Source organism: Tauraco erythrolophus, chromosome 7, assembly GCF_009769465.1.
Source record: "Tauraco erythrolophus isolate bTauEry1 chromosome 7, bTauEry1.pri, whole genome shotgun sequence".
Classification (NCBI taxonomy): domain Eukaryota; kingdom Metazoa; phylum Chordata; class Aves; order Musophagiformes; family Musophagidae; genus Tauraco; species Tauraco erythrolophus.
The window spans coordinates 33590284-33734462 of record NC_141471.1 but is presented as its reverse complement, the minus strand read 5'-3'; the positions used below and the strand labels follow the sequence as shown (position 1 = coordinate 33734462).

General features: G+C 38.4%; 1 protein-coding gene across 1 annotated transcript; it reads right to left on the bottom strand.

Moving 5' to 3' along the window:
* Nucleotides 1-43797: 43797 nt before the first annotated feature.
* Nucleotides 43798-109984, bottom strand: AHR (aryl hydrocarbon receptor). The gene is made up of 11 exons (XM_086615035.1): nucleotides 109929-109984; nucleotides 101818-102005; nucleotides 65671-65786; nucleotides 62200-62289; nucleotides 60283-60406; nucleotides 55131-55261; nucleotides 54050-54252; nucleotides 52292-52401; nucleotides 50619-50760; nucleotides 48528-49806; nucleotides 43798-43953 (listed from the first exon to the last, which is right to left on the bottom strand). The coding sequence occupies exons 1-11, from the start codon at nucleotides 109982-109984 to the stop codon at nucleotides 43798-43800; spliced, it is 2595 nt and encodes an 864-aa protein (XP_086471161.1).
* Between the last annotated feature and the right edge of the window lie 34195 nt (nucleotides 109985-144179).

The following is a 144179-nucleotide window of genomic DNA, read 5'->3' as shown; positions in this document are numbered from 1 at the left end:
TGATAACTGCTTTTTGTTCCATGCTTTGATAAACATTATTTCACATCTGGAAGACAGTCCCACATATTTGAGTATCTGTAACAGATGTTCTGTATATAATTTAAAAATAGTTTTTAAGTGAAAGTTTAAAGAGTTGCTGCATATTGCTTTTATTGTTGTTCTTACTGAAAACAAATAATTTGTAAGTTTGCTTCCTCCACCATTACAGCAGTAAAAATGCACAATGAACTCTAGTCGAGTATAACAGAGGTTTCCACCCAGCAGAAGTCACTTTAATGAAGTTTATTGAATAGCAATGTTATCAATCATTGATGCAAAATCTTGATGCAGAACTGCCCCTCCAACCCTATATTAGAAAGAATTATCTCATACTGAATCTCCTTGTAAGTTATAAAAAGGGTATATACTTCTCATAGAATGTAGGTAGCCAAAAGTTACTATTTATCAACAAATTTCATAAGTGACTTAAACTCTGATATTAATACTGTTACAACAAGGATTATTTTGTATGGAGACATGCACTCTCTAAGCATAAAACTTCCATTTGCCTCCATTGATATTGTCTCTCACCAACTTTAAAATCTCTGTTTTCATGATTTTTCTTCAGTTCCTAGTGAGACATAACAGAAATCAATGCAGCGGATGATGTCAGTAGGCCTTTATGCTTGAAATCTCAAGGATATGGGAAGCATGGGAATGGCAGTATTATCACAGACCTACTTGGCTCTCCGCAAACCAGCTGAATCACACTAGTCAGTGGCACTGTTGCACCTCTTCTGTGCATTTAAAAAGAGTTTCAATCCTCAGTATGCTCTAGATAGTACACAGTTTAAGTGGATGTGAATTCTTAAGGAAATCCATTCTCACCCAATAGTGTAAAAGTAGAGAAAAAAGCCTCACTGCTCAGTAAGTGTTAAAAGTGACTAAGCTCTGTTACCTAAACATAAAGTAAGTTTGTTCTCTTGACCTGCATCTCTGTCACCAACCAAAAGTATGTCTGCAGAAACTACTGGTTCATAAAGTTGCTGACTTGTTCATTGAATTAGCCAAAGGGATTCTGAGCTTTACTGTTAATCCGACTGAAATAGTGATTCACAATCCAAATATTCACTTCCTCAAAAACTGTAAGGAAAAAAAAAGAGAGACCTTCGTTTTGCAACAATAATAGCACAAATACATACTGGAAAGTTTATGACATTATAAATCACTGTTATAAAAGAGGTTTTTTTTGGAACAGTTATAAAACAAATTAATGAAAGAAGATAAATAGAATGATTTGTATGCTCATGTGAACTCTGCTAGGCTACTTATGAAGTGAATGAGAATTAGTGGTTTGTAAGAAGTCTTTGCTTTCTTAGCTATAAAGTTTTGGTGTTTGAAGGAAAAGTCTGATTGAAAATAATGACCTCATCTACTGATTTACAATTGACCATTCTGTTATTAGGGATATAACGAGGCTTTCTGCTAATTAGAGCTTATTTGGGCTCATTATGTAGAGACTGACATTTCCCATAAAATAAAAGGGAATGCTGGAGACATGTAAGTCTCAGCTAAAGTCTGGCATTCTAGCATCATTTGAGGACTATAATTTCGAAAAATAACTGAAGACCGCATGGACTGTGAAGAGGAGGAAGCAGACAGTATAAAGGCTGGGCACTGTGCCACTGTAAATACAGAAGTGTTTGCCATCCATCACATCACTGGTCTGGGCAATACCCAGTTATGCCTCCAGGCCAAACTCAAAATCAGGTTTTGTGGCTCTCGAAAACAATTAACTGAATCTGGTATTTGTTCAATCCTTTATTGCTTATGGAACTTATGTGAAATGTATCCATAGATCAACTACATATACTGGCTGGCATTCTTGTAAACCTAAAGAAAGTACAGAAAGTGTTCAGATTAAAGAGCAATAATACTGAAAAACATTTCTTCCTAAATGTGGGATCATAGAGAGTTAAGAAAGCAGTATTTGATCCTGAAATATTGCAAAGAACCCTTTAGAATAATTATTAAAATTACTATTTTTCTGTTTCTGCTTTCATAGGCTTTTGACACATTTGCAAAGGTTCTGCAAGTACAGTGAAGTCAGTGAAGCTTCCTAGGTATAACTGAGACTGAGAATATATCTTTCTGAGCTTTGTCTTTCTTCCTCTTTTGAGAGTAAACATAGACACCTGCAATTATGAAAAATTCCTCTCGAACCATTTGTATTTTCAAATGTTATTGTAATATTTGCAAAAAACTTCTGTGCAGTTTTGGGCTTTGCTCTGTTCTGATGCTTGAAGAGTGGTGCATACATAAGGTACAAATGTATCTCTTGTGGCTTCCTTCTGAGCAAAACAATGATTAACCATACATTCCTTTTCCTAACTGTGTAAAATATCTTGGCAGCTTTCCCACCTTTAAGTGTTTGTATGTGTCTCAGTGGAGGCATGTGGTCTGACAGCACCTTTTAATATTAATACAAACCTTGCCATAGCAACATGAGTGTTGCCACAAAAAGGTCACTCAAGTCACTTAGAGAAATAATTTGCATTACTATAGGGAAATTTCCAGATTAAGCTCAGCTTCCCAAAATTGTTGTAAGACATACAATTGTTTCAGTCGCAAACTCTGGCTCAGTTTTGCATTCCCCATCCATTTGCAAGGAAACATGGCTTCATTTTTCATCAGATCTTAACAGCAAGAAGTGAGAATACACAGGACTCCAGCTTTAATTGCCAGTAATTTGCAGCACTTATGAGTCATTTATGGTGAAGACAGAGAATCAACCCCCTTAACCAATAAGGTCTGTAGCCCCAGACCCTCAATAGATGTTCTTTCTCCTCATGGCAACTCTCAGGAAAGAGTCTCCTAAGGGTGGTAAACCTCCTCCAAGTGCTCAGGGCTTCAGGGAGGAGATGGAGGAAAGAGCTCAGCCCTCAGAGCCACTTCAGTCAGATGCAGGAACCAACTGGCTGCAATCGTCAGTACTTAAGGCTGATCTGTCTGATACATTGTAGGACACAGAAGAGAAAATTAATAAGAAATGGAAACCAAAATGTGCACTAGCAAATCTACCAGTGCAGACCTGAGATGTGGTTCAGGCAACCGACAGTTTTTATAACCTCTAAGTGCACCTGACCTTCTCCTTGTACAAAAGCAGGGGACTGATGTTCTCCTATGTGAGTCTCACCATCATTTTCTTTACAAGAGCATTAATTACAGCGGCAGAGGAGAGCCCAGGTACATAACAAACAGTTCATATGGTATTTCTTTTAATCTGGCCCTTCACTTCCTCTCTGTTCTGTAAATCACCGGCCTGAGATTTTCCACAGGAAAAGTTGAAGTTAATAGGTAAAACCCTTGACCTGAAGAAAATAATGCTGAAACTCTCCAACCCCATGCTAATAATTCCTACAGAACTCTGTGGTTCCTGAGTTCAGGCCAGCAGACAGCCAGAAACACCATGAGAAGCCATCTCTGGTTAGGTCACGCTGCCATCCCTTCTTCAGACCGCACTGTGACTCCACAGGCTAAAGTAAATTGCAAGGCAACATTCACAGCGCCCTTGTCTTAAATTTGCCCATGTATTAAAAACAGGAACAGAGGACATATCAAAAACCACAGGTAGAGGAGGGGACTCCAGCTGAGTCTGAGCTCAGCTACGCTGAGGAAACAATTCTTTTCATGCTTTTTTTTGAGAACACTAAAGAAGAAGCAACAGGCTTCTGTTTTTAAAAGAGATGCAACGTACAATTTACTTTTTTTTTTTTTTTAAAGCTTGGTAAACCCAAATCCCCTCAAAAACATCTTTCCGAAAGAAACTATGGGCTCTTCAGAGCATCTCTACTTTGGATTGGTGCTTGAAGATGCAAAACGTCATTACCTTTTGAAGTAATTTGTCATCTGAATTTTTTGAAGTAATTACTCATCATTTGTCAAGGAAAGAACTGAGGAAAATGTATAGGATGTATCTGGTACTTTGGGCAAACATGAAAATATTTATCAGGAACAAAAGGAACCACAGAGCTTACTTTTATCATGTGCTCAAGGATCACAAAAAATATTTCACAAGAATCAAATACCTGGAACGGGTGTGGCTGATCCGAAGCAGCATGAAAAGACAAGAAAATTCATCCCTGCTGGGATCTTAAACTGCTGCTTGATTAATATTTTTTATGATGATGACAATATCTTTGCTGAAGCTGAGGGAAGATGCTACGAGTGGCAGCTATGAGATGATAATGTACAGAAAGTCTGTCCCCATTGCTGTTGGCAACAACAGAAGAGCCAACTGTGAAAGCATTAGTATCCCTGTGAAGATGTGGAGACCACTTCCTTTGAGGGACCTTGGAGCTGAAAATTGTCCCAAAGGGATCCTCAAATAGCTAGAAGAAGGTATCATCCTGGACGAGCTACATCTCAAAGTTTTGTCCTAAAAAACAAGCAAGCTAGAAAGTGACTGAGCTGTGATGAAGTTAAGGCTGCCAACTGAAGCATGCAAAAGAGCAATCTTAACAACCACCACCATCCCCTATGTATATATGGCAATAGGGATTTTAACTAACTGATTTAATTGCTTCCAAGACCTGCTGACTTGTTAAGTGTACAGGATGGTGATGAAACAGTTCTGCTGAAGAAGTCCAGGTCCTCCAATATCCTGTCAGTTAAGACTTGGAGGCATAATGCTATAGCCCGCTGTGTGCTTTCACTGAGCTGGGAAATATACAGATGCTATCTCACTTAGGCACTATATTCCTAAGGATAACAGGAAAAAGCAAGAAAAAAAATTCAATTCTTTCTTGACTAGCATTTAAATGTTTTGAAGTAAACACAGTTGGGGATCACACACTAAACACATAGAGAAAACAAATTTTTAAATACCTGCTTGTTAGGTACACCCCATCCATACTGAGCATTGGACAAGGCAAGAGTGACCTGGGATCTTGCCTTAATGCGTATGCACAAAACAGCTTTGTTATTGTCATAAAGACAGTCCCTATGTCTACTATTTCCTAATTTCTGAATTATATGACTTTTAATATTGTGCTTTTTTGAGACAGACTGTATGTGTATGGTTTCAACATATGGTAGCCAAAGAATTCAAACGAGGGGATCCAGTTTTTCTATAAACCTGCTGAGAATTTTTCACTTCCTTGAAAACCACAAGGGTTCTTGCCAGAGTTTAAAAGGTTTTTTGTTTCAGTGTAGATTTCTCACTAAAGCAAGTGACTGCAAATCAAGACACTTTTCTTCTGTTATAGATTCAAGCTAGGAAAGTTTGGAGAGATCGATTAAACTTAACCTTTCTGTCCAGTCAGCTCATACTCCTTCCTGACTTACCTGTGATGCTTAAAATGTTCAGGGCCTAAATTCTTGCATGTTTCTGTCTAAATCCTGACATCATAAAACATTTAAATGTGTAACTCATGACAAAGCTTTAGCACGTTGCAGAAATATGTCAGTAGGCCTTCCCTCTCAACTCTTTTTAGGATCCCATGGGACATCTTTCAAGCAAAACACACTGACTAAAGCCCATGTCTTGCCCGGTCCTTCATCACTAAGAAGTCAATGTTGAGAGAGCTTAGGCAGGATGGGGATCTGGAGAAGAGAAGGCTCCGGGGTGATCTTATAGCAGCTTTCAATACCTAAAGGGGGCCTACAGGAAAGCTGGAGAGGGACTTTTTACAAGGGTGTGTAGTGATAGGACAAGGGGCAATGGATTTAAACTGAAAGAGGGGAGATTTAGGTTAGATATAAGAAAGAAATTCTTTACATTGAGGGTGGTGAGGTATTGGAACAGGTTGCCCAGAGAAGTTGTGGATGCCCCATCCCTGGAGATGTTCAAGGACAGGTTGGATGAGGCTTTGCGCAACCTGGTGTAGTGGAGGATTTCCCTGCCCATGGCAGGGAGTTTGGAACTAGACGATCTTTGAGGTCCCTTCCAACCCTAACCATTCTATGATTCTATGATTCTATGATTCTATGATCTGTGTGTGGGAATTAAACCTAGATCTTCTAACCACTGCAAAGCTAGAGACATTCTGGTTCTGATATGCCCTCAGTCTCTCTTGTCCTACTGTGCAAAAAAACACTTAAATATTCACTGAGCTTGGACAGAGTGTGAAAATCACTATATTTAGATCCCAACCTCTGCTCATACAGCTACTAATGTGTGTAAAGTGGATCACCTTCAACAAACAAAGCCTTTGCTTAGCTTATTCTGTGGTCTAAGTGTAAGGGAGCTCTCTTGGGAGGAAAGCAATTTTATTTCAGAGCCTTTCTCTAAATCAGATGTAAGGAGGACTTGAATGTAAGGATTCAATACTTTTATTTCAGCTATGATGACAGTCTTCCTCTCTTGGCTTTTTTTAACAACACTTTTGCATCTACCCTACTTGTGAAAATGATTTGTGTCTGTGAAGTATATGTTAAAGGAATCCTCTGTCCCTCTACTTAAAAATTTGCAGACGAACCACCTTTTAGAAAAGAATTAAATCCTGCTCTTGCCTGGGAATTCCCTGTTGTCCAGCTTAACTTGCCTCGCATATGTCTGGCTGTCTTTTCTGAGCCTCCTGGGCTTCAGATATTTAAATGCACTCTATGAGTTGCCTGGCACTAATTTAGCTGTTGAGACTTACCCATTTGTGCAACTGGGACTCAATTCTCCCATATGCACTCAGGCCAGACAGGAGGCAGGGTGATGGCTCTAGTGCCTCTTTGGAGGTTGCAGGGACAGCAAAGGTGACACTGCCTCCTCGGTGGGGTAGAAAGCCAGGAGGGGGAAAGTGCTGGGAGCCCCAGGGCCAGAGGGTAGCACCAGGTCAGGCACAGCCCACCCCTTCCTCTGACAGCACCTGAGGCAGAGTCCAGCCCTGTAACATCAGGTGATTGTGCAAAAGCTGAGTAGAAAACATACGGAAAGAATGAAATCAGGGAATCTTGTAAAAAGACTGAATTTAGGAAGATGAAAAACATGGAGAACAACCTGAGAGGTTTAGACTGAAGCAAAAGCTGTGGGTATTGTCAAGCTATGGGTATTATCCTTGGCCAAGATTTGAAGTATGAGATAGTTGCTAGCAACACTACGGCTAACCAATATCAGATTGGTACACCTGCAATATTTTCATTTTAGAAGGTCTGATTTTAAGAAATGGATTGAAGTTAGACTTCCAGAACTTCTTGCACTTGAGAAATACTACTGAAAACAGCTTGTGTTCCTCAAAATTTTTATTCACACTTTTCTCTTCTGTTCCCATCCCTTCACATTCGCATAAGAAAATGTGGCCTCCTAGGTTGTGTACTAAGCAGAAGCTTCAGCTCAGCCCAAGTAAACTCTGCGAGGATATTACCTCCATTTGCTATTGCTCATTCTCTTTATCTGAAGAGAGAGAGGAATGTGTCTTGCCCTCGTGAATATCCTCACCATAGTACAGCAGAAAGCCAGCAGAACACTTGTTTAACCAGCGCAGCTAAGCTGTTCTCAAAACACGTTGCTGACCCGTCAGTTATGGCAGCATGACTTGCATCTTTTATTGTGATCACAAGGAAAAACAAGAGCTGGCAAAGGTAGTGTGGATGATGTCCATGGCACAGCTGTAAGCACAGCCACCACAAGTGTCCGTGAATGTTTTATTTTGCGTGCATACTGTAAATACGAGTGAAGAAGTTTCTGTCTTTGAATACAATTGTCAGTCATCCTTCAAAGCATAAAAATGTTGTGAGATGGAGTAAATTGCAAGCATGCAATTAATTGAATTGGGTTTTGCAGCTGAGCTGGTTATTGGATTTCATCTGTGCTTGTATTGCACAGGCTTTTTTATTTTGCTTCCTGTTCTGTGTTTGTTTTATGAGGTATAAATATATCACAGGAAGGCTATTGTCAAGGGACACATGAAACTAGCATTTTCTGATTAATAAATTAAGAATCAATAGTGGGTTACACCTAATCTTTCTGAGAATCCAGTTTGGAGCTTTTAAAGTTGGTAAGTGCACATCATCAGTGAATAAAGCTAACAATGATTCACTCTCCTTAAATGAGTTATGTTTCTCTTCTGTAGGCAAATTTAAGAATTTTATTTATATAACCAGAAAAACTATGGGATATTAGTTATGCAAAAAAGATTAGTGTTTGATAAAGTACCGCACACAAATTAAACGAGTGAATAGATAAAAGAACATGCTTTAAAAAAAACACAGATAAAACCCCAGAAACTTTTAAAATTGAAATACTGTATTCAGGCCCAAACAAATTTTAGCCCTGTTCTGTAATGGCCTTAAAAAAGACTGGGTAGTGTCAACACTGAGCTTTGAGCTAGTGCACCTGAAATGTAGTAAATACGTTTTGCTATTATCTGTACCTGTCCGAACTTGCAGTACTATGCCAGGGCTGCTCTCCACACTAGTATGTCTGATGTCTTTGCTTTGAAACAACCAGCCTGCATTGTAGGAAATAAATAAGTCTGTGGCACACCTACTTAATTTTTTTTGTTATGCTTGTGTTATCAGAGCAGGAATGTACACATTGCAACCTCTCCTGTTTTCTGTTAATGTAGAGTGACTATAGAACTCTTTCTGGATTACTCTGCAATCTGCAAGAACAGTAGGTATACAGTAGGTATAAAGTATTACCTATCAAACCCAGTGTATTTATCGTGTAAGCAGTGAGTGCTTACATGATAGCCATGCTCTCTTAGTTATCTAAAACCCTTCTAAATGTTTTAAAGACCATTTCATACAGTTCCCCACCCATATATATATAAAAAAATAAATAATATCAGCAGATGATATGTAGCAGCTGTGTTTTTAGCAGGTCTGGGCACTGAAAAGCACCAAAGATAATGGTTTATGAGACTCAAACTAATTCTTCACTTAAAAGCACAGTGGGAATTTTATTACTCAATGCAACTAAAATGAAAACTTTTGCTTCAATAACATAATTGGAAACATCAGAAAAAATAAACAAGTTAGTCATCTATAATGAATGCAAGCCATTTTTGATCCTCAGTTTGACAGTTCCAGGAGTATGTTTCATTCTGATACAAATTACCCAGGGACACCTAATTTTTTATACTGTAGTGGTTTTTTAGCTCATTAAAAATAAACATTAATAATCACTTCCCATATTGAAAGCCGACTATTTCTTTTTGCTTTGTAGCCAAATCATTAGCCGTGATAGAACTTTACCATTTATTTATGCTGTTGTCCTTTTGTTGAATTAATATTACCTCATTACCTTAATAATAAGTATATTTCTCAAAGGGCATTTTATTTTTTATATGCTATCTATCTGCCACTTCTTCAGCAATCATATTACTGTACACACACTTGAGAGAATTCTAATAAACTGAGCTTAATTTTTCATGTGTGGAATATACAAAAGAGTAGTTTAACCACAGTAGACAGACACCAGGTGTGCATAAGTGTTTGGGCTCTTGTAAAATTACTTTTCAGCTCTCCTAGGAATTGTCAGAGCCTCTTCCATTTACATTTGTAACCCTTTAGAGCCGGGACTAAATTTCACCAGTAATAATTTCTCCGCATTGGTGAGCTTGTGATTCCCCTGGTAGTGGTGTGCAATGAGTTCCGCCCAGGTTATACTTTAGCCACAGAGCACCCTGAAACCTCCTCTCTTCCCCTTGTCAATCAGGCAAGAGGACTTGCTCTCCCCTCTCCTAATTCCTACAAATGTGCTCTGGGACTGGCAGATGATTGGGTACAGAGAGCTGGAAGATGTTCAGACAGAGAAAAAAGGGCAGGGTCAGTTTATCACATTGTCAGCAGCTGATGTAGAGCTTGTTCTTGCCCAAGAAATTCTGTGTTCCCTGTAAAGTACAGGCATATTACTAAATATAATGAAAAAAAAAAATCTTTGCAATGGCATATGATGCATAAAACACATATTATTGAGCTTCCATCACAAAAAATCTTAAGCTCTGCATCTTCTCTCAGATAACATCTGTCCTTCATTATCGTCACATTCAGGCTGCTCTCTGATGTGTTTGTGAATAGTTCTTTTTTTTTTTCTTTGATAATCCTAGCACTACAGGACTCTCACTTACATTAGAACACAAGGGTTCTTTTTGTTGAATTACTTGTACCGAGTCTTTCAGAGTCATGTTTTTAATGAAAGTTTCCATAGATGGTGGATTTTATTTGGATGGCATTATACTTCCATAAAACCCAGTAGGTCTTTATTGTTTCCATATATACCTCTTACAGTTGTTTTTTGAGCTGGTCACAGGAAAAGTTGATGTCATGTAAAACTTCTATGAAGGGACTCTCCCAAAATTTTTTGGCTCATCACAGAAATATAATAGAGAAGAAAAGTGTGAACATTCAGAGAAATTTTTACTAACCTACCTTTCTCATATTGAGGTACAAGGCTCAGCTTAGCTGTTCCTGGCCATGCTTACGCTCACATGAGCCACAGAAAAAACAATGAGTGTGGTACTCCCTCTAGCCATGGTTAATTTTAGTGCTAGATTTTAAATTCACCTGTAGTATCTGCAGATCTCTATACATAAAACTTTCAGGCACCTACATATAGAAAGTTCTGGGACAGCGTATACCACTAGCATTACAGATACAAGTCTTCCTAACTTCCTATTCCCTTGATTAAACTGAGAATAAATTGTATCTTTAGTTTCAGTTTAGCAGTGTCAAGTATGTAGGATCTCAAACTTCATGTAACTGGAGAAGATATGAAGGTGTTACTGCTTTCCGAACTTTGTGAAGATACAAAAATAGCTACATGATACAATTTTAATGCTATTAGGCAAGGGTAAGAATTTTCCGTAGTAACTTAGGGAGAGGGGCTGGATTCATCTCATATGACTTTAGGCATGTAAGTAACAGTCACTGCATGTACGCTAATTGCCTAGGCTTCCTCTGCAGGCACTAGAAAGAGATAAGAACATCTACGGGGCAATTTTTCTCACCTAACAGTCCTCAGCAGCCTTTGGATCCATATAGCTGTCACAATTGTGGGAATAAAATTGTGGTAGGCACCCTTAAAAATGTACTCATACCACCTATGTTGCCACAAAGCAAGGGAGTCTGTGCTTAGATATACTTGAAAACCCATCCTTCTTATAGACATCAGTGGATGGATAGCATCGTCCACAATATGATGGAATAAGTGACATGAATGAGGCAATAACTGAAAGAAATGTTAAGCATATCTTCTCCCTATCCTTGAGACTATGTTATATATACTTCAGCAGGAGAGTGCATGGTACTTAGCAAGCATAAGAGAGCTCTCAGGGAATTTACCATCTAAGGTTATTTGTCAGTGCCTTACATGAAACTACTAAACTTGGCAGGATCCATATTCTTTTCTAATGTTACGAGGGATAAAATAAGCAGCCAGGGATCCCACAGACTGAGTAATGCTAAAAGAAGGTGTTTTATACTGTAAATCTGGCATCCTCTACTTCTGTATCTTGAAAGTCGAGATGCATCTGGTCTCAAGATGGCCTGAAGTGGAAGTGGACATCATGGTCATGTATAAAATTCCTCTATCTCAGCTTGAGAACTTGGCTGCTCTGAAGCCGCAGGTGGTCCTCTGCTGGGGACACTGCCTCTTGCCAGGAGCTCTTAGCCGAGATGGGAGAAAAGAAAGCTCCAGAGTTTCCTGGTTTTTTGAACTAAAGTGTCAATGACCATTATTTATTAACTGACAAAGGGGCCTTTTTTCCCTCGCTTTTAATTAGAAACTACAACAACTTGCTTTTCAAAGCTGAAAATACTTGAAATGATCCCAAGTAATATTCTAAAACCACTAACCTAAAGCTGGCAGTTAGAAACCTAATGAAATCCGATCGACTGGCTGAGCCCTCCTTTTCCTACACACATACTCACATGTACACACACACTCCTCTTGCCCCATTCCCACAAAAAAAGACCCCAGACAGGGTGACCACGTTCCTTTTGAACAGCCACCTACATTTGTTACACAGCAGACGTCTTGGGATCCATCCATGAGAGATTACACGTGCTGCTTCGAGAAGCAAAACCTCCCTCACAAAACCTCCCAAAGCAGACTAAGAAAAGCACATTAATTTCACAGGCTATTTTTAATTTCATTCCAGGCTCATCGCAGGCCTTTATAATCCTCTTCTGTGGGCAATATCTTCATGGTTTGAGCTTCTCTTCGGAGGGGTAGATTTAGCATTTGTCGTGGGAGGGGGGAAAAGCTAAATGAAGCTGCGCTGAGCTGCAGCAGCTGCTCCATGGCAGGCTCTCCCCTTCCCTGTTTAGCACAATTGCTATTCCAGCACAGGCTTCTGCAGCACACACACACACACACCGGGTCACAAGATGTGAGGTTTTCTTTTTTAATGGCAGAGTTTGACAGACAGCTCGCTGCCGAGGTTCAGCCAGATACAGCCGGTCGAAGCGATGCTGCTCATTTACATCTGTCTCCCATGCACTGAATTCTGTCAGGTTTTATTTGTCATGGATGGAGCTAATTGTGAAATGCTCAATACTGAGAGGATATGGAAGATATAACATAAAACAAGCATCTGTTCTATGAGAAAAAAATGAAATGCTGACACAAAGCTGGCCTAAAGCTCAAGCAGTTTCAATGTCTGCATAGGCCCTGTGTGTTTGAGTGCTCCAGGATTATTTAGTCTGTTCCATCCAGTGCTCTTAGCAAGTTCCTCTGCCATAGCCTGCCCATAGAAACAGCTTCTGAGCCTGTTTTTGCACTGTGGCATCGCAAGAGGTGCTTGAAGATTGTAGTAGGACACAGGTGAGTAAGACTATGCCACAGAGGTATAAAAAGTGATAAGGCTAGAGATGGTGTATGGGTGAAAGGGTTTGAGGAAGAGGGACTTGTTGGGAGCGGGCAGAAGTTGGGGAGGCTGGAGTTGCGTCAGTCACGAAACAACATAGAAAAATACTTTCTAAATGTGAAGTAGGGACTTCTTTCTTGAATTTTGCTTAAAGCATGTCTGTATCACCTCAAGCTTATCTAGTATGGACGGCCTATGCTCCTTTTGCAGAGGAATGCCTGTCTGCAACATGCTTCCTTAAACTGGGGTCAGATCATCTGTGTGTCATCCCGTTGTTCCTCTTCAGCAACAGCAGCCTCACTAGCTGGTTAGCCGGTCACAGATCCTTCACGATATATTTACCAACAAGTGGAAAACAATTTTTAAGAGACTTTTCTGAAGACATTATGATACGTAGCAGCTCCCACAGGGAAAATACCTCATCTTTCTGAAAGCATGGAGAAAAACCTTCTCTATAGACCTTCAGTCAACAACCGCCTGTAGGAAATCATGGTTTGTAGGAATATATAAAAGTTGCATGTGGCACTTCTCACACGGAATAAAGACCTTTTCCAAAAGCACAGTACTTATTAGAAATCATGTTTCATTTCCTTTTGCACAGAGTTTTATCATTTGTTGTTATATCTATGCTTGATTATGTTACGTTTGATGTCTCTGTCCGTGAAAGTAAATCTCAAATGAGAAACTTTCAAGGATACCCATACTCTATGCTCTGGAGTATACTTTTTGCTATGCCAGCCTATAGGCATAGAATCATAAATGTTTGCAAAATATTCACACCACACCACACAATGCATGTGCCAAGACATACACTTAAATCCTATTGATTCAAGTGAGACTTCAGTGCTATAAGTTAAATACACGGTGAAACCTTTTGGGAAGTGATGCCTTAAATACTAATTAAAGCCTACCTCTTTCATATCAAAAGGCCATAATAATTTGGAGATAGTGACACCACTTCTGAGTACTTTGATGTGTGCAGCAAAGTCCTCCTTGTTGTCTGCTGCACATCTGTTTATCTCCTCACCCCAGTTGCACTCCATGCGAGCATGTGGGCTCTCTGAAGTCTTACTTATTTAGGTGGGATGCAGCAGAAATGCAGTCCTGACCCATCAGAAAGGCTAAAAACATTTAAACTCTTGAGTTGAGAAACTGTACCAGATGTGAAGAGGAAAAATTGCAGCTAATTGCAGAAAACTGACTGCCAGCAATCCATGGGAAGATGCAGAGCTCAAACAGGAAATCTCACAAACTTCAGGACCAGAAAAAATTCCTCTAGCCCATGGTGTCTTTAGTGTCTTTAAACCCAAGCTCTAGTCCTTTTAATGTCAAGTTAGCTTCGTCTTTGCTTCTTTTGTGTGTATCATTCTTTGCTACTTTTTTTTTCACAATCCCCTTCCCATCCTCCTCCTTACCTCCAAAAATATACAAGTAAATAAACAAGCAGTGACTGTGACCTCTCTCTGACTTTGTTCTGCTTTCAACAGATACATGGTGCAGGTTGATGCTTGAGCAGAATTCGTGATTTTAATCCTCTTGAAACAAATGTTTCCTTGTTTTTGTCACCTGGAGCCTTAGGATAAACTTAGGAACAAGAACATGCTGTCTGTATTTGTTTGCATTGTTTTCAAGATCTTTATGTCTATTTGGTTTTATTTGTATATAGCATATTTTTCACTACCAAAAAGAGAAGGTGGAGTCTCTGTGGAGTCGTAGCTATCTGTGGGAAATCACTAATTTTTCTGTGCTTCAGAAATTTGGAATTGTCTTCCATGTTGAGGGAGTCAAACCCCTTCAGCAGATCAGCTTCACCGTTTTTCTGAACAGAAAAGGCAATATTATACTGTTTTTTCTTCTGTCTTTGAGAGGTCATCATATGAAGCATGTAGAAACAACATACTTTTTTCTTAATTTCCTCATCTTTTTATGTCAGTAATTTTAATTCTCCATCCTTTCCGTTCATATCATTTCTCTTACGACTGCAGTTTGAGAAGAAGAAAATCTGCCTAGTCTGCCAAAAATATGTGAAATTCTACCATGCCCATAGAAGAGCAGCTTTTTCACATCGATGAAGAACTTGACACATAGTAGGTAGACATTGTGAAAGGAGGTTGCTGTTTATACCCGCAGCACACCAAATCTGTGTGACTGAGCACAGGGCTATGAGTATTTCTATTCCACAGCATTCAGAACTCTAAATGCAATAGGTAACTAGTTTTGGACATTTTGCCAGACATTTTCCTAAGGAACTTATGGATTTGCCCGGAAAAAGTGAACCGGATTGCCAGACTACATCAATTAGCACTTTCTGAAATCCTGTGTTGGGCTCCACATTGTAAACGTGTGCTTGCAGGTTCCACTGTAAAACAATGGAAGATCAGGTCTCAGTTGTCAATATTTACATTTCCTTGTCTACATTAGAAATTCATAACATATTAATTTAGAGCATGCTAATGTAGGTGTCCAATGCGTACCGATTTCTTTGGGCCCATAAACACAATTTCTTGTTTTTAAGAAATCAGAAGAAGGATTAAAGAAGTAAAAACGAATAGATGTACTTTGAATTTTCCCATGCTTTAGTAGTTGAAGAAAGAGTTTTAAATGCATAGTTATTCCTGGGGCTTGCAATACCAAGTCTGAGATCAAGTGATTTAAAAGAACATAAAATTTATTGGAACCATGTTTAGCGTGTTCTTAAAAATCAAAATTTTGGCATATACACTCAGATGATTTTTGTGGGAAATTAATGCCTACTGCTAATAGCTGGATTCAATTTCTAAGAATTACACAAGCAGCAATCTTCTGATAAAGATCACTTGTGAATTTATCATATGGCACAGATTCAAATTTGATCAGGTTCCCTAGTGTCTTCATTTGCATTAGTGAGAGCTAATTCCGAATTAAGGGGCTTAGTTGCAAATTTCTGAAGGACAGAGATGATGTTGATTATGACATGAACAAAGCCTAGGATTTTTGAAGAACTTAGGGGCATTAAAGACAAAGCTTGTGGTGGAATGCAGACACCTAAAGCTCCTAAAGCTTATTTATATTATGACTAAAAGATGTTTTCTTACAGAGTTACCTCCTTCCAGAAACATCGTGCTAACTATTAGTTAGGTTTTAACCAGAGACTTCTATTGTAGGCTGGAAAATGAGAAATGCATGAACCATATGCAGCATCTTCTTTCTGGGATCCCCAGCCAAAAGCCATTAACAGAAATGTCAGGCATGGCAGTATGAAGAATTAACCTACAAGGGAAAAGCTCCATGTTTCACATAAAGCTGTCTTAATAGGTCATGGACAGGAGCAGAACAGGGACAGCTGAGAAGATGCAAACTCAAGGTAGCGGTTAGTGGGTGCATATGTCAGCTTCTGCCACCCCAGTAATGGTGTAATGGTCTCAGCTATTAGAAAATGTTTCTGATCTTCCACCAAGAACTGCCTCAACAAAACCTCAGGAAGAGATGATGCTACTAAGCACCATGCAGCTGATGGCTCACTCCTCCCCTGCACAGTGGGATAGGGAGGAGAAAATATAACAAAAGGCTCATGGGTCGAGACAAAGACAGGGAGAGATCACTCAACAGTTATGGTCACAGGCAAAGCAGACCCGACTTGGAGAAAAAGTCAATTTAATTTATTAGCAATTACATCAGAGTAGGATAATGAAAAACAAAGTCAGATCTTAAAAACACGTTGTCCTCACCCTTCCCTTCTTCCCATGCTCAACTGTGCTCCTGATTTCTTTACCTCCTCCCACCAGCCATGCAGTGGGACGGGGAATAGGGGTTGCAGTCAGTTCATCACATGTTTCTGCTGCTCCTTCCTCCTCAGGGGGAGGACTCCTCACACTCTTCCCCTGCTCCAGTGTGGGGTCCCTCCCACGGGAGACAGCCCTCCATGAACTTCTCTGACAGGAGTCCTTCCTGTGGGCTGCAGTTCTTTCCAACCTGCTCAAGCATGGGCCCCTCCTTCAGGGTGCAGTCCTTCAGGAGCAGACTGCTTCAGTGCAGGCATCCATCCCATGGAGTCACAGCCCTCTTTGAGTGCAGCCACCTGCTGCGGTGTGGAGTCCTCCACAACCACAGGTCTTCACAGACTGCTCCGCCATTAACCTTCATGACTGCAGGAGGACAGCCTGCTGTCTCACCAGTGGCTGCAGGGGAACCTCATCTCCAGCACACCTCTTCCCACTCCTTCTTCACCAACCTTGGTGTCTGCAGAGCTATTTCTCTCAGATCCCACTCCCTGAGTCTCTATTTAGGGGGATTAGGGCCCTTGGCTGTTTCTGCCAGTCTGTGAGGAACTGCTCCCTGGTGCAGCAAGGCCAGTGGAATGCCTACATCTCCTCACTCTCTTCAATGCAGGTCCCACATGGCACAGGTGTTTTTCATTTCTTAAATACATTATTCACAAAGGTGTTGATGGGCTCGTCCCTGGCCAGAGGCGAGTCTGGCTTGGAGCCGGGGAAGCTTCTAGCAGCTTCTCACAGGGGCCACCCCTGTAGCTCCTCCCTCACTACAAAAACCTGCCACAGAAACCCAACACAGATGGGAATGAGAAAAATAGTTTAAACATGAGGGAGAGTATGGTGGAAAGTCTTTCCATTTTACCTTTTCCTTTTGACATACCCTCGTTGAATCCTCAAGCTTCCCCATAAAGTGTTGCTTTCAGTTGAAAACATGTCACTCTGTAATCCTGTATTTTGGGAATAGAAAAAAAAAAAGTGCTAATTTTAACCAGTTTCAAAAATCAAGCTGCAGTGTTTCTACCTTGCGTGTTACTGTCTGCAGCAGAGTTCAGCACGTCAGTTTGTGATACCATCCACAGCAATAAAACACCATTCTCCTCAGCTGTGCTGGCCGGGGCACCGGGAGTTGTAAGGTTAATTAGGCATCGGTATTTGAACCTGATGATTGCTAGCAGTGTCCATGGATGAAAAAGATTAAAAGTACTAAGTAGCTCTTTCAGTTGCTCCCCCAGATCCCGGGTAGCCAAGAAGAGCAACTGCTTGGTGAAGTTCAAGGTCAGGCATTTCAATCAAACATGGTGATTTAAAGTAAAGAGGAAACATGTCTCTGGTAGGAGAATGAGTCTGGTGATGGGAAACAGGAGTGTCACCTGAGTCTTCCTACTGCCATATAGTACAACGATAATTTTTGAGGTGGACAAGCTGTGCAGTGCAATAATGCTTATTGAATTAATTTTATTTGTGAGATTTAATGAGATGTCATACGTAAACTTATGAGTTCCCATAAAAAAGCAAGCTTTTTTAGTTGTAACTAATTGCAGAGCATAAACTTGAGGTTCTGGTCCAGATCATGAAGAAGTTATTAATATGACATTCACCAGATGGCTGAGTGCCCATCTCCATGCAGTCACAAGCGATGGTCAGAAATCCTCAGAGCAAAAGTAGAAGTGGGAATGAATGCCACAGTCAGGTTGACTCTGGTTACTCTATATGTGTCAGCTCAGGCCAGATTGTTGTGCCAACCATCACAGTGTATTTTCCCTCGTCAAGGGTTGCTAGCAGTAGCATCTTTATGAACCGATCTGGTCTGTGTTACTGATTGAAGGAACGGACAGGCACCACCAATGTTTTAGACACGTTTTTAGATCACACTTGGCAGAAATCAAAATGGTTAACATACACACTCTCACTTCAGATTATGTTTCAAATTGAACTGACACCTCTCTCTTTTCATTTGCTTTCAAATCAAGTGATAAAACATTGACATGCCTCAAATGAGCAGCTGGCTAGCCCTATTATTTTTCTTGAGATGAAAAAAAACCACAAAACAAAAGCCAATAGCCAAAACAGAACTAGTTGAGTTGCAATACAGACTTAGTTTTTGGCTGTAAACCCTACTTGTGGTGTACTATAGTGTTCATAATTATTCTGCCCTGTGGATAAGACAAAAATGAATATGGTTGTTCTAAAGTATATACACACAAAAAAAGCCCCAAACCTTATGCATTTTGAATGTGTTTGTGCTTATCTAACCATAACAGTTAAAACTATTTTGGCAGTGTAACAATGCATTATATAGTTTATTGCTTTTTGTTTTGGAAAATGAAAGCTGCTAAGATATTGTGGTTTGGAAGCTGTCTGCAGAGCATGTACAGTGTTTCTCACAGGCGTACACTTTCACCGTATTTTTGTTTTGTCAATGGATTACAGACATCTCATACAGTTAGACTTTTATGTACCTTTTTAAAGCCCCTTAAAAAGTGTAGGTAGACTCTCAGCTGGTTTAATTTGAGTCACTCTTATGATATCAGGAGAGTTATGTATTATATCATAATAAAATTAATAATAATGTATTATACCATCCCAGGTGCTGTTGGATTTTATGCCTATTAATTACAGCTTTTGATTCCTTACTTAATCGCTAAATCTGTATTCCTCTTACCTTAAATAAGGTCTCCTATCTAAAAAAAGATATGCCTTTGTGAGATTTATTGAATAAATAAAAGAGAATAAAATTCCACAATCTTTTTTTATTGTGTGCAGTGCTGGACCCCAAGACATATATAGAAACAGTAAACGGAAAAAGAGGTGAACAGAGCAGAGGAATTCAAGGAGAAATGACGTGAGAGGTGTGTGGTGGGAGCTGATTCTGATGAGAGTGCAACAGCAACAACAAAACCAGCTTTTATACTGAGGAAGGATCACAATGTCCATGGCACATGGCTTAGCTTAATTTTTCAGGACACTGAGTGTAGAGAGAGAGATGATGAGGGATAGTGTCATGATGGAGCTAGAGCTTAACACTTACTTTGGTTTGAGAAGACTGAGTAGCTTTACACATATGGACATTGGGGCAGTCAGAGTTGTACCGGAGTCCTGCTTTGCCTGGAGATCTGGCAAAGATCAGACACCAGAAAGATCTGGCACCAGACCCCTGGTGGCCTGGGGTTTCCAATGGTGTGTTAATGGATGATAAATGCTGTTCACACCAGTACTTTCACCTCTTGCAATTGTGTTCTAATTACCTCTGATGTCTTCAAAGTAGGATTTATCTTGCACTCAGTGTGCAGAGTGGTGATGGGAGACTCCTTGTCTATTTTGCTCAAAATGAATCCAAGTGTGGTGAGATGCCAAGGATTACTAGGGGAAAAATAAGATGTTTCAGTCCAAAAGTTATAGTGGAGGTACAAACTCTGTCAGGTCTCCACAGGCCAGATCTCTTCATTTCCCAGCATGATCCCAGTTGTAATCCCTAACTTGAGATACACAAATTTAGTTTGGGAAATGTTTCACAGATTTCTGAATTTCCTCCTCTTTGTGAATAAAATGGTGAGCTGCCATTTAAGCCCATCTCAGTGTCTTTTTCATTCTCTTTCCCTCCCGCTTGTTTAACACTGTCAGAGGAACGGTAGCTTGAGCAAGAAATAGCTGACAGTTTTTAAAAGGAATAAAAAAGTTCTTTGTTCACTTTTATCTCAGGACAGAAAGACTGGTGAAAGTACAAGGAAATAAATGACTAACTTATTAAAGAGCTTGTCAAAGAGAATGGGCTCCCATTCTGCATAGTCCAATGTATGAGCTGAGAGGAAGTGGGGAAATATTTTTCTAGTGGAAAAATACTGTCTCCAGGGTAGTCATGAGAGTGAGCAGAAGCTGAGCAGTGCCCAGGTGCCAGCCTCCTCCCACCGCAGCCGTGTCTCGCAGGCAGCTTGCCTGGCTGCGCCTGCCAACACACTCACCACCAAGCATGCCTGGGCAGGCACCCCAGATTACAGGCTCCAGGTATGCCTGGGGCCACGTCTGCAGGCACACGGTACATGGAGAGGAGTCTGGCCATGCAGAAAGCCTGGTCCTAGTGCGGTGGAGACATGGCCAGAAACTCAGAGCTTGAGGTATCACTGTTTTGAGTGAGGATACAGGTCTTAAAGACTATGACACATGGAGAATACAGACTGAATTTTATATGTGGTTAAGTAAAGCATCTACTTAATAACATAATCAAGCAGCTATCTCAGTGACTGTACACACAGTGGTTGTTATAACACTGTTCGTTTGTTATTGCCTTCTGTTACTGTAGTTGTGCATTGACATACGATAAAGATACGTGGGTGTAATAAATATCAGGGTGTTCTCATCTATGGTATGCCACTGAGGGGAGTAAAATCAATAAAAAAGAGATAAACAAGAGATAAAAAAGGAAATGAGTCTTAGAGAGTGAAGTTATAAATCAACATCATGTAAAATGCCAGTCAGGTTTATTTGGTGCTTCTACTGCAAAAATAAATAACCATAGGAATTGGCTTGCATGGGACCTAATAGCAGGTAGGTTTCCTAATGGCACCTTTGCCTTCACTGCCAAGGTCTGCCAACACAATTATGCTCTGACACTTACTAAGGGTGTCTTTTTTTGTGTTAATCTTGTTACAAGCACCCTGGCATCTGCACTGGAGCTCCCTGGCAGTGCCCGGGGGACAGCAGACACCTGGTGATGGGATCCAGTGTGGCCGGTGGCCAGGAGAGACACTGGCCTCACAGCAGCACCTGCAGGCCATGCTGCCGGGCAGAGTCATCCTCTCTTTTGCAAGAACGCCCTTCTCCCTGTCTCTACCATAGTGCAGCTGTGCGATTCCCCCGGATCTGTACTGGATACTAGTCCAGGTGGGGACCTCATACTCCTATGAGCTGGATGCAAAGTTATTCCCGACACCTCTTCCAGGGACCACAGCCTGCCTGCTCGCTGACTAGGAAAGGGAAGTGTAGGTCTAGGTTCCCATTGCAGTGAAAGAGGAAAGCGTCTCTGGTGTTTGGGTGCCTGCAGGCTGCTGCGGTAGCTCTGTGGTGGTGTTTGGTGTCTTTATTTCGCATTCACCAAACAAATTCTGCTCCAGACCCTCCGCTTGAATCCAGGGTCTGGCTGCATTCGACCTGCTTAGGGTGCAATAACTGATGCACAGAATTATCCCTTCCCATTGTAACATGGGTCTTTGCCTCTCTGTCTGCTTATATTCCTTTATTCCACCTCTGGCGGACTCTGTCCCTTCATCTGGCCCCTAAACTTAACACCCTCTTCTGACCCACAGGCCTGTTCCCTCCCTGGCAGGTCCCAGTCCTTGCAGTGAGCACCTTGTCCAAACCCGGCCTTTCCTCCCATTCTCCCTCCCCAGGGCCTTTCTTGGCCACACACCACACCTATGGCTGATCCACCTCAGATTATTCCCCAAGTATCTCCCAGTTTTCTCTAAGGCTGCAGTAGGGATCCCTCCATGATCTCTCAGTCTCGGTGACAACTGCTGCTCTTCCCCAGAGCTGTGGGACAAGCATTAGTTTCCAGAAGAAAGGGTTGATTTTATGTGGGAACTGCAGATTTTTTAATATTTTTGTTTGCTTGTTTGTTTGTTTGTTTCTACATTGTTACCTTCCTGAAAGTCTGCTCCGCGAAGGGACGGCAGGTAACGCGTGACAGTGTATTGCGTAACCTGGTGTGATTATATGTTTGCTCTGGTAAACAAACAGGGCGCAGAACCCAGCCAGTTCCCAGATTTCATACTTTCCCCAAATGTTTTCACAGGAAAGAATTCACATTTTGCTTCCTCTGTTGTTGCAAAGGTTCAAAGCATTCATACTTGGCATATGGTTTTATTTTGTTTTGAGTTTTATTTATCCTTGTTTTCCCTGAACATAGAAGCCACCGTAACTAAGCTGTACTGTAATTCAAATACATGTTTTGCTACATAGTGAAAAATGAAAAGCAAATTTAAACAAAAAGTAAATGAACTTGGCACTGAACCACAGCATATTTCCAAATGGATCCATTACTGCCCCACAGAATCATTACATTGCCTGCGTGGTGGGATAAAATGAGAATTACCTCTATGAACATTTTTTAGCAAAACAAAAATGGAGACTACGCAAATGTATTTATATATGTATATATACATAAATATGTATAATGTAATATTGGCTAATATCACTTGAACTTTATTTCTCTATATAATATCCTTGATTACACAGTCATTACCTTTGATTTATGCCAGTATAAGTGAGAGAAGGACCATGCCCTACCACGTACAGGCAATGATACCATCATGTTCTCAAACATAACCTCTGTAACAAGCATGTTTTCAATGCTGTACTTCATATTTATTTCTGTTGTGATATTTTTTCCTCTTAAAAAATGATTCCTTTGTGGGAAGGAGGATTGAACTTATTTAAAAAGCAGTTGAAATTTTCAAATGTAGAAAAAACATTGATTTGCTATCATTTTTTAGTATACATTTATACTAAACAGATAATTTTGTCAAAAAGTCATATTTCTGATTTTTTTTTTTTTGAAACAAACCGAACATGGCATGAAAAACCCCAAAGAAGATCAGAATACACAATGCTACATTACATTCCACCTGAGATTCAAAAAACAACAGAAAAGGAAATCTTCTTTCTGTGAAGGAGTGAATTCCATACATTAGGAAGATAATACTTTTCTATCTAAAATAGCATTGGACATGAGATTTATTAGTGCCGGCAGATGTCAGTCATTCATCCTATTTGTTATTACTCCTTTGAAGCCAAATGCTCAATGTAGGTTAATGGAATTCCTACCAGTCACAAAAAAAACCCACTGTTCCAACTGAAGAAGAAAATGTTGGCAAAAATATGGGAGAGTCATAGTTAATGTCATGGAGAACAATGAGTTTTTCAATTAAAAAAAAAGGGAGTTTCTGCACAGCGGTAATTTTATATCCCCCATTTAAAATGAAATAATGATCAAACAATTTGCTGTGCAGATGCATTCTCGCTGCATTAATTGTGGTAGAGGAACAAGTTCTAACAATATGGTGATTAAAATCAATCATATTTCAATCCAGAGCTAAAAAAGACTGGAAGGTTCCAGTAGATAAGTACTGTGAGTCAGCGCCTTTCATCTTTCTATAGCTGGCTTGAAGCATCCCAGGTCAGTAGTAACCGAAAGTTTTTATTGTCCTCAATAAAGATTTTCTGAAGTCTGTTTTCTAAACGAAATGAAGCAGCAGTTTCAGTTCCATGGGTGAGTAAACCTCTCACTGTCATTGGGGTCTTTGCGGGCTGTCCCAGCACATCAAGCAAGAGTTTAGCTTTCGGGACCGTGCATTTACTTCTCACCCCTAGAAACATTCCCCTGGAGGACAGGTTTGGGAAAGCTTACTGTGGGAAAGTCTGAAGGACAGACAGCATTAAAGTTACCCATGCTAAATTAACATGTAAAATATACCAATTGTTTCAAATAATTATTCTTTTTCATTTGACCTGTTGAGACTTGCTGCAGACCTGTTACAGACCTGCTGAGCATCTTTAGAGGCTGCAGGAAATGTACTGTAAATCACATGCTGAATGATCTTAACGTGAAACCAGAGATCAGAGGAAGACTCTGCTTTATCTTCACCTTCTGCACTAATTCTGTTGATGGGTCTTTTGTAAGTGAGTTATATTAACACTCAGTGAGAACCTGGTACTACTTGTTTCTAAATTTGAACGAGTCAGGAAAAACTCTACAGTAAAGTTAGAGAAAAAGCTTTGCCTTCTTTCTTTATTAGTATAAATGATTTTGCTCTGAGTCAACACAAACCTCAGAGCTGCAAGACTTACAGGAAATGATAAGTAGGCCTCTGCTTTGTGTGTAGGCGGAAAACGCAGGAGGGAAACCCCCTTTAATTTATTTGTATGAACGATAGCATGTCTCTCTACCATGTTGCACAGTGCTTGAGGTAGTCCTGTTGAGGAGCTGATATTCTAGTTGTGGAAATGACACTCTGTAGTGAATCTAAGTAGATCTACTAAACTGGTGGCTGAAAGGAACGAACAGTTGGTGGGAGGGCAGGAGCACGGCACATCCCTGTGCAAATAGATGCAGGACTCTTGCCTGAAAGAAATATAGCCTTCAACATGGTAGACTGGCTGAAACAACTTTTTCACTTTGTCTTGAAACACTCAGCCCTATCTAGATGTTATTCCTTCTGCTGAGAGCTTCCCTGTGGGACTGTCCAGGCAATAGATGAGTTAATGAGCTAAATTTGTGAAACTGGAGCATGCAGTTAATGCCACAGAGACATCTCAGGTCAGATTCCTCCTGCCTCTTTGAGTGGCCTTTACAGATATGTAAAAACAATTTGAGGTGAGAGGGAATTATTTTCTAACTGTCCTGAAACTAATCAGTTAAATTTTTGGACAGCAGATTGGACTGCATGCCTGATAGTCATTTATTCTCTTCTAGCTTCAGATTCTGTAAATATCTTCCCAATCAAAACCAGCCCGTATTCCCAGAGATCCCAAGATGCTTTCAAAGAATCACTGAAAACATCACTGGTGGCATGGACTGCTTATGACCCTCTGCCCTCCAATTACAGCCTGAATATGACTCTACAGGAATTTCCCATGTGCAGAGAAAACCAAAATGTTCTAGAGCAGACTGGCCACTTGTCCTCTTGCTTTTATGTCCCTGTCACATAAAGTGCACTGAGACCAAAAAGAATGGAGCATAGGAAGTTAACTCTGTAACTGGTGATGTCTTTTGCAAGTATTATAGGCAGGAGTCTTAGAGACAGATTTTTGCTTTTGCTCTTGAACAGGGGTAAAAGAATATGTTGGACAAGAGAATCTACTTGACTATTTTCAGAGTATAAAATGTATTTTTGAAGAGTTGGGAAAGGAGTAATAATAATTCTAGATTCAGGAAATTAAATCTTTTAGAGTATAATCAAAGCCCTGAAAGTCTTGAAAAACAAAGAAGTTTAAGAATATAAGCCAAATAGATGCACAAACATTTTTTGAAAGTTGCCACTCATGCTACCGAGGAGGATGAGAAAATCAGAGTCACTTTGCACACATGACAATGCCATTTTCTAGTCAGAAACTGCAACTCCCTGAAGACTTTTTACTCTGAAGGCAGGAGCCTGAAGATGATTTTCCATGGTGTCCACAAATAAAGCTTAAGCTTGGTCAAGAATAAGTTTGATTATAAGAAAGTTGACTAGAAGGCAATCAGAGAAATTAAAAGGACATACATTAGAAGTGCTCATTCTGCAAATGAACCCCGTTTTGAACTCTAATGTATTCTGTTTTGGCTATAGTGTTGTGTGCAAGCTTGATTTGTAATGTTTTATGTACATGTAATGGTAGGTTAAAGTTACATGTTTATTAAAAGAAAAGCTACAGGGCTTAGCCAATATATGATCATCCTAGATAAAAGCTGATTCATTTTGGCCCAGCGGCAGAATCACTGGAATAAATCCTACTAAGCACTAAAATCAGAGAGAATCAAAGCTACAAATCTGGCATGCAAGAGCTTTAATCTAGAAGCACTATATACATTGTATTATAGTTTGGATTTTAATGTACTCATTGCTTGAGGAAAAACCATCTGCTTTGTATTATGCCTGTGGTGCAGAGTACATTGATTTCATCACATCTCTGTACAGAATAACAATAAATGGACTGTGAACCATTCTTCAAATAACTTCTTTAAGAATATAACAACTGGTATAATATTTCAAGGTATGAAAACATAAAGAGAATGAAGCACAATAAATGTAAAAATATACGTTGAGAACATGTTTGAGAACCATCTCGGTCATCTTCCACTTATTTTGTTCTTCATTTTGACAGTTGCCTATCTTCAGCTATCACTGAAGAAATTGATTCTAAACTTTCACTTTGTTCCACTTTAGAGATACTGTATTATATTGGGAAGAGATATTGATCTTCTGCAATATGAAAGCTGCAAGGCATGTCTTGTGTCTTTTTTTTTATTATTTCTACAAGAAAGTTATTACTTACAACATTAAGGAAAAATTTAGCAGAACTTCAGATTTTCAAGAATAGATTAAGGCAGAAAATATTTTCTCAGCTTTATAAACAGCTGGGGTTAGAAAAAGATGTTAGGTTGCTTTCTGGAACAGGACTTCCAGAGCAAAATTAAAAAATCAAAAGCACAGTGCTTGCAAGTGTTTTGCAAAATAAGTTGGCAACGTGTTTTAACATAGAAGCAAATCTAGCTATCTGGAACTTTCAGAAAAGGCAGAATAGATGTGATGATGGGCATAATGTTAGACAAGCTATGTCATTGCCCAAACATTATCTACATTACAGAGTGACATACATGGTTATTATAGTCACCGGCCGGCACAAAGAATGTTCAAAGGATGAGGTAAAGTGGTGAAAATAAATACAGTCAATAGCACAGTTACCCACTGCTTTGATGAACGATGTGTGGTTGCTCCATGCAGTACAAAGCAATAGCATTATAGCAGGAACTCACCCAGAAAAAAATATCAGATCGGAGCCTGAAACTTCTGTGGCAGTCAAAACAGTACTGAGCTGGACCTAAGTGACTGCATTATGTGAGGGACAAGCCCTTAAGTCCTGTTATTCTGTCACTGTGTGATCTGGATTCCCCTGCTTTGGAGGATAAATGATCATTGACAGACTATGATTAGTCCAGTAATTAGAAAACTAGTCCCAGTCATCAGAAAAATTCAATGGTGTTTGATAACTTTGTGTGCGGGATGATATGACCAGATTCCTTTAACACTGAAGGGTTAGCTCCGGTCACCCAGAAGTCCTCCTCAACCAGTATTGAAGAGCCGTTCCGTTTGTGCTAGATCAGACTCCAGTACCTGAATCACTCTCCAGACTTCACTGACTGCAGGTTGAGGTCTTTGTTGACAGTAATAATGGAAGCACTGACTCCAAGCCCACAAGTAGATTCTAAAATTAGATGTCTTCACTTGGTGCTGACTCCCCACCCTTTCACTCTGCTATTGTTTCTGTTGCACTTTTTCAATAATATGAGTCAAGACAGCACTAAGTTATGACCATGCAGACCAGCTAGCATGGATCATTCTGATTCATCCATGACCCTGTAAATCAAAAAAAGTTTCAAACACTCAGTAAAATGGTCTCAGATGCTGAGGTCTGCATACAGGGAATATGAAAACATTTTTTTTGTCTCAATCTTAATTAAAATAAAAGGCCTTATATTTAAGTGGGGAACTAGAGAGCAGTTATGTTTTATCACTGGGGGAGTCTCCAGTGCTTTGGGTCAGCCTCATTACATGACTCAGTGCTTCACAAGAGAGCAACACGGACTTCAGGTTCCTCATTTCCATAAAGATTTAGTCATAATTATGGAGGGAGGTGAACGGCTCTGTTTGGAACAAAACTTGCTTCTGCAAAGGCAGTAAAAGAAAAACAAGCAACCTTTTTCATGGGAGCCCGCTCATTCTCCCTGCTCAGACCAGAAAGGTCCATCACTAACAGTTGTGTGGTGTTGCTTAGTGCCTGAGCCATTCCAGGTCATTAATACCTGCCCCTTCTCCTGCCTGATTTCATGAATTGGCATTAACAATGTCTGTCTACGCGGTCTTGAAAACCAGAAAGTTTAGACATAAACTCGAGCAATCCTGACTTCAGCAGTGATATGCCAGAGTGGGTCTATGCTGTCTTCTTTGCTAGAGAAAAAAGGGGATGGGGAATAGGCAACAATAAGGGGATGACACCAGCACACTTGAACACAGGGATTTTTTCCAATTTTTTCCAGTCCTCTCTCATCACTCACCTCTGCTGAAAATCTCCTCTTGCTCAAGCACCACAGCACCCCTGCCCCAGTCCTGCTGTGCATGTCCTCATAACCACAGTCTCAGGTGCTTGGCAACTCAATTTCTACCTGTTTTTGGAAGTTCCACTGCCAGCCTCTGTGCCCTGATGGCACATGTGCTGGCCCATGACTGTCTGGTGCTGCTGTCCAGCAGCTTCTCTGGCTGGGCCTGACTGTCTCGACAGAAAGGTTCAAAGCACTTCTGTGAGTACATCAAATGAGCTACATTTCTTTGAATCTATTTTGACATATTGGTGAAGACAGAAAAAGCAGGAAATGTCTAGCAAAGAAATGAAGTATAGGAAATAGGACCCCAAATCAGTCTACATTTACATTTACTAGTTTACATTTTATTTTTAGCCTGGGGTTGAAAATGAGGTTAATGCAGGAGATCATAGAATCATAGAATATCTCAAGTTGGAAGAGACCCATAAGGATCATGTAATACTCTAGACATTCATTCTTCCATTTGTTGGCAATGCACACTTCTTCCACTGCAGTAGGCAGAGGAAATGACCATACATTTTTAGTTCCGTTTTTGGTATCTAAAAGAAGACTACGAAACTAAATGAAATTATGCTAGCACTTTGCCTGATGTGACACTGTATATTTTCTTTTCTTCCTCAATGTAAGTCAGTAGCTCTCAGCAGACAGCAGAATCCAAATAAATAGAATAAATCATGATAAACAGATTCAAATAGAAGAGGGGGCTTTCACAAAACTAATCAGAGCCACAGGGAAAGACTGCTAAGTGAGTCAAGAGGATGAAAGCAAAATATTATGTTATCATTATACTAAACACAAAGAAGGAGTATAAAGACCTGCCTGACCCTACTGAGCATCTGTTGGGACCCAGATGTCGGAATACATCTGTGATGTCTAGAGTTTGGCACACATGGTCAGTGGCAGCATGACTTCAAAGGACAGCCATTCTGTTTGTAGGACCTCAAGGAAAATGTGTCATAGAAAAAAAGCCTTAAGTAAATGACCTTTCTGGCAAAAATCATGTCGGTATTTCAGGTAAATCAGACTGTGTTTAAAAAAAAAAAACGCAGTAAAACCTTAATGAATGCCTCTGCATTTGGCATAAAGCCAAAGAAAAATGCTGTACCACTGCTTTTCAGAGAAAGTGAAGTTATTATTGATGGGTGGAGGATAATTATTATGCACTTCTTTGAAGCAAAATTTTTTCAAAGCCAATTTAAAGCATCAGGTAAATTGCATATGTTTTAAAAATAAAATACCTCTTTTATTTACAATACACACATTTGGCCGGGGGGAAATATATAAAAGGAGCAGGTTTATTAGAAGAAGTGACAGAAAGGTTTTCTAAAGATCAGGACTCTATGAATTACAATAATTTTTTTAGTGGCTCTTACTGCATGTATTCCAGCAAGCTGATTTCTGTGTGTACAGGTGTGTATGTGCATGTGTGATTAGATAGATAGATAGATAGATAGATAGATAGATAGATAGATCGATCGATCGATCGATCGATCTATCTATCACACTGGTATCACACTACCTGGAACTTCTCTGCTCATATTTTAATTTTGTTTAGAGTAAAATCTTCTCTTGGATAGATAATCTGAATGATTTAATCACTTAAAACAGCTAATATGAGGACGTATTATGCATATGTCCCAGGTGAGCCTTTCCACATAGTTCTCTGAGTTTTTGAGTCACATATCATCCAGTTTGTAAAACTGTGCAGAACTGTCCATGGAATTTTTGGCCTGGTCAGCAGCTTGTTTTTGGCCAATTACCTCATCTGCAAACAGAAAGATTCTTCAGACTGAGAAACAGGAGATAAGAGGGGAGCAGTTATGGCAGAGCTTCTATGGGAGAAGTGGATGCATCATCTATGAAAAACATTTAGCGCTGTTCCAGCCAGATGATGCTACCCAGATACATGCAATGCATATGCTTGAGGGATTACAATCAGCTTTAAAAGTCTTTGCTTCAAAAATATCTCTTCAGAAATGTTCTTCCTCCCTCACCAGGCCAGAGACTTGGAGGAAGAAGAATTAGCATAGAAAACTGAGCTGAGTGCCAGCAGTTCCAGCAGAGCTCAACTGTATCTGCCTTTCGTGTCTGCCTAAGGCAGCCTGGACCGATCGCTGTAACACCCAGTTGTACTGGCAAACAGCCCGCACCGTGTCACTGTAAAAGATTTCTGGTCGACTTTCTTATCCCCTGTCACAGAGAGGGGACCAGGCAAGATGCCACAGGCAGCAGCAAATGGATGATTCCCAAGGTCTTTTGCTTACAGAATGCTTACAAGCAGGATGGAACCTCACTAAATGTGTTGGATAATGGATCACAATGGTTTTATATTGGAGTTTGAGCACCAGAGGCCAGAACTGATGTGCTATCATGTGGTCACATTTGGACAAAAGCAGTGCATTTTATTTAGTGAGATGAGATTGGCAGTTGTTTGCACGTAAAAATGCTAGTTGCTTCTGCACTCCAGATCTTCAGTGATAACAATTAACTTTTTTAAATTTTGAAAAGTTTTTTCAGTAGAACGTTAACCAGTTATGAGCACAAAAGGACTATGACTCGGTGATGGATTAGAAAGATAAGATGTTACTAAATTCAGTTTTGCCCTCCTAATTACCAGGTTTCTGAGATGGTAGGTAATTCAAATTTTTTGCTTATTAACGTGCTAAACAAATCCACATGTTGATCATGTCAGACTGCAAAAGGGATGTAATTCCTTACTATTTTTTTTTCCTACTAAGTGTTCCTCAACAACGTGAGGATGCCCCAGTGTGGCAGTGATTCATATGCCTGGTGTAGGCAGCAATCTCTTCTGGCCTACCAGCTGCTGCTCTAAAAGGTTGTAAGATTGCTTATGTAGATGCTTTGGATAGCCTATAGCTAAAATAGCTCTAGATGTCTATGTTTAGGTCCCTGAATATCTTCCAGTGTGTTATTCACTGATGTGGGTAGGAGATTGAATTTACGAGCTCAGAATTTCAAGATTTATTGGTATAACCACTAGTTCTGTATACCCTGAGTAATTAAATGGCTGATCTTGATCTTATTACACCTTACTCATGCTCCTGATATTCTATAAAATACGGAAGAAAGCTACATCTAGCACCTCATCTGGTAATAGACCCTTTCCTTTTGCAACGGAGAAGTATTTCAAATAGCCACTCTTCATTCCTCAGAGTTAAGAGTAAAATGGATGATGACATTATCGCTGAGTGAGAAGGAAAAGATGCGTACCAGTAAGACTGTGTCAGTAGATTGCTAATACAGCAAAGGTTTCAATTTCTCAGAGAAGGGCAGGGATTACATTCTTTGAAACTACACAGATGCTGAGGAGAGGCTGAGTAGCAGAGGAAAAAATAGAAAGAAGGAAAACCACAAAGGCTGATATGTCCACCTGTAGGAAAGATAATATTACAAAAGGTGTCTAAAAAATAAAGAACCAAGTTATTTCTATTGCCTCAACAACTTCAAATAGCATATCATCATTTACAAAAAATGTCTGTCTAATGGACCAAGTAGTGGCAAGACTGAAATGTGGAAAGAGCCCTGGTTTTGTTCTAATGTGATATTTTCTATCTTCTCTGCTTCGGTGTCAAAAATGTTGTAGCATAGATGAGAAAACTAAGGTCTAAAAAAACCACAACAATCAGCGCTTTCCAAGCTTGATCCATATTCATTTTTAAAATGGACAGAAGAACTTTTCTGTGTTTTATATGAATGACAATCGTCTCCAGCTTCAGAGGCAGCAACAACTACTGCTGGGAAGGGAGTAAAATTAGGAGACCCAGAGGTGACATTCAGAGCCTGAGACTGCCAGAGCTGTTTTAGGTGTATGCGGAGAGTACATGGTCTGTATTTTTCTACATGGATAGGCAGAAGTAATCTCTTTCCTGAGGCATATAGTTTCTAAGTAAGGTAGGCCACTTCTAAACTCACCTGTCAGCTTTAAACAAGCTAATTTTCCTACTTTGCAGACTGAACAAAATCCACTGTGACTGGACCTCCAGGTAAGGAAGAACAGTCTGGGTACAGACACAGACATGAACAGAGAGGAAGACAGAAAGTCAGTGGGTAAATTTATACTGTATGTTTGGTTGGTTGGTCTTCCCATAGGCCAAAAGGATTCCACAAAACGTTGTCAGAAATATTTAGAAGCAGTAAACACAGGATTTATATGCAATTTCTGTAAAGAATCTCAGATAGTTAATGCTGCAGTTAGTCAAGTTTCATGAGATAAAACAATATTGTGAGCAAAGGAATATGTACGTTCAGCTATGAGAACATCTTGATGATAGCTGAGAACACCCACTGCAACCTGAGATATGATGCACAAGGGCTGTCAGCTAGGGAGTAAACACCTTCTCTTTCCAATTTTTCTGGATGGATTTTGAAATGTTTGGGTGAGTCACTTCCAAAGGTTTTGTATGATTTTCAAAAATACATGAAACCAAAAAGAAACAGCAAATTGGCAGGCAGCTAGGAGTCCTTTAAAAACTCACAGGCAAACAGCCACTCTTGGGCTGTGCACAGACATTTTTCCTATAGAATGAAAGGCTCCAGTCACGGACTAAGCAGAGTCATGAATAAAAGATGGGAGAAATCCATTAAGTCATATAGATTGTTCCCAGAGTACAAGCTAGCTCAGTCTAGGTCTGAGTGCCCCACACAATGGCACCTCTAACTAACCCCCAAGGGACCATCACTGGATCTCCAATTCCTCCCCCGACCTGCCTTAGTATTTTGGTCTATCTTTCTTCCACAATTTTATCTAACAGTTTCCTGCTGCATCCTCTTCTGCTGGAACAGTTCTCCCTTTCCTTTTCGTCTTTGTTGTTTGGGAAATGCAGACTGTCACCTCTTTCAAAGTATGAAGAAAACAATTCTTAGTGATGGAGAAAGAGACAATAGATAAGACATTTGACATGAGTTCGCAATATAATGTGCAGTAAAACCAAGCGAATACAAATCCGGCATGCATAGAGAATTTTCTCATATAAAGAAGGAGGCAAGAGTATCTATGTCTCTAACATGATGAACAATTGATTCAACTAATGTCTCTTTGTCCAGCACTGACATAATGGACTGCATTCAGTTTCAGAAAAAAATAAAAACCAAACCCCTCAAAAAAAAAACCAGCTTGCTAAAATGAAAATATTTTGAAAACACAATAATAAAAACAGGCTTGTGTTACAAGGGAAAGGATTGAGGATTCTTATTGAAGGATTTGCTTTCTTTTCAAGAAAAAATAATATCTGGTCACCTGTCACTTCTGCTGCATTCGTCTATTTCTTTTGACTTGTCTCTTCATACCAACCATTTTATTGCATGTTGTATGGAAACACCAGTCCCTGAATACATACTGTTTAACCACAAAACGAAAAAGGGCAATAGTCAAGAAATACTTAGTTGTGCGGCTGTCTGGGAGAGAGTATCTTGAGATAACTAGGTAAAGAGACTAGTAGAAGGAAATGAAGAGCAGGAAAAGATAGGATGAATGAAGGGAAATCTTTCTCCAAGGGAGAGCTTGTACAGACTGACCGTGCTCCTGAGTGAATAGGATTTACCACAGTTGCCCTAGTCAGACAGACAAAGCTTCTGTATAACAACAAGGAATCCTGTTCTGTCAGTGAGAGGAGAGAGATGATGTAAGAGGTCTTTGCATCATTCTGTGATTCACTAGTAATATTTCTGTTTACTGATGCAGTTGATTAAAGTTAGTCAAGTGATGTACTGGTACTAAAGGCTTTGCTGTGAAATCACAATTTTGAAGGTTCCTGACTGATAAGCAGAGATTAAACAGTCTGATCACAAGCTGTAGAAAGCCATAGGTCACAGCTTGTGTATGCAGCTCCCCAGGAAACACTCCAGTAGAACGATCATAAGACTTTACACGAGCAGAGTAACGAGCACAATATAGTTGCAATCCACAGCACTCGATTATTTTAGTTTCTAGTGTGTCTAAAAAGCAAGTTTTGAGACATTAAGAATTGGAAAAATCAGAACAGGATACAAATTATCTTGCAAGGACAAAAATGTTAGCCTAAAGATCTCTTTAATGTGATCTTAACATCACTGTACTGACATTCATCTGATACGAACAATTTTGTTTAGGCAAACTAACAAAAAAAAAAAATCTTAAAAGCCACAGAGCCTGCACTGTGGTTGCAAATGAGCATGATCCCAGAAGCAGATAAGTAGCTGATTTGCTCCCAAATGCGCAGGATCTTAAAATACATTCACAGAGGGTGAGACTTTTTTAATCTCCAGCCAAGTGTTACTATTTTCCCTCCTTCTGCTACTAGGCAAAATGTGCCTGGACATTTTACAGTGTGTAATAAATTAAAGAGCAGCAAAGGGACTTTTCCTCTTTATTATAGCAATCTACACCAAAACCACAGTCTGATTTTATATTGTAAATAAAACAATATATCTGGTTTCTAATTCCAGCAAGCTGAGCAGCTTGTTGTTAATGTGGCTCTGAAAAAGCATCTCATGCACGATTTAAGAAGCTGAGTGTAAGTAATTGTATCTGAAATTATACTACTAAAAATATAGTATGGTAAATGAAAGGTCAAATACTGGTTCTTGAGGGATGGAAGGAGGTCCTTCATCACTTGTTGCATGCTATTTTTAAAGTAGTGTTTCTCAAATTTTGGGTTATAGCTATGAACCTATAAAAGGCCTCAAAGATGTGATGGGTGGAAGAAGTATGTCGAAGTTCTATTCCCCTAATGTGTGGAGTGACAAGGGAACATGAGTGGGCTGTAATACCTGGCTAGGTATGTTTATCTTAGCCAGGGAATTGCTACCTACCTCTCACTGCTGGCAGCGGCTCAGTTCCTCCTGGGCAGAAGAATTGACTCAGGGCTGCATGAAGGCTGACAGGCCAAAAAGTTGAGAAAGACTGCTTTGAGGGAAGATATGACTCAGAAGCGACGAGCAATGAGAGTGCTGAACTATTTCCTTGAGTCTGGCACTCGGCCGAGTCCCTGTTCCCAGCACACAGGGGGCAGAGGAGGAATGGGGATGACAGGGGACACACCCAAGACAGGTATCCTACTTGCCAACTCTGCTGTGAGACTGATGGCCAAGGGCTAGAAAAAGATCAGTCTCTCCACTAAAGGTGAATAAAGGACTATTATGCAAAAATTATCTGTATGCTGCAAAGTAAGAAAAGCTGTTTAAGCTAACACACAGAAATATGTATGTTAGATGTCTGCACTATTTTCAGTGTTACCTGCTCCAAGTTGCCATAGCAGGAACCACTCACCAACGTGCCACAGTGAAAAGCAAAATATGGAGAGCAGTGAGAAGTCGCAAAGACCAGGAACAAAGAAGCGCGGCAAAGCTACAAAAAGCACATAACACAAGCAACTTAGCAGCTGTTCAGATTGGGTCATGTTACCCAACAGGTTTTATCAATTGAGGGCTGCTACTTCAGTGAGATTGCAAAGTGGACAAGAGTTGACCCAACAGTTGCCACATCAGAGAAAAACAGACTCTAAAATAGTTTGGTATTTGCTTTAGGCATTAGGCGCTATAAATCATCCTGTTTACCCAACTTGTTGGAATTTTCTTACCCCCTACTTAAATAACAACTGTTAAGTGATCTGTGTTTGCAAGCAGGGAAGTCAGCTCATTTTGAGCATCAAGTAATTCAGATTAGTTATTCCAAGCTCCTGGGTGGGAGCTCAAATGGTGTGTTTGTTGCAAGGCTCTACATTTGAATGCAGTCCTTCCTGCCGCCAGTCAAGCCCTGGCAGAGGGTTGTACTAGAACCAGGAGGCTATCGCATAAAAGGGAGAGTCACCAGTTTTCCCACAATTGCCTCAGACAAGTCTGATCTAGGAGCTTACAGTCAGCTCTGGGCTCTGTGGCGTGAGCAGCACTTCGCAATATGTTTTTTCCCGCACTACCTATAGAGGGTTTGAGAGCCTTGGCAGCAATTTGGAGTCAAATCTTCCTTTACATGTCCTGTTAGCAACTTCAGCTGCTGTGCAGCATTGCAGCAGGAGTCTGGCTACCTTGTTTCCTGAGTAAACAAGCAGCCTCTCCAGCAATGAAGCAACCATTCTTGGTACACAGACTCCCACAGGCTATCTAAACTCCTCATCTGTCTTTGCCATGTGATGCCAAAAATTATTTGAACAGACATTCATACTATACTTTGGCCCTTTTTGCAGAAGCTACTCCGCTGTCTTTATTAGGAAGCAGTAGAGGCTACAAATAACATTTATAGCATCTCAATTATAAGCTTAAATTGGTCTTACTCTGCTTATTCTACTATTGGAGCAGATTCTATACAAGGTTTATACAGCTCCTGAGAGTAGGCAGGCAAGCATGTCCATTAATACATGAATACCCTACTTTTAAAAATAGATAAAGGCACTGAAAAATGTTCCAGTGGTGCATTCACTCAGATCACCATCTTTTGCCACGTTTCACTTTTGTCCAAATTTTATCATTAGAGAGCAACCGGCATGCTGGCTTCAAAACACTAGGAACTTCCACAAGTTTTGACATCACAGTTGAATCAGAAAATCTGTCTCATTCTCATCTTTATCAAGAAACATTTTAAATGCTGGTTTTAGATGTTTGCAAAACAAGGAGGGAATGGAACCAAATTGAATTTGACTTCACACAATCATACCTGGGGGGAAAAGCATGACTTTAGAAGCACATTAATGAGGTTTACCTACATTCTTTTAACTGATCATTTCCATATTTCTGCTGCTTAACAACAATATTCTTGATCTGAAGTTCCTGCCATTGTTGTTTTACCTAGCAATATTAAAATTGAAGCATTAAGTTAGCAAAACTTTTCTTTGCCTGAGAATTTCCTTTTATTTATTTTATTAAGAGCTATTGAAGGACTGAAAGTAGACTCGAGCCATAAAGCTAACTACATAAAAGTTTATACGCTGATTATAAGTCTAGGTCTGAAGTTTAATGCAGACCCTTCTTTATATTGAATGAAGTGTCACAGGCTCTTATTAGCTTTCCAAGGTTTGATTAGGTGCCAGTGTAATTAAAACATTTGTTGGCACATGATCGCGCACCTTCATGATCCCAGGCTGCTTCGTGTGTGTGCACGTGCATGCTACACAGCAATGCTACTACCACCCACCATGGACTCACAAATGCTATACCACGTTGTCCAGTAATTATAGGCACTTCTGAAAGCAGAGGACAGTTCTATTTTTCATAACGATTGGCACTAGTGTGAAGCCCTGACCATCTCTTAGCATTGTATTTGAAGCTTTACTGGTAGAAAGTCATTATCCTTTTCAGTTCCATCTATGACTTGGAAGAGCAATTTGCAGCTTACTTAGAAACAGGTCTCAGAGACGCTGATCATTATGATGTTGATGAGAACTTGGAACATAGCTGCTTTAAAAAAACACATATAGCAGCATGGACAGCTAAAATCAAAGGGAGTAATCTCTCTGATAAGGCCATCTACAGCATATTTCAGCTACAGAGATCCTTCATCTACTGCAGATGTATGAAGGTCAGGCCAGGTTTGTTTTTCTTTTGGGCTTTTACATTTAAACCTCTGCCCAGAGTTGGTGACATTTCTCCCCTCGAGAGACTGAAAAAGACGCCAGTGAAGGGCAGAACGAGTTCCATAATTGCTGGGCCACAGCCAGCCCTGGGCACCCAGCACCTCCCACTGAAGAAGTCAGTTGTCTTAGGTGAATGTCCTAGCTCCTGGGCAAAAGTATGCATCCCTTACTCTCTCACTTTCTCTGTTATTCATGAACTATTTGTACCAAGTGGAACAATTTGAGAGAAGAGTTTGTTTCATTTCAGGATATCCTATGAACCACTTTAGAGACCTTGATTTCATTCTCATCCTAACTCCAAACAAGGTAGAGGAGGGAGCTAACTTCTGTGTTTAGCTTGCGAGTTAGTTCATTTTGAGAGAAGACTTTGTGGCTGGTTTCTGTTGGACAAATTTGTTCAGTATGTTCACAAACCACTTACTGGTTTGGGCTCCATAGAGACGCAGGAAACACCTGGTATGCAACTTCTTGAGGGCTTGGTAGCTAAATAGCTCAGTGTTGCCAGAAACTGAGTGGTTATGGAAGAATAAAGGTAGTTGGCAACTGAGTAAAGACTTTGAAGATTTAAATTTTGCTCTTAAAAAAATTATGGATGCTGATTCAGAAACTAGAAAAGAATACAAATACCCTCAGACATCTTCCAAGCACATTAAGGGTGAGACCATCCTTTTTTTCCTGTACTTTCCTCTCAAAATTTCACTGATAGTGTCACAAAGTAAATTCAACAGTTTCTCCTAATTTAGCTCTAACTTTTATCAGCAAAGAGTCAAGTTCCTCTGGCTCATACCACCTACCAGCAGATGCCCACTATTCCATGTTAAGAGGGAAGTCTTCATGTCAGCAAAAAGGGGAAAATTTGATCAAAAATTTTTCTTTTCCCATGTCATTCTGTAAACACAGAAGGAACTGTTATATTGAATATTATTATGCAGTATAAAGATTCCAATTAGTCCCAACATCCCTCAGGCTTCCTCTTGTTTTTATAATTTATTTTTTTTATAATGAACCTTCTCAAACTTATTTGTATGTGTCTTAGACATCTGGTTAGTTATGATAACACACAATCTTCATAACAGTGTCAAAAATATGTTGAAGTTATTAATTTCTGAATATTTCTTATACTTTTACTTGTAGCCAGGCTGGATTCAAGAGAAGATAAGAGTCTGCTGGCTTCAGCATAAATTATAAAAACCACAGTAACTTTAATGTTGAGGAACCTCTTCCTTTCTCAAAGACTGGCTACTTTGGAAACTAAGTTGTATATGGCTTTGATTAATGCTAATAACATTGCCTGCTGGACCTTGACTAGAAAGATTAGGTTATAAAGAACCACCTCATTTTCCCATGAACTGATCACATCTTCGATTTCAGATTTTTGGTTGAATCTGAAAATTTTGCACTTCGCTGCTGATGCCTTACTATTATGGTCTTCTCTACGTGTCAGGAGATAAGAGGATTTATAAAAATGTATGTTCACCACAAAAAAATCAATGCACCAGAACTTGCTTGAGAGAAAGAATGGAAGATTTTCTGGAGAGTTGGCCTAGATTCCCTGGTAAGCAAAATGAATATTGCTCACTAGACGTAACAGCAATGAAAGGCGGGGGGAGAATGGACAGTGGCCCATGCTGTATATCATTAAACAGTCAGATTATGTGGCTAGAGAATGGGTGGAATTTCATTATTAGTTTTAGATGTCAACTTGTATTCTGGATGTCTGAAGCTGTTTTGGTCTAGTGTTACTTGTTTAGCACTAGAAGTGTCAGCTTGCAGGGAAGGATGCCTAGGCAGAGAGTGAAGGCAGCAGGAAGATCATTGGACAACTTAATCAATGGACAGAATATTATAAGTAGAATCAGGCTCTTATTCTAGATAGTAACTTTAACCTAACTTAATAAGCCAGTTCTCAGGTGAACAAAATCACCTGAGAATAAAACAGCTCTTAGTTTAAGTGTGTGTGTGGGAAATGTGGTTGCTCTGTAGGAAAACACATCTCCAAAAGAGTTATTTGCAAAAGCCTCCTTCTGACAGACCCTCAAGTAAGATGATGACTTCTATCAATGAACTGCCTGAGCTTATGACACAATAGACTGCTGCAGGTTAGGTACCACCACGGTTGTTAACTTTCATGTTGAATTAGAAATGGACATGGAAGTCCATAAAACAAAGAAAATGGCTGAGTCCAGAAGAAAGTATCTCCTTCCTTCAAACAAAACTGGACAGTGAGGTCTTATGTTTCTGAGAAGAGGTTGATATGTGGCTTGAAGGCATCCTTTTAACAAATGCAACAGACTACAAAAAGGATGGCCTGTGTTGCTTATATTCTTGCCTGATTATTTCTAGATGTTATTTAACAGATTTGCAGCCTTGTTGAATTACTCTTGTATCTTAGCTTGTCTGTTTGTGCTACGCAAGAAGAGTAAATAAGACGACCTACATACAGAGTTCATAGCCCAGTACTGATCTTGGGTGAGATGTGTCTTCATATATTACAACATAATAGCATAGTTGAAACCAATTAAATTCTTGTCCATCATGTCACTAAACCAAAGAACTACTGTAAATTTGGTAAACTGCATAGGAGATAACAGTGGAACATTTGATTCAGCATTACAACTGATTTTAAAAGATCATCATGCAAACCCAATATAGCACACAGGAAACAGTAATATCAGTAATTAGAAATAAACAAAAAGAATTGTTTTCTTAACTTAAAATCACTATTTATGAAATAGTAATAAAGAGTAAATAGGTTATCAATGGCCAACTACAAATCTTGAAACAGAAAATGCTTCTTATTTTTAGCAGCGTCTATACAGAAATCTATTCCTCCTCAGCACTGTCCACCTGTGGATTTACTGTCACTAGGCAAAGAATATAGAAGCCTTCCAACTGCTAATCGTGGCTTACTATTTACAAAGTTTATTTATAAACTTATTTTCATGCAAGTATCGAATACTAATTCCATGGACAAATACACATTTGTTCACCACTCTAAATCATATACATTGTATTTGCATCTAATATTCAGAGAAGTGCAAAGTCCACAGTGACGTAAATAACAATAGTTTTGTAAACTATTAGACCACGAGCTCTCAAAAGATATTAGTAACTGTATGATAACGTATCATTTTGAATACTGCTGAAATCAAACATGTCTGCAGTAAAAGAACATACATTTCGGCTACATTCAAGTGATTATTTTATTACCATATATTATGTCTTACAAACTTTACTGGAGATGAGCAAGAGCACTACAAAACCATACCTTAACGCAAGAGGTGCATAGAATGGTATGTGCAGGCATAGCAAAGGAGAGGTAAGAACTGGAAAGAAAAACGAGCTAAGAAAACTTGTACAAAAATGGATAGTAATACTGACTAACATTGGGTTATAATCTTACTTATAAGAGATCTGAAGGGCTAATAGAGATCCAATTTCATAACATCTGTGCACTGTAGGTACAGTTTGGTGCAGATCAAGAGTGCGCTAACACGGTCAATGTTGTACACATAAGAACGCACAAAATACGCTTATATGCATATAAACAACTAATTTGTTAACAGTAAGTAGGGCAGCACAGTTTTAGTACTGCCTCCTTGGCACTTAGTGATAGGACAACATGTATTTGGTTTAACTAAATTCATAAGCAGGATATATACTGGTTTGTAAGATGTAAAACATACATTATCCCTTTGAACCTTCCGGTTTTACAGCATTTCTCTAATTTTCAAGTTCAAATACAAACATGATACACTAGCTAGATATGGAAGACGTTTCAGATATTGGCTTAAAACAAGACCTTCAATAAAAAAAAAAAAGACAGAATCACAAATTAATTCAAATCATATTAAGTCTGTTACTGATGTCTTGTGCTGAAAACAAAATCTGAAACGTTAAAAAAAAAAGCAACCTTGTAATGCAACCCACGATGTCTTTATGGGCTTTTCCTGAACAGTAATTGCTTCCTTAATGTCCCTTTCTTATATGGTAATTTCACTTAAAAGAACTGCTGAAGCTATTCATCTGAAAAATTGTAACTGAACTAGATGTGTGGCCTAGCATATGGTATCATACAGAATAGAAGAAAATATGCTCCTCTTCAAAGAAAGCATGTCTCCACTATGAAAAGATTCCAATTTTAAGTGATTGTCCTTGTATTAAACAACATTAACAACCATGTGGAGGGAGCCAATTTACTTTTGTCTCTTTTAAAGAAGTTGGTTAAACTGCCATTTTATATTACATATAACAAATGCAATGAAATTGCTCTTAATGGTAACGATATAACACTTTAAAATTAACTGGTTTAAAATATTTTACAAAGACATTTTATTATATATGAACTATACAACACACAAGTATGAAATATTTTGAACATATACACATTTCCATATTTTTCACGTAGATCATTATTTTGCACCAAACATTGGTATCTGCAATTCTAACAATCTTCTCAGATAAAAACAAAACGAAAACCCAGAATGTTTTGTGGATGTGTTTTTTTTTTTTCCCCTGAAAATAAAACCTATTACAAGGAGAATTTCTCTAATGATTCTTTCCCCAATTTCATATTTTGCACAAAGCTTTTCAAATGGATCAACATACATAAAAAGAATAACCTCTCTGTACTTTCCAGTGCAATTTGCTAGGGATAAAGTTTAAAACAAAACCGACCTTTTCCCCACTACTAACATTAAAAACTGCAGTCAAAGTAAACGTGAATACTCATCACTATTGAGACTCCTTTCCTCCTTGTTTAAAATGCAATCCTTTTCAATATCCATTTTAATGAAAGTATTTGCATAGAGCAGCCTTGTATTATTTCTAAAGAACATTATGAGCGTTTTAACACAAGATAAGGCACATGTTTTCCAACATTAATAATCTAAAACTAATCCTGAGGATTTGCTCCTCCCCTTCAGCAAAATCTGCTTTTTCAATATACCCTGTATTACCTGAAGAAAGCAGAAAAGCAGTATAGAATAAACCAAACTCTTCAGCTGAACAAAATTCAGAACATTAATAACTTTTGTAATAGTGTAACAAATTCACAGATAAAAAATTAAGTCGTTCTTTAAACAAATTAGATTTAGGGGAAAAAAAGATACAGCCAGTAGCACTGTAGATGTTAGATAAAATTCACATAATATGCATGACATTTATAGTGAGTTTTGCTAAAATAAGCTCCCATCAGAAACAAGGTAGCTAAATTGTGAGGCACTTAAGGTTGACAAGAAAAGGAGGAATGCAAGGGGTCTGTTTCATAGAAAACCTGAAGTTGCATATCATATCCTTGTATTAAGCCTTCTATTAAAGTGCTAGAAATGGAGACTTAAAACAAAAGGATTTAAATATAAAATAAGTGATTAAAGAGCTTAGTATGCATTAAAATTAAGTGCTTTCCATTCTCATTAATTCAGAGCTTTTTAATAGTTTTTAAAAAATAAAGTCTGGAAATAATCCATGTGTGAAATCATCTTTGTTGTGCCATTGATGCTATTTGTAAAGTGCCCAATTATTTTTCTAAACAACAAAACCATTTGCCTTATCTTATGTTGTATAGCATGACAGTCTGTAGCACATATGTAATCCATACTGCAATGACAGTCAATCTGATGGAAAACAGCACGTGCATACTTTTAGTCAGAAGTCTTAATTCCACCCGTCACTCTAAAAAGCCAGGTCTTGGACTACATATCCACCAGTATATAGTGCAACCAACCTCATATCCTCAAAATGTAATTTAGCTGGCAAAGTCCGATGATGAAAGATGGACTTATCAAGCTTTTCCTCAGAGCAGCCTGACGCCCAGACAAAATCACAGATGGAGCTCTAGATCTGAATCACATAAATCCACTAGATGCCAAATCTGAGAAGGATCTGGGTTCTGTCGGATGATGAAGAGGCTGAAGAAGTGTAGCAGTCTGTACATTACTGATCACATCTAACTGAGAGGGATATGCTTCATTTACATTTCCTCCATTGAAACCGTTTTGGAACTGGCAGGAAAAAAGAAAACAAATGGTTAGTATGGGAAACCAATTTATTAGTAAGTTTTTAAAAATCCTCCTAAAGACACAGATTAGATGAAATCATCTTCAAATATAATGAATAGCTTTTAAAGTTGTTTGGTTTTGTGTTTTTTTTTTAATGATGAATGATGAGAAGTTAACTTGCATTAAAGTAGGGTCTGAATCATGAATGAAACCCATGTTGAAGTCAGTGGGAGTCCTACTACCGGCTAAGTAAAGAAATATCACTACTATCTAAAGTGTAATACAGTTTCCATTTGTAGAAAGTACAGTCTGAATGAGCACTCCCAATTTCCACATCCAGCTGTTACATTTTAAAAGCAACCTATTTACATATTTTCGTGTCTGCAATGGGATCCAGACTTTACAGCTCTTCCAGAAATGCACATGCAGTCCTATTCATTAGCTGAAGCGTATGGCATTCAATCCACAGGCTGAGCTGTGCTAGGGTGGGCTTTTTCGACAAAGTCTTCAATATTGACAATGCCAAGTAAGAGCAATGAATGTCTTTCATCAGTCTTGACATAATTGTTCGTAGGATTATTTTAATCATCTGATGTAATTCTTCCTGTCATGCTATGGAAAAGTCACTTTATCTACAAAATACTCCATTCAGTCATGCAAAGAAAATATAACAAAATATTTTAAACATTTCCATCATCTCTTCGGGAGTTGCTTGCATCATAAGTACTCATTCATTCAAGGTTTGTCTTTAAAACGTATCTTACACATTCAGTCATCTATCAAAATATGCTGGTTTTCAGAAACTTTTTTCCTTCTACACAAACAGTGAAATTTGACTAACTGTGCACAGTTCTTCTAAGTCACTATAGCCCTGTGAATTTTGTTTTTAATCAAAATTATCATACTTTTAAAGACAGCTACAATAACATAAGCTAGTATTACTTCTGACAGAAGCAGATTATTTCAATATTCTTCATTAACAAGATGAGCATGCTCATTAAAATTTCTAAGAAAGTTCTCAACACAGAATCTAGTAATTAGCAAGTTTGCTCCTGTTTAATAAAGTATACTGACCTTAAACAAGCAATCAAATTAGCTAGGGTCTTTCTGCCCTTCTCCATCACCGAAAGCATTTTTAGACGACGTTGGCTAAGATCCTACTGCAATTACAAGTTAGGCAGAAGGACAAGGCAGTTGACCACAATAGACCCTTCTGGCTTTCTAATCCTCTAGTCTTTTCACGTAGAAATCAATGGGAGTTAGTAGGCTGACAGCAATCCAGGCTTGCACAGTAACGTCTGTCCTCTCTAGATTCCAACCACTGGTAGGGACATCAGTGTGCTAAATCCAGCCACAAAGACTGCCCTACTTTGGTTTGGCTGTGTGAACGTAGGCTCAGACAGTAGTATCCTATCTGCTTAGTCACATCCTTACTCAAGTTACCAATAAGCGATAAAAATCAAACCTTAAGGTTATTATCATAAGCAGTGACACGTTCTCCCATTTACAATAAAGAAATGTATATTATTTGCCATCATGGCGTTGGGACAGGTGATATTTTGCAAGATTACTTCAAGTGCAGTAGCTATACTTCTGACTTACTAGTTTGCATAGGTTCACATATTTTAAGGTTCTTAACTCCTCTGATACAAGACTAATTACAATCTCTACAATATAAGCATATACAAATATAGGGTTGTCTTTCCTTGAAGCAATGACATTTCTAGGTAAAAAACGGTTGTACATTAAAACAATTCTCAATATAACAACTTTTATAGACTTGCCTTCAATCTATAAAAATATTAATTGGCAGATGTGACTAGAGGTCAAACCTGAGGACAGTCTGATACAAGAGATGTCATTGTGTTGTTTTTTTTTCATGTGAACAGTATATTTGCAGTATGGGCTGCAAAAGTCAATGCTATTTGGTTAAGGAACAAGCAGTCTCTTCCCACCCGCCACTGTGCCCATTTGGCACATGTAAGGTTTGGACCCACAAGGACTTGGAGATCAGCTTTCTATGATCACTCTTTTACAAAAAGGTTAGGGGGAATAATCCTTCCTTATCTCAGCAAGAAGCATGCTTCTCTTTTAAGCTCATTTGGACAAGTGTTCAGCAGTTCTTTTCAGTGGTAAACAGGAGCTAATGTGCACAAGGGTAACAGCAGTTCTGCACTGGGCTTCTGCTTGTGCAACACTATCCAGATCCACACAGCATGGGTACACTATAACAAGAGAGGCTGAATTTGCCTCCAAACAAGGTAAGGACAACTTTTCAGAAAGTGGTCTTTGCTCATTTTTCATGACAAACAAGCTAAACACAGTACTATTATTGCAGCATAGCATTCTAGTAAATATGAAGTAACAGATGTATTCATTTACAGCATTCAGAGATGCTTAGTCATTCAACTTTTTACAGATAGTCAAGAAGAAACAGTAAGCAAGGAAATAATAATAATGGAGCATAACAAAAATGATTAAGGGAGCACAACAACAAAGACATCAACAAAATAAACGTATTTGAAACCATCTGTTAAAAAGAAAAAAATGCAATTGCTTATGCGTTGGCTGTTCAGAAGTGATGCACCACACCAGTATAGCTTTTGTGAAAAGAACAATTTTATACTATTATAGGGACGAACTTGGACGACTCTGAAACTGCTTTGCAACCCTGTTGTCAGGCACTATGAAGGACTAATAATCCTGACCACAGCCAGGCGACACAGCCTAGCACTGTGCAAGCCTGTGCATTGCAGTTTGCCAAAGTCACGTCATGCTACTTCAGCCCCTGGGCACTCGGGCAGAAGCTATTCATCTTGCTGAACTGTTGTACTGGGGCTGGCTGAGACGGAGTTAATTTTCCCCACAGCAGCCCTCCTTGTGCTGTCCTTTGTATTGGTAGCTAGGAAGGAGCTGTTGCTGTTAACACAGCAGTGTTTTGGGTACTGCTGAGCAGGATGGGCACAGCATCCAGGCTGTCTCTCTAGCATTCCCCCCTCCCCAGCAGGCTGGGAGTGGGCAAGATCTTGGGAGGGGACACAGCCAGGACAGCTGACCCAAACTGACCAAAGGGATATTCCATACCGTGTGACGTCTGCTCAGCAACAGAAGCTAAGAGAAAGGAGGAGGAAGGCAGGGGGCATTTGTTATTTACGACACGTCTTCCGGAGCAACCACTACGCATACTGAAGCTCTGCTTCCTGGGAAGCGGCTGGACATCATCTGCTCATGGGAAGTTGAGAATAAATCTCTTTGTTTTCCTTTGCTTCCACGCGTGGCCTTTGCTTTGCTTTTAATAAAGTGCCTTTATCTTGATCCATCTTATTTGCTGCCCCTCTGTCACTGCACTGAGGAGCGCAGTGACAGAGCAGCTTGCTGGGCACTTGTCATCCAGCCAAGGTCAACCCACAACTGTCCTATATTTTAGCTCAATTTCATAATTCTGCAATTATATTTTTTTGACCAGTGAAACAATTTTTAAAAGGATGTGTTTTGTACTTGCATTAAGCCTACCGAAAAACTGGGTATGTTACTTGCACTCCTCACCTCTGTCTCGTGTAGGTTAAATGCCAATTAATACTTTAATTCTGTAAATGCTTATGCATGTGCACAAGCATTTGTAGGATAAGTACTTTAGAACATTAACTCACTGAGGTAAAAAAAAAGAAAAAAGAATTGTAGCTCTGTACTTGAGCATTAACAGAAATAAATGGTACAATTTAAAGTACTTCAATAAAGGTTATTCAGAATCAGGAACTGCCTTAGTAATTGAATTTTTTTATTTCTAAGTTAATTTTACCAATGAAGAACTGTGCTTAAAACTGTAGTCTGTGCTACAGCCAGGCTCCTCTCTTCTACAGTTTTTGTTGTGCATTCTCCTTGGCACAATGTGAAAAAGGTCAAATTTATCTACTGTGAATATAATTTACTCTTGCTCTTTTGTCTTCAGCAGACAATTTAGACAGCAGCTTGAGGAACAAGCTGACTTTCACTTATGGTAATATCTAAAAATATTTTTGCAGTATCATCATGCATAGAAATGCAACAGTTCATAATATTTTATGCTATTTATGTGATATTATAACCTGATACTTTAAGCAATCCTAAAATAATCAAAGTGTCCAAGTAGCCAGAGAACACTAACATTTTGAAACCAAGATATTTTTCTGGATCCTTACAACATACTTCATGAAAATTAACGTGCCAGACAATATAACTGACATCATTCTACTCCTCTAAAAAAGGTATACAAGCAAATTCCAAGCTCTTGACCAAATCTGCTTTTCCTTTGCTCCTACTGGAAAAATTACAGGTAGGTACAACAGACTAGTTCACTCACTCTTGCTTTAATGCTGCCAAAGAGAGCTACCAGGATCTGGATACATTTACGTAAAAACTTGACCAAATGCAACTCTCTTCAGTCTAATGAGCAAATAAAGCAAGGACATTCCCATGCTGCTAAACCCATTAGTTTCAAACTCCGCGATTCAATTACAACGAACTGTATCCTGTAGCCATTCAAAACAATAAAAACACGATTCAAAACGTAAGCAATATAACAACGCTGTTTACCTTACCTTGTTCAACAATGTTTGTTGACTTGCCATCATAGGATCATTTTGCATTTGATCCACGCAGCTGGGCTGTGCCTCTGGCATGCACTGGTACATAGATACAGCACCTGCATAGCACGTTTGAGGAGTGAGCATAACTGACTCAGAGTTTATCCCACACTCATGATTTTCAGGGACTTGCTGCAAACAACTAAGAAAATCCTCCAAGTTGGAAGAAGCAGAATAGGTCGATCTGTCAAAACCCACTACAGGGAAATCCACTTGACCAAAATTAGAAAGCTGTGGCGTCATCGTTGTGGGTTGCTTGTAAGGAATAAACTCTTGCCTACACACATAAGGGGAAGTGTCTACTTCTGATTTGTTATAGAACTCTGATGTAGTGGCATGCATGCCGGGGAATACATATTGCTGGGGCTGCTGCTGGGAGCAACTAAGAGGCATACTGGTGCCAGAGTTCCAATTTGTGAACATCCCATTGACTTGCATATGTTTCATCTTTTGACAGAGCTGCTGCTGCTGCTGTTGTTGGTGCTGCTGTTGCTGCTCCACGAGTTGTTTCTGGTGCTGATGAAGTTGGTGTGTATCTAACTCTTGCTGTACCAAGCAACCTTCATTCTGAACCAGGGGCTGCTGCTGGTTACAGCCTGAATATAAGAAATCAGACTTACTTAAGGAGTCCTGAACATAAGTCAGGATTTCATCAGTGATATCTATGTCCCCAATATCATCCACACCAGATAATTCAGTTTTAAAAAACTCCTCATCCTGCTGAATACACTTTAGATCTTCAAAGTCAATACCCAGATTTTTCATGATGCTGTACAAATCACTGGTTTTGTTATCTTGAAAGAGTGCTGCACTGTCTTCAGGAAGTGGAATAGTACTGTCCTGGGAACACTCCATTAGCTCCCGTTTGAGAATGTTGTGATTTCCAGCAGGCAGTAGATTATCCATCCAGCCACTGCTAACACCACCGCCCAGTTCATCTCTGCTGTCTGCGAAGAAGTTCCGCTCAAAGGAAAGTTTATGTGATGCTGGAGGGCAGAGATACACAGACTCATCTTGCCTTAACATGACACCTAGGAGGGAGTTTGGATCCACAGAATCACTGTGTAACATTGCTTTGGCTTCTTTCCCCGTCGTGCTTTTATTCTTCAGCTGAGAGGGATCCATAAGGCTCGACGCAGGGAAAGATACCTCATATAATACAGCCTCACCAGTGGCAAACATGAAGGGCAACTTCATGTTACGCTTCCGTAGATGTTCTGCCCCTTCTTCGTCTCTGAAGATAAATCACATATATAGCATAATACTGCAGTGCTAAATGGTTACTGTAATCTTTTTGTTCTCTGGAATTAATATTAAAAAAATGAACTACGCTATTTGTAGGCATTTTTCAAATTCCTAACTATTCCCAGCTCAACTTGGCTGAGTTAAACCAAGAGGCAGATTATGAAATAAGGAGCTTATGACTGTAATACCACCTTTACATATTACATTTGTAATTAAATCTAGATAGCATACACCATTTTCTGTGCATTACGAGCTGAAATGAAAGTAAGTGGGCTTTGTTCCATGCATTATGTTTTTCTTGCCATAGCAAGTAAATGAATACTTTAATACTGAAATATCTCTTTTTCTCCATTTTACAGACTCCTTAGCAAAAATTATTTAACCTGTATAATAATGCTGAATTCTGTATTAAGTAAAATTTAGTTCAGCACCATAAAGGACTTAATTTCTTTATGGTATCTATTGTTTCTTCTACACAACTGCAGTTGGATTTCTTAATCTTTGCTAACGGAGATACTGAATTAAAAATACGTTGGATGGAATAACTTGGTGCTTGTACTGCTGCCCTTATTCTTTATATGAAATCAAAACGTCTAAAGTTTTACAAATAAAGGACTATGCCACATAAGTACTGAAACATAATTCTTTTCAATGTTTGTTAGCAAATTGAAAGAGGTTTTCTTTCTGCAGTTCAAGATTTAAAGCGAGTTTATTTAAAAATAAAGAATTTATTTCTGAATATGAAGAAGCTCAAAAGTTTTCGGTTTTTGAAGTATACTGTTTTATGCGATTATGACTTACGTAAGAGCTCTTTGCGTGGCAATGATGTAATCCGGCCTTCCATTTTTGTAGACAAGACGTGCATTTGCCTGTACCCAGGCCCATCGATTTTCTTTGGTTAGAAGTCTAAATACAGTCATTCCACTCTCACCTGTCTTCATCACTAGAGTTAAAGAGTAAGCATTCTGTTTACTGTTTAGTGAACAAAAAAAAGGAAAAATCTGGCATGTCATGAAAGTAATCCCATTTGTAGACAAATTCTACAGATCTCATGTCCTCAATCACTCATTTCTGTGTGGCACTAATGTATTCCTAGTGAAACAGGATGATCCAAGATGCCTACTTTAATTTACTGGTAACATAAAAGCCAAAACTGCAAGCAATTGTAAGATATCCACTACAGATTGGCAACATCCTATACGGAGTGTCGTCCATTATTTCTGCAATAACAGAAATCAATAACTACTAGAACAAGTAAATGACAAAAGCATGTCTCTTTTACATCCAAAAAGCGACTATTACTCAAGAAACTAGAAAACACATTAGCTCTGAATCCAATCCTTTCACATTTTGACTGGTTAATGCAGAGGTACTTCAAAATCCATTATTTTTCACTCCCACTATCACTTCACTAGCAATGCTTGATAAACATACTACATATTCATTGTACATTGCTGAAAACACTGCATTTCTAGACAGAAAAATTACATTTTAAAATATTAGGAAAGTTTTCAGAATCCTAACCAAAAATAATCTGTGCTACAAGACCTCTGTTTTATCTTAGCATCAGAAATGGAGCAGAACTGGTTTTAAGACAAAATTTCAAACCAAAATTTCAAACCAAAGTTTAATCCCATTCTATTGTGGAAATATTTTCTTTCTTATTCCATACCAAACAAACAAAAGCACTGATAGGCAACAGTAACTGAGCTACACCTGAAACAGAAAACTTGCTTAATATAGGTTGAGAACTAACCTACTGTGGGGGGTTATTTAATTGTATGTAAGGGGACAAAAAAAAAAAAAAGTTTTTCTTGCAAAGTCAGTAGAAAAGAAGCAGCATCAAAATATCCTGGAGATGTTCCTGTAACTTCCAAAACCAAGTATGTTTCAGTTAACAAAAAAGTAAAGAAAGAAGTCCACTAAATAGTTACATATCAGATAGCTGACACTTATTTCCTTAGCTTAAAACATTGTACTATATAAAAGTTGTTACTTAAATCAAACCAAACTGCCAAGAATCAAAACCAGAAATGTACAGGACACTAGCGTTCTAAATCAGAGATTAATTTCTGTTACAAATCTTACACTGGCATCAAAAGAAAATGCTTTATTTAAATTCCTCATAGAAAAGCTATCTTTGAAATAGTCTCTTTTTCCAAAGTTAGCTGTTGAAATCACAGAAGTTGAGTTGAGCAGAGAAGTGAGAAGAGCAAGATGTGACAGAAACTGGAATACATCACCTAAAAGGGTCTAGATAGAAATATTAAATATCTCTTCATCCAATATAAGTTTTTATAGGCAGGGAAAGATGAAATGAAATAGTGCACATGAAATGAATAGTGTTCTCTTTGTTAATGATCTTTTTTTAAAAAAAAAAAAAAAAAACAAAAAAGAGTACTTCATAGTATTTCTTCAGTATGAATACAATCCATGCTTTGAGTTTTCAGCCCTTCTTAGGGAATGAAGCTTACTTCGGACATGATTTTCAGCACAATAAAGCATATCAGCTGCATGAATAAACTGGTATCCTGTTCCTCTCATACACAGCTCTGCTTCAGTGTATCCCAGGACAATCTTTCCTCTGCAAGGTAAAAAAAAACAACATTGCAACATTGCTGATGAACCAACTCACAGAATGAATGGCAGGCAAGTTAATTACAGCTAGAACATTTCAGGCGTAAATGCTAACTACACGTTGTTGCAATATCAATTGTGTGTGGAAGCATGACAGTTCTAATAAAAAAAACAGTTATCAAATCATAAAATTTTTACTAGTCCCCCAAGTTGCCTTCAGTGACTAGAAATGGGTTCATAAAAACTATAAGATCATTAAAAAAGTATGTCTACAGTTCAGCCAGACCTTTAATTCCATACTTGTGAGCATTTTCACTCATAGCGGGCAGCTCCCATTTGTTGCAATGAAAGACACTGTTTGTCTTGCCCTGTTTCATAGCACGTACCCATAGGGGCTTACTTGTAGAATTAAGTAGGGTCTTAACTTTAGTTTCCAAAACTTCTTGCCTAAATTAGTATTTTTAGTAGCTTAAAATTCAAAACAGGGCATAGCTCAGAACTACATCTCTTTTGCTATTGAGTGGTTTGGGACTCTGTGTTTGCATTAAAGCTTTTTAAGATACACCTCAGAAGTACTGACAATAGAGTCATGTTTGACTATGGTAGCTAAAATTAATTTACTAGAGGTCAGGGAGATGAAGAACTTAACAGCATTTGTGTAAGCACTATGAGATACATGATAGAATGAAATAGTCCAAAACAGACTGAAAGAGAATTTGGAACAAAGAAATGGATATCCAAAGATGGGCGGCGGGGGAGTAAGAATGGGGAACAATATATGCAAAAGTGTAAAACATGACAAAAATTGAAGGTTTCAAGTGAAGCACAATGAAAAAAAAGCAAACACAGGAAAAATATGTCTGTGTTAACATTTTGTTAACTTTTACTCATATCAGTTTATAGAACCCAAGAAAAACATTTTGATTTATCAGTAGACAGAATATCAAGTAATTTCACTTCACATTATTCTGTAAGTAAGCATGGAAATCCACGAGAGAGATTCCACCAAAAATGAATCCGAAAACATCAGCAGTCAAAAATAGGAAGGAGGGGGAAAAGGAAGGAACGAGGCCAGAGGCTTTTCTTTTGATAAAGTAGCATCTTGATGGGCTTCCTGCCATGTTGGTGCCTAATTATGTTATGTGGATCTACTAATGCAATAGTGTTTCCAGTTTTTATACAGGGAAAAGAATGGTTTGGAAATGAGTAAAAGTCATAGCATAAAAAAGGACTTCATTTGTTTAATTTGAGGTAAATAACATTTCCACTGTATTTTACATCTATTTGAACTGAAAGAGAAAATATGTATGTAGAACAAATTGAAGCACTTGTTCTATCAGTTCTAAAACCAAATTTCAACCACATTCAACATTAAGCTTTTCTTCTTCCCTAATTCATTAGTATTCTTGGGTTTTTTTGTTTGTTTTGGGGAGTTTGTTGGGAGTCAGAAAGGAATATGTCCTTTCAAGGAAGTACACCACGACAATCCCATTTCTTTCTACTTACTAGCAGGGCTGGAGAGAAAAATATTAACAGTTCCTAAACAATCATCAGTATTGACTGAAACAGTAGCCAGCTTTATATTTCAAATACATACTTGCAACCTATCTTATCAGGAAATTATTAGAGTATTATGCAGAACAATTTACACCTACTTTGCATCACAGCCAGTAGGTGTGAAATCCAGTTTGTGTTTAGTTCTGAAGATGAAGTTTTTGGTTCGTATCTCAAGGATAGATGGTGGCTGCAGGGGAGTAGCTACTGCAAACAGAGCGAGCTGGGGAGACAAAGTAGCACCATCCTTCCCTTTCTTGTTTTGTCCATGGAGAAACTTTAATCGCCCTTGAAAATTCATAGCCTTAGGATTAGGAAAAAAGTAATTGTTATATGTTGGAGATATTTAAGAATAAGATATTTCTGTTATGATGTAAAAACATCTATTTATTTTTTTAAAGATTCATCAGATTCAAGCTTTGTAGTGTGGCATGTACAAAAGTTACATAACAAGTACAGTATACTGCTGTTATAACCCTGAGTGTGTCACGTTCAGATCTACTAATAAACTCACTGGAAAAAGAACTAATGGGAAGGTTGCTTTGTAAAAAAAAAATCCCACAAAAAACAACACACAACCCCAAACATGTAATAGCAAATGTCAACTGAATCTTCTAATATTCTAATGAACATGGCATTATACATATATACAATTAACATGACATTATTTCTCTTGCATTTCTGTCAGTCATTAGAATAAAGTATGCAAATGTGTAGAATTGCAAAGTCCTATAGAAACAATTCCATTTGTAAGAAGTCACAGGTGATAAACCTGTATTTCTTTTTAAATCTATAGCATTGACAAACAAAAAAAATGTATCAAAAAGAGCAAGCACAGACTTTCCCAAGTAAGGGAAAACTATGGTTCTGTTAATTATTATGACTTACTGCATCTCAAGATACTTCAGGGTACTCTCAAGTACCTCAAGGTACTTTACAAAACAGATGCTTATTTGCATTTTACTGAGGAAACTGGGCCATGAGAAATGAGAGAACTTGCACCTGGTTGTGACAACATGTTGAAGGGGACACATTTAGTGTCACTAACTGAAACATACTGACTCAAGCAGCTCAGATATCTATGGAAACTTAACAAAGTAAGTTGTTGGACGTATTGTAAGGATAATGCAGATTTCCAACTCGCAAGCATGCGCGGAAGTTTTTACATAACTCCATACTCACCAGGAACCCAGATGAATTATCCAGGAGGCATCGTAACCTGCAGATGAAATTCCTTTCCATAAAGGAAGAATTCTCGGGAGGAAGTTGGTCAGGGTTATAATAGGTTGCTGGCTGCGAAAAGCCATTATCTCCTACAGGAAAGGATTATTTATAAGGATTATTTTTAGAAGAACACCTAGTGAAGTCTATCTATAACAAATCATCTTCCGTCTCATAAACAAAGCATTAGGTCATGACCTGAGCAAGAACAATGTAAACTGGAAACATCCTCAGTACCTACATCAATTGTAACACTAGGTTAAGTATCAGTTCTTCTGATGGGATTGTTTTTCAGGCTATGGCATTTGAAAACTGCATGCAACTTAATTTTTTTTAGGTGGTGTTTTTTGGTGTTTTGTTTTGGTGTTTTGTTTGTTTTGGTTTTTAATTTATTAATTATGTTTGACCACAATATAGATTCTGAATTAGTTGCAGAGAGCAGAGTTCTCAGCAGAGAGCACAGCCACATTTCTGCAACAACAGGATCTGCAAAAGGCATAGTAACTATAGGAACTGAGTACTCAGAAGCTCAGTAGATGGATTAAAACTGTGAAATTGTTACTTTCCAGACAGCCAGGTGAAAGCTGTAGCAATAAATAAAAAACAAGCATCTTTAGGGAACCACTACACTAAATCAATGTGAGTACTTTCTCTAATGGATGCAAAAAAACCTTACTGAACACTGAAAATATTTCTGGGCTGTGCTGTTAAAGAAAATACCATAGTTACCTCTCCAGAGGAACCTGGAGCACTTGTGTTTTGTGGGTTTTGTTTGTTTTTTTAAAAAAACACAAACAAGACAAATTAAAAACATGATTAACAAATAGGATAACAACATGATATTCTTCTGCCACTTCAGGACAAGCATGTGATGCTAAGTGGCATTTAGAAAGCAGACTTTAACGTTTGAGTTAATTAAAAACAGAAGGTAAATCAATAAACTTCTGATAGAATACATATGTTCTGCATAAGACTACGTATACAGAGATACCAGAGCATGTCTACTCACAGCATTCTTTGTAATACATATAAAAACCTGCAAACCGGTTGCTCCCTAGGAATTCATACACACAGAAAATGAAGAAGAAACAGTATAAAATGCTCTTTTAGAGTGCTAAATGCTCTGTAATTTAAAAAATAGTCCATATATTCTGAGAGAACTGATTGCCATGTACAGACAAAAGAAGAATACAGAGTAAGAAAGAATTCATATTGACCTTCTAGACTTGGAGACAAAGTCAGGGAGAGAACGTCACTTAATCACACATCACATTATGTTCTCTGGAACATAATTCTCTCTCTTCCACAGCTGGAAAAATTTACAGTTAGGCTAGGTAGTTTGTACAATGGCAAATCAAATCCAAAGGAAAACAAATCAGTTCATGACCAAAATCAGTTCCATTTAATCTCCTATTAATTCAAGGGACTGAACTGGAGTCACATGAGATTGCTGATGGCTCACCAAGAGGCCTTGCAACCCAAGGCCATATAAATCCAGCAAGAATGCTGATTTATCCAGCTTTTCAGATAAAATTAGGAGATATCTTTTTTTTTTTTCTTCTTAAAAGAACTGCTATGCAAGGTCAATTTTTGCTGAACAAACTTCAAGATATGGAGGAAAAAGAAAGGGCCTTAGCTGACAGTGTGTATGAAAAGGGACAATTTGAAATTACAGCCATCTGCAGAACTGTGTATCGGCCAAAGCCACCATTATGAGGTGAGCCTACAGTTACAGAAACTCAGATACTTGTAGTCCAAGATAGTTGTCACCTAACTTGGGTATTAGAAAATTAAGCATCCACACTTGTCATATGGATGGTTCTCAACAGACTAAAAAAAAACCCCTACTTCCTTGCTACTATCCTACTGCTGCAGATTATTTTGGTGAAAGTTTTCAATGCTGGTGAAAATTTTCAATGCTTCTGAGGCAGTGCTTCTCCCGAAGGTGCCAAAACAGGTTAAATGCTCACTGAAGAAGTAATAATTATGAAGAAAGGGCATCAAAGAAACAGCTTGCAAATCCCAAATCATCTTTCAAAAATGCCAGCTCTGACATTCTTGAGAATTCCTGCATATACATTACTTGAGGTCTCCTCAAAATGGTTAATACACTTTATTTTTAATAAAATGTATTAATAATTTATTTTTCACAAGTATCAACACCAAGGAAGCCACTAATTTTTTTTTTTTTCCCCCTCAAGCAATCTCTATATTTGTGTTCCTTTTCTATTGTCACAACTGTATTCCTGCAAGACCAACTACTACTGAGAAAGGTGCCAGCTAGTGAGGCCAAAAGAAAATTGGTATCAATAGTTGGCTACTGTCAGAAGAAGAGCTGACTGGAAGAGCTGCTGGCCAGCCAGGAGCATACTGAGAGCACCGACTGGCTTAGGGTGCCTCAAATGCCCTGTGTGTGTTTGTTCAGTCAATTCTTTCACGGAGAGTAATGAGACTGTGGGCAACTTCTTGGAGGGGACGTAAACAAAGACTTTAATCCTCAGTAGCAGGCAACTCAAAGGGCTTTGATTAAGTGCTCAAACTCAGGTAAATCTTGTGGCTGAGGAGTGCCTAGTGAGTGTAGCTCTAGTATCCACTAAGGAGTGTAAGGCTTTCTGCTGGTATCCTTGGCACTGGAGGGCATGCCCTTCGGCATTTCTGCCACAGGACCAACTCGGTATTATTATTTTGGTAAATACAGAGCTGAAATTTGAATGCAGGTATTTTATCTGGGTTGTCTCAAGCGTCTGTCAATTTCCTTAGTAAAACCAGCAGTTCCCAAGAGCTAACAAGGCTTTGGTGGAAGAAGCAATGCAGTCTGTAGCTTGCAAGAGGTGGGGAACAGAACTCAAAACAAGAGGGAATGAGCTTCGAGTTCAAGCCTCCCACATTTGTGAAAGGAATACTGCTGCACTTTCTCAGGCAGACAGGAGGCAGAGAGGTTTTAGTGCCAGGATCTTGGAGGAGTGACTCACTGTAAGAAGGCAGAGTCTTACAGAGCGTCAGCAATCCCTGGAGCAAAATTACCAGTTGACACTACAGGGAGTAGAACTCATATCCCTAATGAAGTCCACATTGGAGCTCATCAACACCATGCAGTGATGAGCAGAACATGCTGTGCATTAAGTCCTTTTCTTTCTCTTTACGCTCAAGGCCATGCATGGTTGCACAAGCAAGCAAACTTTAAAAGATAACCCAAACTTGAAGCTGCAAAACAGGTATTTGTGACTGAAAAAAATCAGAACTTTACAAACTTCTCTGGGAATATGAAAGGGCTGGGAGGAGTGTCTGGGAAGCACAGTAAACAGGTGAGGTTACCAATGATCTAGGGGCATACCAGAATATTGAGTGAGAAGCGACCAGTCCAGGCTAACTGAAGCAGAATTAGTTCCCAGACTCAGGCTGGAATCTGTGCTTAAGCCACAGCACAATTATGTCTATAAATATCTACATAATGCAAGCTGAATGCATGAAAAAGGAAATGGATTAAAGGAGCAAAAATGGGGAGAATCCTTATGATCATAGCATTATCCTTGGTTATAAATCCGAATTCAGTTTAAAAAGCCTCAATGTCCAAGCATTTTACGCTACTTAAGGCCCCAAAATAATTAGCAGCTTCTATTAAGCTAGGAACACAAGGTACAAACCAAATGATTGTTTGTAATCCTGTTCAACCCTTCATTCAGTCAAACCTGATGCCAAGTCAACCTGGCATCACAATTTTCAAACACAATCTTTCGTAAATTCATATGCACTTGCTTAAGCGCTACAGCACACCGTTTCACTCTGAAGCAAACAGTAAGCCACCACATAAAAACCTGTTTTCTGAGTGCCAGCAGCACTGGCTGCTACACCAAATTGTAATATTAACCAGTTCTGTAGCATGTTTTCAACCAGATTATGTAGATTGGTCCATACATGATATAACAATGTCGAACACTAAATGAAAAATTGAAATATACTGAGCTGTGAGCCAAACAAGTAAATAACATTTGCTGGGTTTTATTTCTCTATCACATCATGGCATTTCCATACTATAAAATATTAAATGGGAAACTGTTTTAAATCAAATTGGTTTATGCATTCATAAATTCAAAAATAATATGGACGTTTTCTGGATTAAAAAAAAATTATCTATAACCAAGTAACTTAATGGAGCTTTACCCACATATTTAAACAACTGTTGTGCAAAATGGAGCATTATAGTTGTCTCAATAGATTTGTCATCATTATCAGGCAGGCATACACTTCCTATATTACACATAACTATCTGTACCAACATATCCCTGTTCTGATATGTAAGCAATGTGTTTTTCAAAACAGCAGGTCACTTAAGCATCAGTCAACAACATGTGACAATCTGATGCTCTAACAAGCACACTGTTAGGTCTTAAAGGCTCATCTATTTAATCTTTTATTCCTTTTCCCAAGAGATGTACTGGTCTATGTGGCAGCCTGCATATAACAATGACAGATGTGGAAGAGTAAAACTCTTTCACAACCAGGAATGCATTATTCCATATATTAACACTGTATCTAACACATCCTTCATCATGGAACGGATCCACTAGCCTGAAGAGCTTAAAGAAGCTGTCATACCCAATTGCACGCTGCCTTCCTATGCTAATAAATTTGATGTTGTGATCTAGAGAGATCATTACTTTACAGAAATCACTTTCTCATTCAAACAGTGATTAAAGATGAGCTGCATAATTGAGGGTCAACACAGAAAAATCAAACTTCCTTGTTTCTTATGTCACCAAAAGCAACTGTCCACTTCTCACTGCCCTGTCTGCAACACAAACAGGCGGATTACCACAGGACTACTGATCAGACATGTGAGACATTCAGTCATTTACACTCCAAATTGAAATCTTCCAATTTAAAGCAAAATTAGTATTTTAATGGTGCTGTGCTATGAATAGCAGTACTTATTTGCAGTGCAAAAAAATAGTCATTCCCACTGTTGGCTAAACATATTCATAACATTCAAATAAATTTAAAAGATGTTATTCCTTCCTTTGTTCAGGTAAAAGAATCTAAACTTTTTTACATACAAAATTTAAAAATCCCAACTAATCCGACAGACAAACACATAAGTTGGCTGCGTTCTCACCTTGTACGTTTGGTCCAGAATCTGCAGATTGGGCAGGATTTAATGCCCAATGTAGCTGTCGTTGAAACTCAGGTCTGTCTTCTGTGTGAATCAATTCAAATACGCTCTGGTGTATAATATCAGACTACGTAAAAAAGGAAAAAGGCGAGAAAGAAAGAGTAAGACACTTACATAACACTATTATAGAAGTCGTCTGGTTGACAACACTGCTACGGACATATCAAAATCCCTTTTCCTCGGCAATAAAAACATACATTTGCATGCATGTGGGAAAGCTTCGTGAAACAATTTTTTGCAGCACAGAGAAGAATTCAGTCATACCCATGATTGCAAACATGAGAAACAACAATAAAAAATTATTACCTTTGAAAAAAATGACATTATGTCAAGTACTACTTTACCTGCTTTTATGTAAGAAAGCCTGGAACCGTCATGCTTAGGTTTTGTTTAAATAATTTAATTTTACAGACAGGTAAACAAAGTACTTGCCAGCTAGTACTTGCACCTGACCTATTCTAGGTGCTACAGGAATACAAAAGAAGCCAAAGACCCTGAACAAAACAACTCCCAAAACTAAGCCAAGTAGATTATGAACATTGGCTTTGTTTGCCTGAAAGCTTTGTCGGTCCTTAAGGATGCACTAAAATCTGTAATTAATAAGCTCTCATATCAGCACCAACTGCGTGGTTAGGAATGTGATCTAAACGGCAAAGCTGCAACAGCCAGGATCAGTGGTCAAAAGAAATTACAGGGAAAAAAGCCACACAAAACATTCACAAGAGGCCTTTAGTCAATTTAGAAGACTTAATTGCCTGTTTTCTGCATGGATCAAAAACCCAACCATCATATAAACAGAAGATATTTGAAATAAAACATAGATCTAAAGAAATTAAGATGAGCTGGCAAAAGCAGAGCTCAAATTTTGCTTCAATGAATTTCATAAAAGAACCTGTATTTTCCAGAAAAAAAATGCCAGAAATGATAATTTTTGTAACTAAGATTTCACTTCTTATATCATGCACTTGATCTATCCACATTACTATACAAATTTTATGCCCAATTTGTTTTCCAAGCGTTTTTCTTCATTTCCCAACACAGAAGGAATCTGTAACCCCAGGAATAACAACGTTTTGTTTGGAATAGTTTCATTTACACAAACATTCCCTCATGTCTTATCAGTTAGCTAAAATTGCAGACCAAGCAGAGTTTCTCCCTATTTTCAGACAGTAACTTAATCTATCATCATCCAGTACCCAAAGATATAAATTGATAACTATAACTAAGCTTCTATTATCTTAACATAAACTAATCCCAGGAGTTCTCTAAGGAACACAACATGTGCCCACTGAGTCTTGGTCTTTACTACTTTGGTACCTGGCTCACAAGCCCAAGGAATTTACCCATAAATGATCTGCACCAATAATTGTAAATAACAAATGCTTATTTTGAAATAAATAAGTAAACAAAGTATATATGAGTGAGAGAACACTAAAATTCTAAAAATACTAAAATCACTTAGTTGATACTTAAAACCTCAAGGCATATGGAGTTAATTTTGTATGAAAGGTTTCTATTAAAATAATTACCTTCCCATTGAATTATGTCTCACCATCATAAACTAGGTAACACCACAGTATACATTTCAAACAGTTGTTTCAGTAAAGACTAATTAAGTGTGAAAATTTCCTATCTTGCCTAACTCAACTTTGGAAATTATATTCCTGTTGTGCTTGGCCTGAGGTCTCATTTCAGCTATGTAAACTGATAGAAAAGTAATACAGTTTCAAAGTAATTCGACCCGAAGTACCTAACTGAGATTTTTATTAGACAAACTATCAGACCCTAAATATGAACACTGATGCCCTCTGAAATTAAGCAAAACCTCTGCAAAAAAAATAGATAAAAATATAAACTTACTTGTTGGAACCCCAAGTAGTCTTGGATAGTTGAAGAGACGTAAAAAACCAAAGCATCGGCAGTAACAACTAAGACAAAACCATTTAATGCCTGGAGAGGAAACACACACCAATCTGTCAGCTTCAGAGACAAAATTCCAGATAATTATTGTGGCTGTAAGTCTACCTACACCCTAGTCTCCCAATAAAATGTGAACCATGCAAAAACTTATTATCTAACAGCACAAACAGAAGGATTCTTCATTGCATCTCTCTAGAGCATACATGGCAGAATGAAGAAAACTGAATTTAATGAAAAAAAAAAAAGCTTTTTTTTTTTAAATTCAGCGGAGAAGGCAAAGTCTGTTGATGACTTTTACTTACTCTTAATTGTAGGAGATGAGGGACAGCAGTATGAACAACTATAGGTTTATCTAATATCAACCATAGCTCACAATGCTCACGTGGCTCAAGCCTTCGGTACACCCAGCTGCCCGCAGCACAAACGGGAGCCATGTCACAAACCCATTCCCCAAATCTGTTCTATTCATAGCCCAGACAGGTCTAAGTGGACAGGAAGTCAACCAATCGAGATCCCCTATACAGTCCAAAAAACCATTTTATAGCTTACTTAAAATAGAAAGCTTCTGCACAAGCAGACTATTGCAAGTAAACATGTTTTTGAACATAAAGGAGCAGACTAAGCGGCTCCTTACCCAAAGTCACGCAAAGGGCATTTATCTGAACTCCCAATCAATACGGCTCAAGGCAATTGTTGTGATAGCAAACAGTACATTTGTGACTTGGCAGCTCATCTGAAAGGTGCTGATGTACGTCCATGGATTTCAGTCAAGATTTAACAAAAGGCTGTCTCGAGGGACTGGATTAAGTATATTGTGCCACTTAATTTCCTCAGATGCATTCAAAGTCAAATTTGGCCAGCATACTCAAAACAGTTTTTAAACCTCCTTATTATGCAAAATTATCGTTAACTAATAGAAAACTTGAAGGGAAGGATATTCAATATCTTTCTTTAACAACAATATAATATATTTCTATTATGAAACAATGTCATTCTTCCACAAACATTAATTCCCATATTCCCACACTACGGTAACCACCATAGTTGCTTTTCCATATTTTGCAAAGATATGGTTTTACTATTTCTTCTTCTTTTACTAATACAGTCTAATTAACTCCAAGTTAAAGATCTGATTTAAATGACTGGTATTAAAATGTTAGGAACCACCTATTTAACATGTAGACATTTATTAATCTGTTCTCATAAACAGTTGTGAGCTCTATAAAATATCCCTATATAAATTTAGTGAACTTTACCTGAAAACAGTATGAGCTAAACCCAAAAAGTAATCATCTGAAATTAAATAGTGTAGCCAACTCAAGAAATCTTGAGTAGTTACATAAAAATCTTTGGTTTTGATGAAGTTCATACTATTTCCAAGGGAGCAGAATGCCCCAATGGCAGGTGCTTGTGTTCTCTGCTGACCTATTCTGCAGGGCATTTCACCTTAAGTGGTTGACATAAAACTTCTGTGAGCTGCACAGTGTCTAGTTCTGGCTCACATGTTAAAATCAGTTATTCTGCTCTGTTTCATACAAAGCCATGGCAAGGTTCTTTTTTGTCCAGTCTGTGACAAAGGCAAATGGCTCTTCTACCTGGAATTCAATCACATTTTACAGTGGGCTCCGGTATGTAGTTCATTTTGAAACAGGATTGTTACTGCAGAAAACAGATGTCATCTGTAAGCCAGAAGTTCTGTAAAATACAAATTTTTTTACCCAGAAGTCTACTGTGGCAAATTACTGGAAGTTGAAACATGCAAGTATCCAGCATATACCAATAAATGGGAGATAGATTCTGAAAGAGGTTTTGGCGAAACACAATCCTAACATGATTATTTTTAAAGGCATAATAAAACTTCTCAGTGAGTTTATTGTTCTGGAGATAATATTTGTGCTTCTACAAAAATATTCTCAATATTCCTAATACAAATGCAAGTACAAAACCGTTCATTACTGGTGAGAATTAAGATGTTTTAAAAATTTTTTAGAAGCTGACATTTGACTTGCACTTCGTATCATAAACTCACTTAGTCTGTACTAGATTATGTATTTAAAATAAGACTTTGAAGTAATTTAAATAATTTTTTAAAAAGGAGATATAGCTTAATTTTTAAGAAGGCACATCTATGTCTTTGATCTCTGTTTCCACAAAATATTGAATTGGTAAGACAGTTTCTACACTGAAAATTAAAGACATCAGAATTTTGTTATGAAACAAGAAAAAACATCTGATGAACAAATAAAACCAAATATAAAAAATATGGTATATGTTCATACCACTTTTGCAAAAAATAGAGAAAGAATAAAAAGGAAATGTTCATCATCAGTTACAGTTTATGGAAACCTGTGTGACAGAAAAGACTTCTGAGCTTAGGCAGAAGGGAAGGTTGTTACTATTTACATCTTACTGATGTTCAGTATCTTCTAGAAAATTCCCCCTTTCATCACTTATTTCTTGCATTCCCTAAGAAAACTATCTGGAAAGTCATTTTCTTTTTTTTTTTTTTTAATATAAAATATTTAAACCCCAAGAAATTCAGTTCATTTACTCACTTCCCAAGGGGGTAGAATTTACAGTAATAAATATATCATCTGTTTCATTTTCACACTGGAAAGTAGTTTGCTATAGCAATTTCATCATATAACTTCCAATTAAAAGTTTAAAAGTAACTAAATTTCACATCAAATAGATGCCTCCAATATAAACCATATAATGTACCTTTTTAGATAATTTCTGTTTAAAGAAAGCTGTTCGCCTGCAGTAACTCCATAACAGTTCTTTATCATGCTTTAATGAAGTTAGCAAATTACATACGTGTCCTAGTTTTTTAGTTCATTAGGAAACAACTTTCCAGTAGCATTAATCTACAGTAATTGTTCTGTGGGATTCTTAGAACCCATTTTCATTTCTATCATTTGAAAAGTTAAATTAATTTTGTTCTAAGGAAATCATTGGCTTTGACTGACCTAATGATTTGTCACTTCTGATACATCAGTGGGAAACCTGTGTACAAGATAAATTACCCATATGTTTCAAATGGAGCTGCAGGTCACAGTAAAATCTATTTTGTGAAACGAATTAGAACATTGGAATATTTATATTAGTAATTTAATATCTTTATTAAGAACAGACGCAAAGAGATGGGGAAAAAAAACTCTAAGAAATTACTCAGAAAGTTAAGAGGATCCTGTAGTCTAACACCTGCTCTTCAAAGTCATTACTACCACCAGAGAAAAGTGCAAGAGCTGTATAACAGTAAGTTGTAGAAAAAGAGGAAAGAATTTGACAATAAGAAAACTTCCTTTTTCAATCTCATCAGTGAATAACTGGCATGTTAAATACAACAATCTTTTTTTTTTTTTCCTTCAAATGTAGATCTTCGTATCACACATCTACTGCAAAAAATACCTGAAGTAAGAGTTCTCCTTCCAGGATCTGCATCCCTTCTCCATGTTTTGTTGTTCTACAGTTTTCCTGAATGCCATTTCTTTCTGGTCTTGTAGAGTTAGAAGATTTTAATGCAACTGGAAAAAGATTTAAAAAAGTTGAGTGATCTTTGAAAGGCTCACTAGAAATGTATGTGATGATGTGCTATTTTGTGTAAGAAAAAAATTATATTTTAAAAATGCTTTTAAAGTCAATCCAACAAGACTTCTGTTTCTGTGTCAGACTTTTCCCTTAACTTTAGAGATAACCCCCAAATTTGTCATCCATCTCTTACAAAATAGTTGCACAACAGAAGCAATATTATTGAAATCTATCCAAATTTCACTATTTTATTCCTTTTTTCCTTCTTCTCTTTACTATAAGGATCACTTTTAGTTTGTCGCTCTTGATAATAAAGGACATTTTTGTTTTCATACAACAACCTCCTATAACCTGATAACAACTCTGCTTTAAGGTATGACGACACTTAAACTGATTTTTATCTCATCTAATTTCAGACAACATCAAGCTATGGTATCTTAGATATAAGTCTGCTCTAGACCTAAAACTCTCTTTAGAGAAAAAGAAAGGCACAGGAACCCTAAATGCATATTACACATTAAAGAAAACAGAGAGCTGTTTCAAACAAAAAAGCTTTTTTTTTTTCCTACCACAGTTAAATTTTAACCATTTAAACAATTAAGTAAATTTTCCAATTTCAGATAAAATACTATAACCTTGAATCATCGTTGTTTAGGTCACAAATAACCAATTGAAAGAAAAAAAATCACTCAATGAATAAGGGATGAAGAATCAGACCAAATGGCTACAAAGTACCTGAAAGATATACTACCTCCCATGTCTGCACTGTCTTCTATTAAACAGGATGCTGTCAAGTAAAATTAGACACTCAAAGATTATCCATAACTCAGAATGTGCCTACTTTCCACATAGTTCTAAAAAGAAAAAAAAAAGTCTCCAAATCTGAAATTAGTCTGAGTGGGTCTAGCGTCTAAACAGCATAAAATTACTTGAGTAATTACATCTTAAACCTTTACCATAAAGCTAAACACCACCTCCTTCAACCTCAAAATTGCTAAGTTGCAAAGCAAGGGAAATTTACAAAAGCAACTGCATTTCTGTAAAATACCAACAGTTTATCTCATAACAATGAGATATTCACCCTAAATTCCAAATGTTTTTTCAACCTGCTGAAAACCTTCATTTTTCAGCTTCTCAGAACTTTAGTCAAGAACCCTAAAGAACTCACTTTTCAACTAGGTTAAATGATATTTTACATTAAGTATATTAACTGAAGATAAATTATGCCTTTCTGGTTTTTTTTAAGCTATCACTACAGCTAATAACTTTCAAGACAGACAGTTTTCATTAAAATATCCCTCAAAGGCATAACAGAGAAAAAACATGTTCTAAAAATGCATTAACTGATTAATCAGCCAGGAATTTATCTGAGCGTTTGCTTTAAAATTAAAATCTCAATGCTTTTCCTATCAGATAGTGAAAAAGTTCTGTAATAGGCCACACAGAGTTGCATTTGCAAATTCATTTTAAATTCAAGTGAGTGGAAGATGTAGCAATATTTTTTTTTTCTAAGCATTCTTTTAAAAGGATATCTAGAGCATTCACTAAAAACCCCTAAAACCTACTACCCACTGGCAGTAGAATAAAATTTATTATCCTTTTAATTTGTATTGTATGACTATTGAGAAAGTCCAAATTTGGCTTTGGAAGTTGCAAGTAAAGATATCTAATCCTGCTTGCCATTCTGAAAAATATCATATATGATTACATACAGGCATTTTTTTCTTTTATAATGATCAAATAACGAATGAGGGAGAGTAATTACAGGCAGTTGACTAGTGAATGATGTTCTGCTCTACCTCTGTCAAGTAACAGCTCTAGAGCCTAAGCACAGCCTACACACTAGTATGGCTATATTCTTCCTAACTTTCAAAGCATGCATATAGGTATAAGTGAAGTTGCACATTTAGCTGAATTGGAACCTACACCTTTTGCAGAAATCAGGATGTGGATGAAATCAAACTGTTGTAAACTGAGACAGATAAAAATTGCTGACAATCTAGGGTAAAAAAAAAAAAAGGAAGATACAGTGAAAATTGCAGCTTTATACATCATTAGCTGTGTACAGCTCCTAAAAAAAAACAAACCCCAGTTTACCTTGCTCTGACAGATGTGTCACAGGCCTGCTAGTACCTGCTGCAAGCCACCTAGTTACTGGAGTTTCTCCCTCAACGCCCATAGGTAGGGTGAAGAGATCATGCTACAGGGGACTTCACATTCTGAGACTTTGGAAATGTATCACTACGTGACAGCTCTAAAACACCCACACACGTTTAAAGACAAAGTTGGAAAAAGGTTAACTGTTTCATCTATGTAAAGGAAAATTTTTATCATCATATTATTCTCAGTTAATAAAGGGGCATCAAAACTGAAGTTCAGATGTTGCTTAGGTAGGTGTGGTCTTCCTTTGGTTTCATAAAAGTAAATTACATATATTGAATAAAATCGAAATTTTGTTCAGTTGGTACTAGAAAAGGCCAATTTTACAAAAATCAAAAGTCAAATCAGCTAGAAGAATATAAAATCGCAACAACAGAACTGGTTTGTTGTTAGGTGAAAGTGAGAAAAGTATAGATAATAACGTAGGAAAAAAAAAACAGGAAAGATGACCAAATCTTTCTATTTAATACTTCTGAGAATAACAAGTGAGATATTCACATTTCATGATGAAAGTCCTTTTAGTCCAGAGCAAAATAGATGTGACTCAATATGGCTATTTTAGATCAACAAGACTTGATAAATTTTAGTCAAGCTTTTAAAAACAGCTTGTTGAATTTCCTACTGGGGAGACAAGACAATGGAATGGATAATACAGAACTTTGAATAATAAATATTTAAAAGAAGGTAGTATTCAAATAAATCAGTATTCAAACTAAGTATAAACTTTTATTAAAGAAATTATAAACGTAACCTGTAAAGTTTACAATGTTAATATAACTAACTGAGGTTTAATATAACTGAGGTTTAATATAACTGAGGTATGATAATTACCAGCCCTCTGTGATTAAACTTCTTTATCAACACACTTCAACCAAACATCAAAAAAAATTGCTAGTAAGATTTTAAGTCGACACAAATACAAGAGTCACATAGAGAGACAACACAGGTCCCTGACACTGAGCAACCCCGGCTACCTGGGTGCGAACTTGCAACTTGTGGTTCGGTACAGCCAAACTGAAGGCCACCAGATCCCAACAACGACTGGTCTTACAGTACAGGAAAGCCATCTTGCAAAGCAGTAATTCCGAAAAGACTTAGTCACAGCACACAATCCTTTGGCCTCAGAAATAGCAGCTAGAAATACAGTAACACATGATAAGAAGAACTAAAGCTACAAAGGGTAACTCATCCAAAGGTAATATAACAGTCAGCATCACCTAGTTTAAAATCATCCTTGTATTCCGCTACTTCTCATAGTCCATGTTACTCATGTAGTCAGACAAAATACTCCCAATAGTTCATTGCCTTATAATCTTTGAACCTCTGAATTAAGTACAACACATGAGCCTATCGTCTTTTCATTTTCAGCCACAGGAAATTAAAACATGAATACTCCCATAGAGTGAAAAGAAAAAATCTCTATACATATTCTAAAAGACATAATAAAATTGCTTCTCAGAACTGCCCATGAGTAATGTTAAAGCAAAAATAATAAAGCACAGTTGTTTATACCTGTAAAAAAAAAAATATATATACTTTTTTTTTTTTGCTACACGGTTTCAGCCAGAGGGCTAGATTGTAAGCAAATGCTTTCCAAGTAGGTTAATGATTGTCATTTAATCCTATGTCTGGCAACAAGCATCATTTCCATTGCCTGGACTTTCCTGATTTGAAATAAAAGCTAAATTCCAAAGACAACAAAACTAGGCAGTGACCTTTAATAGGTTTTCTAGACACAGAACATTATAGTTTCTGGTACATTTGTTTTACAATCGTGAAATGCTTTAGCACCCAAGCCAGCAAATGTATAGTCAGTTTTACATCATATCTACAAAGATAAATTAAATAACATCGGTGTTTACCAGCTCCTTATCTCTAGTTCTGTTATATTCAGGTGATGAGAGATTTGTACAAAGATATAACGTAGAAGTAGTATAGTGTTTGTTAGATAAACAATGTATCTGGGAAAAAGAAAAAATCTGACATGCAACTACTTCTTCAGGTCTGGACCAGAATTCAAGCAACTGAGTTCTAACTACTGCCCAAAGCCATCTATCATTTTAAACAGAAGTAAGTATTCATTGATAAATTATTTTTAATACCTAAAGAGAGCAGGTATTAAGCAGTTTTCTTTCTTTCCAGGGAATAACATTCAGTATGAGAAAGTGCTTTGGGATACATCCTAAACTGCATGAGTTACAAGCAGTGTGCTGAATCAACTGCTAGTACATGATAGATTAATTTCATTAACTATTTGTTGAGATACTCAGAAATTATTCAAACTTTCAAGTCCTTCCCTCACTATCTGTGAGCAGCGATCAGCAAGTTAACAGATTGTATGTAATGCAATTATCTTAACTCCTAACAGCAGAAGCATAGCAAAAAATATGAGGAAAGCTATCTTAAAGAAAAAAAAAAAAAAGATTCTATCCTATCACCTCATTTAATCTCCATGCCACCCTCCAAGAGAGGCCCTAGACCTGGGTGAAAAAGGCCTCTCACCTTCAGACACTTGATCTCTAGGGTTTCTGTTTGGTCAATATGCTCCCCCCAGCTGCAACCCACAACAACTGATGTCCTCTTCCTTCCGGGCTGTCACTCGTGTTCTCAGCAAGAACCTTTGCCATCATTTCCTCACTTGAGATCCAGCTGCTTTGAAGTCCCATCTCCACTAGTTCATCTAGTTCAGCGTGCAAAAGCAATGACCATGCAGCCACCTGTAGCTACCGAAGTACCTTCAGCAGGAATCCTGTAAACAGCAATTCCTGACTCTGTTTATCAGAATTTACAACACTAGAGAATTTCAAAATGGCCACAGAGCATGTGCAACACACTCTACTAACATACTTGAGAGGGCACTACCTACACTAATTGTTGCAAAGTTAATAAAGTAACTGCAGATGCAGAGAATTTAGCATATGTCAGCAACTATCCAGCCAGCTTTCTGATGGGCATTCATATAGAAGGCTGATTTAACACACAAATACTCATCTACTTTACTATTACTTTCATAAAACAATATTGGCAGTTAAACTTCTTAAAGTGATACAGAGAGGCATTCAGGAACCATTCCAGTTTCCCTCTCCATGAAAGAAGTGACATACATACAATATTTGGACAAATATTAAAAAGGAATATCAGTAAAATCAAAATCTAATAAAAATACCTTTAACCTGCACATGACTACTGTCTTATGGAATATTCAGTTGTCTGGCCATAGAAAAAGAGATGAGCATCCCTAGCAGTGTATATCAGGACACTGGCAATACTCCACGCAGCCAAAACAAGTACTATTAAAGTACTATTGTTTTCCTCAAATCTAGAAACTACTTAATTTGAAAAAAGTGCATTATTGCAAAACATAGATTCATAGATTTCTACGTTGGAAAAGACCTTAGAGATCATCGAGTCCAACCATCCCTAATCCCCATTAAACCATATCCTCAAGTAGATCATCCACCCTATTCTTAAACACATCCAGGGATGGGGACTCAACCACCTCCCTGGGCAGCCTATTCCAGTGGCTGACAACCCTTTCAGAGAAGAAATACTTCCTAACATCCAACCTGAATCTCCCCTGACTAAGCTTATACCCATTTCCTCTTGTTCTATCACCCGTCACTAATGTAAAGAGTCCTTCCCCTACCTCCCCACCATCTTTTCTCAAGTATTTATAGGCCGTAATCAGGTCTCCCCTCAGCCTCCTCTTCTCCAGGCTAAACAGCCCCAACTCCCTCAGCCGCTCCTCATAAGTTTTATTTCCCAGCCCCTTGACCAGTTTAGTCGCCCTTCTTTGGACTCGCTCCAGGAGCTCAATATCTCTCTTAAAGCGAGGGGCCCAAAACTGGACACAATATTCCAGGTGCGGCCTCACCAGTGCCGAGTACAGGGGCAGGATCACTTCCCTGCTCCTGCTGGTCACACTATTCTTGATACATGCCAGTATCCCATTGGCCTTTTTGGCCACCTGGGCACACTGCTGGCTCATATCAAGCCGGTAGTCAACCAAGACCCCCAGGTCCTTCTCCACCAGGCAGCTCTCCAGCCACTCTTCCCCAAGCCTATAGCGATGCTTGGGGTTTTTATACCCCAAGTGAAGGACTCTGCACTTGGCCTTATTAAAGCTCATGCCATTGGCCTCAGCCCAACGATCCAATCTGTTCAAATCCCTCTGAAGGGCCTCCCTACCCTCGAGCAGATCGACACAGCCTCCCAGCTTGGCGTCGTCCGCAAATTTACTGAGGGTACATTCAATTCCCTCATCCAGGTCATTGATAAAGATGTTAAACAGAACTGGACCCAGCACTGAGCCCTGGGGAACCCCACTGGTGACCGGCCTCCAGCCGGATTTAGCCCCATTTACCACCACTCTTTGGGCCCGGCCGTCCAGCCAGTTTTTAACCCAAAGGAGGGTGTGCCTATCCAGGCCAGCAGTTATCAGTTTCTCAACCAGAACACTATGAGAAACTGTATCAAAGACTGATAAAAAAAAAAAAAAACCTGTATCAACATGAGAAAGAACAAAATAAATGAGAAAAAAAAAAAGGTAATTTTTTCTGTGTCGAGTGAATAAAGAAGTTTCTCTAACATAAATGAAGAAAATATACCACGTTTGCTGGTGCTCAGCTGTGTAGGCTGGAGAGATTATTCTCAATTGAAACCTGAACATTGCCACACCAAATCTCTCTCATTATTACTAAAGGAGTGAATAAATGTATGATTAAACAGACTTTCCATCTCAAAATTTGCCTAAACCAGCCACCTCTTACAAGAGTGCTGAATACAAATCAATTCAATGATTGCTGGCTGAAAAACTTCATGCAAATCATACCACGATACTCTGTGGTTAGAACCTTTTCTGTTTCAGATCTTTCCTTCCCCAAAGAAAAAGCATAGCAAAAAGGTTTTGAGGAGCCAGGGTAGCTCACCACAGAGAAGTGTGGAGAAAGGAACATATCATATTGAGATGTAACAAATTACTTAAATCAGGCTGGAGATAATTTTTACTTTTAGGTGAATGATCTGTTCAAGCCTAAAATTGTATTGAAGTAACACTTGCCTAATATCACAAGTATATCATTAGCACATCAGTCATGCCGTCCTGGAATTTAATCTCAAAGAGCTTCCCAGAACTGCTTTATATCAAATTATGGCGCAGTTCCCACAACTCGGCCAAACAGGTCAAAGTTTGCACTCAGAGTCAATTTAGACTATTTCATAACCTTTTCAGTAGAATTATAAATTCAACTAGTCTGTTCTAGATTACTTTAAAAAACATTTCTCTTACTAGCTTCAGCAACAAATGCTAACCTCCAACACGAAGTTCACCAGCCAAAACAAGGCAAAGAGGACACTACTGAAAAAACAGAGTTTAATATTAAACTCTTGCCTAAATCATTAACATATGCTAAACTGTTTATACTGGCAAAAGAACCATTTTACGTGGGGAAAAAATAATACATTTATCCATGTGTCTATATGCAACCTTCATATATGAATTCTGTATAATTTTCAAGATAGTAGGATACAAATAAACAGTATAAAGCTAACAGTTGAGCAAGTATGGACACCGAAGTACTTTAAAAAAAAAGCACAATGTATGGTAAACAATTTATCTTTGTTCACAGAAATTCTGATAAGTCAATTGAATGTAGAATTATTCCACCAATTTAGCAAAATATTGTCATTTATTTGGTCAGCTGGCTCTTGCTCTTGAGCACTCATAGTTTCCACATGATCAGATCCTTGTTTTAAATACTGACAAGCTTTTAATATTGAAGAGTTCCATATTTTCATTTCCTAATTCCAGTATCTTGGCCTCTAATTATTGTGCCATCTATTAACAAATAAACCTGAAATTTATGATAGGCACCAGCATTTTTATTTCTCACATGTCTGAAGAGGAAGCAATTTAAGGGCAGTCTTCCTTGTAAGCTGTATCACAATTTACAAGACAGCTTGTAAATTACAGTAAACTGTGGACAGAGGGATGTATAATAACATTTATTTTCCATTCGTATCAAAACACCACAACATAAATACATTAATAAAAAAGTAAGAAATACATCACTATTCTGACACAGTCCAGAGCAATATATGCAGAAAACAATTCACAAAACTAGTCATGGAAGTTAAAATAATCAGGTTTTGTAAAGTCAAGTAAAAGGTACAGTGAAACTGTACATTTGGGAGTGACTAGTAGCAAAGGATATCTTTTTCCTCTGAAGCATGAGAATAACTGAATGTGCCAAATTATGACAATACTAGAATTGTTTTCTAAGAATATATTTTACTTTTAAAGCAGAAAAATACCAACAAAACATATGCAGGAGCCACCTATATTTTGATATTTCCACAACAAAAGCCAAACAAAGGTTAAAAAATTAACAACCAATCTTCGACCTCAAAGGACACGGAGCTTCAATTCGCGAGGATATTTTCAGCTAATGTTGAGACATACAAAAATGTCTACATATTTAGGAAAAGCAAATGAAAGAACCCATGAGCCATGGGAGACAAGTACTTCTTGATTTGGCCTCAAAGAAATTATTCATGGTTCAAGAGAGAGAAATCACCATGAAGCAGCTATCACAATAGGATAAACTGTACCACCATGAATATTTCGAAAGAAATATTTGTAGACTATGGTCGGTGAAGGAAGAAAAAAAGAGACTGAGGAGGAATAACACTTTTACCAGAACAAGTTTTAACAAGAGAGATGGGAAAAAAAAGCTTGAAAAAATTATTTCCACTAATAAAAATAAAGGAGAAGAAAACAAGTGTAAAAAGTAAGTCGTCAGGTTCTGGGAATTTCCTCAGCTTTTTAGAGTCAATAACTGCTGTACAGATACAGATCACCTACTCATGTGTACAAATCTCTAGAAATCAAGAATTTCCAGGCGTGTGTCTCATTTGCAACACAGATTTTGTACCAGTGACTCAAACCAGAGTCCCTCAGTTCCACAGATCTGCACTGAACATGATGCAAGTTCTGTGTATATGCACTCCTCAATTCTCAGTCATCCAGTACTTACTAGTTTAACCCAAATTCAAACCAAGTAAAATGCAAACTCATGAGCTATATAATCAGACATGACAGAGAGAGCACAAGTCTACCCAGCTGTGAGGATGTCAAATACACAAGAAATGTTCTTCAAGGGAGGAAAAAATGTAGGATTTTCCCCAAAATCCTTAGGCTAGAGAGAAAATACACAATGCAAATTTTCATCTCTAAAAGTGAACGATTCTGAGGGTTAAAAGTGCCTTAAACCACAAGGTTTCAATAAAAACTATTAGGAACTTTTAGGGGTTGTCACCAAAGCAACTACTACAATAAAGTTGTATTTGCTTGCTAGACTAAAGAGAAATATGTACACTTTTGGTATTATGAAGATAAAGAACTTCCAATATTAAGGTTCCATTAAGAATCGTCCTTGAACGCTTCACAGACCACGGATGAAAACAGATTTACAAACCAAAAATAAACCAGTAAATATTTTGTCAGCATCGGACTGAAATTACTCAAGGTACAGCTCCAGAACTTCCCAAGGGCCCGCTGTACTTACACTTCAGACATGTCTTCATACATATTTTACACTCAACAACAGAGAAGCAGAGAAGTAGTACATTTACTTGAACTGCTGCAGGAGTCTAAAATATTCTCCTCATTGCAATCAATATATAACAAATATACATGAGGAATAAAACCAGTACACAACATTTTTCTCATTGTCAAGTACCACAGTTTTCAAATGTGTGATATATCAGATTTATCCAACAAAACGATTTAATTTTAAACTGACCTTGGGTTTCCCCCACTATACAAAAAGTGTCCAAAGTGCAAAATATTGTTTTCCATTTATCTGTGATCAAATGCTATGCTTAAATAATTTAGCACAGAAGCTATTTTTGGCATAAGGAAGTCTGTTGCTTGCCCTTTCAAAATTGACATGTCTGTGAGCTCAGACCAGTGCTACTTGGTTTCCAGGTCTATGGCAAGGATACATTTCCAATGTTCAGAGTTATAAATCATAAAAGAGGGACAAAACTTGGCAGGAGTATCATCTTTTCTTTCTATCTAAACTTCAATCAAATTTCACTGGCCAAGACTCAAAGGGAGCCGCGAATTTCCCAGAAAATACATTTTTGGATCACAAGATTATTTATGAGACAGTAAATGAGCTTACTGTTCTACTGTAAAAAAAAATATTAAAAAAAAATCTAGTATTGCTGCTTGGTAAAATTTACCAACACCAAGCAAAAACAGAAAAAAAAAAATTTCAAAAGGTTTCAAAACCCTTCTGTACTTTTTGTTGATAAACTATTTTATCCTGGAATGCTGTAACATAGTATTTTAATTTCCCTTTGTTCAGTCTGGATTTGATATGTTATACTTCAACACAGTATATATTTGAATATGTATCTTCTATGAAGAAGAGGATTTTTGTTTAACTTTGTCATTTTTGTAATTTAAGTAATTTTATTAAATGGTACATCTGTAAAAAAAAAATCATACAAATGCATATTTTAAAGCTACAAAAAGGTGAACCAACAAGTCAGTAATTTACTTGCTGTTTTACTGCATGTAAAGTTACGTGTTTAGTGAACCACAACTTCAATCATAAAAATCATCTGTAATAAAACAAGGAGATATATTTTAATGGTTTGTTGTACTGACAAGTCATTGTTCTGCTAAGTGTGTAACTACATGGGTAAATCCCAAACAGGAGGAAGAAGAAAACCATAAACCCCTTCTTCCTAGCACTTGAAACATAGGAAAGCCTCTATTAAAAAGTTCCAGCTCTCCCTGGTATTTTTTTTTTATACCAACAGAAAGCCTCTTAGAAGAAATGAACCTTAACCTCTCTCTCTTACAGAAAGCTGAGCAGGTAATGGCAGGTAACCAGGACAGGAATTAGATCTTAACCTAATGAGTTTATTTGTGATAAGCTAAACGTATAGCAACTTCCTAAGCCACAATTTGGACAAGACACTGGGTTTCCATTGTTATTTTGAAGAAACATCACGACTTGCATAGTTAAGTATCCTAAAAGAATGGCAGTTTAACTGCAACAATCTCCAAAGCTGTCTATCCCTATGGCTTCAGTCATGGCAGTGTTTTAAGACAGCAGAACTACAATCTAAAGATGAGAACGGCAGTAAGCAGTACAGATCTGTGGCTTAGGTATATTTTTCACATGGTAACAGACTCTGTTATACTTTTCAAGCAAATATAGGATTATAAGCTACACTACAGTATGTACATGAGGCTGGATGTGTGGTGGGTGAGCAAGAAAGAGACATTGAAGGCAAAGAGGAAATTATCAAAAATATACCTAAAAGTTGAGAGGATGGATGGTTTTTTGGTTTTGACACTGTCTTCCTGCGTGATGTGGTGGAAATCATACAGGAACATTACACTTAATTTCCTAAACTATGAAACTGGAGTAAGAGCACTTTAACTCCAGCAGCACTGCAAGGATAAATGCAGTAAAGATTTAGAAGTTTAGAGTCTCTAAATGGGAAGAGATTTCAGTGCCTCATATGAAAATTGTATTAGATAATACATAGTTTAAAGCTTATGATTGCACAATACTTCAGTATCATCTTTCCTGACAACTTTAGTTTCTTATACTGAAATGTAAAGTTTTTGAATTAAAGACCTCTAAATAGTTATAGTCTAAATGCAACAAAGGTAAAAACTTCAATGGCTTTCTACATAGAGAGCAGAAAAAGGAAAAAAAAGGTTGGACTGGATTTCATCTCAGGCACTTCCTGTTGAAGATTGTGCTTAGAAGGTCACATAGGACAGAGGCTTGTGTTTTTGATCAAGCATCAGAAAGCAGAATCATCATCAGCAAGCATTATGTAACTTACGTTGCTAAGGGTTAGACTGGGATCCAAAGGAAAACTATATTTTATTCATTACAACTTTAAGGAGGAGGGAAGGAGAAAGGCAAGGACGGCTGTGAAGAAGGGAAACTGGAGCAAACAGACTAAACTCTGGAAGAAGAGGACTTGAGGGAAACAGGAACCTCTGGCTCCTGTCACCTGCTCTCCCCCACAGTAATGCGTTGCACCAAGGGCCTGTTTTAGTTCATCCACAAGTGAACCTGTGAATACCTCCATTTTCAGACAGAAGTATTCTGATAAAACCACAGACAAACCATGGGTATAAGTTTCGCAAAGCTTATTTCATTAATTATAACATTAGAGGATTTATCATAAAATGGTTAGGGTTGGAAGAGCCCTTAAAGATCATCTAGTTCCAACCCCCATGCCATGGGCAGAGACACCTTCCACTAGATCACTTTAAACTTTCAGTTTAAAGCCATTGCCTCTTGTTCTATCACTATATGCCTTTGTCAAAAGTCCCTCTCCAGCTCTCTTTAGGCCCCCTTTAGGTACTGGAAAGCTGCTATAAGATCACCCCGGAGCCTTCTCTTCTCTAGGCTGAATAGCCCCAACTCTCTCAGCCTGTCTTCATAGCAGAGGTGCTCCAGCCCTTGGATCGTTTTCACGGCTCTCCTCTGGATGCGCTCCATGTCCTTCTTGTGTTGGGGACTTCAGACCTGAATGCAGTATTCCAGGTGGGGTCTTATGAGAGCAGAGTAGAGGGGCAGAATGACCTCTCTCGACCTGCTGGCCACACTCCTTTGAATGCAGCCCAGGATACGGTTGGCTTTCTGAGCTGGCGCACATTGCCAGCTCATGTTGAGCTTCTCATCCACCAGCACTCCCAAGTCCTTCTCGTCCAGGCTGCTCTCAATCCATTCTCTGCCCAGCCAGTACTTGTGGTTGGGATTGCCACAACACACGTGCAGGACTTTGCGCTTGGCCTTGTTGAGCTTGGTAAGGTTCATATAGGCCCACGGACACATTAGATACATTACACTATTAACGCAAAGTTGCTACTGAACAATCCGTTTACTAGTCTTTCAGAAAAGTAACTGCTGAATTGAGTGGGAAGCTTATGGAGACAGCCACAGTAAAGATAAAGCAAAAGGCTAGTTTGATTAGTGCATTACCAAGCACATCTACCCATTCTCATAGATAGAATCTTTTCTTTTGCCTTAAAAATATTTTAACGTATTTTATGTCTTTAAGATTGAAACTTTCATCTAGAGTTTTACTTATGATTTATAATCAGCCCCGTTAAGGCTCTATTCCCAATAATTCTTAACACAGAAAGGCTACATTCCTTTCATAGCACAAGCTTTTCAGTAAACCAACAACTACATAAAATTGTCTCAATGTTTTCAATACTTCCATTCTACCGTTACCAAACTGCCTCAGAAATCAAGATACTCAATCAGTATTTATTAAGCATCACCACTTAATACACATAAAAAAGTGCCTGCCTTGAGAAGACTGCCCTGGAGGGCAACCACACAAAACCAAAGGATTAGCGATAATATCTCAGACTTCTAATACAAGATTTCCGTTTCTTGTTGCAGTTTCACTCTTTAGAACTATGTGACTTTTGTGGACTTGCAGAGTTTTTTTGGTTGGGAACAGGAGAGATTGAGAAGTTTTGAGGGTTTAGGGTTTTTTGTTTGTTTTCTGTTTGTGTTGTGGGTTTTGTTTGTTTGGTTTTGTCCTAGTTTTAGCTGGGACAGAGCTAGCTCTTCTTTTTTAGCAGCTAGAAGAGCTCCATGTTTTGGTTTTACTCAGAGGCTCATTCCGAGAAGAATGCTGATAGCAAGTTGATGTTTGAGACTCCAAGGACTTTTCAGTGTGCCGGAGTGCAAAAGCATGGCAGGATAAGGGGGGAGCATAGTTGGGACAAGGGGGACACGATTCCCCTTGTGATTTGTGGTGGAACTTAAGATCGAGGGCCAAACTGGCCAATTAGTATTCCATATCATGCAGCGTCATGCCCAGTATAAAAGTGAGGGTCAGCCAGGAAGAAGGGCTTTTGCGCTTTGGCTCTTTCGCCGCTTTTGCTCTTTTGCGCTTGCTGCGCTTTTGCTCCATTGTTTTTCTTTTTTCTCTCTCTCCCAGTACTCCCACTCTCGGAGTACTCTCTCTCTCTCTCTCCCCCCCTCTATTTCGGGGCCTCGCGTTCGTCCGGGATTGCAGCTTCGGGACGAGACGGGCTTCGCATACGAGGGGGTGGTGAGCACCTACCCTGTGTATTAAATCATCTGTATTAAATTGTTCTTATCTCAACCCACGGGTTTCCCATTTATCCTTTAATCCTCTCCCTCATTCCTGGGGGTGGGGGAGGGTGAGTGACCGGCGGGGGGGGGGGGGGGGGGGGGGGGGGGGAAGTTCAGCCTAACCCACAACAGTTTTCAAACTATTTAGACACACAACTTCTTGTGAGAATCCGGCAGCACAAGGGACCATTCTAGAGTTGTGACACAACCTGGCCACGGAGCTGGCAAGGTACCTGTGATGTGTTGTTGCAGTATCTTGTATCTCTTGAGTTGACAATTCTATGCCACCATTTAAAAGGTATTTCTATCCATTTTCACATAACTTTGCTCCATAGTTTTACCGAAAATATGAAACTTTGCTCAATGCACAGAAAGAACATACCCTTTCACTGACTCTTCATTTCACACACATTCCTTTCTTGCTTGGGAATTCCATATATTCTTGTTTCTAAAGAATCTTTGACGTTTGAAAGGCTGTATGTAAGTAATTACCATTTTCCCTAGAACTGCTTTTTGAAGGATATTCAATCTTCACTGCAGATGAAATGTCGCTAGAAAGCTAGAGCTGGAAGGTGCGATGTCTTAAAGGAGACAAAGTAACATTTTCAGTCAGTAACTGCTGTAATAATTTAAGACTTCAGAGGGACCACATCACCACAGTAAATCTCAAGAATAATTAGTCCCTCCTCTTTTTTTTCTGAAATTCTAGTAAGGCTTATTTTGTTACTAGAAACCTTCAAATCTCCAGCATATATTTTGTCACGTCCATCTTATTTCTATGTCCTGCCTGTGACAACACTGCCCATTAACTTCCACAGATCTTCGCCTTTCTCAGTGCTACCCTACCTGCTATATTCATAGACAGCAATCATAACCCCTAGTCTTCATTTTGCCACACTAAACATAACAAACTCCATCTTTTTCTGTAATATATATACACTCTCCAGGCCTCCTCTGCACCTGTTCCGGTTATACTCATAAGACCTTAACTTGATATCACAAACTGAATTACATCTCTCTCTCAGTTGTTTTAAACTGAATTTCATAAATGGAGTAACCATGCATTATAGGAACAGAGCATTCAATATTACCCCCAAGACTGCTTCAGGAGACTCCACTAAAATCTTCAGATGGAAGAAACAAAAGACAACTAGCCCACCTTAGTGAACAGTCCTCCCCATCACTGTATTTAAGTCCCACCAGAAAAGCTGAAACAAGTTTATAAAAATACTTTTCATTAGTATTTATTAACTGTAGCTACTGAACTGAAAAATATTAACGTTTCAGTAAGTGGTTTGAACAATTATTTTCTGCCTTCCATACTTCTGAAAATAGTTACGTAATAGGAAATACTGTTTTAGCTTGGACAATTGTAATAGAGATTGATATGGCTACAGGCCAGAGTACAGTACAGCTCAACTCCAGAAGGCCAGATCCACATAAAAGACCTGATACATGAAATTTGGGGTTCTACACCAATATACTATTTAGAAGCCTCACGATCAAAATACAGTACATCAGTTTCCTAATTTTCACCATAAACCCTATCATGTATCGCTGCCATACCTCCCTCTGGATGGGAAAGAATGGCATGGTGTTCACTTCATCCTGACCCCTGGTCCAGAAACTAGGTGTTCTCCTAACTCCCCCTCATATGACATAAATCCAGGTTTTTCTGACAGCTGGCAGCCACTGATTGTGTTATACGTCTGGAGAAAATTACATCGCCCTTTTTTTACAGTATCAGGATACTCTAAACCCAGGTTTCATTCCCTCCTCTGCTACAGGTGGTTCCCACTCCTTTCTTCCACTGCAGTAGAAGTCAGTCTTAAAGCTGGGAGTACAGGCAATACCTACTCTTCCTGTCAAAAATTTTCTATCACACAGAAAATAAAAAAAAAAGTTTCCCAACTCTGAAAGTTAAAACCAGAAAGCAAGCTCCTAGCTGGGGCACTGACCACAAAGGATAAGATCAGTCCCTAATCCAGTCCCGGGTGAAAGGGCCATTCTGCTCTTTTATGGGTTGGATGCTTCATGGGAAACGCATAACCTAGTCCAGGAAAACTCAGTTTTGAAAGGACTTTAGATCAAGTAAGTTAATTAAGAGAATTCAGAAGTCATTTAACAATGAGCATACTGAAATAATCTTGACAGTACATTTCTTGCTATGTAAAAAGTGGGTTTTATACATCAGGCTACAACATCAGTGAGGATATCTGCCCACAGAGCAGAGTCTGCAATGGAAAATTAGCATTCACTGATTTTGGCTTCCACATAGAAAAGGAAAATAGAAACAAGGTTAGAGCCAAAATTTGATGGCAGCTTTATTTATAATGAATGTAATAATGTGCATACATTTGCTTGTGAACACCTGCAGGATATTAAACTTGTTTTTACAGTTACATAGATTACTTAAGCTCTTACCAAGATAAATGTACTTTGGTTTCTTTGCTTCAAAATTTGAGTTAAAAGTTTGTGCCATGCCTTTATCAAGTGATGATCTGATTATAAATCAGATTCATATCAGAGTAAGCACAAACCAACTCATATTTTAATGGTGCCATCTGTCATCTTTTTTTGTAATCTTCTGCCAATACAGCGGAAGATCAAATGAAATAAAAATCTAAACATGAGGTTTCACTTACCCTGCCACAAGAAATAATGTTCAAGGTGGCAATGACAGATCTGTTTGATAATTATGTATTTTCTGCTAAATTGTTCCATATGCTTAGAATATTGGGATTTAGCCAGAAAGAAAAGCAAAAGCACTTCTGGTAGTTGAGCAGTTCCTCCCCAAAATGTGCATCGAGTTATCTTTGCACAAATGATTCTTAGTTAAAAAGATTTATATTAACTACTTCTGTTCACTATGTTCACCAGGAAAAAAAAAAAAAACAAACACTTAATTCCAGAAATATACACATTTAGCTTCATGGTTTAAAGTGAGAGAAAATTGTGCAAAAATACTTTGAAATACTCATTGACAATTTCACTCAATTCACTCCATCTGCTTTACTAGGCCTTTTGAATTACTAACATTTAATGACAGTTATCAAAGGCATATGCTTATAATTACAAGATATATATTCATATAAAACAATTCAGTGCAGTTGCAATAATTCATCATCTCTGCTTAACCTTTTAAGAGAAACTGTTTTATTCTCATATCTATAATTTAAGACATTCGCTTTAGTTCTAAATTTAATCCATCTAATTAAAGTTTAGCTTTGATAAAACAGAATGAGAAACTATTATTAGTTTTAATATGTTAGTGAGGGAAACACATAGAGAACAGATTACAAGATGACACAGAGCTCTCCCCAGGATTCAGATGGTGACTGTTATTGATAGGAATCCCACTTCCCTCCTGCTTCCCAGGCCTTTGTGCAGGAGGATTCCGAACTCATCAAGACTATTCTGATTAGTAGTTGTAAACTACATCATACTGTGATAATAATTTTTTTCAAATATACTGCTGCTATGAAGTGTTTTGTACAAATAAGTACCAATTGATTCTGGGCACAGCTTTGTAGTATCGCCCTGACCTTACAGTACAAAAGAAGGAACCACAACATGAGAATTTTTGGCAAGCTAGGTGCATCTCCCTTATTGCTTTGCACATCACCATTTCTGTAACAATACTGCCAACTGTAATTTAAGGAATTAATTTTACCTTTACATTTAATATATCAAATAAGTTTATAAAAGGAAACAGAAGAATGTTTCTATTTCTCCAACAGAGATGAAAACCTCTTAGAAGAGTTTGATAGCACTTGCATACAAACAAATTTTGGATATAGTTTATTAATTCTTCAGTTCAGTTTCCAATATCTGCATTCCAAATTAGTATAAAATTGAATGATCCTCATTCTTACAGCAAAACAGAAGTAATAAGATGAAAACAAATGCAATAGTTCAAAGAACGGAATGGTTTGATTTGCGAAGGTAAGAGCCATCAAACACTACCCCCAGCTTGCTTTCCTACCTGAAAGCGGACACTACCAGCTCTACAACTTGCGTAGCTTTAGCAGGAGACATATTTGCCTTTAAGCTACGGCAGTTCACAGCATGTGGTGCTAATGTGAAACAAAAACAATAGCACTTCCGTAATATGGTGAGTAGTAGACCACTGCAACTCAATGTTCACAGCCACTCAGATCCAGCCATTGCCGCAGAGCTCAGCTGCTAATGTGAGCCAGAAGCCTGAATAAAGTTTAATAGAATATATTTAATAACATCAGCTGCAATCTCCCAGTTTTGTAAGCCTCCTTTGCATACATTAAGTGATATTTCTAAATGTAACGGCTAAATATTAAATGTCACTGAATCCAACATTACATTTAACATCAAAGATATAGCAGTGGTCATCTTCTGCTCTTTTCCCTACAAATGTTAATATTCCGTAAACAGCTCTTAACTCTCTCAGACCCAAACTACTCCATTAAAGCAACTAGACTGTGCAAGGTTGCTGGAAAAGTTAGTGATTTATGTTATTTTATCAATTTAGGAAAAGCGAAATGAGCCTGTACTGCCTCCAGTTTTGTGGTACGTGTGTATCAACTATTCAGAAAAAAAACAAAACAAACAAAACAAATTCACCCTGCTAAAAGCCTATTTTCTGACTGGTGTCTCAGGTATGTTTAAACACAAAAGTTCAAGTGCAAAAGGGTATTAAAAAGGTGTATTACTGGTGATGACTATACTAATGTGCGAGCAGAGGAAGGTACCAACCTGTACAAAGCTAAAATAGCAGGTGGGATAGATGTAGTCTGTTTTGCACAAAGCATATCCAGAACCTCTGAGATGGAACTGATCTTGTTCAGTCTCATAAAAGACAGACATGAAATTGACATGCATTCCTTCTTCAGGACAGCCTGGCTTTCTAGGGCAGACAAAAAGTTATCATATAGCTATGAACTTTCCAAGCCTACTTCTAGCTTTATCAACAACAGAAATTATTAAAAAAGCAGCGTCTATAGTGTCAGATTTGTTTTCCTGCTCTTCATGCATGGAAGGTTGTGCAAACTACTGATATTGGCCTCTCTCCTCAAACATAACTAGTACAATTCAGGGTGAAATTATAAATAAACTAGATGGAGTTCAGTAATGTATTTCTTAAGAAAGGAACTATGGCTGTTTAATCTAGTTAGTACTGCAGTAATTTACAGCCTTCTGCATTTATGTACCAAAAGGCATTTCCATCCTTACATCCTACTGGCAAAAAATCTACTATTTCATTCCAAACATCTAGCATTATTACACCAACTATGCATACATAAACATATAGCTGCCAGCTTTGCAGAATAAATTTGAGTGACAAAATACTTGACATCCAACCTGATCCCTGGAAGCAACTTACTCTGCAAGCAAAAAGTCAAGCTTCTGCTATAAAGAATTCATTCTGCTCATAAAGCTAAAAATCAAATTTGGGTATCCTAGCTGATTACAACTCATTTTTGCACAGCATAAAACCACAAATAATCAGCTTTTGTAAAATTATTTCTTATTTGCACTTCTTACCTCCATTTATCTTATGTATGCAACTTCCTTATATAGAGCCGTTAAGTGGCTTATTAGTGACAATTCACCTTTAAATTCAATTTGAGAAACATGCAGTCCATTATCACATTCAGAAAGGAAACAGCAACATTCATTTTATATGGAAAAGATGATGCTGTAGCAATGTTATATTCAAACTTAGCATCAGTTAACAATTTACCAGGTTGAAATTAATTTTTGAGTTATCAGAAATTACAGAAGTATTATTTAAGTGCAAATCAGTTAAGGCTATTATCACCATCTTGAGAGGAAGAGTTCAGTTTGTGGTCTTAATATATATCTAAATAGAGTAAATATCCCATAATGTGGATTTTTTTTTTTATTTCCTAGGTTAATTTTTGACAAAAAGTAGCATTTAGTGAAATGTTTTTGTGCGTTGGTCCCTACTGATTGTAATGATGAAATCATAAACAAAAATATAAAGCTATTAAAATACAGAACGGATTCCCTAGACATCTCACAGATGCAGTCAAATGAGCTATATCCTCTGTTAATGTCATTAAGTTTCTAATTAAGGGAGATGAAAACCTCATGTGCCATATCGTGGTGGTAACACTGAAAGCTATAATCTTGACCACTTATATTCCCAGAGAACCTTCCACATATCTATAGGTCTGAAGTATGCCTATGAGCATTTAATGGCATGATTTGCATCTCAGAAGTCCCTCAAATACAAAGTTCAAGTTCTTGATGCTAAGAAGGATCCTAACAGCACCTACTGGGTTCTTCCATAAGAGAAGGTGAACAGAAAGGAGAGAATCTGGTTATGACATATAAAGTCAGTAAACACCTATATAAAGACAGGAATTCCCTTCAGAGAAAGATCATGAAGCTCTTAGAAGGATGTCTGTGAGAATCATGTCACTGTGCAGACACTGCCATCATGAAACCTTGAGTTACAAAACCTGAAAATGTCTGAAATATAGCTGTGTTCTCAATGCTGTAGGGAAAAAAAAGAGAGAGAAATTAAGGTAGTTCCTCCAAAACTCTCTTGTACCTTCTATATAACTCAATATGGCTTTGACATCTACTTTAATACAGCTGCGAGCATGGGGTTGGCTAATGCAGCCAAAGAATCTTCAGAATACTTGAAAGAGACCTCAAGTATAAAATATTTATATACAATGTAACTTCCCACGTTTTATTTTCACCCTAAAAGGAATGTCACCCACTTTACAAAAAAGAATAACTGCAGGCTTGGGAGAGATTACTAAACCAGAAGGAAGACAGGTCTGTTCCCATACAATTTCACACAGATAAGATTCCATAAAGTTTCAAGCAGCATATGACTTTGAACAGCACTGAAAGACTCTGCAAAGACCATTTTCTCTGAGACAGGTTTAAAGCTAAAGTGTTTTCTGAACAGCTATAACCATCTAATAGTGTATCATCTGAATCTGCCCCCTTGCACCTGATACCGCCTTCCCTCCCTGTTGATCTCCATTTATGTCCCTTAACCAGACATGTCCTGTCCAAGAGATTATACAGTAATTTACATATCAGCTTCCTGGAAGAGAAGAGGCAAAAATGAACATGGCTATATTCCTTCCCAGGACACTTAAAAGCTTAAACTGGGAAAATAAGGTGAAGGGCTACAAATGAGAGAGTCTTGCCTGTTTATCACCAGGTTAGTCACTAACAGTCAGGCATGAGACCTCAGTTAGAGGAAGGCACAACAAGCAATCAGATAATCTGTCCCCATTCTTATACTTCAGATGGTTTTCATTCTGTCTTTTAATGGAGAGAGACACTACCTGTAAAATGCCCTCCCAAAACATGTCTTTGTATATAGATGTAGCAACTCGTTTGAGCCATACTGTTCCAGAGACGAGATGCATTTCACAACATGAGCTGCTCCTCAGCACTGCCGCTTGAACTGATGAACGGAAACTAAGTAAATGGTAGCACCAGAAACACATCTCCTTTGCACTAGACTAACATAGACTGGCATGGATGCTGCAGGTGACATAAAATGACAACAAAGTAATGGAAGTTGAGAGGCGTGGAATAGAAACACTTGCTAAGGTTCCTCTCAAACACAGCCATGTTTCCCCATTTTGTGCAAGTTTTTTGTCGCATTCTTCTCGTTTGGTCTAATTCAAAGGGATTCAAATCCAGCAAGAAAAAAGCTTGTAAGATTCCTCCAGTGTCCTTGCACACATAACAGGTAGAGCCTGAAATCATATTATTTCTAAAAGTTCGCCTGCTCAGGCACTTCCACTTCTGTCTTTAGTATCTCTACTATTTTCATCTCTTAAGTAAGAGGAGTCAGTGTAAGGCTCACTACATGTTTTACATTATTATTAATTCAACTCTTAGTTGAATTTTTTTTTCCTATATAGCTCATAGTAGTTATTACAATATCCCACCATTCCATCTTTTTCCAGGCTTCCTTATTGCTTAATGGAAAACGTTCTTTGTTAGTCTAGCTATGCTTTTAAATTTCTCATTTGTACGCACAGATTTTATAGGTTTCTCTCTTTTTTGCTAGGTGTCTGTCTTATTTAATTCTCTGACCAAGCATCCTAATGCTTTTGTAGAATTGTCCTCTGCTTTTATCTAATCTTGGCTCCAATTTCTTTTTTTACAGTCTATTACTGGAAAAGCATTTGCTGAAGAGGTCAAAAATACAACAACTGATCTATTTCATACATTCATCACTTCTTGAAATTTTCTCCCAACTTTTCATTCCGAACATATCCTAAATCATATTTTATGAGCAGCCAGCTCAGATACATTTGGTGAAGGGTGATCTGCTTGCACACACAGGCCCACTCTTACAAATATTTTTTTTCTTTACAATCAAGGCCTTTTATTGTTTACAAAAGTTAACCTTTACTTGGCCTGTACAGCAAAACAAGATCGGGGGTGGGGGGGTGGGCACGCCTGTTCACATTACTGCAAGCACTTTCAAATAAGCAAGCAGAAGTTGTGTCTGAGAAGGAAACCACCTTGCATAACATGGTACTTAAAAGTCTAGGCAATTAGCCACTTTTTAAAAAAAAAAACACATTTTTCCTCCACCGGTGTTTCTTTCTGTATCACGCAGGCAAAAATGTTAAAACACCAACAGAAACACCCTAACTTATCATGAACTGAAACTGCCTAGTAAGCTTTTCTTCTGATACGGTTTGAGAGAAGCAAACGTCTATTTTGCTCTTGATTTCTGAAGTGAGTTAAATATTTAAGTGCTGGTTTTAAAGTGTTTTCAAAATAATCAAACTAAATGCAATTGGAAGGCCTGTTGACAGCGTTCTACTAAACCTTCCTAATTCAGCTCAAATGTACAAATCTCGTAACATCAGCAGTTTACCCTCAACAATTTCTTGTCAGAGATCTTGAATACCAGTAATGTCTCATATCTTGGAAAAAAAAGATAAATTGTAGTGCTACACACACTTAAATGGAGAACTAGCATGAGCATCAGCAGTTTAATGCCTAAACTGTTACTGTTCTCTATTCCCACCCCAACAAATCTACAAACTGTTGGCAAAATCCCACTCCTGAAGCCACACCTGCTGCCATCTATAAAATTTACTGCTACCAAACAGTAAAGCTGTATTAGCAACAACAGAAAAATTTAGACCAAAAGTAATGAATTGTTTGGGTTTTTTTACCCCACATCTGTAGAATCAATTCCATTTTCAATGCCTTACATAATATTCTAGTCCTCCAGGAGAGGGATAGTTTACCAACTTAGTTACATGGCAGATGATGGTAATCAACCCTAGTGGCTTACACAGTAATGGCTGCTGCATGCTTAGAACAAAATGCTCTGCAAAATGTAAGTTGCAGAGTAATTGAATTATTTTCTCTACAATATTACACCCATGTAGAGTCAGTATTTCTTTTAAAAGCATTAACAGTAGCTAAGACATTCGTAAACATGGCTGAAGTTATGACATTAAAGAAACATGCTTACTGGTTTTAAAAGCACTTTACAGAACGAAGACATTAGATTTTACTAGACTTGCCTAACATACATACCATAAAGACATAAAAATCGATTTTAAAACAGCATTCACATAACTCGAGAACTTGGAGTTTAACCAGATTGTGTATGAGATTTTCCTCAACTTTCATAGGATACTTTCTTTTGACCCATTCCCAAAATGCAGTTCAACAAGCCCTGAACTGTTTGTTGAAGCACATTGGTGTTTTTCTTAAGACCATTAAAAGATTAAAATAAATAAAAAATCTCCCATTAAAGATCTGAAAAAACATTATACACCACTGAATTGCTCACGACACGGATTAAAACCAATTCAAGCTCTGCTACACAGGACAGCTGAACTCAGGCTTTTTGTATGTTGTTATCCTTTTTTATGTTGCTTTTTAACGAAAGAGTAACAGCATTATTAAGTGTGGAATGTTAAGTGTTTATGTAGTAGTCCACCTTCAATGGGGGACATCTCTTTAGTTGCCACAAAGTGGTACATAACATACTGTATGTTTTCTTAAGTAGAAGGAAAAAACAACAACCAAGTTGTGTATTTTTTTTTCCCCCTTAAGCGACTGAGTGATGCTGAACTTAGTTCACAGCATGCTAATTAATCACTCTGGAAATGCCACAGTAAGTCAACATGTGCCTGCCTCCAAAAATGAGAGTTCAGTCATTGCATTTCAAAGACTCAAGTCTTTGTTCACACAAACACTTGCACTACCTAAAGGAGATGTTCCCAAACTGTAATATGCAAGACACTTCAAAGTTATCCTATGTGTGTGGCAGGCATTAGGAGCCACTGCTCCTGAGCAGGGGCAGCAGGGAGGTGGTGGTGGAAAGAAAAAAGAAAAGGAAAAAAGAGAAGAAAAAAAAAAGTCAGAAGCTGTCACAACCACTATGCAATAAAAGCTCGTTCTCTTAAAGCATACAAGTATGTGTGTGCTTCTTGCTCAGAATACCCCCACCAGGCTCCCAGATGGGAAGAATGTAAAAGGGAGACAGAATGAGATTTACATGGAAGTTGAAAGACAAGTAGCCATTTTTGAGAGCAAGAAGTAGGCAGAAGGTTACAGGACCATGAAGCGTAGGATCAGGAATAAACTGTTATATCTTTGTCCAAGGGGGTCAGTGGTTTCTACATGCTGTCTGGGAATTTCTGAGCTTCTAATACATCAGTGGTAGTTCTCCTCAACTTAAAGAGGTGCCTAGAGTTGAGAAAAAACCTGAAGAATGACTGTATACAACATAGCTATAAAGCAGCAGAGCAGTAATTAGTGTGCAGTGCTGTTATGGCTAGCCAGTTGTACCTAGTCACCTGATGCCAGAATTTTAGTTCAGGATTTATTATTTTATTTTTTTAAAACACACATAAGTAATATAACCTTACTTTTGTTTTTATCATTTACTTTAAAACAGGAAAACAAATCTCAGGAAACATGCAGTTGATCAAATTTGTCAACTCTCACTTGGGCTTTGAAGCTTAACAACCACATACCAAACCATATACTGCTTGTGGTTTCAAGACTTCGAGGCAATGAACTCTTGTTTCATAACTATCACAGAGATGACAGTCACCTGCTGAATCACCAAAACCATATCCTGGCACACCTGCATTTCTTCTGAGGTATTTCCCATTCAATTGCTTGTCTGGGTACATCTTCCTTGTTTCTACTGAAAAAAGTCGTCGAGAGGTACATGCTTGTAAATTGTAACTTACTGTCAGACCTATTAATATGACACTGCTGTAGCCACTAAAAGGGGAGGGGGGGGAAATAGCTTGCTAAATTTTTTAAGATGAGGGATGAAAAGTCAAAAAAGGAAGTGAAGTGATTTAATTCCTTATGGAACAAGATCTATGGTAAGTTGAGTCTAGATACACATAGGTACCTACCTACCATGTTTTTGGGTTTTTTGAACCTTTGGTTCCTAAAACAGAGTTATCTTTTCCTATAACTTAATTTTTCCATATGTTAGAATAATGCAGAAAGTTTGTATGCATAAAGCTAATCTGACATTACATATTGCTTAAAAATCATCATCCATTTGTGACACTTTTGATTTGTGGAAAAGATAAGTTAATACCAAGTAGAAAATGACAGTTAATACCATAGTTTGTTTTTTTTTTAATTAAATCACTAATTCTGAAACAAATGCTTAAATTCTTTGCTTAAAAAAAAGTCTTATCAAAATAACTTGTCTCTAGGTTTTATGCATCAATAGTCATTTTTTTATTACAAAGCCTAGGAATCTAAAGTGATTTTTAAATTCCCTTTACAGTTCACAGTTACTTTTTTACCTATTCGTTTCAGTGAGGAACTAATTTCATTCAAACTTGGACCTGGTACTCAATGATTAACTCAAACCTGTTTTGTTTTTTTCCTACTGAAATAATGCCTTAACTTTGGCTTCACCCAGATTACAGCTCAACAGTAAATTCATAGAACTTTTTCTTGGGGAAAAAAGGAAACAGTCAATTACATTCTATGTATGAAACAGGACAGTTTAATATTCTACTAGTAAAAAAGTGATGTTGAGTTTTGCCACTGTTACATTAAAAGAGTACAGAGGTGGGTTTGAAAGGTTTCTTTACAAGACCATTCAAGTCCAAGCCATCCTATATGAGGGTATTAATGAATAAGCACTTTCTAACAGAAATATCTCTTATTTAAACTAAGGAAAAAAAACATACATTCCACCAAAAGAGATGAAGCTGTCTTTTTATGCCAACTCAAAACTTTTCAGCAATTTAATAGAATACTTTCTGCAATGGTTGAAGCATAGCAAGGGAGTCAAGCGGGCTTTTGGAGGGTTGCTTCCTCTCTAGCCCAAGACTATCTTTCTGTACTTGAGAGACGGGAATTATTCCCAGCTTATTTCACCCTCAAGGCCCATGGGTGTATCCTGTTAAAGCCACGTGCATGTCCTCAGTCTGAAAGATGAATTCCTCCTTGTCCCTTGCAGAAACCTCTAGTCATCCCCCATCACTTCACAGGTTGCCATTGAGGTCAACACAGTTAGACCTCAATTGTACTACACAGAGGGGAAAAGCAATGAGTCGCCTGGGACAGAGTGGAGGGATGCCCCAAAGAGACCCTAACTCACCAGCTTGGTGATACAAAAAAAACAAGAGACAACACAGAAGACCTTGTTAAAGTCAAGGGAAACAATATCCACCACTCATTGTCCACAAAAGTAGGCATCCTTCATAAAAGGCAGTCAGGTTTGTCAGGCATGATTTGCCCATAGTGTACAAATTAATAAGACTAGTATTCTCACAGGGTAAAAGCTGAGGAAGAACTTCTTAACTAAAGCCGTAGCCATTTCAGAATAGCACATCCATGTTACAAGAAATACTGAGGGATTCAGGGTAGCTGATGCTCCTAACACTTAAGGTAAGTGATTGCAAGTGTTCCATCAAAGAGTCCACAGGCAGCTAATACACCTTGAGACAAGCCAAGAAAAGGGGGCACCTCAGAAGTACACAGGCTGATGCGTTCCTAAAAAACTTACAGCCATGGGGCTCAAACTCTTCCTGCAGGAGAGCACAAGTCTTGAGTTCTACCTTCAAATGCTGATGGGGCACATGAAGTGGGCCAACTTTTTTTCATTCCACATCAGCAGGTATAACTCATTAGCATTTATGCCACTTGAGTAGCATAGTGACCAGAAATTCATATTTGCATTGCTATCCTTCTGAAGGATCAGCTACAACACACATATTAGGCTCCGCTTCTCTACAAAGTTTCTCATTAAATAGGTCAAGAAAGCATATTAACAAGAGCCTTCAGTATCCGTGTGCTGTATGACACCATATGCGTTTCAACATCCTTTAATGTGATCAAATCAACTGCCTGGTCTCTGGTAAGATACTACTTATAGCACCATATAGACCATGATAATATCAAATCAAAATTAAGAGCAGGTATGAGGATGAGAAGGAAAGACTGAGATTGATTGTTCTAGGCACATCTCTTACCATTGTCTGATAAAAGTAACCCAAACAACAATTGTCATAAGCAGGGAGGAATCAATGAAGGAAAGACATCATCCTTCAGTTTGTAACTCTGATGTAGACACCAAGAGGCAAAAATGAATTCACTGAAACTGAATACTTCAGTACAAAAAGCTAGAGTCTCACGCTGGCCCACAGGAATTGTACTGCTGAAGACATGACAATGGGGTCTGATGAGGGAGTCAGAATACTGGACCAGTCAAGCCATGGACTTGCTCCAGTAAATTCCTACTTTATGCAATCAGTTAGAATTTGTCTTGAAGGGCCAAGTATGTCTGTCTTTCGGCTTACTAGATGTTATATGATGCCACACAAAGTGTGCAGTACTGCACAATTCAAAAGGTACATGGGCTGAATTTCAAGAGGCAATTATTCAGTGGAAAAAAAATGAGCATCTCTTTGTTCAATTAAAAACAGAGCTTAGCATGCATCACACTGAAGGCGACTAATTCCTATTTGTATGTCCCCCTTAATGTTCACAGCTGGCAAACAGCAAGCCTACATTTTCTTAAGGCAGTTTCAGATAACCCTATTCTAGTTCTTACAGTTCATTTAAGTTTCTGGAATAACTATGGTAAGTTTTATCATTAACATAATGCCTTGTTAAAACACGCATCTTGGACAGTCCATCAGCGCTCTGAGGTTCAGGAACTCCCAGGAGGCTTTTCCCAGGAAACATTGATCAATACATTATCTGAAACTCTGAAGAGCACTTTTGAAATTGGTTATTTCTTGTACCCTTTTTAGATTCTCTTCAAACTAAATTAGAAATTAGTCCATTACAACAACCAAGCTCTGGTAACTAGAATTAGCTTCTAGTTATCTAGGTAGATTTCCAAAATGATTCACAAAGCAATAATTCTTTAACTAGTTAGTGCTCCATCAAAGCATGTATGGAGCAGAAACTGTTTTAACAGAGCTAAAGTTTTTGTTTACTCAGGAAAAATAAACAGTGTTATAACTGGCTAGAACTGTAAACAGCTACAGAGCCCAACCATACAGCGTTATTTCCTTATCAGAATACAAAGAAAGTCAAACAGGAAAAGCTAGGGCATTTCTCCTATCAACAATCACACACAAGAGTAAAACTGCTGAGTCATAAAGGCATACACAGCATTAAAAGCTATTCCAGTATAAGTTATTTGTACACAGTTTTAACATGTATTTGTACTGAAGTCTTACATTACCAGAATATATTTTTAAGGTCATAGTCAAGCAAACTATACTTGCACAACTTCAAATTGATAAATCACAAAGTCCACGGAAGACAGATGTTAAGAGCCTGGTGCTACCTCTAATTATACTTCTCCACTGCAACTGTCTTTGCAGGAAGGATCAACAGTTGCTGTGGTTTGTATAACGAAATAAAAAAAGCTCCAAATCTCATTATCTTTAGGTGCTACAGTATAGCAATAAAAAACGTTAACAAAGATTAAGAGATTTGGAATACAGTGTCAGAGAAGCAGTGGCACTTCCTGAGGCCAGGCTTTTTATCTTGCTACCTGCTCTGGGTTCAAATGTCATACTAACCCCAACAACATCAATCTCGAGAACACAGCATAAGATAGATTATATTTTAGGCTCTGATCTTCCAAACAAGAGACTTTTCACTTTAACAGGTACACAGAGCAAAGCCCAGAACAGTATGCTGAAAATTAGTCTCCCTATTAACAAGGGCTATAGAGAAAAGATAAGTGCTTTGCATACCGGGACAGGATTTTCAAGAAATTTTACAACAGGTTTGTGGAACATAAAAGGCTTCCACACTGACTTTCCATATGCCTTTGATTAAATAATACATATAGGGCAGAGAAAAAGAGATAACCTTTCATTTATTATATTTATTCAAGGTCAGGTTGGATGAGGCTTTGAGCAACCTTATCTAGAGGAAGGTGTCTGTGCCCATGGCAGCAGGGTTGGAACTAGATGATCGTTAAGGTCCCTTCCAACCCAAACCATTCTATTTTTCTATGATTTCTCTTCTTTGCAAAGGGAGTTCTAATAATGAATAACATTAGTCACCGAAATACTACAATGCAACAGGCAAAAAAAGTCCAAAGAATACACTATCAGTATTTATACTCAGTTTTTCCACTTTATCCTACAAATATATTTACATAATAAGCTCTTACCTTATGATATCAACAGAATGTTAGCTTTTCGATGTTCAGTTTGGGGTAAATTAAACGTCAATTATATCAACACATAACCCATAGGGGTACAGGGCTACCTAGCTACATGACACGCCTAGTGGCGCAGCACTCCTAAAAATAAAATGTTTCTGAGCAAGCTAAGAATGAGTATGCAACAATGAAAACATACACATTTTGAGATTTAAGGTGATGTCACAGCTACACGGCTCTAATCATCATTTTTGAGGATCGGAATTAAGGACTTCAAAGCCTAAATCCCTACTTATGTTCTGTTATGTAAAATACAGGCTAAAATAGCCTGTAGCAGACAGTCACAAATGCTCATTCTGAATCTCGGGGAATTGGGAGTGGGGGGGGAGAGGGGGAAGACAAGTACAGCAGTGTGGAAGAAAAAGCATGGATTAGGAAATAAACTTGAATAGTAGGATAGTTTGATATTGAAATAATCATACAATTTCAACATTCACATTTTGTCATAATTTTGGATTGGGCCAGGGGGTAAGACAGGACAAAAGGAAACATAGTTTTTTTGTTTGTTTTTTTTCTTAATATTTTTTTCCTCCAACTCTCAGACAAGATTCAAAGCAGCTCATTCAAAAAAGTGAAAATAAATTCGTATGCATGGTAGAAATATCGAACACAGAAAAGCTAATTAGAGAACAACATAACTTCCAAGGCTGGAAAACAAACAAATTTAAATCTGAATAATATTTTAACAGGATGATATATCTGCTATAAGAGTCACCAAGAGATGTGATAGATCCTCCATTTAACTTCTTCGCATCAAAAAATTAGATGGTGTCTACAAAAACTACAAATAATCTCTCTCAAACTATGGGGTGTTTTCTACCTTGGGAGTACAAAAATGGCTTAACAGTCATGAATCAAGTAAGACTAGTTAAGCCCATCAGAAGCTGCTGGCAACAGTAATTCCTACATGGCATCAACATAAACACTGAAAGCAGTAAGTGCAGCCCAAGTCCAGCTCTCTACCCTGGAGGCCTTGTGTTTTTTTCTGATGTGGGAGTCAGGAGTGTCTACGAATGCAGCAGGCAAAGCAGTGAAAGATGGCAACATGAAAGGGAAGTCACACTTCCAAAAAATACATGAGGAAAGCTGCATCAGACAAACAAGGCAGATAAAGACAGTAACGGTCAAATAAAAGCAAGACAGGTCAGATCTGCTGTATTATTCTGGCCTTAATGGGTTGAATTTTAATCAGTAGTTTTGTACTTTGAAGTTTCTGTTCCAGACCACCACCTAACACTTGACAGAAAGGCTATCTAGATCTGCTAGGCTATAGATATGTTGCAGTTCTCAACATAGAAATGGCAGAATAAAACACATTGTCTCCCACTTTGCCTGTCTTTCCCATCTGTACATCTTATTTTAAGCTATACTCTCCAGCGCAAGAACCACATGCAGTTTGTTCTCTCCAATACACAGTATGATACAACAGTGGGCAACACAGGAAAAATACATCATATCAAAAAATATATTTTATGTGATGACAGTGAGTGCATTGCAAATTTAAGCTATGTTATGCCAAGGAATGTGTGTTAATTATATTACAAAGTAAAATTAGGCAATGCAAACTTACTGAAAAAAAATCTGAATTATTTTGTTATTGCTGTGCTTGCCAGAATCACTTGTATACAACATAAGAAATCAATTCTAAACTAATTTTGAGCAGAAACTTTCTTCTGTAATTGCAGAGTACTATCCAATAAGCAAGAGGGGAAAAAAACCCACATACTTTAAACCACAGGAATTCTTAGCGAAATGGATGAAAGGATAATTAATAAGTGACATGTTAAATTTTGTTTCTAATGTATTGAGGCATACACATAGCACAGCTACTTCATTTTAGATTCTGCAAGCCTCTCTTTAATTCTCAGCACACCTTTAAAAGCAAAAATCATGCCCCTAACATTAAAAAAGTGATCAATCATACAAACTGCTTTTATCCCTGTAATCTAACTGCTTCACCAAAACCCTGAGAAGACTCATTATAAATGTTCTTCCTTACTGCAGTAAAGTATTTAAATGATTACCAATTCATCATATAAGGACCACAGCTATAGGCAAAAGGGCTTTTTCCTTTAGTTGCATGGGGAACACAGACTATGCCTAAATGATTGTCCAGTTGTGCTCCAGGTGCTAAACTCACACTAACCTGCACCCGCACAAAGAGTTGTTGTTCCATATTCCACTTTATTATATTTTTCACTGCTGAATGCACACATGCAAGGGCACTTAGCATCAAAATGGAGTGAAACAATACCAGGGCAACATATAAATCTGTCTTTACCGACTGTCAGCAGACACCTGCCTGATTTATCCTAGTCTCTTAAAAATAAAAAGCTTGCCTTAAGCCACTTTAGGAAAGTATCTTACACGCACAAAATAAATACTCCAGTGGTGATTTAGGCTAACCTGCTTGACTTTGAGGACTGCTAATCCACTTCAATACAGGCAGGTAACACCACACAGCTGAAAAGCAACACCACCTTAAATCTCCTCTTAGCCTTGACTCACCACACAAGAACTTTGACTTCATAAAGAAACAGACTTGAGACATTATTTTAAGCCACTACTGAAACTTCCTTCTTGACTTACAAGGTCAAATTCATACACATAAAAGCATGCCAGAGTGCTTGACATGGGGATACAGAAAGCCTTCTGACACCATGTGGACTTCAGACTGACCTGACCACGCAGAACTAGTGTATCTAAACAGTAGCAATACAGAAGGATCACTTAGCAGCACAGTAACTTCACTAGCAAACTACAACAATCAAAAGCAACTGCTTAAAAGAATACAATCACCAACAGAAGAAAGTGCAATGTGAAAACGTTGTGGAAGAGGAAAAAAGGTACACCTATTTCATACAACCTGAAATACGGTAAGCATGCAGAAGTCTACCAGGTTTCTGTTGATATTATGGAAAAACCGATCTATCTTCAGCTCTGGAGACAATTCTGTACCATCTTAATGACTGTGGGTAGAGGAAGATGGGTTTTTGTTTCTTTGTTTTTAATATATGCACTTCACTTTTAAAGTAACAACTAAAAACCTTGTAGACATCTAAGTGAGGTACATTTATTCAAACTGATGTAACTTCTTGAGATGTCTTTCACAAAACAGTTCTTCCCCTCCCCCGCCACCAGACTTCCGCCTTCAGAAAACAGACATTCACTCTGGATTATTTAAACTTGGAAAAATGCAAGTGTTTTCTTTGAAAAAATATCTATTGTTACAGCAAAAACTTGGGTTTCCTTTCAAGCAAGATCATATGATTACGCGTTTATATTTTACTTTCCGCAGGAATTTACACACCCCCCATTTGCATCCTGTTATTCATTTGGCGTTTCCCTTTACTTCAGCACGCTGCATTAATAAAGTGGACCTGTTGGCTCAGTCTAGGCACTCAAGGTGACAATCAGTGCTCACTCTTGCATTTGTCAGATTTATTCTATAGGGCTTTCCGCATATATTTAACCACACAAAACATTCCTTTGAAAAAGCAGTTCTGTGAGAAGCACTGCATAGACAGATTGTGAAACTCTGACCTAGGGGTTTAGAGGGTATTTTTGTTGATTCCGCACTTCAAAGAGCTATTTTGTCTTTTGGAGGGTAAGTCTCAACTGAAACAGATTCCATATTATTTCAGTACCTTAAAATGGCATAAAAGATCTTCTTTTCACTACTGGATCTGTCATAGTCATAGATTGGTTACTCTTGTTTATCTTCACTTTAGCCATTAACGTTAGCCTTTAAACATCTTCAAATAGATACTGATTACTAACCTGATTTGTAGTCCTACAGTTCAAATGCATTAAAAGAAGTAGCAAAAAGCCTTTTCCTGCTAAAAAAAGATTAAGACAGCTTCTACTGAAGCTATTCTATCTGAAGGTATAAATTTAACTTGCTTCATCTTATGCTGTTCAAAATGCCTTGCACAAGATAAGCAACATCAAATTATTTATCTTTTCACAGTTATCAGGCTTTTTTATGAAGACTATAGGAAAAACATTCTGCTGTAATGCACCTAGTATATCCACTTATTTGTTGCTTGGAAAGTCCTTTCCTACAAGGCCAATCAAAATTCTGCTACCGAATTCATTACAACACAATTAAGTATCCTATATTCTACAGCTACGGCCCAGTTTGATAGCATTAGCTGTGTACGTTTGTCAGATGTGGATATGATCCTAATAGTATGGTACTGAGTTGAAAACACAGGTTACGTTTGCTTCAATTCTGGATCGACAGTAGTTAAACTGCAACCCGAAATGCAAATAAAACTTCTCTGCCACTGACACACATCTAATTCATCACCACTCTAACTGGCTGAAAGCTACCTTCCTGTTGAAAGTAGAAACAAGCAACTGATGTAAATTTTGGTGTGAAGTGATTCTGGCTATCTCTTAACAGCTAAAGCCACAAATTTTTTTCCTGTGCAGAAATCATAGCCTTAAACCTCTTTATTCCAGGACCTTCAAGTACAAGTTGTCCCAGGGGCAGGGAAGAGGAAACAAAAATCAAGCACTTCCGTTGCATGAGAAATTGAGATTCGCTATTATCACTCCATCCCAAGTAAGGCAACAAACTTGCAATCCTGTATTTGTTTCAGTATACATAATTTTTCGAAAAAGAAGTTTCACTGAGACTAGAACTTCCTCTTCAACTCACCAAGAGAGCACAGACAAGCCAAATCATTTGTTTTACGGCAGTCGACTTGAGATAATGTCTCAGAGAGACTGATGAAACTGCTGTGCCAAGAGAACTCTTTCATTTCATGGGAGAAAATATTTCCATTTGAAAAAGCACTGCTAGAAATATTTGACCACGTCTAGCCTTGAATACTTTGCATACTAAGAATTGTCCTGAACAAGCACAGAAAACAAGACGCTTGCATGTATTCGTCAAGCAATAAAACACAGCATATAAATTTATGAGCACTACTAAACTGAAGCCACTAGACACAATTTATGAAAAAAAATGTACTGTATTCCTGCAGGAAAAAGTGGAACTGTCTTAGAGGCCGACAACACTAAATCTTAAACTGATGAGGACGGAGGTTATTTTAACGTCCAAAAGACACCCTTGCAACTTAATATCAACCCCATTGCAAGTAAGATTCCTTAGCTATAGCTGATCAATATAATTCTGTCTTCAGTATAATATGGTAAAACTTCACTGACTGATAAAAAAGGTCAAATATTTAAATAAAAACTCCCTGCTTTATTCCAGCAATGAAAAGGACCAGACTATTTCTGCTTTTGAAGAAACTGATGTGAAGCCAGCCATCACATCTCACCCTACGGAACAACTTGGGCAGTGAAGTAGAGGGGTAGGACCCCTTGGCCAGTTCTGAGATGGTGTAAGAGAACACGTGCTTCTGGCCCGATTACCACTTGGAGCGCTGCTGTATTACCCTTGCCAGGGCTGGAGCCAGGCAAAACGTGCCTGCACAACTGGAGAACCTTAGTTGTCATCTTAATGACTCATGCCCTGCATTAATCAGGGCTTGAACACAGGAAAGACTTGGCCTCTATTTCTTTAGAAGTCACCCTTGCAATAAACCTGCCCCTTGTATGGGGCACTAGCAACTACTTTCCATCAAAACAAAATCATTTTTGATGCGTCATTAAGCAAAACATACAGACGATGGGAACTCATATGACACATTTTGAACAGTAATGGTTTTATGCAGGCGATTTTCAGAGGGGGGGGGGAAAAGAAATCTCCAGTATCTTCGAAAGTTTAGTGAAAAGGACTGGAAGACTCATTAAGGGCAATATTGCTTCCAAATGCAAAGCTTTCAAAGATTGGTGATTTAAGCGAAATATAAGTAGTTACATTTAGTTTTCAAGAAACTGGAAAGCTTACTTTATGTAGTTATATTGTATATACCAACACAACTGGATGTTCTATCAAAGTACAGAAAAATTAATAGTTTTAAGTACTTAAACAGCTGAAATCTACATACAGTATCCAAGCAGTCCAAACCAAAATAAATTCCTAACACTTACCATCAAAAAAACTTTTGGCTCTCAGGTAACTGACACTAAGTCTAAGCACAGACAGCTTATCCAATTTGGCGATAACATCTTGAGGGAAAGGCAGAAGGCTGGCCAAGCGGTCCAACTCTGCATTCAAGCGGTCCCTGTGTCTCTTGGATGGATTGGACTTGACTCCTTCAGCTGGGGATGGCTTTACTCTGTGGCAAAAAAAAAACAAACACAATATAAATGTAAGTTCCCTCACAAAGCGAAGGTAAATATTTACCAAACCTAAAGTTACGAACTGTCTTTTAAACTTTAACAAGCAAAATGTTTTTCCCAAGTGACTTCTGTTTCCCATTGAGGAGAAAAAAAAAAAAATCTAAGATGATTTAACCCTCCTAACCAACACACATGGACCGTTAAATGAAGCAGTCAGGGCTACAAACTTAACATGGAACGAACATTTGAAACCCTTGAGATTCAGCATTTTTTAAAAAAAGCTTCCTACGCTTTCACTCAAATGTCACTCGAATTCTTACAAATGTTCATATGCAAATAATTCAATAGCTTTTAGTAATATTTGTGTACAAATGCACTTGACAGTACACTTTTTAACTTCAATTACAGTTTTTTCACAGGTGTTCTTAGTTTTTGTCAATGTTTGGAATAGGCTATTGTCAATTGAATACAATAAAATTTTTGGTAACTTGCTAGACATCGAGGCATCCAAAGCTGCACAAGAAAACAAGAGATCCAGCTCAGTCAGCAGGTGAAATGTTTGTAGCAAACACTATTGAGCTCATCCTTTAAGTCACCTCTCAGCCAAAGGCATTTCCTTTGAGTACAGCATGCCGAAGGCATGCCTTTGTGCCTTACAAAGCACAATTTAAAAAGCTTTCTGTTATGAATTACATAACGAAGCTTTTGTAAACTGTTTTTGTAAACTGAAGCTATTTTCCATTCATATTCACCCTGAGCTCCAATTCCAGATACTTGGATACTCACACCTTCCCCCGCACACAGAAGTCTCGGAACAGGTTTAAAGCCCTACTCATCTAAATTGTAAGTAGTCATTACAAGCCAATACTGAAACCAAATAATTTATCTGCACAAGTCATAGTAGATTTGATTATATTTATGAAATAGTTTTCTAATTAAAAAGAGTGATTCATTCTCACTTTTCCAGTATTGTGGTTCTACTTGAGATCTGCAGCAGTTATCAACTTGTGCTGCTCTCATAGAAATGTTGGTTCTATAAGATGTATCACTTGTAAAAATATTGAGCATCAAGACTGTCAGCAGTTAATTTTTTCAGTATTTAGTCTGCTTCCAAGCTTCATCCTTGTATCAGTTTTACAATGAGAAATTGCAAAAGCTCCAATAGTGCTGGGGGTTTTTTAAATATTTTATATTTTACTTAAAGTAGAACACACTAAAAAATAACTTCACCTAGTGTTTCCAGTCAAATAATTAGTGATAGAGTGGACATTGCTATTTTTAGCTTGTTTTTACTTTATGTTTCAATTACACTTCTTGTTAGTTTAAATCCAAGCCCTTCTTTTAACAGGCATTGTTTATTTAAGTGTCACTTGTCAAAAACTTGCACTTAAGCCTGGCTGCCTGTTCCCTACCACTACAGCTGCCCTTTTGCACATTAAATGAGGCACATGCTCCTTATGTGGAGGCTGGAAACTTGAAGATGCCCTAATACAAAATGTTGTTAACACACAGAAATATAACATATCAGCAGCAACTACTTACTTCCCAGATGGATAAAGTTAAGCTTGCTGTAGGGTAAAGATTATTTAGGACACAATTCTAGTAGAGTTTTATCCTAAAAGCGTTGGAAAAGCAGGGAAAACAGATGAATCAATAAATATGAAAATTCTCTCTCTTGAAAAAACATAAGTTCATCAGCTTCAATGGGTGACAAACAAAACATTCAGATGTGTGCTTTGGTCGTAAGCCCTGACTTTGAGAGCTGCAGCTCACAGTATCCCCAAGTGAATATTAAAATAACATAGTAAAGCTTTCTTCACATTCTCTTATTCTTGCAGAATATTCACTTGTTCAAGCCATATGATTAACACCATTTCAATATAACCCTAAGGAAATGAAGTTCAAAATCACCAAACATCACAAGTAACATTAAAAGTTACTTCATAAATATTTTTTGTGTGCTAAACTGCCATAAATGTAGAGACAGAATTAATAAATTCCAAACGCGAAGCAGATAACGAGTTGTGTAACAATCAGTGAACAGTTCACTACTACCAAATCAAACAGGTCTGCTCCCGAAAAGCAGAGGCCTCCGCGGAAACTGTTCAAAGCATGCAATCTTTTCCAAATAAATCATCACTGAACACCAGACTTATCTATCTTCACAACTGTCCTCCGCTTTGCTTAAACCCCCTATAAGCAATTTGACAAGTTAGTTGAAATTATACACAACTGTGCAGCTACCTTGTCAAGTTGTTAGTGAGATCCAATTGGTTTTGCTTTTCTGTCTGCTGACTTCTCGTTCTTACTTAGCACTAGTGCAAAGCATAAGGATTTTCTAAGTGTAGTGTACAACACTTCTGAATATTACGTTACTGGTATTTGCAGCATAAGACTTAGGTTCTCTCCCTCCAAATCAAACATTGATTTTCCCTAATTTCCCCCTTTGTCACCCAGCTAAAATCCATTACGTAAAAATGGATCCTTCAGTGACGAAGGGAACAAGGGTGGAAATGCCAGGGGCATAAGTAGCGAGCTAAACCATTTTCCATCCACTTATGTAAACCCTTGATGCTAAAGACAGACCTAGCTGCGTTGCAGAAAAGGATCTTCAAGGAAAATTACGTGCTACGTCAAGATTAAATCCATGCAAGTATTTTATTTAAAAGAGGGAAAAAAAGACTAAAGAAGGGAATGGATTTTAAGCTGATTTTTCTTTCACAAGTTCTTGATCTTTTACCTTTCACAGGAAATTTTAATTCCCTAGTCAAAGGCCAGAGGTCCCTGTGTACTCAGCACCTCTGAACGGAGCTACAATCCTTGTCATCCAACAGCTGCAAGACAAGTAAGCACTCTTAATTCCTGTTTCAACAATTCTGAAGGATTTGCCATCATAACATTAGCTGACTACTACTTTCACAGGTCTGCTACAGACCAATCAGAAGTTTTCATTACACATGCTAACCATGTGTGCCTTCACAGACATTAACAACACTAAATTATTAAAAAGAAAGTGCACAAGTACCTGAGTCTTAATTATTATCAAAAGACCAAAATAAATATTTACATGCTAATGTGTTGGGGTTTTGGTGTTTTGGGGTTTTTTTAAGGGAAATTGAAGTAGTTCTTTGAGAAAATGAAAAAAAGCACACATTTATTTTGTTCATATTATGAAAACAAAAACTTCGAAAAGAAGGAAAAAACTCAACAACCAAGCACTGAAAAGCATGATACCTTATTAACAAGATTGAAGTGTGAAATGAAGTCAGGATATAAGAGTGTGCAAGAAGAGCACTAAAGATACAGCGACATGCTAAAAAACCTAATTATGTTAAAAAAAAATAATTGGAAATTCATTAGAACTGGTGGGTTTTTTTAGGAAAAAAGGACATGAGGAAGAACATACATGTCACCCAGCTAATGGATTTAATCTTTTTCAGCTACATATATTCTCCATCTCATATTTAATAGTACATGAAATAATATATGTCATTCTTATGTAGATTATTTAATTCAATGTAGGTCAGGTATATGAAATGCATCGGTTACCACCAAGCAAGTATTACAATAGGCGACATCCTCCAAAATTCTCTATTTACTTCAGTAACTGAAAAACACTTCTAAGCATTTACTCTTATTTCCCACATCAAATTTACAATTATTGAAAATTCAGCTGATGATTCCTTTGGAAGCAACCGATATGACACAGGCTACTGATCTCTTTGATCAAAAGTTGTTGTCAGCTTATCTAGAAGGGGCAAGAGTGGCTTTTTTTTTTTTTTTCCAGTGGCTTTTTCAGCAGGCAATAAAAACAGCAAAGATTTAGGCCACTGAAGGGATAAAGTTGTTTTTACTAAAAAAACCTCAATCAGCAGTGTACTACTTGTCTGATGCTGGGCAACTGTTTGTCCTCCAGTAGTAAACAGAGTTTTACTTTGCTCCAGTTGTTTTGGTGTATGAAGAACTCCACCAGACTGACAGAGAGAGCCAGAACACCAACCAAGACTGAAAGTTTCACCATATTTCATCACTGTTTAGATTCCAAGGTTATTTGGAACGAGGGGAAAAAAAAACAAAACTATCTAATGACCATGTTATCTACATTTGTCTGTCTCCATTTGCTCCAGATTCTCTTTCTATACAGTATACTTTTGCAAGAAGCACTGACCAAAAACCAACCAAAAAAAAGCACAAATTTCAGAAACTCAGTGAATTTTAAGCAGCAGTCTACATGTAACATACAGGTACCCCAAGACTGGCAAGGTTATAATTTAGATATAATAAATTTATTCTACATAGGATAATAGCTTTATTGCCTTCATTTCAAATAAGAGGTGTAAACTGCTGTTTGTAGCAGATGCTGTTTTACACAAAGGAATCTTTTAATGATTATTTTTCTTTCCTGATGAACTTCCATTTTGAAAGTTTGTTCTGGCACTTTTTGTTTGTTTGCCTTGAAAGAATACATAAAGAGTTTCATTTTTTAAATCGAAATATCTCTGCACTGCTTTCTGAAATTACTATGTCTACTCATAATAAAGGATCAACCAGTCAAACGCTTTTCTCTGGAGTACTTAACATCATTAATACATTTAAGCTAACACAGAACAAAACCATATCCTAATTTCTTATTCAGTCTGCTAAAGAAACATGCCATGACACTTTCTGTGTAGTATGAAACATTTAGACCTCCCCACTCTGTTCCTGGTCTATTACATTTCTCCAGCTATGCAAAAAAATTCCTATGCAAATGCCGAAAAAAAAGGAAAACAAGGCAAATGAGAGCTAGAAGGCAGAAAAACATAAAAACTACAAGGTGGAGCTACATTTATATAACATCCTTCACCTAATGTTGGAACCTATCTACAGTAAACCTCACTTCCATAAAATCTGCATTTTATCCTTCCTACTACAATGCCAGTGTATTAATTCAGCAATTCAGTTAATAATCACTAGAGAAAAGGAATTCAAGACTTGAAAACAAAAAAGCAAAAGCAGGGGCCACCCATTGCTCCTCAAGCTTCAGTGGGCAGCAAAACACCCCACAGACGTGCTGCCACCAGGGGGACTCTCAGAATTCAAACATTAAATGGGGAGGAAATTTAAAGGCTCCAAGGTTTTAAGAAAGTGATTTCTGTAGCATATTACATGCAATTGGAGTGCACGTGGTTTAGCAGCCCCCCTTTTTTTTTTTTTTTCAGATGACAAGATAACAAGATGAACTGCAGGAACAGTTGCCTATTAAGTTCCCTCATGATTGCTTTTCTTTTTCTGCTGTGATACTGTAATTCCTTACTGAATCAAAAAAAAAAAAAAAAAAGCACATTTCAACACTCGGCACTGTCGGGCAATAGCCTAAGATTTCCTCTCAAGTTCAGTCCTTTACATGGCACAGAACAAAAATGAGGAGTCACAGAAGGAAGTTTCCTGAACTGGTTTTGAGTTACCACCATGGCTTTAACGAGTTATTTGCACCTGAAGCATTTCTTCCACTTCACTTTTTTTCATGGCACCTATGGCATTATACGAATAGCTTCTTCTGTTTCTATAGACTAGCTGCCTATTGCCTCAGGTTACCAAGCATCACGCTCCATTCAGAGTCACACACATATGGCAAATAAACATTAGAAGAACTATCCACAGAAACAGTCTCTCCTACAAAAGATACTAGTCCCAACAATGTATCACCTTTTCAATTTTTTTTTTTTTTTTTTAAGAGCTGTGAATTGTATTGGAGGGAGGAAGTATCAACTTCAAATGGTTTAAAAAAAAAATCACAGTAGTGTCAAACCATAGGACAAAAAAAACACAACACTGGAACTGTTCATAAAATTTAAAATCTTTATGAACCAGAAGCAAGTACATCTTTCCTTCCTCCTCCAACCAGTTACAAAAGCTTATTACTTCTCTCACTTTTTTTGGCCTAAATGTATGGTCTGTAATTAGTTATTTGAGAATCCAGAGTCCTCCGACCCACTAGCAATGTTCTCTAAGGTTGGTCTAACAGAAGCAGCAACCAAAGAGCATAGCCATTATGACAAGAAAGGACACAAGTGATACGTGAAAGACAAATTAATTTTGCATTAAAATAATTTCTAGTAGCCCCAGCAAGGCGGGTTAATAATCAGCCTCCACTTCCATTTACGGGTGAAGAAACTATTTTAATATGAGTATTTTTATTTTAAGAAACAGTTACTTCTCCTTTTGGTCTGAAAGGGCAAAGTCCCTCCATAGATAAACGATTACCACTAGTAACAAAAAAGGCTTCAAGTTCAACTAATCAGAGAGGCTCAGCCAACTTACATAAAAAGGAGATACAGGAAAAAAAGGATTACTTACGTAGCTACTACAGTAACATAAAAGAGAAAGTTTCACATCCTCTAACCAAGACTAACCAGAATCTAATAGTAAGCCAAACATCAAGCGATCTTACCAGCAAGGCAGAACACCTCGCTCTTTTACAATCAGAACTTAAGATTTGCCTTTAGCAAGTAGTCTACAAATATCACCAATACATTTTTATTTCTTCACAAAAATCCACTCATTTCATTCTTAAAATCCAGATCTGAATTTAATTCAATATCTCCACGTTTTTGTTTGGAAACAAACAGTCAAAAAAAAGCAACCACTGCTGTTTTCATAATGAATGCATCTTCTAGCGAGGGAATTTTTTTTAAAAAATGCATTTTAGACTTTCTGTTAATTTGTAGGGTGAAAACCCAGCTAGGTACATGCATTCACTCTAAGAACTCCAACCGTAAAGAAACGAGCACTCAAGCTAATTCCCCTGCTCCCAAGACAGTTGTCTGCTGTAAATCTAAAACCACGTCATTCACAACAGAATTTCATTAAATATTTGTCATTCCCTCCTTTAATACTTCTGTAGTCTTGGCAGTTATTTTACATCTACAGAAGTAACCCGCAGAAACACACAGGGATTTTTTTGAGCTTTGCATCATGGTTAGCTTATTTTTCTTGCAACTCAGTAGTTTACCTTTGCTACTTTTTATGATCTATAGATTCTTGACCTTCAGTTGAAAGTGCAAGTTAAGCATCTCCTCCAGCCTGAAAAATCACTCTCAGGAGACCAGTGTTTTAAAGGAGCATGCAAAGCCTCAGAGTCAAACGTACAGCAGGTGCATAATATGAAATTACTCAGGTACTAAGCTGCTTCCAGAGCATCAAAAACATAAGTTAATAAACAAAAAAAAAACCCACTATACGACCAGACTTTTTTTTTTTTTCCTCTGCAGACCGGTCTGCAGCACTTGGGTTTGTATGGAGCTGAACAAATAAAAACATCCCACGTAATACCGGAGGGTTAAAGCGGGTTCAGCCCTTCCAGACAGGCTAAAAAAAGCCCTAAACGGTGGGAATCTACCGAGTCTCTCCCGGCTCCGACCTCTCGCTCCTCACAGAGACACCTGAGCACCCGGCAGCGGTGCGGAGCGGAGCGGTGCGGTGCGGGGGCGCGGCGGCCACCGCGCGGGGCCCGGCCGGGCCGGTGCGGCACCACCCGCGGGACCCGCTCCGGTGGGGCGAGCGCAGCCGCCGCTCGGAGCCGTCACCTCAGATGCCTCCCAATCTAGGTCAGCCGGCTGCGCCGCGCCGCCGGCACCGCTCCCTCCTTCCACCGCCACGACCCTTCGCGCATCGACACTCCCTTATTTATTTATTTTTTTAAGAGGGGAAAAAAAAAAAAAAAAGCCAGAAGCAAGGAAAATCTTGCCGGCACCTCTAGGCACCACCTCTCCCGGGCGCCCCTACACCGCGCCGCCGGCCACCCCCGCCGGGCCTCCACGGCGCGGTGCGCAGCAGGACGGCGAGCCGCCGGGAAGCCGGTTCGTTCCCTTCCTCCCTCCCTCCCTCCCTCCCTGCCTGCCTCTCTCCCCGCCCGCCCGCCCGCGGGGGCCGCTTACATTTTCTGCACAGGTTTCCGCCGCTTGCGACTGGCATAGGTGACATTGGGGTTCATCCTGCCGCCGCTCCAGCGCCCCGCGCCGCAGGCTCCGCCGGCCGGGGCCGCCGCCCTCCCGCCCGCCTCGCCCCGGCTGCCGGGAGAGCGCGAGCCCCACCGGCGCCGCAGCCCTCGCCTCGCTTCTCCCGCGAATGCCGGCCCTCCTGCCCGCGGCCGCCTGGAGCGCAGGGAAGAGCGGCGCCCGCAGCGCGCTCGCTCGCAGCGGCGCCGGCGCCTTCCCCGGCCGAGCGAGGACGGGAGGCGGAGGCGCCACGGGGCGGGGATCCCAGGTGATCGGCGGCGGCTACACCCACGCGCCGCCCCCGGAGGGCACAGGTGTGGGGGCGGCCGGGGCTTTCCAGCGCCGCTCGCCCCGCGTCTACCCCGCCGAGGCGACGCCGACACCCGGCCGGCTCCCTCTGCGGCGGCGGGAGGGTGCGCGGCGGCCTCTACACCCCGGCGCGGCCGCCGTCTGCTGGCCGAGCGCCTGACAGCGTGCGCGGCGCCGGGCCGGGCCGGGCCACGCCGCCCCGCCCCGCCCGGCCCGGCCCAGCCCCGCGCCCGCTCCTGCTCCTCCTGCCGCCGCCGCGCTCCCCCGGCCAGGTCCCGCCCCGCCCGGCTGACAGCCGCCGCCGCCCCCTCGCCGAGGAGGCCCCCCGCGGCGGCAGGGAGGAGGGGGCGGCCGTGCCGCCATGTTGGGAAGGTCACGCGAGGAGAGGGAGGACTAGCGCGGGGGTGCGCCGCGGGGGGCGGCGGCCCGGGGGGACGGGATAGAAGGGCTCCGGGATGGGGATGGGGTCGGAGAGGGAAAACCACCAAGCCCGTGGCGGCCGGGGAGGGATGCGCGGCGTGGTCCCGTGGCAAGCGAGAAGGAAGGTCAACTCCAAGCGCCCGTGTAGCCCTAATAACAACAACAACAAAAAAAAAAAAAAAAAACAAAACACAAAACCATGGGGAAAAAAAAAATCACAGCGTTCAGTTTGGAAAGAAAAGTGACGCTACATCAGTGGCAAGATGAGGCCTGTGTCTGTCACACACCTCCCCCGCTTCCCGCCTCCCCCGGGCTGAAACCCTCCTGGCCGCAGGTCGCCTAGCAGAGAAACCAGAAATAACCGCGACCGCCCAAAATAGGGGTGAGGGGGAGCCCCGGGTAGGCGAACCCGCCGGGGGAGGCGCGGAAAGGCACCGGGCTCCACCGAGGACAAGGCCAGCGGGACACCTGGGGAAAGAAAGGTGGGCACGGCTGCCGCTCGCTGAGCACGGGGGCGGGGAGGGGGGGGGGGGCGCGGCGACGGGGCTGACCGGGCGAGGACGTGGGTCATATCTCATTAGGGGAGATATGCGGACATTTTAAATTAAACACTTATTTTAAAGGAAAGGAGCAGCATCCCAAAAGGTAAGAGGCGCCGCCAAACTGCTGACAAGTAAAACCATCCAAGGAGAGCCCCGCTGCCGTTCTGACCCGCCGCCGCTTCTCTCGTCCGTTTTCTTCCTCTGTTTCCCCTCGCAGCAGCAGCAGCAACACAGCCCTTCCCCTGGAATAACCGCAATAAATTTTGTCTCAACGCTAAACTTGGGAGCCTGGGAGTCGCCCTGTGTAAACACGGGTTGTACGCGGTCACGGCCGAGACGAGAGCCGGGATGAGCTCCCCTCGCTCCCTTTCCAACGCACCCGCGTCCCGCGGTACCCGCGGGAAACTCCCGTTTGAAAGGGAGCGAGGGGAGCTCGTCCCGAGCCCGGCAGCCGGAGAGCGACGGCAGCCGCGGGCTCAGCCCCGGTCCCGCGGTTCGGTGCCCCCGCAGCCGCCCGTGCCCGGCTGCCGGGAGGCCGAGGCAGTGTCCGTGGTGCTGGCGTCTGTCTGCCCGTCCGCGGGGGCTGGCCGGGCTGCCAGCACCGCGCCCGCGGCGGCGGCCAGCTCGCACCTTCCCTCGCTGGTTCCTGAAGCCCCGGTTATACAAAGCGGTTTTGCTCCGCTCTGCTGGCGGAGGTGCCGGGGGTGGCCCGGCTGTTACCGTACGGTGAAAAACCGGGATCGTTCAGTGCCCGGCCCCAGCCAACCGGCAGCGCTCCGGCGCCGGAGGCCGCTGCGTCCCGCAGGACGGGGCGTCCCGCCGCCCGGGCCTCCTCCGCGGGCGCTCTCGGCTGGGATTAGGCAGCATAAGGCGTGCTTGTTTACCAGCTTAATTGCTCGGGTTTAATTGCCTGGGAAGCTATCCCAGATGCAAAGTACGCTGGAGCCACAATATGCAGATAAAATTAATTTGACTGAACCTTAACAATGCTAGTGTGCTTGCTAGTATGACGGGAGTTGATCAAACGTTTCGAAAAATAGGTCTTCGGCAAACAAAATTTATGCAAAAATATAGTAAAAGAACCATATGCCTTATCAGGTCAGTCCCTTGCAGGCACATTCCTGCCACATTCCTGGCCAAACACCTTTGCAGAGGAGGGCAACTATTCACTAGCTCAGACCCTTTTCCCTTCACTCTCTCATTCTCTATTCACAAGATCTTGCCAGCACCCTGGAAATAAGAAGATGAGCAATACTGTACACCATGTATTACTTCCTTCTCTTCTCCAGCCCCTTTCTTCTTTTGAATTTGGGACTGAAACTGGAGATTAATTCACTTTATTCACTCCAAACCCATCCATCTATCCAAGCACTCGGTTTCTTCCAGCCTAAACTTCTCAGTCCCTTTCACTACTCTTTGCACCCCTAGCCTCTCCCTGCTCACTGATTTCTTCCTCTGTCAACACAAGCGTGGTGCGATCACTCCATACGCAACATAAATTGCTGCTCTGCTTTCATTCTTCTGTCCAGCTTCATTATCTTTGTGTTGAAAGCTTACAGGCATTGTTTAAGGCTCCTCTTCTTCTAATTTTTAATTTAATTGCTTCCAGTCTGCCTGTTACTTCCTCACTGAGATTGAACAGTCTCCAGCAACTTCTTATTCTTCACTGGACCTCAAGATCTCAACTATTTCTTGACCTTTTGTGCTACTTAGATACTGTCAGAGACACCCATGCTTATGCTCATCTGCCAGCTCCAAATCTACATAAAGAGGGCTACATAAAGAAGGAAGTAGGCTTTAGCCTCTCATGATGGTCTTCATTTCCCAGTTCCCTTCTGGGGCCATAGGAACTTGCATGGTGCCAATGAGATACTGTGGTTGCTCGCCAACTCCCTGATTTGGAAATAGAGAGCAAGGAAAACTCAAGATGTTGGGCAGAAACCACATCTTCTGTACATTTGCAAACTACTGCCAACTATTGGAAATCCACTCCTATGGGTCAACCATCTATTTAACAACACATGAGACTTCAGATGTTCAGCACCCAGAGAATCACAGAACACGGGTAGAATTTCCATGTGTGTCACTGGGGCCTTTTGGACACAGGTACCTAAAAATTTCTATACCACATCGTCTGCAGCTTTTGCAAATCTGTCCTCACCTGATGTTCTTGCTGTCTCTTTGCCTAATCCATTGTCTCAATATTTTCTTTTCTTTTTGATAATTTGGGTACAGTACAGATCTTGCCTCATATTCAGTGTAAAACAAGAAAAAAACTATACAAGCGTAATTCAGCAGTCTTAGAGCCCTCTTTACAGCATAAGATTTTGTTGGGCTTTTATTTTTATTTTTTTTTAAGTAATATTTTGTCAAATTTAAAAAGTTTGGTCTTGGCAAAAGATGACTGTGGCTGATGTCAAGTGGGAGATTAAAATGATTTAATTCCTATGCAGATCACCTTCAAGTGTATTGTACAGCTATAACTAGTCTCTTCTCATTTTATCTCCAGGTTACGACCCAGCCGGCTTACTAGGTCTAAACTGAAGATCACATCTTCCCTTAATAAATTCTCTCTAACCTTTAGCGATTACTCTTCTCCTCATTGCTCAAATCCAGCATTTTTGCCTTTATAGTCATGAATCGTGATGCCATCCAATAAGGAGATTTTTAAGAAAAATGTGTTTGTGCATCTAGCGAACCATGCCTTTCCCTCTTCCCGGCATGTGTGAAGTGCTATATTAAATGAACATGTTCTCCTGTATCCAATACGCTTTGTGGTTATCATCCTCTGAAGCTTCCAGAAGTTTCACTTACTTTCCTCAGCTTAATCCTCTGGGCTGACTTGTTCTAGCTGTCTCCAGTGCAGATTACACAGAATAAATCTGGTTTGGTTATCGGTGATTTCTGCCTCCCTGGACATAAGGAAAGAGGATTGTGATTTAAAATTGTGATTTACGCAGCTGAAATTTTGGGGATATACATTACTACTGATGATTTAGGTGTTATTTTCCATGCACCTTTGTTCTGCTAAGAAAGAATATCTATGGTAATTCAGATGACTCTCTTCGTACTCATTTCGGGGAACTAATCGTCTAGGGAAGTTGAATTAGAGTCAGTGAAGAGCCTATATACTGATCCTTTAGTGACTGGGAAGGTCACACAAACATTTTACTGTGAGGAACCAAAAATATTGAGGGAAATTCTGCCCCACTTTTTAAAACTTAACCAGAAAAATACATATCTAGAAAAAAAAAGAAACTTGGTAATGGAATTAATAGTACACTGCTTTATGATGACTTTTCTTACAGAAGCCTCATTTGCAGGTACTAGTTGAACTGTATATTTTAATGAGAATTAGGTTGACAAGAAACTTTTTTCCCCTGCTATTTGTAATTTTGTCAACATAGGACAGAACCAACACATTCTTTTTCTCTTCTCCCATTCCCACATCTGACTCCCCATTCCCACTGCCCTTGCAGGTGCTTCTGATGTGCCAGTGTTTAAAATTACACCCAGTTTTCTATCAAGTACTTAACTTGGGGAGCATTTCCAGAAGTTGAAGAGACATATAAAGGATGAAAAATATGAAACATAATGAATATATGGACAAGTAGACTATTATCCTCACATAATGGTTAGTGCTGAAAGGTCTTTGTTAATAATGGTATTTTAATTATTTTAAATTCATTGAATTGCACTAATCCAATTACATCTATAGTCTTAATTGTTCCAACAGGGGCCAGAATAATATCCTGATGAAAAACACATTTAGACACAGTGCTCAAGATTTTTCCACTTTGAGAAAATTTGAGAAATTAATAAGCATAATCTGTGAGGCAGGATCATGATTCTGCTCTGATCCGATCCTATGATATGTAAAATGAAAAGCATGTTTCACCTGTAAGCATAGGAATAAAGGAACAATATTATTACAAAGTATAAAAGTCAGTACATGGCTAAGTATTGTCAGATTTTCTCTTGTATACAGAAATGAGCAGAAGAGAACAAGTTTATACAGAAACTACCTCTCAGTTCAAGAGAACTCTTCTTTAATCTAAACCAAAAAAGTTCTGAAGAGCTATAAAGATATAGCAAGCAACTTAAATTAACCTTGCCTGCCTAAAACATTCAGCAACCCTCTCCCCGCTACAAGCATTAGAAGTAAATTTTATTTTATAGCTAAAATAGTCTTATATTATCATTCCCAATGAGCTTCATGTTTTTTGTCCTGATAAGTACAGAGCCAGTCATTATTTTAATCCAATACAATCCACTCTGAATCAAATACCGAGAGCCATATAATTTTCCATGGCAACAAGTCATCCTTTTCTAGGGGCAAGTCAGGAGGACCTGGTAGAGCCTCTCAACCACAACACCAGCAGTTAGAGACCTGCATGACAGACCATGACTCCTTCCTTCTCCCCTCCTTCCTTGTTGAAGGGATAAATTTATGTTACGTTGGTATACAAAGAGTTAAATCTGCAACTACAAACCCATTTAAAGAAAAATACTGTTTCTGCATACATTGTATGACGTTTCTGACAGTCAAGCTATTGGGATCAACAAATACCTTCTGTTCCCAGGATCCTTCCCTCCCACTGGGACTCTCTGGCCCACAATGAGTGAGATCCACATTATTATATTTTCTTAGTTTCCAAACTAAGGTGATTTCATGCAAACTGCAAATGGCCACTGGCCTGCACTAACCCCTGAACTGCCCCTGAGAATGATGTGGGAGTATGCCAAAACTGTGTAAAAGATGATTCTAACCATTTAAAATGACCGATGATTGAGTTTTAATGTCTAGGAAGTTCCATGTCACTCATTAAAATTTACTAGTACAGATATAACCTTAGAGTGTATTTCCAATGCTTTGGCCATAAAGGTTACAAATAGCCTACAATTATTAGTATGCAGAAGCAGGAAAGTTTTGCTCACAACAGTAAATCACCATGAAGATCAGCAAATGTGGGCAGCATATGATCCAGCTGCACCAAGACCCTTTGTGCTGTTACATGCGGAACGAATACAGAAAGAGCTGATCATTTTACTTCTGCTTTAAAAACACTACTGAACTATATTTATTAACAGGGCTTTGTAGCTAAATTGGCTTATAATATTAACACAACCAATGGTTTGAGAAGGCCTAAAACAAGCTTACAATTATGATAGCTAACTCAGTAGGCTGCAAATTCTCTTTCTGCTCTCATTAAGAGGAAAGGGTATACACAAAGTAAGACTAATGAGTAAAAAAAATGATTTAAATTAGAAGTGACAACACAGTTGCCATGCCAGAGCTTAATTTCTGTACCAACAAACCTGAGCTAATTTTAATAAATATAGCTAGTTGTCATGAATTTCAATTTAGCCTTATAAAACCTCTCTGTGACTAAGACAAGCTACAGGTACTGTATTAATGGCAATTGTATTTTCTCGCTCTTTTTAATGGGACTTCCTATCAAATCTAGTAGGTGTACATAGAGAAGAATATGAAAAAATAGCAAATAATAGATACACAGATGTCCGAATGCCAAAGGCCAAAGCTAAAACTAATATGAAATCTGTCTAATTACACAGAGAAATTTCCATGAACGTGCTGCATAACTAATAATAAACAAGAAAAAAACCCCAACCAAACAAACAAGAAAGTCCAAACACAGTAATTTTAATACCTACTCAGGAAATAGCCTGCCTGAGGACAAAAATGCGGTCCATGTTTTCATTAACAGGATACAAAATACAGTCATTCATTGAGTCTCTAGTTCTTGAAACCATAGAGAGCTGTACCTGTGTCACGCCCTAACCCATCGTTTACAGCCTTCTATCACAAAGAGACGACAGCCTCCTGTCCAGGGCTTACTCCTAGAGACTTTTTCTCAATAAACAATTGTAATTTTTATAGGTTTTGTAATTTAGCCCTGTAACATCTTTTCGCGTCCAGAGTGACTACAACATTCCATCATTTCAACAGTAAATTTTCTTTGATCTCATCTGTGACTGAGACACCTGAGGAAGTCAAGAGAGGGGAGAGGACAATGAGTCTGCTAGGGCAGCAATGTGGAGGAACAACTGCCTCTTAAAGCCAGCATGAATACAGAGAGCTACCAGATAGCTACCAGCTATCTGTAATGCTCATTACATAGAGCAAACAATAACATTGGAGAAAGGGTAACAAGAGCAGGTTGCTTTGCTATGGAAAAAACACATGAACAATTTTATTCTACAAATAGTAGTCATGGCAAGTTTTTTCTTCTCAGCATTACAGCAGAACATGCATGTACTGAAAACTGCCCACAAGGCAGTTGATGTATTGTTTGCTTTATCCTTTATTTTTTTTCCCCCCTATTTGTCCTTATAAGTGTCCTAAGCAGACTGTGTTTACATGTATTCCCAAAATAAGCCATAACTGTTGCTAGCTACATACCATTTTTATAGTCCCGTTATCTCTGGTTCTCTGAATTCAGCCTGGCTCACAGAGTAACTTTTAGTATTTAACAGTTGCTGGTAACGAGTCTTCTGTAAATCTTCTAGTCAATGTGCCTTGCATGCAAGAGAAATGTTTTACTCCTTGATTATAGTGACTTATCTGTCAATTTTTACTACTAGCTATGTAATATCATCTTCAACATAGAGCCTCAGGTGCTGTCTGAAAAGCAAGGTTTTAACAATCTCAGCTATGCAGAAGCTGTGTCTTAAAAGTTTGTATATTACAGACGTACAAACCTAGACCAATGTCTAGAGTGTTCTTTTTCTGGTCAGAATGTTCTTTAAATATTTTTCTGTTTACACTAGTATCACTGAAGATGCTAAATTAGAAAACTGTCCAGTAAGAAAAGCTGTTCTTCTGTTCTGTCTCTTCTAAAAGAAGTTGCTTTATCTATAATTTGTGTTCTATATTGTATATGTCACTTCGTAATGTCTCTAATAAAACATTAAGGTGGAAAAAGCTATCATAAGCATTCTTTGTAATAAAATCTTGTCATAATCTTTTAAAAATAAGTGCTTATTTTTAGTGTATTATTCTTTAAGCTTCTAGAAAACACCAGGAAAAACAACTTCAAAACCTGCACAAGTGCCAGTTCTTACGACCGTCAGTGCTCTTAGCAATTCCAGTGGTCTCAGCACAATAACGTTCAAAACTTTTTCTTCAGTGTTTCACACAAATATTCTTACTGTGTGCCTATTGCTACAATAGATTGCATCACCAAGATACCACAAATCTTTAGAAGTTTATCATTTCCCCTAAATAGTCAATGGAGCTGCTATCTAGTCTATCTACCAGAGAATAAAAGTTGCTCATCTCAGAGGTATAAAATATTGCTGATTTATTTATGAGGGTGTGTGTCTGGAGTGAGTTTGCAACTCCTTTCATAAGCAAGACTCCAGCAAGTATGATTTTTTCATCCAGGATGTCTCTTAAAAGAATTCCCTGACTCTACTCTTGGTAAGTTTGGATCTAGGATCTTTCAGGTTAGAAAATTAAGCATGAGGTTTCTCTAGTAATGGGCAACACGACAGATGGTCCTTCAAAAGCAGTTGACACTGCTTTCAAGGAACGCATGACAATATTCTGAAGTAGAGTCGGATTTGAAAGGAAACCAAACAATAAGCACAGAAATTGGATGAGCTGATCTCATCCAAGTTAAGAAAGAAATAAATAACATTAAGTTGTTCTGTCTGAACCTTTTGGCTGACCTTCAGGCTTAGCTTAACATGGCCTGTCGTCTGCATAATGGCCCAAGACTGGTGTGATGTATTTTAAACATGTTTCCAAAGATGGAAGAAATAATTTCTGATCTTGTTGCTACCTTTACTCTAAAAGAATCAGGAGTTGCAGCTGAAGGTTACTTCAGTTATTGAAATTATCTTATTGATCGAAATATAACAGCTCTGTTACATTTCCTTTTTTTTTTGTGGGTTTTGTTTTGTTTGCTCCTTTTGTTTTCTAGTAAATATTCCTACTATCTCTACTAAAAATATAAATAGTAATAACAATATGCAGTGAACTGAGTCTATGATTCATCCAGTTCCCTAATTTCATCAGATCAGAAATTCTGGCAAATAGTCTTGTGCGTGCTAGGTAATTAGAGAATATAATGTTGTTCTTAGTGCAATATATGTATTCATTATCTGCTAAAAGTAATTAAGCATCTCTATACAATCTTGAAATGTTTAGTAACAAAAAAACCTTGTCATCAGTGTTTCTAGTCACAGACCTTTTAAAGTCTTTCTCTCTGAAAGTGGGATTCATAGAGCACAAATGCAATCAGTTGAACAGGAAGATACAAACCAGAAAAAAAGGAAAGGGAATAAGCACAGCAAACAAGGAAATCTGGAATGAAAAATAAGCCAATGATTAAAAGAGTTGGTTATTGGAGAGAAAGCTGGCAATGGCTAAGGAGAAACTTCTTCCCTGAGATGACCAAAAATAAGACATTAAAAAAAATCTGAAAATAAGAAATAAAATAGAAAATCACAGAGTTTCACTATTAGCTCATAGAACCATGGAAGCTATTATTTTCTAATAATTCATTTAGGAGACTCACTGTAGGATCTAGTGATCTATATATTGTTACATAAAGACCTTAATGGCAGTAGTTACAGTGACAGAGAGCCATATGAGGTATTCTAGAAATTTAACAGCTTATGTATGTCTGAGCTGCAGTATCTGGGTCCTTGCCAACACCTAGGCTCTACTGAATTTCCTAGGTAGATGTTGCCTTTTACACCCATGTTCTAGAATCAGTCAGTCCAAAAAATGGACAAAGAAAAGGAAAGATATGAGAATAATCTTCAATTTGTTCCCTTAAAGAGTCTGCTGGTGGCCTTTTGGCTCCACAGAGCATCTTGTGAATTTACTATCATTTTTCCTCAGGGAAGGACATACACAGGGAAACTTTCACCTCTCCCACCACAGAGTCCTTCAGTAAACTGAAAAAAGAAAGCCTTTCTAAAAATGGAGACCTGAAAACAAATTTACTTTGTGATATTAGTCTTCCTGTAGGAACCTCTCCCCGGCCACAATTGTTTCAACAGTCTGTGCTCCAGAATGTTATGGCTAGATAATGTTTGTTCAAGATGTATTGCTACCCTTGTATAAAATATCTAGGTCATTCCCATAACATTCGCAATATGTAGCAAATGTATATTTCATGGTCTCCATTGTTTAAGGCCAAAGTTTGAACTACAGTCATGGCAACATTTATAATGGACACAATAAGGCAGTTATCTTGATCAGGGCAGAACCTGGTAGTTACCTTGTGTGTGTTTTGCCCTTGTTTTCCTTCCTTTTGTAGCTACACAGATGGAAGAAACACAGCTCAGTGGTTTCTCTACCCTTCATCTCAAATCTTTCTACTGTAGGCAGGGCAGAATAAAGCAAGCTGCCAGTTTAGGATTTTTGGCCTAAAACATTACCGTTCCTGATGGTTGGAAATATGGTTGCCTTAAATCATGGCTGCGGGTCACCCGAACTAATTTTATTAGATGAAAATAACATTAAGTACAAGAATTTCAGGTATATTTGTGACATTTTATTCCTACTATAGTTATCAATGCTCTGACTTCACTGAGTTTGTTCCTTCATCATCTATGTACAGTCCACCCATAAGCAGCTGAATAGTTGCTACCATAACATAATTTCACACAGACATGATTAATGACATTATGCTTGATGGTGGTACTGCAGATAGCTCCGGGTTGTGGTGGCTAGAGCAACCCAGTGTGATCCTTTCCAAGTTTATTACAACTGCAGTCCATAAGCAGTGCAAGCTGCATTATATATATATACATCAAACTATCCCACAAAGATTTGTATATGCCTAGCATACAATCAGTAAAACTAATTTCTGACATCAAGCTATATGCAGACTTACAGAAAAATTTTCTAGAAATGAGCAAGCGATATTGGTTTAAGCCATAATGTGTCATGGGGGGGGCAAAGGAAAGAATATGATACCCTTTTTGCTGTTGAATTACTGTTATTAATGCTAGGCATTTAATGGAGTTTCTTGGCATTCACGTGCTGTAAGAACAACCATTATTGGTAATATTTGACATATTGTGCTCATTTAATCGAGCATCTTCCACACTGATATGTTTGCCTGTATCCAGATAGCAAAGATACTCCTTATTTTCAGAAATACTTGATAAGAATAACATAACTTACAGAATAACCTTTGAATAGTACTCCTTATTTTAACTCGTTTGTGTCTTTTTTATGAAACAAAACATTATTTTTGAGTAGCTAGGTCATTTCCACCTATAAAAAGCACAGAAATTATTGTGTTTAGACTGGTAGTATTTCTCAATCTCCTCAATTTATTTACCTTAACAGATGTACAGAAGCACACAGATGGAAACAAATCTTTTCGAGCTTATTGTTTAAGAAAATAATCAGGACAGCAAACTGGTGACATTATTCCTGTCTTCTCTTGTAACTGAAAACTGTTGCAATGATGATACAGGGAGAAAAAGCATATTAATTTCTAGAAAACTGTGGTTCCATGTGGGTCATCTAAGATCCAGCTTATCTTATTCCCAGAAATCACTCCAATTTAAGGGAAGTGGCTCTCCTCATCAACTCTGAGTAGCATGCTGCTTGGCAAGGGCTTCTGTTGAAATTAGTGGTTCATCCAAACTGCAGCTGCTGTTAGTCCCTGAGTCTGGGTGCAGGTGCTGGCTGCATCCTATGGTAGGATGAGGTGAGCTGCAACTGAATATCATTTTCTCTCTTCCTCGTTCCTTATCTCCTATAATCCAGCTTCCACTGAAAGAATAAACACCAATAAGAATGAAAGTCAGCTTGTGCTGTGCATCAGGGTAGCTGGACTGCAGGACAAATTACAAACTACTCCAGCTCAGTAGTCTAAATGCAATCCAGGAAGAGATATTACTGAATATAAAGTTAACAGAAGCTAAGTAATGATGAGTACTTTTGCAATTTCATCATACTTTTCTAAGGAATTGTAGGATTCAGGAAAAAAAAAACCAAACAGTGGTGCTCTTTGGTTTGATGAGCAGCCACCTGTACCGCCAGATGTACAGATCCTCAGGCTTTTGTACCTTTCAAGTCGGTATTTTGCAATCCAGTCACTCCGACCAGCAATCAGGTAACAGTCTCAAACATTCAGCATGGCTCACTCAGGAATTTCAGTTGAGATTTGGACCCTACAAGACTTTCCTCGGGCGAGCTTGTCACGGCATGTTTGTGCTGACAGAGGGCTTTAGAAACAGAGTAATTTATTTTACTTTTTGCAAGGTAAAAAGCCTTTAGGAAAAGTCATAAATAAATAAATCCTCTTTGTGAGCAAATCCCACCACTGAAAAAGAAAACAAACAAAAAATCACCTTATTGTTTTGAACAGATATCAATGGCACATTTTTAATAGCTTCTCCTCTCTTTTCAAAATTCCTCCTATTTGAAAGATTCTTGAGATTTTTTCATTTCCCCTGATCTGAGGATTACTGACTTATCTATGTTGTAGTCCTCCCAAGCACTCTTATCCCAATATACACAATGTGCAAGCCCTTTTCTCTACAGCTTTGAAGAGGCATGGGGAGATTGTACCAGTACCATTATTTTAGCTTTCTTTCTCACTTTTTAAACTCTTCTTTTGTCGCTTTCTTTTATCGCACTCTCAGCTGTTGAACAGGCAGGCAACAATACAAAGCTAAACACATTAGTCACTGGAAGTACCTCCATCATCCTTCACCAGAATGTGTTTTGTTTCTTCTGCAGCTGTACACTGCACAAAGACACATTCATGAAACCACACACAACTTTGGTTATTTCCAAGGCATGGGGAAAACAAGTGACAAGAGCAAAACAAGCAAAGAATCTAGGAGCAGAAACATCCTCTTTAAAAATTTTCCTACTGAAATCAAACTTTCTTCAAGAAGGAATGCTTAAGGTGTTTAAATTAAATACATGGAAATGATATTAAATGTAATTAAAATAAATACTTTTGCTTTTTAATCATTCTTATGGCAATGTTGACATGCAGTTTTACCTACTGTGACTCTTATTGTGTTAATAAACAAATACAGAGGCTGAAGTTAGAAGATATCAATAATGCTGACTTGTAAACACAACGGAAAATTAGAAGTGTAGTGTAGAAGTTGAGACCTATTCTTATAATGTAGACCCATTTTTTTTCTAGAGGGGAAAAAAGGGGGAGAGAATCAGAAAAATGATTGCTTTGGGTTGAACTGAAACAATTCAGACTTGCTAGAAAAATGAACACTTCCTTATCTCCAAGTTTCTTTTCCAAAAGAAAATTCTTTCATTTAGGCACGGGTTAAGGTTTCCAACCTTTGGAGTAAACACTTTAAAAAGCACTGCAATCTTTTTTACTTTTTTTTTTCAATGTCAGTTGAAACAAAGTCAGCATTAGTGCTGAGTGGATTTACTGAAGTGAATCTCAGATACATAATAAATAAACTACTTGAATACAGCTCTACTCAAAATGGATGTAAATTTGCTTTTTGCTGTGGGTTTATACAGCACCATGCACAATGAATCCAATGCAATTCAGGCTCAGACTTTGAAAGGACTGTCAGGCACACTTTCCATGTGTTACCTATTTCATTTGAAGCTATCAAGCTGAAATAAAGAGGCATCAGTTTATATTCTGCATAATAATTAGTTAATAGATTTGAATTATCCTGAGAAGTTGAGTCTTGAAAAGTCAGAATTAAACTGAATATCCTGCTTGAAATCTAACAAATACAGAACACCTAACATTCCTTAACATCCTGTATTACAAATACAAATAACACAATTATCACACAATATAGTTAATAACAAAACTAAACCCAAGACCCATTAGCGGTATATTGATGCCCAGGTGCCAAATTGCTCCTGAAGAGTAATTGTTACTGGGTGGAAAACAATGCAAAGCAGGAGAAGAGTTCCCAGGGAAATGTTGTTTTTAAGGAATCGTTGCTCTTAAGTGGTTATGCTGCAAGTAAGTGTACGGATAATAATAACCGCTAATTTAAATAACTAATAAATAGTGCCTGAACCATAAACACACTGCATAAACTCTGACTAGGTAAAGCCCTAAGTCATGTCTGTTTGTTTTCTTTCCATATTTTCACCTTGGAGGGAAACAAAGTCAACCTCCTCTCTCAGTTCTCCCCATATCACCTCCAGGAAACAGGTGTTTCAAGCTCAACAGAGGCAGTAATAAAGCATGGGTTTTTAGGGATTCTTGTAAGCAACTTCAGAGGGCAACCACAGTGTGAAATCCATATCTATCCTATCAACCACCGTAGTAAGCATTTAAAAACTTCCAAAGGAGTGAGCTAAGATTCATAAATCCATGCAGTCTTAGTCTTAAGGTGAAGTTCCAATGGCTCTGAGATTTCAGCATAAATACTGCAACCAGCCCTATTATTGTTAACAGGTGCTTGTTCACCTCACTTTGTGAAGAAGGAAAGAGATTATTATTAATACCAGTGTAAATCCATGTTATCTGTATGGTACAACGAGATAGTTAAAAAAACTCACAAAAATTAAGAGATAGAAAAGTACTAAAATATAGTGCTGATATGTAATCCTCATAGAATCAGGCAATATAGTAATATTGGGCCAATAAATATTAATAGAAATAAATAAAGTAAGAGATATTAATAAATAAATATGGTATCATGACAATAAAATGAGAGAGTAAGCTGGAAACAGTACACAAACTGTTTCCAAAATTGAACAGAATCGATATAAAGTTTGTAGGCAAAGAGAGGTTAATCTGATCAAGCAGCAATCCTTATGACCCCCTTATTTTGATAGGATCATCCCTCTTAAGAGGAATTAAAACTTATGAAGGAATAAATATTCTAAATTGTGCTACAATGGAAATGCTTATCAAATTATATTTTGCTGAAAATAGCTGTTCTGTGAAGGCTGCCCATGAGACATCCCTTGTCATCGCTGCATCACTACCCGGTTCTGAAGGCAAGGTGCTGATTTTTAATAACCTGCTTCGGCAGGAATCTATTGATTAGCCCAGTGTGTTGCCTCAGTAGTCTTCTACTACCACTTCAGTAGTCTTCTCTCTCCTTTAGCATTTAGCAGACCACCAGGAGGCACTTAGGTTTTCCATTTGCTTCAACTAAAAATAATGTTAATGAAATATTAACCAGCTTCCATTCATGGCTGGCCTAAGTTTACCAAATCGAAATGAGTAGGTGCTGTTTAATTTTCATATCACAATTCATACATAGACCTGGATGTTTTGAGAAAATTTAAATTAAGATTGAAAAAAAATCCAACAAATACAGAACTTTTGATACACATCGTGTATGTAGTGTGTATAAACACTGAAATAAGGTTGGAAAGCTCAATCAGCTTTCGTGCTTTGAATCATCTGGCAGTCAAATGACATTTTTACAAGAACAGCAAATGGACTAAAGAAAAAGGAAAATAGATTTAATGAAAACAATTAAATATTTTTCTTTAATTACAATGTATTACTGTTAGCAATGTTCACTTCAAGCTCTTAACTTACTACAATTGTGTCTTCCTTTGGACACAACTAATCAAATTGCCTCAGCATAATTGAATTCTTTTGGATGTAATAAGCTTAAAGCTTTATATAGCAGTGTTAAGCCTAACAACTGTATGGAGTCCTGTACATGCAAAGAGTAATTCATCATCGCATAAACCATCATGTGCAAACACCCCAATTCAGACAAAGCCGTAAGCTACTTCAAATAAGATTTCAAAGGTGTCAGCACATGGCATGACACGAAACTGTTCGTGCAAGAGAGCTTTCCAGGCACTAAAAATATATTTACAAAGCATGGGTGTATTTTTTTTTTCCTTTTGCAAGACTCCACAGCATAGCGCAGTACATACTGGACTCTAAACTCAGATGCAGTTTCAGAAATATTTTAATTGAAAAAGGTTATCAATGACTTGAAAAAAAACCCCTTCAAACAGTTTCTTACTCTCTTCCTGCCCACGAAAATTTCTCAGTAATAATGCTTTCTGAGAGGGAGATGGGGGAAGGAAGACAGCTTATAGATACTTGCTATCGTAATGCTGAAGGCTATGTCTGTAGCTGGTATGGAATATATAAAAAGACAAAGTATCAGTAGGTCTGTTTATTTATTTTTTTTTAAACCTAAAGTGACTTCTGAGTATATTGACAAATTTCCTGTGGAAAAGCAGCTTGTCTTTTATTTAAAAGATAGAAAGATCTTTTATGTATAAATACATTTTTTAAACCTTTTTTAAACATAGGGATCAGTATTTGCAATATTTGCAATCATATGGTTACATTAGCCATTTATTTTGGAGTATAGCTACTATTATTAAGATACACTCACAATATCTTTTGAATCTGGATTTCTTTTCCTAGAAAGTTTTCTTAAATTTCCTTAAATTACAAGTCTTATCTCCTCTCCTACTATGAAAGATCAGTTCCAGCAGAACTATTCTGAATATCAATAAAAAAATTTGCTGCCTATGCTAGGTAGCCATAGTACTTTGGATTATTAGAAATGAAAGTATATTTTGTATTCCATCGCCCTTCTGTAGTATTTGCTTTCTTTTTTTTTCCTTTTCTTTTTTAAAATTTTTTTTTCAATTGCTTTCTTTGTCTTGCACAATAGAAAATACCAGAGTTGTGAACAGACCTGAACATTTCAGGATTTTGTGTCATGATGTAATTGCATAGTTTTATCTATGTGTGTGAATTATTCTACACAAAAGTGAAACCCATTTCTATGGTTTTCATAGTTATGCAACTTGCTGAGCTGACATTTGAAAAACATGTTTGACTTATACTGCCTCCTGTTTTGGGAAAAACTTCTGGAGCCTCATAGTTCACAAGAGAAGAAACCTATGCAGACCTTTTGAATTGACTAGGCAGTGTGACAAAGTACAACCACTTCCCATCTCCAAACAAGACACCAGTTGTCTCTGCTTTTACTGCCTTTATAGCAACTGGACACTAAATCTAACATGCAGGGGAAATATTGAGCTTAAGTTCCAGACAGAGCAGCAGAGAGATCGATCCCTCTTCACATTAGACAGTTGGGAAGATACTGAATGAAGGCATGAATCAGAATACAGTCCTAAAGCCAAGGTGAGTGTGTAAGGGTAATGCCGTGCCTAAGGGTATCAGCTCTCTTGAGGATTAAAGCAAAAGAAGCAAAGGCTTCCACCATGCTGGGGAATTCTCTCTTCTTCAAAGGGAAAATTTTGCCTATCCCACTTTAGCATCCATCATAATACTTCTAAAGAAACTGTAATGTCAAACAAATGTTGCTAATTGTTGTAAGACTTCAGTTCTCTTAACTGCTTTACTTAGCAAGGCAGAGTGGAAAAAGAAAAAAAAAAAAGAGTGTGGCTATAAATGCTATAAATAGTAATTCCTTCATTGAGCTTGATACATTTGCTGATTTTATTGTTTTTACCAAAACAAGGGAAACTAAGCAAAGATTAAAAAAAAAGAAAAACCAAAAAGAAGAATAGTGAGGTAAAATGTTTCCTGTACTTTGTCACACTTCTTTATTCTCAGAATTTCTTTGTCTTTTTTTTTACACGGAATCCACACAGAAACACGCTGGCAGTGCTGACAAGTCCACTTGGTTCAGCTTTACTTCTGTTTTGCCTTGAACATCATAAAAACGGTAACAACAATAACAAAGATGTTCCAGTCTACTAGTTTCACAAGAAATTCAACAAATATCTGTGGCTGGTGCGTACAAAATAGAAAGTGAGTAATACACTTTTAAATTATAGTCATAGTCTTTCCCTAACTTCGAAAAGATTTCTACTACAGCTTAAGTGATTCAAGAAGGTGGTGGTTTTGTTGTGGTTTTTTTTTTCAGTGCAGCAATATGAAACAGCTATTTAGAAAGATGGGAAAAGATGGAAGACTGACACCAAAACCTGCTATTTAAACACTCTCAGGATGTGCACTCTTTCAAATCCAGTTATGAAAATCCCTCTATGTCTACTGACCCTAACCTGAACACTCGCACCAAAGAAGTTGATACGTAAACCAAAAACTGATGGATAAGGCCTATCTGTATTTAATGATCTTTATTATGATTTTGAGAATCTATAATATTAATCTTTTTGCTTTTCAGGAAACCCTTCTAAAGCTCTGAATGAGGACAGCACCTCCACTCAGGAATACTGATCAAATGTGCATTTATCTTTGGGAAAAAAGAAAAAACAATAAAAAAACCCAACACTCACATTTGGACCTGTACTTTCTTAAACAGGGATGGATTTCAGAAGAATCTCAGGAGTTTCCCCAGCAGCTGTAATATCTCATTTAGTGTGCCATTTAACTTGTCTGTCATGCCAGGAATTGTGTAAAACAGGCAATATTATTTCTTTAACCACCATTCAAGAGCATTCTGTCTTTTGATAAGAAACAACACAAAGAGGAAGCTGAATTCTCTTTCTCCTCATCTGTGTTCAAAATGATTGGATGTAGTTAATCTCGCAGAGACAGCAGTGAGAAGACTGGACGGCTGTAACCATCCCATGAGCAGTGAGGAAGCCAGGCCCTAAAGCAGAATAGCCAGCACATAAACCAAAGGAACTTTATTTGATCTTAGTAGTTAGAAAAAGGAAGGGCTGATTATAGATCAGAGAATCCAACCCTATGCTAATGGATGATATAGTCACCAGACAGAGGTTGTAGAAGGCTGAAAACTAAGATATCTGAGATACTCTACGTTTAATACAGGAAGAATATCTCCTGTAAAATGAATTGAAATGCAGGGGGAAAAGAAAAAAAAAAACAAAACCAAACCAAACAATGGTTGTTTTGACAACCTGTACTTTGATCCTTATTTTAGGGATTATTCAATTATTTACCCAACACAGGAGCATATGTAAATCACCTATGGGGCTTCTATGTGTGCTTTTCACTTGGTAAATGTTGTCAAATACAACACTCTGGTCTTTACTTTGTGCTTCTGTGTTGTTCCTGTGACTGGAAGAGTGGGAAGGATGACCAGCTTCCCAGCATCTTGCTGTAATCACCACTTCTCCAGAGAAAGCAGCTCCCTTCAAATCAGAAGTATTCACTCCACTCAGGTGCTTTCCCACAAAATCCTTCAGACAGGAGGCTTAAAGTAAGCCCTTAAAGGGATCAGATTGCGTTCCTGGGAAGTAGTTGCTTTTATGTTCTCTTATTTCTCTGAGAAAAGGATCAGTAAAACATCTGCTGTAGGGTATGAGGCAGTTAGAAAAAGAGGTTTTTGACAGGCCTAAAGAAGAATGAGGGAAGAGATGAATCCTAGAAAATGGATAAGCAGTATTAACATGCTGCTTGAATGTAGTTTTGTAAACTACCAAAGATACTTCTGTCATATCTACCATTATTACATACAAAAATATAATAACATTTAGCTTACTGTAAAGTAAGAAAGTAAAAATTCTAGGATATACATTAGTCTGAGAAACCTTTATTCTTCCTTTTCACGTAACTCTTGAGAGGCCAAAATAAATAGAGTGCTATGGAATAAGCACGTGATCATGTAATTGAAGGCAGTATTGTAATAGGTATACACAAATGCAGCCTAGCACTACTGGTATCTTTTCCTGCACTATAAAGCTTGTCTTCTAGACTCAATAGCATGCAGCATTTTACATTAAGCAGTCCTATATTCATATATTGCAGTTCTATAACTCATAAAACTTGAGATAGCCCTCAAACCATCAGCTGTAAGACACCTCAACTATGGAGCAACTTTGCGACTGTGATGTAGTTTTATGCATGTTTTCATCTTCTGAGAAAAAATGCCGAGAGGCCTAGTAGGGTAGGCAAGCAAAATTAATTTCCATGGAATATACTTACATCACCATAGATGTTTAAATAATGTCTGGACAAAAATATTGAAAGAACGTTATTTAGGAAGCAGCTGTTGAAATGTAGCTCTTGTAGGTTATGAAAGTGACACTTCAGCTCTGCTGCAAGTTCTGGGTTATGCAATCACCTACTGCTGCTGAGGTTTTGTTGCTCACTCTTAAAAGTTCCAGGAAAGTTAAATGAGAAAGAGAATATATGAAGAATTTTTCAAAAGTTTTGTGACAGTTGTCACTGATGTCTGGAATTGTTTCCAGTAGCAACTGCCCTGAGGAAACAGCACAATCAGCAGCTATGAAGTTCAAAAATTAGAAATTACTTTGGCATAGAAAGCAGTCATTTTGAGGAAGGGAGACAACTGAAGAGCACTTCATGCATCTGGCATGTTGTCAATAGCTGCTCTGTATGGCATGGAATGATATTGTGGGCAAAGATTTGAAACAAACTGGAAATATAAGTGTCTCAAAACCAAGCCTCCTGGGGACTGATAAGATTCTGTGTTGATAACAATATGGAAAAGCTAAAATATGAGACTCCTGGGAAAAGGGTGAACCACAGAAGAGGCACTGCTAGGAATATGACTGAACAGAACTAAGTATCATTTTCCAAAGCCTTAGTGTGCAAACAAACTAAAACCACTTTTTTTCTTAGTAAAGACAACTGAAATTATTAATACATTATTAATTACATGAAAAGTTGGAAAAAAGTTACTTTTCATTTGCCCAAAATATGAATGTTAACCTGTCAGTTATTAAAATGAGCCGTTTTCAATGCAAGTGAGAAACATGGAACTGGGATTTATAATATTAAAGGGATTCTGAATAATGGTTTAATATAGGGCTTTATCTAGCATTAGATGAAAGAAGGCTGTGAATAAACTAATGTTCTTTAAGCCCTAATGGGATTAAGGCAGCAACATGATACAATTTGATTGATCTTTCCAATAAGAAGGTTTTCACTGCAAGAAAAGAATCACTCTTTTCTAAGTGTTTTTTATTTTGATGGAGTATTCAATATAACATGATGTGGATTGTCTCAAAGGCAGTTACGTTTGATTATTTTCCTCTCTTTGTTTAGTATGTTCCTGGTGTTATTTTAAATAAAAGGATCTCTGCAATGCTGAAGAGAACAGATTCAAAAGCTGTAATTAACAAACTCTAGACATGGGCAACTCCAAATGTATACAAATAGAAAAGCAGTCTTGAGCCAAATCTGAGCATGATGAGTAAACTATTCTAAGAATCACTACTTAAGTGTCATCAGCACCACCAGGCTAAAAGGAACAAATTCTAGATTGAAAACATGACCTTATATTTTCCCTAATTGCAGGCACTGAAAATTTACAGAGCCTGACCTGCTAGCAACTGAGAGCTCCTAAACCTCTGTTAGAGAACCTTTGACCTGGGGCACAAGACTATGCCCATGATTCCCTTTTAAAAGTCCTGTGGCCACTTTGGCTTTGAGTTTCCTCCTCCACCACGCTGTATAGGGTGATTCGCATGTAACTGTGGCCTACCAAATGGGTCTGCAAGGCTCCTTTGGCCTTTAGCAAGAGCAAATTCTCTCCCCTCTTGCCTTCCAGTTCTTTCTTCAGCTCGACCTCTGATTTTAGCATCAGCCCTTTAATCAAATAATCTCTCATGTTTTCTTTGGATGGTCAGCTTCTCACAAAAAAATCTATTACATTCATCAGCAGGCACTGAACGTTAGCACATGAACATCCTCCTGCACGTTTGTACTGAATAGGTGTTAATGTTCAGCTCAGAAGTCCACCTATCTGACAAAAAGAGAAGGTGGCGTTTCTATTTTGACAGACTACAAGTCAATGGCTTCACATACAGAAGAAACATAACAATCAAAACAAAAGGCAAGTGTGAGGAGTCAGTCTTCTTCAGCCATTCTCCAAATCCGCACCTTCTGTACAGGCTGAAGGGCCTCCAAGCTGCCTTTGAAATGTAAACATTTCTAGCGGCAAAGAAATGATGAATTTTGCCCTGGGACATTACAGTGTATGCACCAAGTCAAAGGATTCAGAGAGCAGAGCTTTTTGCTCCTTTCCAGTTGTCAGATTTAGCTTGGGCCAAAAGCCACTGTGGTCCCCAATGAAAGTTAAGAGACTGTTTACACCTCACAGAGAGAAGAACCTACCCTTAGCTGATGTTTGTGAGATATTTCCTGCAGCCAGAATCCTTCATGGTCCAGAAACCTGGTTTCCCTCCCGCAGCACCCAGACAAGCTCCCTCTGCTGGGAACTTCATCGGCTTCGTGAGGAAGAGGTTCTGACCTTGCTTCGTAAGCCAGAAACCTACCTCGGTATTGCGGGAATTCTTCTCTTGTCTGTTGACAGAGCCAGGAATCAGAAATCACTCCCGTTACTCCCAGTTTAGCCATACTTAGCAAGAAAGAGCAGCATTTGTCTCTAAAATTTCCTCCTTTGAAGCTATATTTAAAAAAACATGCGCCGCCAGTGTTCGGGATGGGGCAGGCAGGGCGGCTATTCTTATTAATTTAGAATTCATACTTGAGAGAATGTTTAGTGAGCAGAAATCACTAGTCTTCTAAGGCAGACTTGCATTCAGTGCTGTCATGTTGACACTGAGGTCTGCTATACTGCAGCAAAGAATTTTTGTTTTGGTGTTGGTGTTTCAATTGGGCATTCTTGGTAGGCTCTAAAGAGACTCTAAAAGGGTGACTGACACCCCCCTCACACCTTTCCCTTTTATACAGCCCCTGCCATTGCACAGTGTGCATTCGCCTGGATATATTTCAGACCAAAGCAGCCTAGTAAAGCTTTAAGGCTTATTCTCCTTATCCGTCATCCATCTAATTTAGACAGGGGTTGTACTCTTACCGTTTTTGGCAGAGTTAAATATTCGGGCATATCAGCTCAGAAGTGAAGATTTCTGCCATTTCTTGACATTTATACCACAGAGATGTTAAACCACTTGATAGACAAGACGTTACTGTATTTGTTAATCAGATAAAATGACGGAAATGCAACCATAACTGAAAAATCAGGTTTTCATTCTAATACCAAGTTCTCACTGATGGATCCAAATAGAGAAATTTAGATCTGAAACTACACCCGTTGCCTCTGAAGCTGACAAAATCTTCAGTGCAATTTCTCCTCCCACTATATCTTTCTGTACTCATGTGGGTTTTAAATCCATAGACTCACACACCCACGCAGAGCAAGCAAATGAATCATTTTCCTGCACAACTTCCCCCATGTCTACGAAAAAAAAATCTTTAAAAATTGAATAACCAGACTGTTACCAATCAACTTCATAAAAAAGAGAGATAATCAAGAAAACATGACTTCTTAAAATGTCATCAATGCTGCAGAGTTCCACACAGGGCTTCGAATGAGGTCACACAGCGTATGTTATGCTGATCAGACTGCTAGCTCCCTGTCCAAGGGAGGCTCCCTCTTAAGAGCATCTGATCACTTCCATACAAGAGCAATCCCATTGAGGTAACAGGCATATATGATTGTAAAGTTTAGGTCAGCCTATTAAAATGCCAAAGAACAGGGAAACACCCACTTCACTCCATGACTGCTTTCTTCAAGCATCTCAAACCAAAAGCATTCTTTTAGTGCTGGCTATTATCAGGAAAACATGTATGATACTCCTGCAAACTGTGCGAAAGTGAGCTCCATTGTGAACTGTAAAAAACAAGTCCAAAGAAAAACAGAGAAAATCATGGCACAACACCACCAAGGAAAGTTGTAACCAATGATGAAATAGTCTGTCTTAGGATCATAGCTGAATACATCAGTCTCTGAATATCACGCTGCTTACCAAACATAATACTCATTTCTGCTTTTCAGTAGTAGGAAGCAGCCAAAGAAAAAAATTGGTCTAGGAGAAGATAAGACATCTTATCTCCTAAGAACTACTTAGCTGTGGGAATACATTTTCACAAGTTTTAAAGAACCAGTCAGGATATATAAGCACATATTTCATTTCCTGTATTCTCTAAAATGTAGAACACAGTTTGCAGTTTAATTTTAGTAATTTAGAAATTAAGTTGATCTTTCCTGTGGACAAGTGAGCACACTATGTGTTACCCCTAGGTGTAACATTGGTTTTAAAAAAATTATTTAAATATGAGTAAAAGGCTAATTTCAGCCACTCTATTTTTCTTTCCTTTCTTGTAAAAGAAGTGTAACTTTTTCCTGTGTTGCAAAACATTAACATAATATCAAGGAAGAATTTCTTTTCAATTGTATTTTATATGGTATGTGAAACAGAGATAGCATGTGCATCTGAGGTTTCGGGGGGGCCGGTGAAGAGGAGCTATGAAATTTCTGTTAAATGAGTGAGGCTGAAGAAACAGGAAAAGAGAAGGCTAAGTATGAAATTACATATGCACATCGACTGGATGACTACTTAGTTATCTAGAGTGAAGTCTGTTGCAAACATTGCGACATTATGCCCCTGTTCTTGACAATTGTAGTGAAGTTGCTTGGGGTGCCTAACAAAGCAGATGAAACGCTGGCCTTAGTGACTACTGAAGAATACTTACACACAGGAAAATTTGGAACTGTGGTAGGAGCTAGCATACTCTTAATTTTCTTCTGAGAATTCACTTGGGCTAGATTACAGAAAGAATTTGAAGGAGGCCACTTAAATACAAGGATGAATTTCACAAAAACCTGTCTTTGTATTGTTTAAACTTAGAAAATGCATAGACATAGCAGCAGGGTTGTTTTATACAGTACTAGTACTGACTGGGACTACCACAATCTCCTGTAAATAGCTCATCTTGTTATTGTCTTTGTTCAAGGCTGCAGAGAGGTATTTTATCCTTTCAGATGGTTAGGAAATGCTTAAGCATCTACCAGCTGGCTTTCTAATGAAGAACTTGTGGCAGGAAGATAATGGTCTTTAAATACAAATTTTTGCTTTTCCACTGTCTTTCTTTTCACTTTCACTATGCAAGAAGCACATTTCTTTTTCATTATATGCCTTTTAATTAAATAAGTAAACTAAATAGCTTAGTAGCTATACAACAGCTTAAATAGCTGCAGTCAATAAAGGTATATCATACCAGAAACCAAGAGATTTTTGCAGACTGTAACCACTTAAGAGAAGCAAACCTCTCCCTCCCTTCATTACTCGTCTGTGTCCATGGTGCTTCCCCTAATGCAGTTAAACATATTGTCAAAACCACAACACTCAGGTTTCGTTGGAACAAATTATAATCTTAAAGCAATTCATTATGCTTCCTACTCTCCCATGTGACAGTCAGGCAATCCATTTACATCTGTGCCATTAAAACAAAATACCAATAATTCAGAGGAAGCAATGTGCGTCCTCAAAGACTGTATGTGTATGTAGAAGAAGAAATCTATTGGTAAGAAGTAGTATAGTCATGCTGGCATTCTGTAACTAGCTTCAAGTTTACTTTGTCAGAGTAACAACCCTCTTCAGCACCACTGCAGTCAGGACTTCTAGCAGGATGAGCATACTCCAGCAGTACCTCTTGACCATGGTGAAAGCTGGAGACTCAGCTTTCTCTGCAAAATAAATGTTGCACAGAAAGAAGCAGTTCAAGCTCCTGTATGATGCTTGCACTTTTTGTAGGTAAAAGGATAGCTCATTCTTTCCTCTTTGTCCACATTTACCTGCTAACACGACAGGTAAAAAGAACATTGGAAGGGTAGTCTTATCTGTAGGTCTGTCAGCGGTGTACTGCACTGTCATGCACTGAAAACAGGAATGAAATGTAACCTGTTCTTATATGATAGCAATCATGAGGCAAATTTTTTCTGATAACTCAAAATTAGGACTGAAGTAAAGAATAGAAACATTTTTAAGGTATTTCTGATTCATCCATAATCTGGAAAAGCCCTTAACTGAGAAACTAATAGAAGCTGTTTGAGTAGCTGATGATATCAAATACTGCGACAAAAAAAGAAAAGCCACAGCTTTCGTATTTTTAAAATTCTTCCTCATAAAAAATGCTAGACAACAGTGTATTAATAATTTCGTGACCCATGTTTGCATTAGATGTAAACACTTTGAAGTTCCCGTAAATATGCAAATATACAGTGCCAGTGAAGGCAGTCTAAATTTCAAAATCCTCACAAGTTTGCCTGTCCATCACAAAATATTAGGGGCTTTTTTCATGTGAAATTTTCGCACCAAAACAGCTCCCTTCCATGTTACAATACACAATGACAGCATTATCTTGTCCACAGAGGGAGTCCAGGAAGCCCATTGGTATCCATCACCCTGTAGTGCAAACAGTAACACCATTTCTCCAGGAAGATTGTGTTGAACTGCAGTACTAATTCTACCGGTTGCAAAGAAAACAGTTAATTTTTATGTATGTACAGAGTGAGGAACAGCTGTTTCTGTCTCTCTCCAGGTGGCATGGGCGCACTTCTAGGCAGTCTGCAGGTGTACTCCTCACTCAGGATGCTGGTGCAGGCCTGGGCTGCTTTGAGGTTGGAAACATGAGATGAGGCTGCAATTTGGTGAGAAAGAGGTTGCATTTCTTGTCTAAGAGAATTGCCCAAGCCATCAAGTATTGAGGAGGGTAAGGTGGCTTCTTGGTAGACGTCATGGAGCATGTAGCAGAAAAGTTGGGGATCCTCTACTCTTTCTGGGAGTTGTCTTCAGTAGGGAAAGGGAGTAGAGAAGCACAGGGTGGATTTCTGGTCCAGACATAGGTACTCTATTTGGAAACTTGGGAGATGCCACCAGCAATTGGTAGCTCCTGTCAACGAGTACTCATGTTGTACCCTGTTAGACAGTTCCCATTACAGCCCAATAAACTGCAACTGAATAAGAAAAACTCTCTGCTCTTAGGACTTGAAGCTGAACAGGTGTTTCTTGGTATTGTAAGGAGCCTTTACTCTATGTAATAAAAATTATTATATTTTATGGAATAGTAATTTTGTTTATATAATTTTAATTGATAAAAATAATCTGTCCTGCAACAAGAGTGATGGATACATTGAGAACCTGGAAATTAATGCAAATCATACATGTGCAAATATCACATGAAACCTTCCTTTCTAAAAAGAAAAAATATTTGATCATACAATTAGTGAGTGATGTGCCAACTTGACTGCACCTGTGTGGACAGTGTTGTCACATGTCTTGTGGTGAGTCTATTCTTACTGGAGGAGGTTATAAAGAATACATATTTCATCCACACACCACAAACTATCTACATTTCAGCAGATGTTTTCTCGCAGCAGAAATTTTGGAAACAAACGCCAGTCTTTGTAACCACAAGATATGAATCACACTTCAGTAGCATGGAAACCAAGGTCTTAATATGATGCACATTCAGAAATAACAAATAAAGGACAAAGATAGCAGTCTATCATGATAACTATAGTTCTTATGAATTTCTACAGGAGATCTTGTTTGTTCTATGAACAAATTAAACTTTACAGTTTACTTATCAATGAGACTGATTAAATTCTTCTGTCTCTGAGCAAAAGGGTTTAGAACCATTAATTACCCTTTTTTGCAAGTAGTTCTAGTTTATATGTAGTCTCATATGTTAAATTAAATCTCACCGAGTTCTATGGAATTTAAATGCTACTTGCACTTAAGTTTTTTAATTGAATACTTTGGAATTCACAAGACTTAAAGTTAATTTCCATTTCTTGAATCTTTCTTTCGCATTTTGCCATACTGTTTTTTAGATCCTTATTCTTTTATTCTTGTGACACCACACTTTCATCATTGCAGAACTGGGGAGTCACAATCGGCTTCTATCCTGACCATTTGATATCTGTGGATTAAAAAATAATAAATAAAAAATCTGAGTTTCTAGGCATCTTTGCTTTTTAATAAGATTTATTACATCCAAGCTGCTAATTCTGCAAATGCCGGATCGGCCAGTGCTGTGCTGTGATGTGTTGCTTTACCAGCATGCATAGAGCTGCCTCCGGGACAGTGCTATACCGGGGGTACTGCACCTCGCTCCATTTCCCCCCTCCCTTTGTACTTGCTTTGTGTTCAACACTTCCCTCTCTTCCCCTTCACTGATACGCTCATCCTGCTGTCCTTCTCCAACACACAGTACTTTTTCTCAGTACTAGTACTAGTAGTAGTTACTCAATATTAGCATTTTTTAATTTCATCTTACAGTCTGTGTTGTAGCTGTGGCATAGATGGGTGGTGAGGGAGAGGAGAGAGACTCAAGAGAGAAGGTGCACACCCAGTAACTACACAAGTTTGGCGTGCCTTGCCTTCATGAAGGAGTTGTAAACCTGACCCACTTATGGGTTATCATTTTACCTCCCACGGAAATCTAAAGTCTAACACGTGTCTGAACATCCTACAGACATTGATTTAAGGTTAGAAAAGATATATCCGCATATTGCGGAAAGTAAACGTACAGAAGTAAAAAAACCCAAGTGTTGACAAATACGTATTTTTCGTTAGCAATCAGCAGAGATGCATTCAAATAAAATTCATCCACTCTATCAGAACTATTATGAAAAGCTCTCTTCTGGACCTATAGTTTGGTCTCATCAAAAATTTTAAGATTTTGGCCTGTGAAATAGAGGGTAGTTTGGCAGGAACAAATAATATGTATACCCTCCTTTCCCTAGCTCTTGTCAAACAAATTTGAATTATCCAGCATTTAACAATTGGGAATACATAATAAGCAAATACACATTTAACAAAATTCTAATTAAAATTAAAACCATGAAGTTAATACTTATATCCTTTATTGTACTTAAATACTGCAGGGCAGAAACCAAGCGAATAAACAAAACTGAATGCAACAGACCTCTGCCTTCAGCTAAAGTTGGGATTATTAATGCATGCAGACAGGTCAAATACTGTTGTGGTTTCACATCAGTTTCTTCTGTTTTACTTCCATATTTTGAGAGCTTCCCTTAAGTAAGGAACACATCTGTTTACGTCTGAAAACAATAGATATGCTCAAGCTGGAATGCAGAGGAGGTTTCTCTTCACAAAACAAGCACAGCACTCTCCTGGCAGGCTTGCCAGAGGGCACAACATAACTAAGAATATGAACTGCTCCACTTACCAGCTTTATACAAACACAAGATTTTTCTCCATACATGCCCTTGATGATACCAGGAGGATCTATCGGAAGCTAACACTGCGATATTCCCGTTTACTTCCTCACACTGGGATAACCTGTCCATCAAACTCACAAAAGCAGGCTATTTCCAGTGTAGTATTATTCAGATTATTACAGTGCAAAACCCAATAACAATAAAAAGCCCAATGTGCCATATCAGCAATAAACTTACGCATGAACAGAGCAAGTGTTAGCCACCTTACAGTCAGAGAGTTTTTGTCCTCATTTTTAATGAAATTCAAATTTAACTGTAAATGTCTAAAATTATTCAGGCAATTAAAGATGTAGTCTATAGAAATGAAATCAGATCTGCATTAACATGTTAAAAAAAACAACAAAACACAACATTTGGCCAGGCTTTAAAGAATCAATCACAAATTTGGCCAGGTTTTAAAGAATCAATCACAAAAAGGTTGCATGTACACTACTAGTACAAGATCAGTGTTAGAGATAGTGCCTTGGCAATAATATCACCTTCAAGCTATGGTGAGAAGAAAAAACCACATTTTTAGTGCAGTCATTAAGTTAACATCTTTCATAATTAATAGAGAATCATGAGTCATTTTCTGGGAACACCATTAAAGGAACTTCAGGACATAGTATTTAAAGAAAGGTAATTTGGGAAGTCCTGTGAGATTGTGGAAATAAACTTCTTAATAATTCGGGCAAGTGATTTTAAGCAACTTTGGTGGGAGGTTGATGATTTCTTTTAGTAAAAATGAATCACACAAGTAAGGGATGCTAGACTCTGACAGTCAAAATGAAACACCACCAAATAATACAAGTAACTAGCAACGTAGTTCTGAGATATAACCAAACCACAGGTTTCTGGCAAGTGTTTTATCAAGAAAACCTGGTATAGTTACAGCAATGTAAAGCACAGAGCAATTAGATTGTCTTCTGTTTTAAACGATGAAGACTTGGTGGTTTAGCAGGTAATACAGGCTAGAAAATTACTACTTCTATATTCTTGCATGTTTATATGTATATTTACGTATGTTTATAGCATTTGTTTAAGACTTCAAGTAACGCAGCTGCTAAGAAACCAACAGTGATGGAAATCATTCTAACTCACATACTTATTTCAGATGTAGCTTCAGCAAAAGGTTGGGGTTGTAGCCCCTACTTCCAGGACTGATTTAGTTTTATTCAGTGGTGATCTAATGTAATTGCACCCATAATCCTGGCCATGGCATTTTAGCTGTATCCCTTAGCAGGATATCCCAACTGCTAGACTAGGCTGTCTTTGACCTGCTTTCCTTTTTACCCCATGACGCCTCTGTTCTCAGCAGCAGAGATGAATCATCGTCAACAGCCAGAGCGGCATCTCTCTCAGACCACCACTCAGCCTTGTGGTTAGGACACAGATACTGGACCTCAGGTTCAATTCTCTCCAGTTAGAAGCGTCCAATACTACCCACTTCCTACAGTGATATCAATCTCCATCAGACTTAACTGCACGCTTGAGCATATCAAACTTCTCAGATTTTCCTGCAAGACTGATGAAGCAGCTTTTCACACACAGGAACATCGAAGAGGACATCAGTCTCTCTCTCTCTTTCCAGGACAGTCACTGTGTGTTGCTCACCAGCCTGGGCTGCAGCAGCAAGGACACTGTTACATCTTCCACAGCCAGGAGGAAATGGTCTGCCTCTTGTAGGCAGGGTCGGTACCTTGAGTTGATTAGTTAATTAGTTCATTATCTTCTACTCAATCCAGCTGGCTAATAATGATCAGATGCCATAACTGTGAGCAAATGTTCTGAAATGTAGAAAATGCTGGGGACAGGGGGAAAAAGATCTGAAAATTCTGAAATGTTCTGAAACTTCTTGCCTAAGAACATCATATTCTAGGTCTGGCAGTTGCTGAAAAGAACGAAGTAAAATAAAAGTTCCCAGATCTTCCTCTGGGCATCATTCAAGCAGATTCTGCTCTACTTTATTATGAAATTCCTTATACAATCATGCCTGATAAGAAGGCTAGTCCTATTTGTATCAAGGAAGAGGAACTAGATCCTGTGCCACATTTTCATGCTTCTCCAATTTACTTGAGCATTACTTCCTAACATTGCTTCAAAAGAAAGGAAAAACAGATTAGCATGTTCCCTTCCTTCTTCTCCAGCCAAATCTAAATTCTTCTCTAAGACTTGTTCATCCATCAGAAGGTTAATGGTAGAAATAGTACTTTTAATAAATGGTACATTTTATTAAATAAAAATTAAAGAATTTTATAAAGTAGGGGAGAAAGTTTAAAGGTGAATGCAAAAGAAGGCGTAACTTATCTTCTCATCTTCCTTTTCCATTCTGCTCTTTTAAAAATATTTCTTCCTGAAATTCTTTGTCTCACATTCCAACTCTATTACACAAACACTCTTACTAAGCCCTTCTTTTTCTATAGTAGTCTTTTCTCCCTTCTCTAGCAGAAAGATGAAAGGCAGATAAATAGTCTGCAGTCTCCAGAATGATGAGAAGCAGGAGATTCTGTGCACAGAGGAAGTTCTGTGCACGCACAACTAAAGAAAACATTACAGAAATGTGTTTCTCAGTGACACAAAGACTATTTGAAACTACCATTGATCAGGTCACATATTTAAGGTGTTGCGATGAGAAAGTAACACACTCTATTTAACGTTACAAGAGAATGTTTCCACTGAAGGTAGAAAAATAGCAAAATGTTTTATTTTGCTTGGAAATAAGAACCCAAAAATAACGATCATGTTTTTACAGTCTTCCAGAATAGAAGCAATCAATCCTCATCCTTAAGGATATATTTTGTTTTAATTAGCTATTTTGTAGATATATCCTTCCTAATTTAGGAAGAAAATTTGAAACATTTGTCCTCAAAGAGATAAACACTTACCTTTTGAAAGCTGAGCACATCCACACACTGCTTTATTGAGCCTATTTTCAAGTTTGAAGTGCAAGCTGTAGACGACACGTGCGCTTTTGTCTTTTGATAGAATTTCAGCCCAAAGTGTGGAAATAACTGAAGTCAGATTACTCCTTCAGGTGAAGAAAATAGGTCCTGACATGAGTAACAGAAACAGACAAACCAAATTACTTTCAGGAATATATCCTTTTATCTAAAATAAGTAGTCCACCTGCCTTTTGTTTCTGTTGTTTTAAGACTGACTCTTCACTTGAAGAGAAGTTTTCTTCCCTGAAGGGGAAATATAAAGAATGAGAACTGATAGCAAAAGACAACAAGCTTTACAATAGTATCCAAGGGATACAGTGTTTCGGGCGAAAAAGAAAAAAAAAATTATTTCCAGATATTTCTAAATTGTTGTCAATGACAGTATCTCAGCAAGAGGTGACATTGTTTTAATTTAATCTCCCCCAAAGTAAACCCCCAAACCCCTCTGACTTAATAAAAATCTTTCAAGTTCCTCTGTATTCTTTCACATCTCAGAAAGGAACCCAAGGCATAACTCAACAGGTAGGTAAAGAGAAAATCAGCAGAAACTGAAAATTACCATTTCACTGTGCAAATCAGACTGAGACTTTCAGTGAAGCTCCCAGTGAAACCCAGGGCATTCCCACTGACAGCTCAGTGCAGGCACCAGCCATGCCCAGCTGCTGCCCACCCTTTTTTTTTGCTTTTGTGCTCTTTCACTCCAGAGACAACTAATCAATGCAGGTAATTCTGTTCACATTGAAATAACTCAGGTTAAAGCATGACCTAAATAACTGTGCTTATTCTGTTTCACAGGATTGAAGGAAATGTCATTCCTCTTATTTTTTTATTTCTTTTGGTTTCCTTCTCTCTCTGTCATTTCTTCTGATTTTAGAGTGCCAAGCAATATAACATCTGCACAGTATAATCAACAGATGACTTCTCAGAGATCACCTCCACCCCTTCCTGCAGCTCTTCTTGCAGCCATGTCTCCTTCCTCAGTCCCTCTTCTTATGCCCTAACCTCCCACTACTGCCAACATGCCCTACAGTTTTTCAAGGGCTCAGTGGAGTATTGCAGTAAGAGTTGTTCAAGGGCTGTATTTACTAGACAAAACTCACTCTTATTAGCTATTTCCCTGATAAATCCTGTGGCTGGTATGTGAAATACAGTTGTCCCAGACATCTGGGTTGATTTATTACATTCATGATACCAAGTTGTGTGGTGTTGTGGACACGCTGGAGGGAAGGGATGCCATCCATAGGGATCTTGACAGGCTGGAGAGGTGGGCCTGTGAGAACCTTGTGAAGTTCAACAAGGCCAAGTGCAAGGTCCTGCACGTGGGTTGGGGCAATCCCAAGCACAAGTACAGGCTGGGCGGAGAATGGATTGAGAGCAGCCCTGAGGAAAAGGACTTGGGAGTGCTGTTGGATGAGAAGCTCAACATGAGCCGGCAATGTGCACTGGCAGCCCAGAAAGCAAATTGTATCCTGGGCTGTATCAAAAGAAGTGTGGCCAGCAGGTCAAGGGAAGTGATTCTGCCCCTCTACTCAGCTCTCGTGAGACCCCATCTAGAATACTGTGTTCAGCTCTGGAGTCCCCAACATAAGAAGGACATGGAGCTACTGGAGCGAGTCCAGAGGAGGGCCACGAAGATGATCTGAGAGCTGGAGCACCTCTGCTATGAAGACAGGCTGAGAGAGTTGGGGCTGTTCAGCCTGGAGAAGAGAAGGCTCCAGGGTGATCTTATAGCAGCTTTCCAGTACCTAAAGGGGGCCTACAGGAAAGCTGGAGAGGGACTTTTTACAAGGACGTGTAGTGATAGGACAAGGGGCAATGGATTCAAACTGAAAGAGGGCAGATTTAGATTAGATAGAAGGAAGAAATTTTTCACTCAGAGGGTGGTGAGGCACTGGAATAGGTTGTCCAGAGAAGCTGTAGACGGTCCATCCCTGGAAGTGTTCAAGGCCAGGTCGGATGAGGCTTTGGGCAACCTGGTGTAGTGGAGGATTTCTCTGCCCATGGCAGGGGAGTTGGAACTAGATGACCTTTAAGGTCCCTTCCAACCCTAACCATTCTATGATTCTATGATTCTA

Coding starts and splice junctions, on each gene's coding strand:
- AHR (XM_086615035.1), bottom strand. CDS start 109,984: ATGAACCCCAATGTCACCTATGCCAGTCGCAAGCGGCGGAAACCTGTG. Junction 62,290..65,670: donor AAGGAGAACTCTTACTTCAG/GTATTTTTTGCA, acceptor TTTCCTCTCCAG/GCATTAAATGGTTTTGTCTT. Junction 50,761..52,291: donor TGCTGAAAATCATGTCCGAA/GTAAGCTTCATT, acceptor CTTTAACTCTAG/TGATGAAGACAGGTGAGAGT.